General features: G+C 32.8%; 10 protein-coding genes across 18 annotated transcripts in view; 5 read left to right on the top strand and 5 right to left on the bottom strand.

The window, feature by feature from the left end:
- Window positions 1–2,493, bottom strand: part of LOC145604623 (putative lysine-specific demethylase JMJ16) — an 11,487-nt gene extending 8,994 nt beyond the window's left edge. For 2 of the 3 annotated variants that reach the window (XM_081660527.1, XM_081660542.1), the window contains exons 1-2: window positions 2,337–2,493; window positions 125–399 (exon numbers count right to left, since the gene is read on the bottom strand). In XM_081660527.1, the coding sequence (XP_081516653.1) occupies window positions 125–382 (258 nt within the window). In that variant the 5' untranslated portion in view covers window positions 383–399; window positions 2,337–2,493. Of the gene's footprint in view, window positions 1–84; window positions 400–2,336 lie in introns of all 3 variants that reach the window. The other variant, XM_081660535.1, reaches the window with a different exon arrangement.
- A 3,178-nt stretch (window positions 2,494–5,671) lies between these two features.
- Window positions 5,672–12,345, bottom strand: LOC145591521 (NAC domain-containing protein 77-like). Its single transcript, XM_081648002.1, has 3 exons — window positions 12,100–12,345; window positions 8,280–8,545; window positions 5,672–6,563 (listed from the first exon to the last, which is right to left on the bottom strand). Exons 1-3 carry the CDS (start codon window positions 12,266–12,268, stop codon window positions 6,054–6,056), a joined length of 945 nt encoding a protein of 314 aa, XP_081504128.1. The 5' UTR covers window positions 12,269–12,345; the 3' UTR covers window positions 5,672–6,053.
- A 23,499-nt stretch (window positions 12,346–35,844) lies between these two features.
- LOC145591495 (uncharacterized) lies at window positions 35,845–43,750 on the bottom strand. 4 transcript variants are annotated; one of them, XM_081647978.1, is made up of 10 exons: window positions 43,547–43,746; window positions 43,281–43,354; window positions 42,540–42,620; window positions 40,951–41,043; window positions 40,599–40,718; window positions 40,103–40,174; window positions 39,794–39,871; window positions 38,272–38,659; window positions 37,349–37,471; window positions 35,845–36,168 (listed from the first exon to the last, which is right to left on the bottom strand). In XM_081647978.1, the coding sequence occupies exons 1-8, from the start codon at window positions 43,665–43,667 to the stop codon at window positions 38,468–38,470; spliced, it is 831 nt and encodes a 276-aa protein (XP_081504104.1). In that variant the 5' UTR covers window positions 43,668–43,746; the 3' UTR covers window positions 35,845–36,168; window positions 37,349–37,471; window positions 38,272–38,467. The 4 variants fall into 4 exon arrangements, with proteins under 4 accessions (XP_081504104.1, XP_081504117.1, XP_081504096.1 ...); XM_081647991.1 differs by lacking the exon at window positions 35,845–36,168 and adding an exon at window positions 36,459–36,870 and having other exon boundaries at window positions 38,272–38,654; window positions 43,547–43,750; XM_081647970.1 differs by lacking the exon at window positions 35,845–36,168 and adding an exon at window positions 36,459–36,870.
- A 3,075-nt stretch (window positions 43,751–46,825) lies between these two features.
- LOC145604613 (protein CHROMATIN REMODELING 8-like) lies at window positions 46,826–53,578 on the bottom strand. Its single transcript, XM_081660518.1, has 7 exons — window positions 53,279–53,578; window positions 52,176–52,730; window positions 51,599–51,995; window positions 49,775–50,627; window positions 48,858–49,467; window positions 48,082–48,549; window positions 46,826–47,721 (listed from the first exon to the last, which is right to left on the bottom strand). The coding sequence occupies exons 1-7, from the start codon at window positions 53,366–53,368 to the stop codon at window positions 47,038–47,040; spliced, it is 3,657 nt and encodes a 1,218-aa protein (XP_081516644.1). The 5' UTR covers window positions 53,369–53,578; the 3' UTR covers window positions 46,826–47,037.
- Window positions 53,579–55,956: 2,378 nt separating this feature from the next.
- Window positions 55,957–62,439, top strand: LOC145591489 (uncharacterized). Its single transcript, XM_081647956.1, has 11 exons — window positions 55,957–56,627; window positions 56,844–57,074; window positions 57,167–57,250; window positions 57,381–57,514; window positions 57,613–57,707; window positions 58,430–58,518; window positions 58,600–58,696; window positions 60,021–60,166; window positions 60,256–60,326; window positions 61,736–61,850; window positions 61,953–62,439. Exons 1-11 carry the CDS (start codon window positions 56,457–56,459, stop codon window positions 62,118–62,120), a joined length of 1,401 nt encoding a protein of 466 aa, XP_081504082.1. The 5' UTR covers window positions 55,957–56,456; the 3' UTR covers window positions 62,121–62,439.
- A 426-nt stretch (window positions 62,440–62,865) lies between these two features.
- LOC145604603 (uncharacterized protein At1g03900-like) lies at window positions 62,866–68,714 on the bottom strand. Its single transcript, XM_081660507.1, has 3 exons — window positions 68,081–68,714; window positions 64,011–64,295; window positions 62,866–63,157 (listed from the first exon to the last, which is right to left on the bottom strand). The coding sequence occupies exons 1-3, from the start codon at window positions 68,606–68,608 to the stop codon at window positions 63,089–63,091; spliced, it is 882 nt and encodes a 293-aa protein (XP_081516633.1). The 5' UTR covers window positions 68,609–68,714; the 3' UTR covers window positions 62,866–63,088.
- Window positions 68,715–71,195: 2,481 nt separating this feature from the next.
- Window positions 71,196–75,056, top strand: LOC145591480 (biotin carboxyl carrier protein of acetyl-CoA carboxylase 1, chloroplastic-like). Its single transcript, XM_081647945.1, has 7 exons — window positions 71,196–71,561; window positions 72,745–72,789; window positions 72,871–73,037; window positions 73,510–73,810; window positions 73,932–74,003; window positions 74,598–74,663; window positions 74,759–75,056. The coding sequence occupies exons 1-7, from the start codon at window positions 71,415–71,417 to the stop codon at window positions 74,780–74,782; spliced, it is 822 nt and encodes a 273-aa protein (XP_081504071.1). The 5' UTR covers window positions 71,196–71,414; the 3' UTR covers window positions 74,783–75,056.
- Window positions 75,057–76,419: 1,363 nt separating this feature from the next.
- LOC145591469 (auxin-binding protein ABP19b-like) lies at window positions 76,420–77,052 on the top strand. Its single transcript, XM_081647934.1, has one exon. It carries the CDS (start codon window positions 76,420–76,422, stop codon window positions 77,050–77,052), a length of 633 nt encoding a protein of 210 aa, XP_081504060.1.
- A 1,296-nt stretch (window positions 77,053–78,348) lies between these two features.
- Window positions 78,349–83,980, top strand: LOC145591460 (E3 ubiquitin-protein ligase HAKAI homolog). The gene is made up of 4 exons (XM_081647922.1): window positions 78,349–78,548; window positions 78,852–79,128; window positions 79,955–80,013; window positions 82,790–83,980. The coding sequence occupies exons 2-4, from the start codon at window positions 78,874–78,876 to the stop codon at window positions 83,799–83,801; spliced, it is 1,326 nt and encodes a 441-aa protein (XP_081504048.1). The 5' UTR covers window positions 78,349–78,548; window positions 78,852–78,873; the 3' UTR covers window positions 83,802–83,980.
- A 2,760-nt stretch (window positions 83,981–86,740) lies between these two features.
- LOC145604581 (uncharacterized) lies at window positions 86,741–95,364 on the top strand. Of its 4 annotated transcripts, none has more exons than XM_081660487.1 (15): window positions 86,741–87,016; window positions 87,661–87,748; window positions 87,837–88,066; window positions 88,650–88,824; window positions 89,772–89,855; window positions 90,365–90,606; window positions 90,700–90,916; window positions 91,153–91,232; window positions 91,993–92,077; window positions 92,171–92,302; window positions 92,407–92,520; window positions 92,611–92,658; window positions 92,872–92,956; window positions 93,438–93,494; window positions 95,135–95,364. In XM_081660487.1, the coding sequence occupies exons 3-15, from the start codon at window positions 87,840–87,842 to the stop codon at window positions 95,215–95,217; spliced, it is 1,629 nt and encodes a 542-aa protein (XP_081516613.1). In that variant the 5' UTR covers window positions 86,741–87,016; window positions 87,661–87,748; window positions 87,837–87,839; the 3' UTR covers window positions 95,218–95,364. The 4 variants fall into 4 exon arrangements, with proteins under 4 accessions (XP_081516613.1, XP_081516604.1, XP_081516596.1 ...); XM_081660478.1 differs by lacking the exon at window positions 95,135–95,364 and adding an exon at window positions 94,370–94,859 and having other exon boundaries at window positions 86,742–87,016; window positions 87,661–87,739; XM_081660470.1 differs by lacking the exon at window positions 95,135–95,364 and adding an exon at window positions 94,370–94,859 and having other exon boundaries at window positions 86,742–87,016.
- The last annotated feature ends 10,446 nt before the right edge of the window (window positions 95,365–105,810 follow it).

The raw sequence follows: 105,810 nt of genomic DNA, 5'->3' as shown, positions 1-105,810 counted from the left end.
CATCATTTTCAGCTCTAGGGTGATTACTTTTTTAGTATAAACCTTGTATAATTCAATGCAGGCAAACCAGATACAAAATCTTACATTTACAAACACTGAAATATTAAGGAGAAACAAGTATGACCATATCATGTGGTTTCACATCTGGCTCCCTTTCACCTTCGAACTGGTCATAAACAATCCATGGTCTTTGTTGAATCTTCAAACTTCTCTTGATGCTTTCAAGACCATCAATATCAGAAGGGGATATCCCTGAAGATATCTCAAGATCATTTACTTCTGCTCTTTGCAAACTGAATGTGGCGAGTGAAGTCAAATCCGGAGGAATATCTAGTTTTTCTTCTTGATGCTTCTCAATAGGACTCATGTTTTCAGTCACCATCAATTCTACTGAGCCAACTAAGAGCACAAAAAAGTAATATGTTCAACTCGTTTGTCTCATGAATAAATAGGCAAGAACTTTAACAGAGTATAGAATGCCATTAGTGATTTTTCGACAGCCAACTAGCACAACAAAATTGTAACCAGGATCTTCTTGACTATCAGTCAAAAAGCCTCCCTTCCACTACTAACTCTTAGCATTATCTGTCACTAAGAGCGTGTTCAGCAACAAGTTTTTGAGGTAGAGATTAGTGGTTTGACCAAGTCAAAAGATAAAAGATTAAGTGTTTAGCAAGGTAGTGGTTTAGATAGTGGTTTGAGGTAGAAGTAAAGGTTGGGTGGTGTCGCCAATGATCACAAGATTTAACATGTCATACAAAAAAGTAGTAGTAGAGTTCAAGTACTTCTACGTTCCATTTACTGCTTTCTTCCTCCACTTAGTTACTTCTTCCCCAATTTCTTTGGCATTAAACAAAAGGTCTAATTAATATTTATACCATGGGACGTAGCAATATGTGACAAATTTAGCCACAATATATTGTTGCACTCTTCTTTTGTGGTCAAATTTTAATATAATATTACGTAACTTAAGTAATCTGATATGGCGATAACTCTTCTTTTGTGGTCAAATTTTAATATAATATTACGTAAATTAAGTAATCTGATATGGCGATTTGTTGATTTTTGTTGTTCATGCTATCTTCTATGGTGAAATCATGGTTTTATAAGTTATTATTGATAGTTAGCGTAAAAATAGATTCCATGCATAATAATTTTAATGTAAAACACAGAAAATACTCCATACATTGACTATAATCAATTAATACCTTTCTTATGCTTACCTTTTATTATTAAAAAAATAAAATAAAATAGTCATTGTTAAATTAAAATAAGGTAATACTAAATACAACCATAAATTAAAATATCAAAATATAGTTAAATTCCCTAATAGACATATAATCTTTATTGACGCTTACATTTTAAGCCGCTACTTTTGCTAAACACTCATATTACCAACACCTACTTTAAAACCTAACCTACCAACAATTACATTCAACCGTTGGCCTAATAACCAACAATTACATCCAACTTCCAACAGCACTAACTACTCAAAAGCTAAAAGCTAAAAACTACTAGTTGGCCTAATAACCGCATTTGATTTAGAACTTCAGACTTTTCTTTGCTCAATTAGAGTGAAGTAAGTAATTAAGTATAAAGTGAGACGGTGAGTAGTTTTCATCTTCAACATAAGCAAACTAGAGCTCGAGTGCTCAATTAAACCGCCCTCCACTCACTACTCAGTACTACCAGGCAAAGGGGAAATTCTACAAACCAGCATTTCTCTATACTAATAAGGTCAAATGACAATTAACTACGACGGAAATAAAGCATTCAATCAAGCTTTACTTCAGGGTATCCATGTACATACTCATCATCTCATCTCCATGGCAATAAATTGGGTAAAAGCCAATCTCTCTAGAACATAAGCGAACACGAAACATTCAAGAAATTCAAGTACAGTAAACAACGAATTTAAAACCATATAATCAATTTCAAACCCTAACTTCCAATATACTTTTAACTTTTGCAGCATTAACGAAAACTTTTCCCCCATTTTTCAAAAAGATAACCTAAAGCTACAAATAATCAACTAAAAACTCCATTAATACATCACCATTAACTAGCTCTAACAAATACGAAGTAATTTACAAAAAATAAGCTCTAATAAATTGTTTACAATCTGATAATTATACTAGTCTTCCACTACTGTGTAAATTAAATTCCAGTTTTTCCTAATTTTCATTCATAAGTAACAAAATCAAGAAAAAAATTAACATAATCTAGCAAAAACAACATGAATTTCTCAATAACAATGTCAGATTAACTAATTTGAATACTATACAGAGCATCAAAAAAAGCGCCGAAAAAATATTGAAGTGAAATTTCGAGCATACCTTAGTTGAATCTTTAGAAATAATGACGAAAACTTGTGAATTTGAGCGACGAATAAAACTGAAGAAAGAGGTAAATAAACTGAAAAAGAAATCCCTAAAGCTCCATTGATGTAAGAAAATTTTGCAGAGGAGAGAGAAAAATGAGAGTACGAGTGAGTTGAGGAGTACGATTTTCTGTGTTATGAACTTCTGACATACTGAGGTTATAATCGAAATTTTCTTAGGCCAGCCCAATGTTATAAAATAGGCGGCCCAGCCCAATTTTTAGGAAAATCCAAATTAGCCCAAATCTGTAGCCCAGAATTAATTACCCAATACTAATTTTTGAAATTAGCCCAAATCTAGACCCTTATTTTATTTTTTATTATTTTGACTAAACCTATTAAACATAAAGTTACAACTATTAAGCATTTACCCAGTTGGAAGGGATGCTGCCCATCGAGGTACCCATGCAAACTCCCGCGGGAGATTAGTCCACTTGCCAAAGGTGGTGGGAACTCCTCGTCGTAGTACCCAAAAAAAAAAAATTAGTAAGATATATAATGCCAAAATGAAAAAAACTTCATTAAATTATGTGTTTTTTTTTCCCAACATATATATTGGAGATAATTTAAAATTTATTCTTATTGTAAATAGTGGTAGGTTTCTTAATGAGAACATCAACAAGAAAACAACGGAGTAACATTTTCACTTAATGTTTGTCTTACAATATGCTAAATTAGTAAATTGGATTATTGGACAATTATATACGTGTTATCCACCCAGTGCAAAAGAAGCGTAATTACAAAACAAGGTGTGTCACATCTCAAATTGTTGTAATATATCGAGATACTTACTTAGTTCTTTATTACTTGACCCGCTTTGACTTTTACACTATTCACCACTCCTCCTTTGACCGTCTTTTGTGAATAATATATAAGGAAAAATATATTCATGTATGATTTTTTGGATTTGTCTCAATAAGTACTATAATAATATATAACTTTTATAATTTTAACTTATGGAGAATTTAAGTTATTGATCGTTAAAGTTTTGTATTGGCAAACGTGATAAAAGAAACAGGTCAGGTAAAAAAGAACAGAGGAAGTATATACCTTTCTTTACATTCATTCCATTACACGCGTGGTAATAAATTTTCCGCTATCCATCATATGCAATCGAATGTCAAAATCCTTTGTCTTAGAGCCTCCAATAGCCATGTAAAGCAATAAAAGCAATACATCCGAACTTCCTTATAAATGGCGAAACTTGTGAAAGAGTATGATTTTAGAGTTATACTAAATATGATGGTGTGGCTATCTAGCTAGATAGAACAAAAACTATTGCTAAATCACAAGATTATGTGACAGTTTTAGTAATTAGTATAAACATTATTACATTTGTAGGCCATTATTGATGTGATATTAAACTTGGGAATTTACAAGTTATAAACGAATTATATTTTTGTTAATCTGATGGTATTTTTGTAAATATATTGAAAAAGCAGGGTCATTTATTCAGTACTTTTAATTTGGTTGGCTGTCCAGTTACTGTTTGCAACTTGTTTTTACTGTTTGGTAAAGAAATTACACATGTACCCCTAAACTAGTACATGAAAAGACGCATATACCCCTTCACTGGTACTTGAAAAGACAATTATTTTTGTTTATCTGGGGAAAATTTATTTATCTGGGGAATTAACTTAGTATAGCCCATATAATATATGATTACCCCTAGGAATTATTCCTTTACATACTGTTTCTTTTACTTTCTTCAATTATTAATTACCTTGTGAATTTGAATTACTTGAGATGCCGTGGCATGTTGAAGATAACGCTAGAAAACTTTTGTGAGTACCTAGTTTTTGCCCTTGTTATGGCTGTATTTTAGAACCTACAATAATGACAAAATTATAAGAAAATACTTAATATGTACGTAATGATGGAGCCAAAAATGAAATAAATAAAATGGAAGGGATGTTGAAATGTTTGTTTTCTTGTACATTTGAAAAAATATATTTGGTAAAAACATACTTATAAAAACGATTTATCTTAAAAAAGATAAGATAGGATGATTAACATATAAGGCTAGCTGACTAGTAAATTTTTCTACTTATAAATAGAAATTGGTTTTACAATATTGGAATCTGGATCGATGGACCCTATATATGTATGTTTATTAGACTCTACTCCAATGAAAGCTTTAATTTGTTGTGTACGTATACGTAGGTCCATTGAAGAATTATATAACAACATATAGCATGATTAATACTAATAGCGTGATAATTAAATCTAAACAGAGGTGGTATTAAAACAAGAAAGCGATCGACAAAAATCCCGGAGGAGGGAGCCACCAGAGGCAAACATACCACCAATTTTTATCGTTAGAGCATTTATATAAATCATACAAAAGCCGCAGGTTTTTTTTTTTTTTAAAAAAAAAATAAATAAATAAATAAAATAATTAAATTCAACTTGCAAATCATGTAACATCATACTCTTTAATTAAATTTGTCCTCTAATGATCTGCTTTATCTTATCATGCTATAGCAGTTAGAGATAATACAACCTCATTAAGTACGGATAGTTTTATTGCACTAAAATGCAAAGGTAGTAACATTTTAACAGATAATGAATTTTATCAAGTAATTAGCAAAAAACATGTGAATTGAAGTTATTATTTGTAGATTATTGTTGTTTTGATAGTGATTTCATTAATGACTTTGTAAGCTAAGAAGCTCAAATTTTGTAATTTGTCTTGCATGATCGACTTGTAGTGAAAGCAAGCTAATTTCTCTACATTTATTTGATTAATTTAATGTTAAGGGTTTATACAATTATCTATTTTTGTAGGTATAAAACACTACGTATAATTTAATTTGGTATAAAAGACCATGTTTAAGTTATTGATTATTGCATGATTTACTTGGGTTGTTTGACTCGTTCATAGTACTTAGCTCGTGTTTACTAAGCTAAGTGTTGATATTCCTCGTTTAAGTCGATTAATAATATAAGTGATTCACTGATTCATACATCGAGTACATGTTTGCTATAATCAATTGTTGATTCTCAACTCGTCATAAAATGACCATCATTTTTTCTCGTATTTATTAACTAGAAGTTGCCATAATTAAAGGACAAAATTGTGAGAAAAAAAATTGCTTTTGTCAAGATTTTCATTTTGGCTAGAAAGATATTTTCATAAAATCAAAAACTGTTTGTTTTTTGAAGGCAAATACAAAAGTTAGCTAATAGTCATTTATCAAATTAAACAATTTAGAAAAATAACCAATAATGTGCTATATAATAAACGCCAAAAATGTACTAAAAATCTAGAATTGAGCATATATATGAATATAGAGTAAATACCAAGTAAATTTACAAATATATATGTTCAAACAAAGGGAAATTAATGGTAAAAGTACATGCATGCATGTGTTTATACAATGATTCACTACATATATATTTATAACATAGACCACAACCTAAATCCTATACCATATTATGGCATTACAATAAAAATATTATATCCTTTAATGCCTAAGCAAAAATAAAAAGCTATCTATAGCTAGTACACCAAACTTCACACAAATCAACAAAATGGCGGTGTACTTCTTGTCTTTCTAAATATGTCCCTTTTTTAAACCTATTTTTCTTCTTTTTTTTCAATTTTTTTTTTTAAATTGTTAGTTGGAAAATAATAAAATAATAATAATAATTCTTGTAATGATAAAAATCATTAGAAGAAAATGGTGCCACAATCATCTTGATCAAATCTCACATCTCCAAATTCAAGTTGAGGAAGAACTCCATTATTATCACCCAATTTGTTAGTTTGATCTTCCATTTCCAAGTCCCATAATAGCCCATAATCATCATTTTTCACAACCAAATCACTCCAAGAAGGGTAGCTTGGGTTACCCTCTTTCAAGAGGTGCATGAAATTATTGCTAGGGTTTAACGACGATGGGGACGACATATGATGATTATTGGTAACAACATTATTGGTAATGATGTTTGGAATGTTGTTTCTAATGTTGTTGTTTTGGCTAATAATTGGTTCTTGAGAAAGAGTAGTAGTAGGAGTATAATTTGAAGAGAATGAGTTGGTTTGTTGGCATGCATAACAAGTAGGTGGTGAAGAGGTGCTAGCTGTTGTTGTATGTTCATGCATGTGTTGGCATTGGTTATTGTTGTTGTTTTCTTCAGTCTTGCTCTTGTGAAAAACTCTACATAACACCCAGTCTTCCTGCACATCATATCACAATTGAAATTATTTTTACGAAAATTAAGAAGTTACACAGTACATTTATATAGACGCACCAATGAAAATGATACAGGTAAATATATACGTGACATCTGATTTAGCTTAATTGCTTCAATATCAATATATTGTAATGTACATGTATAATAGTGGCATATCATATATCATATCTCTGTGCACTAGCAAAAGGTAGTAGGCAAATACGAATTACTAATATGTACCTTTTCAAAAATCAAATCAAACCAAACTAAAAATGATTGGAAATTGGGGGAAAAAAATATAAGATTTCAATCAATACTTAATCAATCAAAAATCACTAAAATTTCTTAATGCATGGTTTAAAGCCAATGTAGAGTATTAGTGAAGAAGTGACCTGAGTTGGTTATTGAGAATAATAACATAAACTACCAAGAAATTAAACAGGTACTAACTACAAACTAATTGTCTTATTATGGGCTATTTATTAAGTATAATTATAAGATAAATCTATAAAGAATTTATGCTGTAGAATATGTCAAGTCTTTGTCTAAATTTTGGAGCTTGGATAAATTTGAATAGTGTTACTTAGTGATGACTTCATGAAAGGGAACACAACACAAGTAAAATTGACAATGAAAAATGATGAAGTTTCCTTGAATTTTCTATATTCTAAAGAATAGATGCCCTAAGATGCTGGATTTGTCTAGAGAAAGTGACAACATATAAATCCTTGTCTCCAATCATTAAGCATTAGAGGTGATCGTCTTTTGTGAATTATTTGTGTTTGTGATGCATTACAAATATTCCATTCTTTCTAGCCAAGTATTTATGATATTCGTCTTAGCACCTTAGCTTAACGTTAGTAAAACTTCTATTCTGTACTTTGTATGAGTTATAATTAACTTACTTTACAAGTTTATGACTCCACATTTTTCTCACATACACGTAATCACTTTCTATTCCGTTCTATCTCTATTATTTATCCACCCTATTTCATACTGTTCTTATTATTAATATATACGAATATTAAGTGAGTTGGAAAAGACAACGAAATGAGAATTTAAATCACGATGCTTTAGCTTAATCATGATTCATGGGGCCTAGCTTAGGTTATTAAGTAGCTAAGCTAGGGACTAAGGCTACTAAACTACTCATAATAAAAATGTACAACTACCAAATACTTCGGCCTACAACTCATAATGAGCTAGATTAATGCAAGATGTACTATAGAATGGACCAATAACATTCTAATTATTTATAGTACGTTGCTAAATTACTTCACGTGATCTATACATTCAAAAGAAAAAGTACAAAATGCACTAGATTCAATTAATTCGACTATATATACTATGTGTAGTTGTATGCTTTGTCTTATTTAGTTATGTATGTAGGACATTAGGAGGACTATCCTTCTCCTTGGTTAATTATTACTAAAGAGGCATTTATTAAATTATGTCAAATATATATTCTCCTAATTTTAACCTTACAACAATACATAATGCATGAGAGTTTCATGTGCTCATGTACGTATCTTCCATGTGTGAGACTAAGTTGGTACGGGACAAGGCTGACCCAGCCCGTACCCTTATGTATATTGTTCACTCGTTATAAAGCTAGTAAAAAAGATAAAATAAACATATCATACGATGTTTTGATATTTAATGAGGTTAATTTTATTATGTAGTTTAATAAATACGGAGTACTTTTTAATTAATTGCGTACCTTAGGAGGCATATGAGGGCTCTCCAAGCGAAACTCATGCATGATCCAACCCGTTTTGATCCCATTTGGAGCTCGGTTTTTGTAAAAAACCAAAGTCTTCCTCATTCCTACGATCTCTTGGGTCCTCGGGTCAAGTATAACCCGATCCTTACCCGTTGCTTTCCAATAGCCAGATGTCGTTGCCCTATTGGTCCGAAAGCCGGTGGCATACTTGCGGTCACGAAAGCTGAAGAAGTACCACTCTGTGGTGTTGAGCTTCGCCACCTCTACACACAATAATATATAAATAAATAAAAAAATTAAGGAAAAATAAAGTCAAGAAATGATGGTAATTAGATAATTGCATCTATGATTCTATGAAAATAAAATCGAATCATTATTTGCGTGTATACTATTAATTAAGTACAATGATTGTATTCTCCTTATTATTCAAAAGGATAAGAGAAAAAAGGTACTATATATTATGAATTATTAGTATAGTATATAATTGACACTTTATATGTGTATCTGAGTCTTTTCAATGTTGTTTCATTATATCTTTGTTGTTCATCTAAGTGAAAACAACATCTCCTCTACTTACTTGTTGAGGACGTATACATCATGATTGAGTTCTTCGAATAAGATTTTGCTGATTCCCATTAGAGGGAGTCGGTAACATACTTATTTAAGTGATCATAATAAACCTAGATTCATCATATTATAATTTGAATAAGAATTCTACGAAGTGGACCGAGAGAGACTGGTGGTAGCTCTCTCGATCATCTCCTGATGAGGTATGGTAGGGGTTCGATTCTCACCCGTAGTTAAGGTTATAGGGCAAAGTTAATTTTGGTAAATTGATAAAATAGCCAAAATATGCATATAGGTAGAGTATACATCTTATGTGATTAAAAAGAATATTGTACGCTGTATAAAATATATAGAACTTGAAACTGTTAAAGATGTAACACATATGTAAGTTAAAAAATGTTGTTTTACGTTGTAAAATAAGAAATACGACGACTAACCTATGAGGGTTGTTGTCTATCACGACTATTCTACCTATTACTAATTGGTTCGACGGTCTACATACTCCATCTATTATTAGTTGTTACAGAAAAGAATCCTGAAAACCGAGTTTGTTGTGATACGAGTATAAAATAAATTTACTGAGTACTACGATCGAGCAATAAGCACAATCTTGTGTATAGTATAATCCTCATGTCACGTACTACAGTGATGGAATCTTAAGTCATGTACAAATGTTTGATAAGATATACATATAATATAATTACCCCTTTCCCTAAGTGTCACATCATTGTTAATCCTAATTAATTATTGGATTCCTATTCTAATTAATTAGTGGACCTTCTTCCATCTAGCATCATCATTATAAATTTTTACGCGTTAGAAAATTTCAATTTTTTCCAGGTATGTTGTACAACCTAGACATTAAAAAAGTTCCTAACACAGTAAAATTATTTGAAAACGTAATTGACAAGATCTAATTCTTCTGTTAAAAAAAATGTAATTTCTATAACCCTTTCTTATTATCTTTCTTCCACCGCTAATATTTGAATTATTAAAATAAGAAATACGTACTCCATAATTAAAAACATCTACGACTTTAAAAAAAATCACAAAAGACAGTAGTGTAACAAGATTCGATCACATACATCTTGATGACTGAACTTATTGACATCTAAATCTAGCAAGTCAAATTGGAATTTTCAGGTATTTTCATTCTATTGTTGTATTGGTTGTCAATTAGTAACTAAAGCATCATTATTCTTTGCATATTTAGTAAATGAACCGTATAAGAAGAAACAAAGAGAAAACTTGTTGGTCATTACTAGAATTACTTCAAATAATTATGGAAATAAGATAAGAAGGGTTTAGAAGTGTATTTATTTTCCTAATGAAGCACTTAGAGTTTTGTTAGAAATTAAATAACTTTTTATTTTAAGTAAAAGATGAAATTATATAACAACATAGGTGAATGTAGAAAAACTTAAGTGTAACAATAAAATAAGCTGGTTGGCTTGTAATCTTTCTCAATTTGGAAAGGAGTCAACCTTGGTGTTGTCAAGCTGTTATTTGTGATTTTTTTAGCTTTTATGACAAGCCTACTTAATATGCAAGTGAACAAAATATTTTTTTGGTGTTATGTGTAATACCATATCAAAAATCAAAAATGTATTAGGAATATACTATCTTGCATACTTTCAATTAAGGTGAAAATTTTAAACTACTCCCAAATTTAGAAGCAAATACAAAAAGGGATATAATTATTCTGCTAGTGATCAATACACGTTTATAGATAATTACATTACGCCAGCAACATCACTCACAAGAATAATACAAGGTGTGAGTTAGTTCTATTAGTCATTCAATTTTCGAGGTAAAAAAGGCTTTTCAACACATAATACACGGGGCATGCAAAAAAAGGAGGGAACCAAACCGGAAAATTAGCGCACACACAATGACACAAGTCACAACTCACAACCAATAAAACGAAAGAGACAAAACTTATTAGGAGAAAAAGATAGAAGGTAACAACCTCAAAAGAATTATTCTTGTGCAAGTATACAAGTATGATCTAACGTTGTACTCGCTATAATAGATTAGAAAACATGCCATTTTAGAGCCCCTTTAGTCCCAAAATATATAGTGAAAATGAGGTACTTTTAATCAAATAATAGTAATTTAATTAATTTTTTTTTTTTTTTTTGAAGAATATTTTCATTTTGTTTTACTACACAAAATACTTGTATAAATACACCCCGACCCACTTAATCAAATTACAAAGAAATTATATAAAAATAAAAGTTAAAAATTAGCTTAATCAATAGCTTGCATGCAAAAATTTTGATAATCCCGGAGTTTCATGCACTATAATTAAATGCACATTTGAAAAAAAAAAAGTGAAAGGAAATCAAATCAATTGAACAAATAATGAATCTTCATATATACTAGAAAGTTATTTACCACGACACGTCTACTAATTGGGATTAATAGATTTATGCATGATACATGAATCAAATTAGATTGTTTGTTACTAGTAATAAATATGCATGATATGATATATTAAATTTAAATGTGAAAGCTGTAATAAAATTATATACACCATAATGAATAATGCAATGAAGATTTTCACGAGACCATTTCTCATTTAACAAAACTTTTCTTTTCTTTTTTTTTTTTTTTTTTTTTTTGATGGGTAATTTAACAAAACTTAAAGTCAAGCTTACAACTAAATTAGTGGCAAGTGGAGAAAATATAAAAGTACCAAAATTCCTTCTTCCATCCATTTAAAGTACTAAATATTCGTTTAGGCATGATCATATCACCAAATTTCATATACAAATCTTTCATTCCACTAATCATAAGTGATACGATTTTACTTGTGCGATGAGAATACTCTCTAGTTACTCGACCATCCAATTATCATAACAAAAACGCGAAAACCAAAATAAATAAAAATTTAAAAAAAAATAAAAAATTTGTTGTACTCTCCCCTATAAAACTATTTTTTTCTATACCAACCTCTAGGTCAAGCTTCCAGTGATCCAGTCGATAACTCGATATAATCACGTTCCAATTAACTCATGATGCATTAAATCATTGAAAAACAACATAAATAATCTGTAAAAGTTTTTTTGAAAACAAGTTTGATCAACTCAAAAAGGAGGGAATAAATTAAAAGGAAGAGAATGCATGTAAACTTCTCAAAAAGAAAGATTAACAAATTTTAAAAAAAATGAAACATACTAAAAATAGTAATTATATATAATTATTATAGTAATTAATAAAATAAAAAACTTGAAATTTATATACATACCAGGAAGTTGCCAAGGCTCACAAGTATGCAAATCAATTTCAACCAAAGTACCCTTAAGAGCTTCTTCATTAGCAATCTTTTTATAAAGATAATGACAGACTAATTCTTCATCACTTGGATAAAATCTAAATCCAGGAGGAAGTGTTGCTCCAATGTCTCTTAAACCCATGATAATAATTTTAATAAAAATGTAGCAAATTTAAGAAGGCGGTCCAAAAATAAATTAAAGAGAGAAAGTTTGTAATTTTTTTTTTATAAGATGTATAAAAATAATATAGTATATAGTTTTAGAATGGGGATATATATATAAGGGAGAAGAGGGGTGATGACATAAGAAGTAAGGTTTGGCAAAATAATAAAAAATGTGTCATAATCTGGCTTTTAGCAAAGGAAGAGGAGAGAGAAAGCTTGCTAAGTTAGTTAAGGTGGGGAGAAGTTTCAAGAAAAGCCAAAGTTACAAGAAATCTTAATTATGTGAAAAAAGGGGTGAGAAATCCTTAATTCTGTCTATTTCTTATGCTAATTAATGCTACATATGAGTATATGGCCAAAGTTATTAATTAAGCTTAATTTCTCTAATTATCATTACCATTCTTTTTAATTAAAAATTCCAATTTCTTACAGTTGTAATAATCTTGTTTTTGAATAAGTTGCATCACTTAGCAATTAATTGATTTCTATGTATGTATATGCTTATATTTGTTAATTACAATTAGCTTCTATTACAAAATGAGATATTTAATGGGTGTGTTTTCAAAGCTAAGTTTCCAGTGTTGTATTTACTGGCATACACATTATTATTTTGGGGTTGAATAATGTATTAGCTGAATTAGTTTGTGTGTGAGCTCATGACTATATTGTGGAGTGCATTATTATCTTGTGATTTCAATTATTAATAATGTTTATAATTTCATATTTATAAATATAGTTTTTAACATTGTATTTTTGTGAATTGGTGATATGATTTTTATACTTTACTCCGTAATTGAGTATATTTTCTACCAAAAAGGGAATAAAGAACAACGGCAATTCCTTGTGAAACGGAATAAATATATGGTTTTTTGAAATTAATTAGAATATCAAACAAGATTCACCATTACTGTAGCGTACATGTATTGTACATCTCCTTGTTACAACGTATTAATTAGCTAGCAAAGGCGTGTTCAACGCTCCTAGTAACATAAGTTAGGGATTTACGGAGTAACAATAAAAGGCGAGTACAACTCATATACAGATTGTCTTCCGATTGTGTAACGTATAATAATTTGGTAAAGTTGATTATGTTCCTTCATTCATGTTAAATTATCACATTAAAACCATACCCCTTAAACTCATGAATGTGACACAATTTACAAAATTAAAAATATTTGTATCAATCATTTTTGAAGTCACCTTGTCACTCATTTCCGACCTAATTTTTTTTTTAATTATTAAAACGCTAGTACAAAGATATTATTATTTATGAAATTGTGATATTTTCTTCCGGACATTCTAAAATTAATCAGGTGACAATAATATTCCGACAAAGAAATGATTAATTTTAATGTGAACACAACCTAATCAAGTCATTTGATTGTCTATACATTATCATAAAACAGGAGTAACACAAATGTGGATACTACAGAAAGATTATCACATAATTTGCTACAATTACAATATAATATTTCATACGGCATGTTAAGCATTATTCTTTTCAAGGGTATAATAATGAATGTAATAATAAGAGTAGTAACTATCAACTTATAATTAATCAAATAAAGTAGTAAGAGAAGAGATGATATAAAAGTGGAGTAGAAAAAAAAATGCAATTACGCGGAAAAAAAATAAAAATTAAATCAAAAAATTGATTGGCAAGAACATGTGCTTAACACGGCAATTGGATAAAAAGGGGAAACAAAAGATTAAAGGCTGTTTGACTTTATAATGCATATTTTAGGGACCATTTTACATGAACTACGAGTTATCGAGTTTTCATTATTTATTTACATGCATTGGGTCTTTCGGTAGTCTTTCCTGTGTACCTTCGACCGTGTTGTATCCAATTATTCCTAAGACTTATGGTTTGATTGTTTTAATATATTTTTTTTCCAAATTAAACAGAAGGTAGAAGGACAATATAAATTACCAAGTACAAATTATAAGTGTAGGAGGTCGTATGGCCCGTATCTAGAAGACTAGAAGTGTCAATTCAGGTCATTAATTGGAGTTTAGGTTGAATCTAATAATCAATTTCAAACTATACTAAATTATTGTGTTTATACAAATCGACTTTTGAATTAGGTCATTTTTCGGGTTGGTTACATCTCAAGGATAGGTGGTTCTAATAAGTATGTGGCATGTCGTATTATGTTGTAGATATATAAGGCCTTTTTTTTTTTTTTTTTTTTTTTTTTTTTTTTTTTTTTTTGCAACAAATATATAATCCCTTTATAATAGTAAGAAAATATACTACAAAATTCAGCTCTACAAAAAGTTTATACATATATATATGAAAAATGACACTTATAATAAACCAATTAATCTGTGAATTTATCATAAATTATCAAAGATTATAGTATTTTAAAAGTATTTCATAAAAAAGATTATAGTATTTTAGAAGTATTTCATAAATTCATAAGTGAGTTAAATTACTTTTGTTACAACAGAAATTTTGCATGAGAATTAATTTTCAAGTGACAAGATAGTTGGAATGTCGAAAATATATTCAATTACACGTTAATTATGTTCTACTAGTACTTGTATTTAAAATAATTTTTTTTAAAAAAAAAACTTTATCTAGCTCCAATTAATTTAAAAGTGAAGTGAACCATTGTAAAACAAAATGCAAAGTCGTTTAAAATCGCTTAAATCTTGAGTTAATGAGCAAATGTATGTACTTTAAAATGTTTATATAATTTCATAATTTATGTAAACAATCACAACGAATCATTTTCATCGTTTTTTTTATTCAACAACATTCAAACAATTATTTGGAGATAATGCTTTTTATCCAAAAATAAATAAAAAGAAAAAAGCAGTGTAGGGACTTTTTATTGTAGTCTCAAACAAGATTCTTTTTAGCAACATAAAAAAAGAAAACAAATTCAAAAGAGATTCTTCCTAAAAGGTACTTGTTGAATTCTCACCTCTTTGGATCGGATCGTGATATTTCATTCGTCAATTTATAGTCCACATTTTTATGGACTATTATATTACTTTTAAATTAAGTAATTTTGAGAGCTTTTGAGTCGTTTTCTATGAAAGAAAAATTTCCTATCCATCGAACCTTTGTATTTTTATAATTATAATTAGCCAAGTGTTGGAATTATGGGAACAGTTTGTAAGATAAGCCATGCATATCATTTTAAGGACACGGTGTATATATGAGTACTACTAGTAATGGCACTAGGCTAAGGGTCCGTTCTCTTACGTTGAAATTTAGTTCAGTTCAGTTCAGCTCCTAATTTCCTTTTCTTATAAAATGTTCATTTCAATTCAGCTCAGCTCAGTCCAGTTCAGTTCAGTTCAGTAAATGAGAACAGGCCCTAAACCGGGCGCGGGCACAAGCCAAGCACATCACATTATTACAAATTATACGTCTTAGGTTGTGAGACATTTTTGGTTGAAAAAAGTACATACGAGAAAACACAAATGACTAGCTTGGGAGCCTTGGGCGGGCATAATATGACAAATAAGACAAAATCAAGTGAAATTGTGTTAAATTATACTGCGTAATTGTAGGCACAACAAAATAAACTCCCAATTCGTATCTAGACCGTTCTTTTGATATTCAAGGCACATATATGTACAACAAGTAGCTATAAATTAATTGGGTTGTGCCGTGGGCTGAGCAATCGTGTATGAACCTAGCCATGACATGACGTAGAGCTTTTTTTTGAGAGACCTAGAGTCCTTTTTTAAATATGCATAGTATACCTAAAATAACATTTACTAGGAAATAGGAAATATGACCAAATAAACTTCATATTTTATTTTGTAGCTAGCTTAGTCCGTTCCATATAGTATGAATGATGTTGATATGAAGAGAATATTACCCGTTAATTCCTAGATTATTTACTCCGTAATTGCTAAGGATGTTCTTTCGTATATGATTTGGCCTACCAATGATTATATCATTCAATCACATACAAGAAGCTTATACAAGAAGAAGCAGCAAAGGTTATGTGTTAATGCGTTATATGCTGACTGCAACAATTCCAGACATATCACTCATAATTTGATGTGAGTTTTTGTCAAAATTACGACCAACCAATTGAAAGAAATTAAATATATATACAAATTCAATTACGACCAACCAATTTTAGACGACAAACCTTATAAAACATTAGGGTATGAAGAAATTAAACGATAAGTTTCTAATTAATAATGATACTTAATAAAAAGGATCTTGATTCAACTATAATTGAAAATCTAAGGTTATACACGAAGTAAATTATGTTTTTCATGTTTGACTGCGACGCTAATGAATCAATATCCTACAAAACAATCACTCTCCTTAATTATCTCCAACTCTCCTAATATATATATCTCCAACTCTCCTAAGTATAATTTTGCGGCAAATACAAGTTTATGTGCTAGATAAACGATTTTTTGTTAATTTGGTGGCATTTCTGTAAATATATTTAAAAAGCATGGTCATTTAGGACATGTTCACATTTACTGAACTGAGCTGAACTGAATTTATTGGAGCTGAACTGAATGGAACTGATTGAAGCTGAACTGAACTGAGTTGAAATGAATATTTTATGATGAGAGAGGGAAATTATGAACTAAACTAATTAGAGCTGAACTGAACTAAAATTAAGTAAATGTGAACAGGCCCTTATTCAGTACTTTTTGTGAGCTGTCCAATTTCTGTTTGCAACTTGCATTTAATGTTTGGTGAGGAAATTACACATGTACGCCTCAACTAGTACATCAAATTAAAAGACGCATGTGCCCATCCGCTGGTAGTTGAAAAGACGATTATACCCCTAGATAAACAAATTTTGTTTATCTGGGGAATTAACTTGGCACATCTCATTATTTTTTGTGTATTCACATAATGGGGTAGTAATAATGTAAGAATATAGGGGTTCAAGAAAGAAACAAATTATATATATATATATATATATATATATATATATATATATATATATATATATATATATATATATATATATATATATATATATGCGCGTATCATCAATATTATAAATCTATCCATAATTTTAAATAATATTTGTTTCGCTTTCTATATAATTTAGTATAAAGGATTAATTATTTACAATCACAAAGTATTTTCCCGAAGTTCATTTTTTATAATAAGGATGTAGGGTGGCGGAAGCAATTATTGGAAAATAGGACAAAAATATTCTTGTCAATAAAAACATTAATAAAAACTTAGACAAAAATATAAATAAAAATAATTCTCATAATTTTAGCTTGTGTGTTCACTTGCATGAGTTGGCTAGATATATATATATGTAGAATTGTAGATAGTGTGCGAATCTACAATTGCAAGAATATACGTATTATATTATTATAACGTGTACTCATGTATTTTGTACGTAGTGTATATAAAATTATATATTTGCTCTCATGTCTAAAAATAATAATGCTAGTATGTAAGAATTTCATACATTTTTTATCTATCTGTTCCTTTTGTTTTTTTCATTTATTTTACAGCAATGTAGTTCTCATAATATATATGCCGCAACTTCAAGTGGAAATATTTTTAATTATGATTAATAAAAATTTGATAGTTAAAAAATACACACTACACAAATAGAGTAAAGACCAAATACGGTCCCTAAACTTTGGTATAAGTTTGATTTAGATCCCTCAACTTTCAAAAGTTTGATATTGGTCCCTCCACCACCAATGACTCATCAATTGTGGTGGCTATAAGAATGAGTCAGCAAAGTTTAGGGACCTTGCTATTATTTAATTGCTGACTGGACCAAAGTTTAGGGACTTCTAATGCTGACTGTACTAAAGTTTAGGGACTTTGGAATTTTTTAATGATTTTCGTGCTGATTACATATAAGAATTTCCAAATTAGAGGATGGCATTACCTTCAGCAGATGATACTTTCGCAAGCTTGAACTCTTTTTGCTCCCTTGTTTCGCCAAATTCCCAACCCGACATCAGCAACAATGGCGTAATACAATTTTGTGATGAAAATACTCTTGTGGGCTTCTAATTTCTAAAGGAATAAATGGAGCCTTCTGATTATATCACCTAAGTTAATACCCATTTTGGGGAAAAATGGACTGCCAAGGTCCCTAAACTTTCACCAATATTAAGCCACGTCATATGGGCAAGGTCCCTAAACTTTTCCCTTCATTTGACAACCCAGCAATTTTGTCCCTAAACTTTGTCTAGTCATCAATTATTTTGCCGGAATAAGTCTTCAGTGGTGGTGGAGGGACCAAAATCAGACTTTTGAAAGTTGAGGGACCTAAATCAAACTTATACCAAAGTTAGGGGACCGTATTTTTACTTTACTCTTAATAAGATCCTGCATAATAATTTTTTAATTAATTACTATACGTAATTGAGAATTTAGGGTTATATAATAGCAACCAAATCGTTGCCTTTCTAATTGAAGCATTTCAAACAAGACAAGCCAATAAATTAGAAAAACTCATACGAGTAGTAGTAAATTGAGACGAAGGACACATTTAGGTTTAGCCTTTTAGGTGATATGGTGTTAGTAAATTTGTTCTACAAGCTCAGATTTTTCTAGTGGAGACAACACACAATTTTATTTATTTATTTTTTTCATTTTACGTTATAAATGAAATTTTAAGATTTTCACAAGCGAACACGCACTATTATATACATACGGAGTACCAATAAAGTGTTACTTAGCTCAGATCACTTGATAATTAAGTTTCTTACTTCAAATTCTAGAGATTTGGTTCTTGATCTAATGTTATTGAGTGAATATAATTAGGATACTATACTCCCAAGTGCATGATCTATAAATACTATACCAAAAAATCATGAAGGTTGAGCGAAGTTTATTTAGGGTCTTCTTTCTTACCCAAAAAAAAAAAGTATATAGTGATTCAAAAATTAATTAAAGCGAGAGAAATATAGTGTAAAAAGTCAATATATAAACTCCGTAATAGATATACTCCATATTTTGTAAACACACAAGTTTTCTATTTAAAAATATTGATAATGACAAGAGGAGGGGAATGTTAGTGAAATAAATTGAGAACAACTCAATATGTAAGTATGTGTAAAGTCTCATTCGGTTTCGATAGACTTTAGCTTTAAATTTATTTTGGTGGGTGGATCGAATGAAAGTTGGTTAAGGAATACGACTTAATTACGATGACTTTGTTCATTAACTATATTGATGTATGAATATGATGCATCCAATTCATTAGTAGGGTTAAATTGTATGTCATCATCCTATCTTCCTTCATCACAAACATAATTACCATAAAAGACTAGAGTTACGCTGAATAACACGGATATGATTAAGAATTAATTAATTTTGATTCAACTTATTTGTTCTTTAAACCTTTTTTATTTATTGAAATAAGTCAAAATAAATTGAGTAGAACAGGTTAAGGTCTGACTAAAGTTTTTTGTAACAACTTGGATATATGGTCCATAGCGTACAAAAATTACCACGTCTCCAAATTAAGTTCAAGTTTAATTTATTTCCACAATATACAAAATGAATCTTCGAGCATCTTAATTTAGGAGAAATTTAACTATTACGGTGTATGAAGTATTTTTGTAAAAAATTGTTTTCAAGAAAATTAATTAAAGTAAAAAAGTACTACAGTAATACTTAAAGCATCAAATGTAATAAATATTCACCAAAAGATAATTAACTACCACATGTGTAGTAAATATTATTGCCGAACATATAATTTGCTTGGCCAGATAAACTATGTGAAATTCAAAAACACTTGCGTGGACCTGGTCCACAATAATATTATTGTGGACCCGAGGTCTATACACACGCAACTGAATATAGTGACCATTATTTTTAACATAGTAACCTTATTTTTAACATAGTAACCTTTATTAAAACTAATACAACGTTTAATAATATTGTGAACTTGAAATACGACGCTATATACCCTAATTTTAGCATAGTGGCCTTTATTATTCATATTGATCAGTATATAAAATATTTCATTACAAAAATAACCACTTAGGCCTATATATTACCAAAATGATTTTTATTTCAACATAGTGACTTTTTTTAAAATTATAGTGACCCTTTTTTTTGTTAATAAAACAACCATACTTTCTCTAATGTTAGTGGTTCACAATAAATTAGTGTGAACCAGGTCCATTTAAGAATTTGTATGTGAAATTATGCTATTGGTTTATTAATATATATAAGAATAGGAAACTTTTTTTTTTTTTTTTTTTTGTTTAAAAAAAAAAAAAGCATAGTACTCGTATTAATTTGCTATTTTAATTTTGCAAGCATCTTTGATAAAAAATGAACTATGATTCGATCGATTCTGTACATTTGATACGCAATTCTTTGGACCAACCTATTGTTAAGAACTTAGGACTTAGGAATATGATTGCACGAATTATATGTACATCTCTTCGAGTACTTCTAAATATTTAGTGAAACATTCTTGTCTATCTATATGTGGAAATATATGGAATATTATTAAACTCGGAATAGGAAATTGTGTAAAATGAGTGATATTCAAAATTTAATACTCGTACTAGATTTAATATATAAAGAGTATCATTTTTCCTTTAAAACTCTCATAAATAAAAAATCAAGCTTTATCAAATAAAAAAAATTTCTAAAAAAAAACAATTAGTTTGAGAATCATTTTCATACTTAGCTTGAGTGCTTAACTTTTTATTTTAACACTCCCTATATTAACGGGAGAAACTATGTTGCTGTTTTCCTTGTATAAAAACATGCTTTTCTCCTTTATCTTGCTAATTTTTTCCTTATGAACTAATTTAAAAAAAAAAAAAAGCAAATCAAAATTAGGAAATGTGCAGTGTTTAATTTACTTCTAGTAGTAGGTCCATAACTTAAGAACCTAAAATCTCAAACCTAACTAGGAGGTAATAATGCTTTGTACTTAATCTTTAAGGTTGCATATAATATTAATCATCTAAAAGTGAAAATATTAATTACGAAGTATAATTTAAAACTATAACTCTGATCAACTTGCATTGTTACTCCGTATTATGTATAAAAGTACTCCTAATGAGTTGTGATACACTCACTATTAAGTTATGTTACAATGAAGATATTTTTTTTTTGTGAGTATAACTAGTGAAAAAAAAAATAATGAGACTACAAAATAACTTCTCACAAAATTAAGTCGAATAAAACAGACAACTGAGCTATGCCAAAGAAGATCAATTCAAACATTTAATATTGAATCTCTGACCAGTCACGAGACATATTATGTGGCAATGCTATATCACATAATAATCCAAATTTGTAACATCATTACTTGGTAATAATACATTCCATAGATACACTAACAATCTTTTTTAATTTTCAAAAATAATCATAAAATAGATGTTACCAACTAGAAATTGATACGTAGGTGTTTGACGAATGAAATCATGATTATATTTTGTATATTTGTAAGATTAGAGCATTTTCTTGTTTCACCAATATGATGAATGATATAATGATGATGTTATTAGTAGTAATTAGTATGAGTAATAATTAACGAGTGTGTTTTAATGATAATATAAATGCTAATGATAATAATGCTAATATTTGATTAAGTATGGATTATTTGATCTGAATGTGACGCGTATTTATATTATTGATGGTTTACACGAATGAATTTGAATTGGTAGAATACATGCATCTACATATAACTCCATCCATTAATTATTTTATTTTATGATTTTCAAATTTCATAATTACAAATGTTTACCTGAATTTTGATTAGATTATAAATTGTACGGTATGCTTGAAAATTTAGCATAAAGTCTTTGAGTTATTCTTCTATTTATACACAATCTTTTGTGCTCAATATATAACTCTCCATTGACTTGATTAGTCTTTTCAAAGTGCATGTAATTATCTCCTAATGCATGATCAATAGAGCATTAAGAGCAAATGAAATACTTTGTAGCTTAGTTAGTTTAGCCTTTAAAAACTCCTTCAACCTATAAACTTAATTTTAAAAAATTCTGTTATTTGTGCAATTACTTTCAGATATAAAACCCTAGTAATAGCTAGGTAGTTAATATCCTAACTGTTTGTGCAATTATTTGTGATATTGCTAAACAGACAAGGAGAGGAGTGCATTCTTGCAAGGCATACTCTAGCATGCATGAGACTCTCATGATCTAAGATAGACAAGTCATCCCATAATGCCGAGTAATAATTATTAAAACACGGATTATTCGAGGTAGGTATTACATGCCACAACGATGTGTGTCACCCTTGTATCAGTATTACATGGAGCCACATATATAGATGAGGATATTGAATCAATAAGTAAGTTGCGTTACATTTAGAAATAATATTCCAACGTATAAATATCTATAAAATATAGAGTAAAATTTGTTCAACATACTCCTTGAATTTTTCTAATCCCCTTATCTCTAAATAATTCAAAATGTATATGTTCAATAATTTTGTAACATTGATAATTTTATTCTATAGTATATAATTATTATCAAGAACATACTGGCAAATAACTTGTCAATTGATCGAATAAGTTATCCTCGGTTTATCATTTATCATACACTCGTCTCTTATAAGAATTTACATAATCCATAATCTTTAGCATTAATTTTTTATATTTTTTTTTTTAATTTTTTTTTTTTTTTATTTGAACTTCTCAATGTTTCCATTCTACAGAGTAGTTTATACAGTAATTAACAAGATCTACTATTAGAGTTGTTACTTTCCAAATTCAATGTTGTTTTCAACAAACTTATATTCCACGTTGTTTTCAACCAATCACACTCCTTTGAAAATACGTCGACTTCTAATGGGCCCAATCTCGAAAGGTATAGTTAGGCTTAGGGGGTACACATAGATAAATGAGGGCCCAATTTTTGGCTCAATGATTTTCGTAAGGTCATATTAACAGCCAATAATTTTTTATATTAAACAAAAATAAATAAAATTACTCCCTTATTTTTGTTTTGGGTACTTTGACAACATTGCTCAACTACCATCGAAAAAATAATATGGGAGTGCTTCTTAGTCTCCTTTACGTATTTTTCTTCGAACAAAGTTCTCCAATAACATGTACTTTATCCGTTTTTAAATAAGTGTAACATGTTTGACTTACATTGTAGAGTGGAGATAAAAGAAATATAAGAACAAATTAAAAACTGATATGATCGATTTGAACACAAGTTAGAGAGACATGTAGACGATGTAGTTGTGCGATTGGACGGAGTTTAATTAGTTTAGTAATTTGTACGATTATTTTATCTACTATAATACCATTTTGTTGCAAGTAATATGTAACGGAGGGAGTAATTTCTTTCTCATGCATGTGTGATACAAAGGCATGTTACACTTATATACAAATACAGAGGAAGCATATAAGACCAAATAATATCATGTAAAATGTATACAAGTGAAGTGTTGAAGTATATCCTACCAAATAACACATGTAAGTGTCCTACAATAGTTGAAGAAGAGAGAGTTAATCACTTTATAAGGCTTAGGGGCTACTTCTCCTATTGCCATATGGTTTTGGGATGGAACCTCCTTTGATCTTGTGAAGTGGACTCTGTGAATTGACAAATATATAAACATCAATATAAAACAATTAAAAAGATAACAATCAGAATAAAAACCTAGTCATATTAGTTTTTAAAATTATTCTTTTTTTCAAAGTAAAGAGAAAGTGGCCTATTGGATTGGAACCTCTTATCTTTTTATACTTCGTACAATAATACTATATAATACGGAGTAATAAGTATGTATTTAATAAGTATGTATTTAACTACTTGCTAGTAGCCTACTACTAATTATTTGAGGTTTCTTATCTACTATCAACTAAGGGCCTGTTCCGATTGACTGAACTCAGCTGAACTGAACTGAAATGAACTGAACTGAACTGAACTGAACTGAACTGAACTGAACTGAACTGAACTGAACCGAGCTGAACTGAACTGAACTGAACTGAACTGAACTTATTAATTAGTGATTTTTAACTACGGATTAGTGATCTTTGATTATTTATTGATTATTTATTGATATTTATTACTATACATATGTGTATATACAAATGTACATATTAAAATATTTACGAAAAATATACTATATAATTATAATTATAAAATGTATGGAAAATATATTAAAAACTTGAAACCTCTAATTTTCTCAATGAGATTAACATTAGAAATATGTTTCAAAAAAATAGAACCATTTGAACAATGAATTGTATCAATATTATTATTGTTATTATTATTATTATTAATTATTGACAATTATTATTATTATTTATTGATTATTATTATTATTATTATTATTATTATTTATTGATGATTATTATTATTTATTGATTATTATTGTTAGTATTATTATTATTATTTCAATTATTATTGTTATTATTGTTATTATTATTATTATTATTATTATTATTATTATTATTATTATTATTATTATTATTATTATTTTTATATACTATTTATTATTATTATTATTGTTGTTGTTGTCGTTGTAATAAGATCTTAAAAGAATGAAATTTGGCTTTATATCATTAGCAATATCATTAGACATAAATTAAGAGCTGAGATGAACTGAACTGAACTGAACTGAACTGAACTGAACTGAACTGAATTTCAACGGAACAGAACAGGCCCTAACTTGATCGAAACTCCCTATTAAACATGTGCCAGTTATCGTGATCAAGCCACAAAACAATTAATGGTGAGAAATTTAAATTTGCTAAATTGGCCCATCTTTGATAGCCTTGATGTTCAAGTACGTTAGTTGTGGTAGAGGTGACACGTGATGTTAAGCATTCATACAGTGTTCTAAACGAGGGAGGTCCAGTTTATAACTTTAATAAACAAAATTCTTTTATCAAGTAGAACTATCTTAAGTAAATCAACAGATTTGTCTAGTCAACATGGCATAGTGTTCTAAGTGAGGGAGGTCTAGTTTATAACTTTGATAAACAAAATTATTTTATCAACTAAAACTATCATAAGTAAATCAACAAATTAAATTTGTCTAGTCAGCTTAACATTTTCGTAATCATATGAACAATTGAGTGCTCGTATTTAATAAATTAAAAAAAAATTGTCGATTTATTTACTGTTTTGCAATTTGATGATAAAATTGAACTATTTTCTTATTTTAAAGTGATGAATTAATAAAATATTTTCACGAAATTGACTAATGAAATTTTATAGGCAATTTACATTGGATTTTTCTCCTCCCAAACCATTGAAATTGACAATTGAGTCATACATTTTATTTCCTACCGACAAATAAACCAACAAATATTGTTAATTTATTAATTGTACTTCCATAATTGACCCTACGTACTTAAGATTTAGTTTATTAACTAACTAATTGCGACACAAAGAAGTTTGTTAATTACAGTCCAATATCCAATTCAATCATAATGCACACAGTCGATCAAGATATTTTAATCTAAATATTTAATGATACACGTATTTTTTAAACTTGACAAACGAATTAAAAAGACAAATAGAAAATAATAGTTAAAGTCGTTGTACAAGTTTTTGATTTGCTACTTACGTAGAAAAAAACCAGTTGATACCCTATTGTCTTGCCAAAAGAAACCTATAATTTATTATCAAACACCACATTATTAATGATAAATGCTAAATTATATTTTAGATTGCAACTAAATTAGAATATTTTTTTAAAAAAAAAAAAAAACTTAAATTTAAATTTAAATTATGAAGTTGATCTCATCACAATAAGTTATTATAAGTCATCTCTAAAGGATACAATGAAGTCACTCTATTGTAGTGAGACCATATATAGTTATATACTTCTTATATAAGAATTTTCTATTAAGGAATGAGGTCATTTAATTATTGGTTTTGGTGTTTTTTTGGTTTAAATAGAAAGCTAACATTCTTTTTAGCATATTAGGAATAATTATTGTATAGTTGTACATTTGGCTCTCCGATCCAAACTAAAATACAAACATGTTTTTTGTCGATAATGTACACTTGTTGTTTGAGATTAGTCGTCACATTTTCTTAGCCGTATACTCAATATATAAGAGTATGAAATAATTTATAAGAAATCCGTAATATATGTGTAGTTGTTGGACAATTCCTATCCTTTACGTCCATGTAGATTCTAGAATGCATGCGTATAAATCTAATATGAAGTAAAATATACGCACAAGTAGTATAATAATGCGCTTAATTTCAATTCCAAATTACTCTCAATAATAATCAATTTGGATTTTGCATGATTTAAATTTCCTACGTTAGCATGATCTTTTTAATTTTAGTATAATAATCTTAACTAATTAAAGTTTCATAAATCTTCTAATAAATAATTGAAGACAATGATAATACATTAAAGTTGTTATTAGAAATATGGACGAAAGGAGTAGATTATTAATTCCGAATAAAAGATTTATCTTATATATTTTAATCTTCAATAATACTATGTATGTCGTCCTGTTAAGATATGCACAAATATAATGAATCGAAGGTCACTTCTAAGTTCCTTTTAAAGAAAAAAGCAGCCAAAAAATATATTTGTTGAAAGATATGCTCTTTTTCTAAAAGAAGAAAATTGCCTTTGATTGCTTAACAGTAAAGTTCAGAAATTCAGGTTTTAGAATAAAGTGTAAAATGTCGTGACTTCTTTTTTAAATTTTCTTTTATAAAAACCCTTTTATTCAGGCTTTAATTAATTTGATTGTTACATGATTTTATCCAAAAGGACAAATATCATAAAAATGATAATTAGGGGCTGGAAATTGTTTCACAAGCTTAAGGAAAATAAAGTAGGACGTGTAGCTCATAGCTTAATCATAGGATTATTAGGATCAAGTGAAGGCGTCACGTTACCATTATGAAATTTTGTGACCCCTCCTATTTTTCACACTTTAATATAGTTAAGAATAATAGTAATAATGTTAATATATACAGTACTTTATTCCAATTTTTTAATAAAAATTATATAAATGTAACATATATGGAAACTATAAAATTAAAAAAAAAAAATTAAAAAAAATTAAAAAAAAAAAAAATGAAAGAACATAAAAAAATAGTTTTATGGGTTCATGGTACACCTAGGTTTGCCCTTAGTTATTGAATTGCTAAATAATTATCCTATTTTAAAACAACAAATTAGTAAAGTCCAATAATAAACTAAACCATAGGTATCTTATTCATGTAACAAAATTTTCTAAGACATCCTAACATATCTACTCTACTACATGTTTTATTTAAGACACGTGGCTACATAATTAGTTCATTATCTTAATTACTCTTTTTACATATATCATTACACATTTAATTAGGTAGTACAATTATTTGATTTTTTTTTCAAAATTTCACCTTTTTCATTTCTTTCTTTTAATTTTCTGTCATTTTCTTTATTATGTGATTGAAAGTCTTGTTTTATATAAAATAAATTGTAATAAAAAAAATTCAAAAGAGTAATTTTAAACCGAATGTATACATGATTATATCCCATATATCTCTATAAACTCGATAAATTTGTATCATTCATATGTGAATTTCACTATTAATAAATCTCTTTCAGTCAATTAAGGCTTGATGTGAAAAAAAGCTAAGCTTCATGCTCAAGATGCTTTGTATATATATTATTAATGGTTTACTGCTCACAAACATTATAGTAGAAGATTAGTATCGTAAATAGTTACACATAATATACAATAAAAAGGATATCCTAAAAGTTGAATTGATTTGGCAAATAAAGTTCCATTCTTTGAGGATCACAAGATTCCCGCCAAACTTAACTGTATAAATGAAAAAGATTTATGTCATTTTCAATATCAATTTAAATTATTCGACCAATATACTTTTAAAATACAATTAATTGATATCCATAAGCATATTATATAATTTATGTCATAAAAAAGCATATTATATATATTTATGTAGCATATATAGTGTGAAATTTTAATCCAATCATGCATGGTTGCAGTGATATGTATGAGCTGTGACAATCAAGGCAGTTGTACAAAACCAATACTAATTATTAGTGTTATCTTGATAAATTATTAGGGACATATTGATGATCACAATGACATTACTAGCTAACACTTGACAACAAGCTAAGGTTGTGCAAAATTATCATCAAAAATATTTGAAACGTTGATTATTTGATATGATGTTAAATGAGTGTGATTAAGATTGGTATAAATGAGTTATTAGGTAAATTATTTGGTGTGATTTGGAAATTATTTATTTTGAACAAGACACTTGATCAAAAATATGAATATATATGATAAATAATTTAAGCTAATTAGATTACTGGTAAACAATTTTTTTTGGTGTAGTTAAATTAAGTTGGTGTTCAAATTGAGAAACCTAAAAAATTTGTTTGTTCAATCATTATTTATTTCTTATTATAATTTTCAAAGTCATATGCCAACTTTTTATTAGACATAATTAAATGGCTATTGACTATTATTTTTTTTAATTTGAGTTCTATATCAAGCATGAAGTACTTGTATGTGAATCCAGATTTCCTTTAAAAAAACACGGAGTACTTTGTAACAGTTTGTATGTGATTAGGCTTGACACCATTATTATTAGGTTAGGCTCCCGCCACACCGTACCATACCAGGCCAATTCCCTTCTTGGCTAGGCACAACACATGAATGCGTGATTGTATGTTGCTAGCCAATTCTCAAAACCTCGACCATGACCATGTCTCATCCAATTATGTATGCAGTAGATTTGTGAACCATATATTTTTTTCTTTTTTGTCTTTAGTTCTATAGGTCGCCAAATAACAAAACACCCATGCCATACTAGCTATACATACACTCAATTACAGAATTATTGTGTTAAGTCTTGCTTTGGTGGAGGTCATGCCTCCTTGTACTAATAGTGTGACACGTACCCTTCTCATCGTGAATGGTAGCCTTAGCCATTAAACTATGTCTTTATTATCGTACCAGATATCAAACTTTTAATATAACCATGTAATACTAGCTAGCTATATATATAGTTAATTGTAAATATTGATAAACACCTATTTCTTAAATATACCAAAACCGCAAAACCCTAATATACAATTTAAGCACTATACTCACCAATCTTTTTTAACTATACCAAATTTCACTACCCTACTAGTTCAATCATCAATATGCAATTAGTATAAGGAACCCTAATTTCACAAGCTAAGACTAATAATAAGGACTAACTATACGTTAATATCAATTCTCTTGTTGTTTGCATTGTATAATTTGACACATCATACTATGTTGACGAAGCAACATGTGGCACTATTACACAATTGACAGCTGTCCAAATGGGAATGATTTAGGTAGAGAGAGAAAGAGTAAGAAAGAGAAAGTGAAGATTTTAGTGAGTCATTCACCAAATTAAAGTGAAGAAGCAAAAGGCTGCCTTAATACACTTTGGCACGCCAATTGCAAAAATCTCAATAATGTTGATGTTGCGCCGCAAATATACGTGTTTGTGCATGTGTGGACTTGTTCTAAAATTTAGCTATCCACTTAGAAAAGGAGAGTGTGAAATGATAAAGGTATCTCCCATGCATAATTATCACATGATATCAACTTCTTTAATTCTTGAGTAATGATTCGTACAAAAAATTTGTAGTGTCCAAGGCCTCCTTTCTTATTGTTACTTGTCCCAATTAACTTGCCGCGACATAGAGCTTTCTGAGAAACACAACGAGTAAAAACGACGGTTGAATCTATGTTTAGCTAGTACAATAATGAAAATTTTGAAATATAAGCACGTTATTATTAGCTCACTGTATCACATTAATACATTAAAGCTATTTTAGATTAGAGTTCAAGAATCAGAAAGTGAAAGGGTTGCAATTACGAAGAACGTATAATTTAGTAAGATTTCTAATCCTTCAACTACAAGTTTAATGTATTTCTGAAATTTCGAAATTTGCATGACCTGATTTTTTTCTTTTAAAAAAAGTTACAACATGGTGTGTAGATCATTAATTTATAACTCTAATACGTGGAATGCATGCTAATCCATTATAATTAGTTAAAATATGGAATGACCTCGGCCTTATTTTATTTGGAGACTTTGCTTATAATTCTATTTTAAGTATAAATTATCTATGACGTATATGCAATCTACTAATTTGTACTTCTTACAATTAAGGATCAACATTTACATTTTATTAATACTGATAATTATCTTCCATAAACTTTAGCAAATTATTAGTGACATAATGTTAAATTTATAATATAGTAGAGTGATCCATTATATAAATACTAAACCCTTGTCATCAAATGTAAGTTATTAATCATGTAATATATACATTATTGAACCCTAAGTCCTAATCATCATTAAAGCACATCCAACATGCTTTGAATTTTTTAAGCATACGTGATGCCCATGCGTTTGAGTCCCACATTTCCTCTTTTCATTATTTTCCTCTTTTTTTTAAAAAAAAAAAAACATAAATATTATTTTTTTTGATAAAAAAAACATAAATATTATTAAAAGACCCTTAAATTTAAACAAAGGAAAAAAAAATAGGATAAAACAAATTGCGGCAGTCCGTATCGTTATATAAGCCAAGGTTTGGGTAGGGTTTGCTCCTCTTGATTGGGGAGAAAAATCCAATTAGCAGCCAATTATCTTAATACTGCCAGAAGTTAGCTAGAAAATTTTATAATATTTAGCTATATAATTTTAAAAACGAAATAATACCCAAATAAAAAAAATAAAAAAATCATCATAGATATTGGATATCCCATAAGAGCATAAATTTATAAACAAATCATCATCAATTTTTTTTTTTTACTACGTAAATTCCACTAGAAAAAAATAAACAACCCCATTTACACATTTCATTATAATTTCTTTAATTATTTAACATATACGGTTTGATCTTTCTACGAGTATAATTTTTAAATCAACATCGACTTCTTAAAAGATTGAGACTCCTTTACCCGATCCCGAGTTATGCTTTTGATCTCAATCATTTTGGACGGTCTCCATATGGTCTCATGTTGGTATATGGGCATGCAAATAAACAACCATTGCACCAAGCCACCAACTCATAGCTACGTAAGTATAACAATAATGTGGAGCAAACAAGAACAACTAAAAGTAATTATGCTTCTTAAATTGACACAAGAATTAGGCGCTTTCATTTATTGACCACAATCAAGCATCAAATACAAATATATATAGGACTAATATAGCCCCACATTTTTACGAATTCAATAACTATCAAATTCCCATTTATGATAATAGTGATAATTAAACATCAAATCAACTTAGCTATCTACAACCCGTGATCAACAACTTATTAGTGGACCCACCAAACCCTAATCTAAGGTTTGCATTTTTTTGAAAGATAGAAAGCAAAGTATAAGCTACCTGAAATGGGAAATTTTGAGATATTATACCACATTTAACTTCAATTTACTCATAGATAAGAGTAGTAATTTTTTTGTCATATGCATATTATTGATGATTATACTATGTGATATTTTAAACGGTCATCCTCTTGTTTTATCATCCTTCTCATGTTGTTTTACCTGATTTTTTACAATCTGAACTAAATTGAACTTATTATAACTTATTTTAGTTGTAATTTGTATTTGTGTAACCCTTATTAATCCTTACCAAACCTTATTTTTTCTGAATTTACCTTATTTGAACCGAACATACCCAATGAACCAAACCAAGTAATACCCTCTTCATGTTTATTTAACTTATAGTTAAGCTCAAGTTGGCTCAACTCGTTTATTAGGATGTTATAGTGCATGTTTAATTATTTATACTTAGTATTGAACAAGAAGCTACAAACATTATATTGTTTAAACTCGGGTAACTTATTAAACATCATACATGAACACCAACAAGCTGAGTTTTAGCCGGTTTGATCATGGGTTGTTTATTGAAAATTACAAATTAATCCATCTACACTCTAATAATCATGGTAATACATTGATTCTACCTCAAACAAGGGCATTCCTTATTCATGACTAAATTCTATTACCACTTAAATATTTATCATCTATGAAAGTGACAACTTTTCTTTAAAATCTTTACACGAGTTTTTGCAAAGAAGAGGAGTAGATACGCATTTAAATCATTACACTTAAATTCATTACCATTACTACTACTCGTATTAATTATCACCTAACCAACATACTCCATATTATAAAATCTTTTATTATACCTAGTCCAGTGGCAGACAAGATCTATAATGGTATTCATTTGACTATTGAGCGAGGAATAAATTCCATAAATTAAAGGAAATTTTTTAAATTACCATCCAAAAATGTAACCATTTTTGAACTAACCACCCATTGAATTTTTTATTTTAAATTACCACCCCTTAAATTAAATAAATGCTTAGATTCCACTCATTTCCAAAATCCGGTGGATTTTTCGTTTGTGGGCCCCACCTAACACTTATTTGACCCTTTTGACTGATTTTTCCCCGATTTTTCTCTTTAAAAAAGCTCTTCTAACTTCAATTCACATTTTTTCTCTTTGAAATTTGGTTGAATTTGGTGATGGAAATGTGAATTAAAGTATAGAGAGCGTTTTTAAAGAGAAAAATCGGGGAAAAAAATAAGTCAAAAGGGTTTAAATAAGTGTTAGGTGGGGCCTACAGACAAAAAATCTACCGGATTTTTGAAATGGGTGGTAATCTGAGCATTTATTTAATTTAAGGGGTGGTAATTTAAAATAAAAAATTAAACAGGTGGTAAGTTCGAAAATGGTTACATTTTTGGGTGGTAATTTAAAAATTAACCTAAATTAAATGAGCTAGTAGTTAAAGAAGAGACAATATTCTAAAATTCCGCTTTGCTTTAATGACATTCAATTCATGTAACACCATTTTAATGATAACTGGGTCATTAAAACAAATATGCAGATTGGATTGCAACTCATGTGCTTGGAAAATGACATATAAAGCATTTATAAGGGCTACATATAAAAAAATATAATTGAAAATGTTAAATTAAATTAGACATTAATATTAATATTCAAGGACTTTTGGTGTTCTGTTGAGCTCGCTTTGTTGTTTGACAAAGCATATGTGCGTGATCTCTAATCTTCCGTCCATTCTCTAAGTTTAATGGAATATGGGGTGCAAAGCCGACAAAGGTATTGTATCATATCTCATGTAGCATGTTCAAAGGCAAATAGTTAAATTTTCAAATCAGTTGTTTCAAGACGTGAGTTGAGATGACTGAGTCATATAACATCGATATCATTTGCCCTTTATGGCTCTCTCTATATCAAATAATACATATACTAACAGTAAGTCTCTTTTATCACAGGCAATACACTACGAGAGTACGAGCTCATACCATATGTCCATATGCAAACTTTAAAAGTGGGATCTTTGTAAAAGACATTAAGCCCTTTTTCATAAAGTTTATTTTGTTGGTTTGCTTTTGGCTGATCGTGCACAACGTTTTGAAAGATTTACTAATGACTAATTACTAATTAGCTAGTATTTTTTCTGAAGAAATTAAAGTTTCACACATGTTATTTTCATTAAAAAAAAAAAGTCTATGAAGTGTTTGTGAATACCAACTACTTATAATTAGCTTTCAACGAATAATCAAACATCTTAATGAGTGAAATTTAGCTAATTAAGCCATTAAGGTGTGTGTGACAAAGGTTCGTTCAATGAGTATGAAATTATTTATCAAAGTGGACATTCAAATAAACAAAATTCGAATTAAAAAGATTGACAAACACGTACTTTAAGTAAGATAGATTGATGATATTATTGGATTACAGTATTGTAAGTCAACATCACGCTTAAACGTGGGACCTTCAGATACAACACGTCAACTATTAGACCAGTCTAATTCAAGCTCCTTATGAGATGTACTCGTAAGGTATGTATCTTAAATCAATGGAATGACGAAAAAAACTCTGAAAATGTAGACATTTCCTCTGTATAATGTACCTTCAAAGAGTGTAGCCTTGTCCAACCAAAATTGTTACCTCATGCATATGCAATTAAACATCATTCATGCCAATGTCGAAAAAATAAAATCCACATATATAGATGGTCCTCACATTATATGTACTAATGTACTACTAGAATTAGTTAAATTCAGCAAATAATTGCATGAATCAAGCTGGTTACAATTTGGATGAAAATACTGTTATATTGAACATTAGTGAGTTAGTGTAATTCCAGCAAGAAAGAGCTACAGTTGTAAAGCTAAATCTTTTGTGTATGAAATAGTTAAGAACAGCTACATTTGTATGAAGCTTCAAACCTAATCCCATCAATTTTTAAGCCAAACTTAAAAAGAAAAAAAAAATCGATTTCTCTTCGATCTAACAAATACCACACTAAATTACCGATTAAGAGGAAAGATTATTCCTCTCACGTACGTTAAAGACGATTTTGCTAAGATTGGAAAAGAGTTTCCATTTTAAAAGAAGGAATGTCGTTTCTCTTAAGAAGCGTAAATAGACAATTTCTATAACAGACAGGTCATTTCTATTATTTGTAAACTATTTTTATTGTCTTTTTATGGTTGCTTAATAAAAAGAAAATTATCGTAAGGGTAATCCTACTAATTGAAATTAAGTAAAAAAAATTTCTAACTAGACATCTAAAGACAACTTAAACACCAATCAACAACAATTTATGGATGTCAGTTATCTCCCTAACTAACCAGTGACATGAACAACAAAGACAGAACAATCAATGTAGTTAAAAACAGTCTAAATCTTACATGTATATATTTATATTTATATCTTTTTTTTTTATTTAATCTCTTAATTAATATTCTGATTTTCTGAACTTTAGCAATTGACAGGACTACACGCATCAATTGGCTGCTGATAACTTGCAAAGTTATACATCTAATAGTAGTATTTGTGATATTGTTTAATTAAGAGAAACAAAGGATAAACGTGTTTAGCTTTAGGATTATAAAATCAACTTTTAACGGATAGAAAACCAACTTTATTGAAATTGACATCCGTACACTTATATGAGATAATATTATTAACAAAAAGCAATTAATTATCCTCTCAAGTAACTACATCCTACAAGGTTACGAAAAAAAGAAATCGAATAACTTTTATTCTCATTTCTTCATAAAGATTTTCGTGAAACTAAAATCATACTACGTATTTGATTTTACTAACAATTACTATCTAGAACGCGTAATAATGAATGAGCAATGTGATTCAACTAATACTCATTATCCCTCCATTTCTATAAGTAGGGGGTGTGGTACAAGGGAAAGAGGTAATTGCGGGGTTTGGTAAATTTGTTGTTTATATCACTTAACTGTATTTCTTATTCATATCAAAAATGGGATAACAATTATTTGTTCTATCCCATATAGGTTGAGAAAGTTTATATTACCTCCGTTAACTTTTATTTGCAACTTTTTTTGTGAGATATAAAATATTCTAAAGTTGCAAATAAAAGTTAACGGAGGTAGTATATGATTTTGCGAAACACGTTCCAACTTCCATGAGTTATGACAGTGTACTATGGGTTATGCTCCATATGAGTTATGACAGTGTATTAAACACGTTCCATTTTTTATTTTATTTTTTTTGGGTAAAAAGAAGGGGGCTCATTTGAGGAGGGAGATAAAATGAGTCCCATAAGACTTGATCCCTAGTCCTCAGGAATGCGAGATGGGAGCGATGCCACTACTCCATCACCTCAACCTCTTAAACAAGTTCCATATGAGTTATGCTCCAACTCTAAATTTTGGGTTACCACTCAATATAACTCAAAAATGATTTAGAGTTGTATCAAAATGGGCAGTAGTATGCGACTTGCCGACTTCCCTGGCATAATTTGAAATAAGCCTATTGCCCTAAAGAGGCTTACCAGTTACCACCACCAAATACACAATATTCTGATCATCAGTCGGTGTCACAGAAATCTGCTTACAATCCAATAATTGCACATTGCACCTATAGAAAACAACCTATGCTGTTATAGTCTATCGGTTTCCATGTCAATATCTGAGAATTTTCAGAATAAAAACAGTTACATGCACTATCACTTGCAAAGATCCACCACTTCATTTATTTGATGTGAGTGACAATGGTCACCTTCAAACTAATACATTCATGCTAATCATGCATACATTACAAAATATAACTAATCATATGATATAAAAAGCCTTCACCGAGATTCCAATAAGCTTAACATGAAATCCTTTGAACTTATCAGTCTATCACCACTGCAATGCGACATCAAATATAGAAAGCAAGAATCCAAAATTATGATTGTGTCTGACAGACCCCGAGAGGCCCTGACACTTCTGTGGCTGTCATTTATGTTTAATCAGGAATTCAGCACATCCTAATCTATCTATTACAGGCTAATTCTGTACAAAATTGTTATATGACAGTTGACAAACAAGTCTGAAATGACACACCTCCGTGAAAAACAAACGAGAAAAAATCTACCCAAAGATTACAGACAAGATAGAAAAACAGAGTTTTACACGGCATGCTAATTGCTAAATAGCACTCCCCGCCAAAGCTATCATCTACATGACAATCTCCTAAGAGGTAGCAAAAGAGGCTTCCTAAGTACTTGACCAGATGTTCATGAGATGAAAAAAAAAAAGTGTCTTGGATAACTTTAGACAGGAGATAGATTGGTCCCTGTTGCAGAAATCGTGCATAGGCTTAAAACGCAATGTTTATAGAAAAAGAAAACATCTTTGCTAATAAGGACAGCCCAATTAATAAAGTTCACAAGAAGGTAGATCCTCTAAAACCCACAGATTAATCATTCCTGGCGTAATGATAAGAATTCTTATGATCAGCTAATAGAGGTAGGGGAGTTGATTCTAGATAATTTTCCAGCAGGAAATGAGCAAAGTCATAAAATTAATAACATAAAGAAAAATATTCATGTGCATTCCATAAGTCAGATTGTTAAAGTAGTAATAGGAAGAAGGGGAAAAAAATGTCACCATTCATTCTACATGATTAAGATCTTGTGTCTGCCTCAAAAAAAAAAAAAAAAAAAAAAAAAAAAAAAAAAAAAAAAAAATTAAGATCTTGTGTCTGAGACTCTTGAGTAAATTACGAAATAAGCCCAAGACCAAAGAAATAATGGGTAAGCTATAGGAGTCACCTCTATTAATAAATAGTGTTCCAGTATGTTATGAACAAACATACATGCCTAAACCCTGAACTCTGATTCCAAACGGAAGCTCTGTTGTCGGAATTGAGGCATCCCTCAGCAAAACGAGCCCACCTGAAATTGCAAAGCACAGAATGCATTGGTTGCCTAATTCATAAATAATTAAACACAGAGCAAAGACAGTTTAGAAGGAGAGATGAACAAAAAGGTAAAAGAAAATACAGGACGATGACTACAATGCTTGCCTCAATAAATTTCAATGCATAACAGCAACTTTGGTAGGCAACACTGAATGTTGGAAATGGTAATGAAGTTGTTTGTATTTAGGAAAGTCCCATGCCAATGTCCAAGTCAAAGCAACTCTTTCCTAAACATCCTCCAAGCATATTATATCTATAAACTTCTATTTAACACTCTTTACATTCTAGAGGAGGCAGTGTGGTAATGGAAATTAGGAAGAACAGGACATTCAATACCCCTTCAAAAACACCCCATCTAGCAAAATTACATATAAAGTCATTACCATCACCACCAGTCCACCACTCATTAACAACTACCAAATGAGTATAAAAAACTATAAAAGAGTGGAGTTGCTGTGGAACAAGAAGCTGTGACTTAAAGCAGCAAAAATTGCATAAATCTAGATACTTAGCCTCAGTGGCAAGATGGATAAGAAGAATTGTTTTACTCTATAGGTTACCATGGCAAGTTATCATGAAATCGTAAGGTAGTAAAGCACAAAGGCTTACTCATTGGTTTATTATTGGTAAGGATGGTAGAACAATCAACAATGGCATGTGCAAACCACCAGAGTTTACTCAAAATGCAACTCAAATAGTAAATCTGAACTATAATAAACTATCAACAATTTAAAAATTTCCACTAAATGTAAAATGCTTATCAACTAATGCTACCTGTCCCAAAATTGTTCAACCAGCCAACATATTTGAGAAGTCCAAGCGAAATACACAGCAACATTTTGTGATTCATCATTATATCAATGGATTGCCTTAAAACTCGCCTTTGCCATCATTATAACAGCTTAACATTCTGGCCCACCGGATCCAGTGTTCTGATAGGGAACATGTAAAAATGTACTTTGCCTGAAATCTAATCCTTCAAAACTCGAACTACTATGCCAGTTGGAGTCTGACATGTCTGCAGGTGACCTGAGCCAATTAAATCGCGAAGATGAAATCTCATATCAAGTGGAGAAAACCGAAGGCGCCTTTTCTCAAGTAATGCCAGCATCATTTCCTTGTATTTCCTGCGATTCAAGAATGACAGCAATTCCTTTCTGCCCTGGACAAACATCAAGCAAAAAGTCATTGGAGTCTATGTCTCTAATACAAGAAATACATGACCTTGTGAAGAGTGTGGAGTGTGGAAAGTTGAAAATAGATTTAGAAATCACTAAAAGTTCTATAACGTAAGACCTAATATATATAACAATTAAACAATAACATCCAAAGCCTTGTAATCATTTTTTGTAAAAAAAAAAAAAAAAAAAAAGTTAATAACATTTTACAAAGTTAAGGGTTATCTCGTGTATGATATATGATTTCAATGGCATGCTCACTGGATATTTTTCCAAACCATTATAGTTTATAACTTGATTAGGATAAGCAAACGATTGATGATGAAAAGCAGAGACTCAAAATATACAGATGTCATTATACAGAGAAAACTCAATAAGTAATACCAGCTAATAGAACACATTTTATTTTTCACCATTTTGGGAGATGCATTAAAGATATATGCAAGAAACCAGTTAATAACCATATTCAAAATGTATATAGTAAATAATGGTATCATAGCATAGAGTTGAATTAGAATACAAGATTGCAAAGACTAAGGCTCCATTTGTTTTGGTGGAAAACATTTTCCTGGAAAATGATTCTCCTTTATTTCTCCATGTTCATTTGTTTGTTTTGTTAAAGGGTAGAAAACAATTAAACCATAGGTGAAAAGTTACTTTTACAGAAGGAAAACCATGTTCCGTTTGTGAAAAAAGCATGCCACAGTTTCCTTTACTCCTCACTCCTCTATCCTCCTCTCCCATTTACTTCCATTTTCCTTTTTCTCCATAAGTTTCCTATAAACAAACAACAGAAAATGCTTCACACAATCATGTTTTCCATTGCAAATTGTTTCCTTTAGAAAATGGTTTTCCATTGAAAATTGTAACCTTTAGAAAATGATTTTACTTGAAAAATGTTTTCCATCAAAACAAACATAGCCTAAGGGTTTTCTACAATTTCAGCTGTCTTAACTTTAGAAAATACATCTCTTATTTTATAATCAAATGTCCTCTAACCAAGTAGACAACTATTATTAGTTATCCTAGATGGTACAAATGATTATCTAATCATATTGCATACTAGAAGGCTTTATAGCTCTACAATTCTAGGATGCAGGGAAAACATAGTTACATACCTGAGAGATCCCCTTTAGAATCGAGCCAATATTTGGTATAGCAAACCAGTACACGTTTGGATCAATAAGTTGTCGAGTCTACAGATACAACAATAGTGTAAAAATTTATGAAGTTATATGTAAGATTGCATATTGCACCATAAAATATACTTGCTACTTTCTTAGCTAACCCACAGCAGGAGAGTTCATCTGGAATTTTAATATATATATATATATATATATATATATATATATATATATATATATATATATATATATATATACATATATATATTAAAAAATAGGAAAAGAAAGAAAGAATTTACATACAATAATGCCTGCATTAACCAAGAGAGATACATATTCGTCCTTCATTTTTCCTCCTGCTGATAACAGGGAGCACTGCAACAAGCAAAAGGCAGAAAAAGAATGTTTTATGCAAATTCAGAAGTTAAAATAACAGTTTTTAGATTAACATAACCAGGTAATACTTCACTCAGGAGAAAATTATTATCAGAGCAGGAAAATTATAAGTCACTGATAGCTGAACATAGAAAGAAATGATTAAAAAGTCTACACCCACTCACTCGATAAATGAATAATATAAAAAACAAGTAATAAACATCATTTACACTTACACACACACACACACACACACACACACAAAAAAGCACTGTTACAAAACCACAGAGAACATATAGAAGTAAAACTAGATACTCGAGTTGCTGACTTGCTGGCATTCACAATTAGTCAATCACTTAGAGCCACATACACCTTCAACTGAAAACAGCAACAAAGCAAATAATCACCAACAAACAGCACTTACAAGCTCCTGATGTGAAATGCTTGGCTCTAACTTGGATGTGATAACATGAGACTTAAACCAACTGAACACAGCAAAGTCACTTTCCTTCTTAGTTCCTATCTTCTTTGAAATATTATCTATCTACAAACAAGAAATCAATACAGAAAAATTATTAGAATAACACAATTATTCTAAGTTCAATAGTCGCCTAGTCAGTATACCAGATCAAGCCTAGGGGAGGCAAAATTCATTAGTTCACAAGATGTTTTTACAAAATGTTAAGGTTCATTGGTTCAACTCTTGCACTTCATAAGGCAACAGTAGTTACAAATCAAAAAGGAAAAACATTAATATGCAGAAGTAGAAAAATAACCTGCTGTATGTAGTCTTCAAAAAACATTACTGCATGATCATCCTGCCCTGTATTTAGTTTAAAAACACGCAGAACTTTATCCCTCTTCAACAACTGCAAATGAGATTTAAAAGGCTCGTTAATAAAAAATAAATAAATAAATAAATAAATAAATAAAGGAAAAGTTGCTATATCAAAAGCAGCTTAAGTCCTGGAAAAACTTTTATCTCTAAGTTCAGAATTGTTGCAGTGACAACATATGAGACTAAAACACCGAATAATAATCTTCGCCGCGATAGTCATAAAGCTATGCAATGGACGTAATGCTTACATGAATATAAATATAACAAGTAACAAAGTCCAGGTGATTGATAATTGACTTAATGTCTCTAATTTAAGAGGAAGTATGTAAAAAGTGCCAACAACTGCTTACTTGACCAGTAAGAGATAACAGACAATTGACAAAAAACTAGTGGGGCTGGGTGATTTTCTTCCTCTGTTTTGTAAGAAGTAGGACTCCTTAAAAAGTAGATTAGGCAACCAAAAAACTTTCCAGTGCTCTACTTCAGAAAAAACAGGCAAAAATGAGAGTACTTAAATCTGAGACTGCTTTAAAATTGTTGTGAAATTGTAGTCATTCTAATACAAGGAACCAACTCAATCACAGAGAAGCAAGAATATGGACCAATACTAAGCAATACGAGTGTAAACTAATCTACACATATTCCTACCGAGGCAAAAATTTCAAGAAAATGATACTTCTCAAGAACTTGAGAAGATCATATCACCAGGGAGGTCTCTTTAAGTTGTATTCACATGGCACTACAAAAATTCATCTGTCATAGCTAGAAAACCAGTCTACAACAATTAACAAAACTAAGATTAAACAAGGTTGTAACTAGTAGCATTATATCAAATTATTGCATGCCCTACAGACCCTACCAGATATCTTGGCAACCTTGCAACTATGACTACTCTAAAATTAATGTCACAACTAACAACTAATAACTTGTGCTCCCAGAACTATAACCATTCCACAAGGAACCAGAACATAATTGCAATAAAATAACACCCTGTAGAGTTAAATTGTCATCATTGTACTACAATTAGGTGTCCCTACTTTGCTAAAGTTAGTTCTAATATCCCCACCTTCGCACCATAATCACTAGTATAGTACAGAGGCTAGCCACTAATATATTACAGAATAATTGGCATTGAACAGGCATTTTCTAATGTACTCGTCTGCGGCATTTTCATTATTGCAGTAAATAATATGAGTGTATGGCTTTTCTAATCATTGTAAATGAATATTTGAGAAACATCCTCTCTAGTAGTAATTTTCAAATTATTTAGAGTATTTCATCTCAGGCTGCAACTATTTGGACCTCCCCACATCCTATATTCATGCTAATATACTAGAATGATGTTATTGTTGTTGTAGATAACTGAACAGAGACATAGAAAATTAAAATTGATACATCAAGCACATCTTCCGGATTGCAAAAATTAAGACATCTGCTTGGAACCATACAACATCATGTGATCCAGAATACACAGGAGAATTAAAATAAAAACAAGTTAATAAAAATAAGATAATCAAGGAATCAGACCTCCAATTCATGATCAACCTGAGTTCTATCTTTCACGCTACTATACAGTTGCGAACGTAAGATGAAGGGATTGACAGTTACCTGAACATAAGAAAGCATAAAGTCAGTTAGCAAGACCTCCAAATCAAAGTTTGCTTCACCATTACAAGAGAAAGGGAATAACTTCACTTTCAACTTTCCCCTCAAGTACATCAAGAAACTAAAACTTTACAACTCCTATAAAATTTCATTAGAAAGTGTATCCTTCAATAAAACTTTCTACAATTTCGAGCTTTACATTCAACAGGATGCAATGACTTTACAAGCATCATACATGTTTCTGTAAAATAATTCCAAGTTATACATTCAAGAGAGTCCAGACCACTGAAATATTCGCAGCTGCATGCCTACACTGCAGGTTCGATTTCAAATCAAACAATCACAGTCAATTGAACATATCATCAAGATAGAGAAACACACATTTGAAAGCCATATCTTTCAGCACAAAATATAAATTGAACAATGAAACTCAATAACACCGCGAAAAAATCCTAGAATAAACACAGCATATAACATGAATAGTTCTAATTAAGCAACTATCAATCTAACACAGAAAATTACAATCTAAAGCACATAATTTGGATTTGTTGCAATCTAAAGCGCATAATTCGGATTTGATCATCAACGCATACTAATTAAAATGATTAAACAAAAATCAATAAGTAGAACAAAGCTTGAAGTTGAAGAATCATAATACCAAACCTTCTCAAGCTTGGGGAATTGAGCCCGCATCATCCGAAGAGCAACTAAAGTATCGCTAAACGTAAGACTCTTTTCTGTAAAAATCAAAAAAATAAAAAAAAAATCCAGAAATCAAATAGTAGAAAATTAGGGCTAAAATTAGGTCAAAATCTGCGAATTAATCGTAATTCAATTCAACGGAAGATATGAAGATGAAATTGCGATTACAAATAAAAATTTGACAACAAGTGAAGATATTGAAAAGAGGTTGAAAATTGTGAACTTGCCAAGAGAGAGAAGTTCTTCGTCATCGTCCTTGAGTTGCGAGTCGGAATCGGAGTCTGTGACTCGTTTTCGCTTCTTTTCGGCATTGAAGGAGGAAGAAGAAGGTCCAGCTTTATCCTCCATTCTAGTATTTCTGCGAGAAGAACACAAACTAAAAAGGACTATAAACTAAAGGAGATCCTACTATAGTCTTCATTTTAATTGGGTTTTTAGCCTACGCTACTCCGCTAAGGTCCTAATAAAACGGAATGAAAATCCTTTTAACCATTTTGAAGAGTAATTTTTTTATCCGAATTAACCCCATAATTAGCTAAAGGTTCGTTTGGCATCGTTGTGGTTTTCTGTTTTTTGGTTTATTGTTTTCAAAAATCATATGATATATGTAATATAATGAATCAAAAGTTACTCAACTTTATTAAGAACATGATAATTTTGAAAACTGACAACAAAAAAGTGGATAGACTTTTCTCCTGTTTTTGATTTTTTTGTTTTCAAAAAACCTGAAAACTGGAAACAAAAAACGATGCCAAACAAGCCCTAAGTTAGTCAATCTTCCATTGCGAATGGCATCTCTAAAACAATAGCTAATAGCAATAAGCAATCTCACACTCCCTATCATGGATAAGATAATTGCATTGACATATTATGTGAATGTATAAGCTTGATCAAAACCTTTTAATCCACCATAAGATGAACTTGCATATGTCCTACCCATACCAATACGAGACCTCGCAAGGAAGCCATTCGTATTTAATATATTAGTAGTCTTAGTTTTTACTTCATATTAAATACTACGTAGTACATAATTAGGAGGTCTAATTACGTATTATTTTTGTTAGGTGCACAACACTTACCATTCAAAAAACGTGAATGGTATGGACTATAATGTGTTAAAAAGAATTATCACAAAGTACAAGGCTACAAGCTTTATCTCCTAGCTGCAACTCCCAATAGGTTACAACTTGTTTGAATCCAATGTTTGCATTAGTTTAGCCTTCAACAATCAACACTACCTTCTCCACACAACCAAAAAAGCAGAGCAAGGACGAAACTAATATATACTCTAATATGCAATGAAACAAGGAATTAAAATTTGAAATATATCATGGTAAGACTTGTTCTTCGAATTACATCCTTAAAACGTCTACATCTCAATAATCTAGCATTCAAGATCGCAAAACATACTAGAGACAACAGCCATTCCATTACATATTTTACTCAACAAACTAACAATTCCTAATGCTCCTTGGCACTCATAAGCTGATTTGCAAGAGTCAAACACCAAATGCACGGCATGCAATCCGTTATCAGTACTTCTGAGGAGCTTGTTGGGTAGGCAAGAGTCCAAAACGCTTCTTTAACAGAACTCTCTGCCTCGAGAATTTGTCATCAGGGGAAAAGCGAGCTGCATAGTCAATACATAATACAGTCAGAGGATGAATTCATAGACAGTAATGCAAACCAAAATGCCAAAGTAAATAGTCTATTAGCTTCCTACAGCCAACTTCAGGTATACAGGAGGTACTCGAATTTAATTAACTACAGAACATCACAGAACGCCCCATTCAGATGGAAAAATGGTAACGACGACTCAAGTTTCCAAAGACCAATCAGACCATCCAACTACTAAAACCATGGCAGTAATCATCCACGAAAGCATAACATCTCGAAATCAACCTTGAATTTCATTAACAATTAAGAAACCATAACAAATTCAAGCTAATCAAGACTACACATATGCAACAATACAAACTTCATCATCAACAAAATGTCAAAATTCAATTAAATTCCGTTTCGTGTTCTTCGAAAAGGCCTTCTAGGGTTTACTAGCACATAACAACAGCAATTATACAGACGCAATGTGTTTAAGGTGGTAGCAGCAATTTTACCTGGATGAGCAGATTGTGTAGCCTTACCAACAGGCGATTCCTTCTGAAATATCACATGAAATCAAATCAATACTTAGAATTAAGAACCCTAAAATTAAAATTTCATAAATATAATTAACTACCCAACAAGGGTGCTCCAATTACAATGTGATACTATCATATTATATTCAATCCATACTTCATTTTTCATCAAAATTTTCAATATAAGAAGAAACATATCATCAAGGCACCAATATTAATTTACCCATACTAAATATGCAAATTAAACAAACAAAAACAAAATTCAAATTAAAAACGATTTGAGCTAATTACATGAAACAGAAAACAAAGAGGTAAACAAAATACCTTAGTAGTGTAGACTTTGTCGCCATTATCGTTGATGTAGAATTGCAAATACATTTTTGATAATTTCTTTAACCTACTCAATGAAAAAAAAAAAAAAAAAAATCAAACCACACAAACAAAATATCAGGAATTAGATAAATTAAAAAACTAAAATTAATGTTCTTGAAAAAGAAAAAGAAAAAATTGAAGAAGAAGAGAAGAAAATTCACCGACGAAGTGTTAGTTTTGTGTATTTGACGACTGTCCTCTGCAATTCTACACAATAACAAAGAGAAGCCCTAAAATGGTTGATATATTTATATGATTTCAAGTTTTGGGATTTTTCTATTCGCGGGACAATTATGGGCCTTATACCCTTATCTATACTTGGGCCGTCAAAGTATTTGGATGGATGGCTACTGTTCGGTCCGTTTGGAAACGTATAAAGGTAGGCCATGTAGGTCTACGTGTTATGCTAGCGTGTCTCATGTCTAGACGGCTAAGAAATTGTCATACTGGGTCAAACACGTGTCGACGTCCCAACCAACCAACTCCCCTAATCATCTCTCCATTTTAGTTGATTTGGTTAGAATAAACAAACCAACATCGAGACAGCCTATTGTGCTCATGTCCGATTCTCGATAATTTTTGAAATTGATGTCCACACATGGCCCACACCCCATCGGCATGCCTCTATTACCATGTTGGACTAATAATGGTCTTGTGCTTGATCGAGCTATGTAGGAGTAGGACTAGGAGTCTAGGAGGCACCGGTTGTGGCTGCTTAAGTGCTTATGCCTAAGACCTAAGGTGTTGTTTACTAGTTTTGCTTTTATTTATGTCTTTTTACCACCTCTCTTTGTCGCTCAAAATTTTAAAAAATCAACAATAAGCCGACTAACTCAAGCCCTTTTAACCTTAATGGAGTTCTCTTTATCTCCAAGACAATTTTTAAAGCAAGTGAATGCTCTTCTCCTCCAAATTGAGATTATAGTGCCCCTTCTCAATCGATTATTAGTTTATTACCCTAAAACTGAAAAAGGTAAAAGGTAACAAAACAATGCACTTCTTTGAGATATGTAAGGATTTATTCTTGTAAACAATTATTATTTACAGATTACAATGAATACATCCGTCCAATAATTCTATAATTCTATGGCTAAAAGAATGCACTTCACCTAAATATTTCCTACCTATAGCCAAAATTGTGAAATACATCAGAGTAGCTCTCTACTTCACAATCTTCTTGCTCCATTCCAAAGGATATCCATGTATGCAGCTCAAGAACGTGACAACTGATATTCAGGCTTTAGAACCCAAACTGAGCTATTCCGGTTTTTTTCTAGTATAGCAATTTCTTTCAAAAGATTTTTGAACAAGGGCAAATCTTTAGAAGGAATTCTATCTCTAAAATGTTCCACTATTGTGGCAGAACTGGTGCTCCCACCATTATTTTGGATGAATGTGCAGATATTTCGGATTAAAACTTCTGGAGGGACCCCACTGAGATTCTGAGATGCCCGAGAAGGCCTGGTTACACTGGAACCTGCCCTGTTAGAAGAGCTGGAAGCCAAACTAAACTGATGTTCGAGCCCATCACCGACTGCACTAGCCTGATTCCCTCGAATTTTGGCTAGCAACTCAGAGGAAGACAATGCTTTACCAGAAGCAGCTCCTGCAACAAATCCATTTGTACCAGTTTTGGGTGCCTCATCTTCTGATTTGGAGTTTCTTACCAACTGAGAGTTCACTGTTGACCCAAATGTCCGGCGAATAGATGAAGGCGCACCGGCAGCCCCAGATTTTCCTGTCCATGTCGGAACGGCTATGTTCTCCCTGCTTCTAAGCATTCGCGACTGACGAAGTGCTTCTGCTGCTCTCTGTGCAACTTGGGAAGCCTGCTCCTCGAGCCTCATTTTTTCCTCATCATGGGCATCCATGATAGCATCATGATTTATAGCACTCTGAAATAGTAAAAATAGGATGGAAATTACTCAAAACATATGGAAACCACACATCACAATGCAGCAACGCACAGATCCAAATGCAAATTGTTTTATATTTTAATAAAGGTAAGAAAAAAAGAGTGAAAGCATAAATGCAAAAAATTGCATACTCTGTATATCAAAGTTAAAGGTTTAGAATAAGATAATATAGCGTAATACCAGCATGAATCAGATCGGACACATGTAATTTTTTGGACATACATATGTCACAGCCTAAAACTCAAACATGTAATGGCAAAAACATCACAATTCAAAACCAAAAGTATCCACTAAACGATTAGACATACAGAAATAGCCTAACAGGTTTATAAAACTTACATGTATCCCATGTGTGTCAAAAAGATTCTTTAAGAAATTTGTTTCTTCGTCAGCATTTCGACCATTTTCAACACCTTCTTTCTCTTTGTTTCCGCATAAATCCTGCTGCGGGCTATTTTCTCTGTCCAACGCTGTGTCATTGGCACATGCAATTGTTGCTCCAGAGCAATTATCTTTTTGCTGGTCTTCTTTATCAGTGCTAATAACATTCAATTGCTCAGATAATTGACCAAAAATATGTGAAGTCTCAGTTGAGCCAGCATGTTCTTCATCAGTTAAAACAAAAAGATCCTTCAAATCTCTTGCTTTAAAGAATCTTCGCTGCTGCGGGTTTTTCAAGATCTTATTGGTCAGAAAATGTTTGTATATCTGCCTATGATACACTTTCTCTTCTATAGTTCCACGTGTGATTAACCTAAAAATGGTTACATCACGTGTCTGACCAACACGCCAAGCACGCTCCCTGGCCTATTATGAGTAATAATGTAGTCAGACATCATGGTTATCAGCATTGAGAAAAAAGAGTCAGAAACTTTTCTATTTGACATGAAGGGGAAATTTCATTGTAGTAAAGCCATACAGAATGGCATACACAAGCAGCACAACCAATCAGAAAAATAGCATTAGGGACAATGTTTTCAAAAACTTCCCTGAGCAAACATATTTAGAACAAAAACCAATGGCAAGAGCAACAAATAAGTCAGTGTATGAATGAAAAATATCACGAAAGTTCTTAAACGAGCAAGTATACATAACATGAAATAATATACACTGACCTGCATATCTGTTGATGGATTCCAATCTGGATCAAAAATTATCACCCTGTTTGCCCCAGTAAGATTTGTCCCTAAACCACCAACTTTGGTTGTGAGTATGAAAATAAATACATCATTTGAATTATTAAATTCATCAATTAATGCCATCCTCTGTTTTACTGCAGTAAGACCATCCATTCTCCTGTAGCTATACTCATTGGCAATTAGAAAATTTTCAAGGATATCAAGCATCTGCTGAGTTTGTGCGAAAAGAAGAACACGATGACCCTGTTCTTTCCACATATTCAGTACTTGAGCAACAACCTTCATCTTCCCACTGCGTTCAGGATTCCCATAGTCTGGATTATGTGAAGAGTGCTCTCTTTCAAGGAGATCGGGATGGTTACATATCTTACGCATCACATCAATACCATAGAGAGAATTTCTATTTCCATCAAATATTTGCTCCACCTCAGAGCTGGCTAGGAAAGCTTTATAAACAGAGCGCTGCTCGGGAGTCAGACTGCAGAAAAGGACATGTTCAGTCTTCTTCGGAAGATGGGCATTCACATCAGCCTTCATACGACGCAAGAGATAAGGCATGATTAGATCACGCAAGACAACTGCACACCTGGTCAATGAGAAATCAAGGACTTACATTAGTTACATTAAGTCAAGGATAGACTTTTCATTGCTCTGTGGTGACATGTAAATATGGCAACTCTAAACAACTAATTCTTTATATCTTAATTCCATCAATCCATTGTAATTCATAATATAACAGTTCAGGATAATTCATACATCAGCCAACACCAAAATCTACACCCTGCATTATTGGATAAGTAAAAGGTGAAACATCAATAAGTGCTCCATGTAAATTAAGTCAAAAAAGAGACAGATAAGTCATTAGTCTTCAAAATTACAGAGAAAAAACAAACCTGTAAGCTGTGGAGACTTGCAATGGAGATGCATTAGCATAACCCCCAACTTTTATGGGCACAGCGAACTCTGCTTCAAAAACAGGTAAGACTCCTAATTTTCCAGGGAAGACAAAATCAAACAAAGACCACAATTCCGACAGTTTATTCTGAATTGGTGCACCGGTCATTATGATACGATGAACTGTCTGCAGCTGCTTGCACACAATAGTAACTTCTGCATTAGGATTCCTGATACGGTGACCTTCATCAAGTACTGCATAACCCCATTCAACGTCCAGTAGTTTCTCCCCCAGTATACGAAGTTGTTCGTATGTTGTAATAAGCAATCCAGACTCTGATCTCAAAACCCGATTTAACAAGGCATCCCACTTCTTTGCACTTCTTGAGGAGGGAACTTTATCCTGATCACTTTCAAATGACCCTTCACTTTCATAATCACTCTCGTCAGATTCAGATTGCTTTTGTTTTCGACCAACATCAACAGCAGAATCATGAAGTATCTCAACATGAAAGCTACGATACCATTTTCGGGCTTCTCTCTTCCATTGCCTTAACAGTGTGACAGGGCATACTATAATACTTGGTTTGTACATATTACTAAAATGCAATGACCCAAGAAATGCTAACACCTGAATGGTCTTGCCAAGACCCATCTCATCCCCAATAATTCCTCCAGCTCTTTGACAATGCAGCTCCCACAGCCATTGAACCCCAACTTTTTGATAATCAAACAGGTTGTCAAATATTGTTTCAGGGATCTTTAACCCACCTTCAAGTGTCACAGATGGAGTCTCGCCACCATCTCCATTCTCAGCATCCTGGGTTTCTGTGATTAAGTCATCCTGTACATCTGCTTTTCAAGGAAAGAGAATATCAGCGCAAAAAAATGTTAAGAGTTCAAATGCTTCAATATATCCTAGCACCATGTGGTTAAATATAAGAATCGAACAGACCAGGGAATTCACACATCCAATGTTGAGCATAACTCAATTTCAAATCTACTCCCTCCATCCCATAAAAAAGTTTTAACTTCAAATAAGCACAGAGATGAGAAAAAATATTATATGTAAACAAAAACATATAAGTAGTAAATAGAGAGAAAGAAGTATAACAGCATTGAAAGTAGATAGAGTATGGTGTTGGAAAGGCAAGTGAAAAAAATTACATCGAAAGGTCAATTTCCTTTTATCCCAAAATAGTAAGGGGTGAAGTTTATTACGGGACAGGTGGAGTAGCTAAACTGGGGGTATCCAGAATTCCAGATAAGATGTTTGATTGTTTGATAGTCAATAGTTTTAAGCATAAAACAGCAACATGGTTGAGTTTCAGCTCCCAAGCCAATCACACAATAGTATGCATTAGATGTAATTTAATCAACTTTTGCTTGCCCTGCCAAAGGCTTCTTTGTTGGTTGCCAAAAAAGAAACATATAGAGTAGCCACAAGTCCACAACATGACATGATGTCGATTATATTCAAAATCATGCATGTGGCCAAGAGTCCAACAATGTGTAGGCACGATTTTTTAAAAAAATTAATTAATTAAATTAAAAAATATATATATTATGAAAAAACCTTAAAAACACAAATCTTATGGACTCCATTTACTCTATTAAAGAAAATCCAGTAAGATTTCTTCAATTCAATGTTGAATTTCGAGGCTGCAAACAAGCCATTGGGTATAGCAAAATCCAAGATAAAATCCTCAAAATCCAGGATAAAAACCACTAAACACATGGAAATTTTCAGAAGTACAGATTGTTTATATATATAATATCACATAAAAGCACAAAGCAAGGCAACACAGCTTACACTTACATACCAGGTTCTTCTGCCACAAACTCCTCCTTAGCAATGCGTTTCCGCCATCTTTCACCAGGCAAAGGCCTTCTCTTCTTCCTTTTTGCATCATTACTCTTTTCTCCATCACTGTCTAAACTTTTAGGAATTTTAAAAGACTTATTCAATCTATTAAAAGCATGAGGTGGTGTATCAAGTCTTGGCAAATCTTTTGGCTCAAGCAGCTTAGACGTTGGACGAGCTTGCCGAGCATCTGTTAGTGACCTAACTGCTCTGGCAACACTCTCAGAAGCATGGTCAGCTGCGTCATTCCTGTCCTCCGGCAGGCTTGATGTCCCTGGTTGCTGTATTCGGCGTTCGAAGCCCTTAAGCTTATGAAAAGGTGTAAAAAGTCCTTTTCGCACAAGCTCATCCCTTTCCTACGTCATAAGAGTAATTGAAAACCAGTTAAGCATAGCCTTGAATAGTTATGAGGCGAGTCACTGAAAACAAAATAAGGTTAACAAGCACCACTATATAGAATGAAAAGATGACATTTTCAATGACCACACCCCCTCTCCGCAGAGTGAACAAACATTTGTGTATATTTAACAGCTCACCGTTTCAACAAATCCTCCAGATGCAGCATTCAGAACAGCGTCAAATTCATCATCCTCTTGGTATGAGACAACCTTCTTCTTCTTTTTGGACTCTTTGTTAGGGCTCTGTACCTCTTTCAACTTCCGCTTTGACTTAGACTCTTCCCTGACTAAATAATTCAACAACTTTTCCTCAACCCCAACAGCTTTGCCATCTTCACATATATTTGATAACTCATTTCGAAGTTCAGCCCTTGTCTTTTTCAGGCTTTTCAATCGATCAGCAGCCAAAGCATGCTGAAGGGTAGAACCATTAGGCATGGCCTTGTCAAAACCCTCATCATCCTCTTTGTTTCCACCATGACTCTCAGGTTCAATCTCGTCATTCTTTCCCCCACTTTTCGTTTGCTCAACAGAAGAAGCCACAGCATCTATTTCAACCTCTATGGCCCTTAATTTCTTCAAAAGTTCCACTTGGCTGGAAGAAGAAGCTTGAGTTCCCACGGAATCAGTGAAATCTTCTACTTCCGAAGTACCCCTCCCGCCATGAGAACTGTTTTCAGCATTAGTTCTAGCCTGCACATAAACACACAAAATCAATATTTTCCCCAAATTCAGCTTTTGTAAGATATAATACCCTTCTTCACTCCCACTCTCCATCAATCCATAATTTCAACAAAAATCCCTAATTACAGGTACCCAATTGTCCACCCCGACCACCGCCCCCATAAACAATTTTGATCACTAAAACCACCACAGAACTACGATAACACTTCCCTACCTTCAACCCTTGATGTATCACCACCCGATCAATCGAAGGCGACATTGTGAAAAATTATAACCTCAATGAATAATTTAGCAGTGTGTGATCATCAATTGAGGATCACTATACATAAATTTTTAACTCGAATAAAGTTTTCCCATAATTAAGGACAAACTTAGCAAAATAATGTTGGCTTAAAACAATAAATTGTACCTGAAATTGATAGCTAAATGTACAAATTCAATCAAACATTCAGAAAATAGTAAAACCCCACATTGTATAACATCAAAACATAACATAATCAATCCAAATTAAAATTAAATTTGACAAAACTAAGATCGATTCAATAAAGAATTGTTACCTTATGTAAGATATCTCTTTCAATATCCTCGGGATTGACAGAGGTAACCCCTAAACTATTGAGCAAAATCGTGTCTTCTTCTTCCTCCATTGTATGGAATATGATCGATTAAGTTTCAAATTAGGGCCAAAAGATTTTGAAATCAATTTCAATTTGGACAATTTTATCGGCAAAAACCCTAATTTATACTCTCTCTCCGTGCGCGCGAATTCCCTCTGTTCTGTTGAGCGACTTGCTTGAGAAATTGAAGCAAAGAACAGTAAAGGGTGATGCAGCTATGGGTCCCTGTCCATCCTTGTTTTTTTTTTTTTTTTTTTTTTTTTTAGAACATCCTTCTATTTTGCAAATATTCTTATTTTTTGTTTCAGCGACTTTTTTTTTTTTTTTTTTTTTTTTTTTTTTTTGAAAGCATGATTCAGCGATTAAAAATAAATAATTTTTATTTTACTTTTATTTTTAACAAAAAAATAAATATTATATTACAACGAGAAGTTTTCAAAGAAAAATAAAAGTAAGAATTACAACGAGATGATTAAAATATCTTGGAAATTCCAAATTTGTAACTAAAAGAGGGCTCTTATGTTGTTGGACTTGTTGAAAAATACAACCATGAAACCAACCTGGTCCGTAGAAAGCAAATAACTATGAACCAAGAAAAGCAAAGACAAAACTAGATAGATAGAGGTCGGCTTTCATTGTTTATGGCAATGGTGTTTGCCAAAACCTTAGTGTAGGTTGGTGTAAGTGGCGGTGGAGAGTAGAAAGGGAACACTAGATTATCCTCTTGCCTTCTTCTAATCTCAGCTAAACCATGAGCGATCTTGTTTGCACTTCTTTTTCACATGAAGGATAGTGACGATCCATTTCCTTTGAAGTAACTTTGCAACCTCGTTGGCAATTTTAGAAAGATGGTGGTTTATATAGTAGGAGGGTTCTGCAACATGTAAATGAGAGCTTGAGCATCTGTTTCTAGCTCCAAGGCACGAATTCCTCTTTCTCAAGCAGTGTTCAGGCCCTCCCCAATTGCGATCACTTCAAAAGAAGCAGGGCAAAGAGTTTGGATTTTGATTATACACTGATTTTAAAACAAACTAGTGTGTGATTCGGTCACGGTTGTCTATTACGCAATAGGTTCAACAATTTTCATTATACACCGATTGAATTTTTTTTTTTTTTTGAAAGAATTATAACTGATTGCTACTATGAAACATAATACTAATATTAAAAAAAAAAATGCAAAGAAGATTTAAAGAGAATAGTCTCTATTGTCTTGAAATTGTTGAGCCTATCACGCCTACATATTTGTAATTTATTTATTTATTTTGCTTAATGAAAAATATATATGTATAGGTGTATATAGAGGACATAAATTACTATTGACCAAGATGGCAAAGAAACGTGATCTCGTATCCCTGAGGTCAAACTTGTGAGATGTTTTGTCAATTAACTAAGCAAACATACCAGTTATTACAAAAATGCGGTCTCTTTTACAAGCATTACGCCACGGTGTTTCCAATAATCCCGCTATTATTACATTAGAAAAATAGTAATTGGTATCATTATGAAGAAGTTAAAATTATAATCCATACATTTACTTTCATTAATCAACATCTACTTAAAGCATTTTCAATTGAGAATATGTGTCATGTGTTACTCATGAGTCATGACTTTAAACATGTTATAATGGATGCAAGAAAGATAAACAAAATCAACAAAAACACACAAAAATTTACCAACAATGTGCTGGATACGTCCACAAGCAAACAAGGGGAAAGTTTTATTACTCTTGAGAAAATACAGATTATATATTCATACTACCTCCGTTACAGGTTATGTGTAACGATTAGACATTTTCCCTCTCTATTTTATGTCAAATCGTTACACATAACCTGTAACGGAGGTAGTAATAAAGGTAAAAATAATTATATTATGCCAGCCTACTTCGGACGCTTGGTGGAAAAAGTTGTGGGGACTGCCTATACTTCCAAAATTGAAGCTGTTTTGTTGGAAGATTCTCCATAACGCCCTGCCTCTTTTAGATTCCCTGCATTTGAGAGGTGTTCCGGTCAATCCCATTTGTGTTTTCTGTAGGGAAGCTCCTGAATCGACTTCTCATCTTTTTCGGGATTGTTCCTTTGTTCGACACCTTCTTACCTGCAGATTCCCATCGTGGGATGGCTCTTCCTTTTTTGGGCGGCCTTTTGAATTATGGTTCTCGGATTTGATTATAGAGTTCAGACTTCTTAAGCAGTGGAGGGGATTACGCTCTTTTTTATGCCTCTTATGGGCTATTTGGTTGTCGCGAAATCAGTTCATCTTTAGGCATGCGCTTTATTCTCCTACCACCATCTTTGCATTAGCAGATGAGTGGGTTTCTCGTAGCGATCAGGCTGGTCTGTTCTCTATTCAGTTCTTTTCTGATCATCAGAGTCGGGTTAACCCTACTGTGCCTCGTTCTATTACTTGTCTTCGAGGCTTTTCGACTGACCCTGTGCAGGTTTGCTTGATTTTGGATGGAGCGTGGACTGCTCCGGATTGTTCGGCGGGAACGGGTTGGATTTTCCGTAGGTTTGAATCGGATGAGATTTTAGGAGGTGGTTCTAGGGCCCGTCGTGCTGCGTCCGCTTTCCAAGTTTCCAGGCTGAGCTTCAGGCTTGTTTATGGGGTCTCCAGGCGGCTATTCATAGAGGGTTCCATAGTCTTTTTATTTACACGGATAGCGCTACTATGGTTTCACTTCTTCAGCATGATCGGTCAGCTGATGTTTCTTGCTTATGGTTATTGAGTGATGTTCGCCGGCTTCTTGGGGGTCTTTCGGTTTACAGGATATCTAAAGTGCCTCGAGATTGGGTTACACCAGCCCATTGGCTGGCCAGACGAGCTTGTGAGCGTAGGATTCTGTTTTGGTCCTTTTGATTTTTTGTGTGTTTGTTGTTTTTAGTTTGGTAGTTACTATTGTCAAAAAAAAAAAAAAAAAAAAAAAAAAAAAAAATCTAGAAAATAATTATATGGTACATTGGTACTCCCTAAAATAGAATTGAAATCACACAAGCTCACTTATGTCCACACAACATTCGCAAGTCCCTTAATTAAATCACGTCTACAAACCCATATACGGAGTAGCCGATATAGGGCATAGACCAAAGTCTAGACCGTAGCACTATACTTCGTAGTTTTTATGTTTCGTAAAACTGGTACGAGTAAATGCTGCTCATTTGCACAGAAATTTGTAGTTTTTCAAGTGCACCCCTCTACTTCTCTCTCCTCTATTGAACCGTACTTTGAATTCTCCATTGAAGTGCCTTTCCGAGCTTTTTCTCCTCCATTGAAGCAGCTTCGAGGTATTGAGGTAAATTGATTTTCTTCATCAACAAACATCTGTGTTACAGTGTAATCGTTAATTTAATTGTTATTACAGTCAATTTAGGGTTCTTCTAAGGTTAAGTGATTATCGAACTATTGGTTATAATCTGTAATTTTGCTATTCATATTCGTAAGCGAGAGGAATTAAAATTGATAATCGAGTAAAATTGTTTATTTTTGTGTTTTGATTTTTGATTTTTAGGGTAAAATGCGTTTAGAGGAGTTGGAAGTTGATACAGGTGGTGAATCAATGCCAGAGCTGGAAAGCCATGAAATATCGGCTTCCGGCGACCGAGTTTTTGATGATGTTAATGATTATGACGATAATGATGATGTTGAACAAGTCCCTGTATGGCTTGGTTTTGTTGAAAAGCCTAAGAATAGCCGGTTGCTTCTCCGTGAAGCCTTTCCGAGCAAAGCCGGAGGTGTTCCGGTGTGTCTAGCTAGCTCTTTTGAACTCTAATGCTCTTATTTATTGTGTTTTGAGCTATTTTTTGATGCAAGATTATATCCTTACTTGTTTAGGCGTGGTTGGATCCTGTGAATTTACCGACCGGGAAGTCGTGTCTTTGTGATATGTGTGGGGAGCCTTTGCAGTTCTTACTTCAGGTTTGTGTTGTGTTTGTGTTTCGTATTCTAATATGCACACCGGTTTTTGATAGGACATTGATTCGGTTTGCTTAATTGCACAACATTGAGTATGTTTTGTTCAAATGTGTTTATTTTGGTGCAACTACAGGTGTATGCTCCTATCTCAGAAAAGGAATCAGCATTTCATCGAACTTTATATGTGTTCATGTGCCTTTCTATGACGTGCCTTCTTAGAGATCAGCACGAGCAATGGAAGCGTGGACCACAAGTGCCATCTCGAAGGTATCTTCTGTTTTTATGGAAATAATTAGCTGATTCTTTTTAAAGTATTTTAAGTAGTTCTTTCATCACTTAAGTTTGGGCGCAATGTTTATTTCTAGTGTGAAGGTTTTCCGCTGCCAACTCCCGCTTACGAATGCCTTTTACTCAAGTGAGGCGCAGAAGGATGGGAGTGCCAGACCATTAGGATCAGGAGGTATCTTGGTTTATGTTTTTATTTTGAAAATTCTGAACTATCTTGATAATCACCCTTACAATGCTCCAATATTTGATACACTGATTTGGAAATATGTTAATGTTCAATTCGAATGGAACATGTAGATTGTGAACAATTACATGATGTTGATTAATTGTAACATGTGTAGTGATAGGAAATAAAGGGGGCGAAGAAACTATGCCTTTTTAATATATTATTAGGAGGATATTTCATTCTTAAAAAATAGGGGTACAAAAGTATATTTTAATAAATGAAAGGTCACATAATAAAGTAAAATTAGACTTCATGGTTGGGATGAAAAATTAATGGATTGAACCCTATGGTTCAAAGTCTTCAAACAACAATTCAAAACAGAGATGTTTAATCTGAAATGTCCTTATTGAAAATTACTTGAACTTTTCTGATCACCATTTTGCTGTAAACAAACTTGGTAATCCTTATTTGAACTTATGTCAAAGACTACCTTGAGGATAAATTCAAAGAGTTTTGGACTTTTGGTCATGATGAGCCTACAGTATAGTAGCTTACTTCTGCTGCTTGTCACAATAATGCCTGTACATTGTATTGTAACTGACATCTGTTTACCCCCCCCCCCCCACCTCAAAAATAAAAAGTTCTATATTATTCACTCTTTCGATTTGCTCTGTCCCAACCCTCCCAAGTGATTTGAATGTCTTCTGATTGTCACTTATGTTGTTTAGCTCCCCTTTGTGCTTGGTGTGGCACATGGAAAGGAAATAAATTATGTAGCAACTGCAAAACAGCTCGTTACTGCTCTGAGAAACATCAGGTAATTGCAACTTAATCTTTTTTGAATTTGAGTGACTTTGTAAGCTTAACCATTACTAATTTTTTCTCTCACTGCTTGTAGGTATTGCACTGGCGTGCAGATCATAAAGTCAAATGTCAACAACTAAGTATTTCTTCCAAATCATCTGATGATACCTCTTCAAATGAGGCTGTCACAGGTTTGTCAATGATCATATATCTAGTCTTCTTAATATGCAATTTCAAAAAAAATCAAAATGCTTTGTTTAATTTCTTAACTTAATTTGAATGATTTACCTGTAACCCCATGTGGCTATGATATCTTGGATTCTGTGTGGTTGCTGGATTATTTTGTGTTATTTAAGTGCCGGAAAAATGTTGATCCTTGGAATTCTCTTGATTTTGGTGAATTTCTTGTAAATGCATATACCTTGCTGCGTCACTTGCATGGTTTAGAACAAGACTGTCTTGTAGTCTGACACTGCTGCTTGCCTGCACTGCGAGCTCTGTATCTCTGATCATATTTCAGCATCAAAAATGCTAATAGTCAGTTTATGCTCTAATAGCTAGCTAATTTCGTGCCTCAAACTGAAATAATGGTGGGAACCTGGGAGGAGATGAATTGAGTCTTTGTAGTTATCATTGAACTGAAGTGTGCAAATGCTGTTTTACTTGATATCTCTTTGACCATGTTACTGTTTGTATATGTTTTCTCTGTTCCGTTTATTGCTATGCCTCATCTATGAGCCCACTAGCTGCTAATTGTGACCCGTGGGTTAATATGGGAGATTTGTTATACCATCAGATGGACAGATGCTTTAGAGGTGTTCACATTTATATTAAATTGCTTCTGGAATGCAGTGTTTTCACTTTAATGAAAGTCTTTGACTAGTACACTTTGTATTTTCCTGATCAACTTTGAGAAGTTATTTTTGTAGAAAGGGCAGTTTAGAAATAATAGTGAAACTTGTAGTTGAATAAGCGGGGAAAATCAAAACTGATAAAAGCTGCTAAACCAAAAGGAAAATATGTAATATTAGGGCAGTAAAGAAATACGAATGATAAAATTATATAGTCATAGAAGGGGATGGGGAGGTTGCCAGACAGTCAAACAGAAGATGCATGCATGGGCAGGAACTTAACTTGAGAAGCTTATCTCCTTTCCATAATTAATGCCCTTCTGTCTTCACCATGGTGGTGGAGAACTCTATAAAGGAAGGACCGAGTATGGAAGAGAGAGAACAAGGAGAATATAGGGAAAGGGCCTTTGAGAGGAGGGCTATCGGGAAAAGATGGAAGATACAAGACAGCTGCTCATTTTATTTTTATTTTTTTTCGTACAACCAATTTACATGCATCTCACCATGAGGGAAGAAGGGGGGGGGGGGGGGGAGGTGAGTGGGAGGTCTCATAACAAGGTAGTTTTTGGAAGACATTCTTAACATATTTTTATTTGTAAGTTGTGTTGATATAGCATTTGTTGGATAAGGCTGTATATGATAATTTCTTGTTGATTGTGAACAGCTGCAAGCAAAGCTCTTTGGCCTGAGTTTGAGATCATAAACGAACATGAAGATAACTTTTCATTTTCTGATACTGATGAAAATGATTCATTGGTCTCAAGGCAACAAGTGGATGAAGCAGCTGACTCACTCATGGACAGCTTTGAGGTGTGAGCTAATGCTGTGTACGACTTTCTACTTTTAGGTGGTAAATGTTTCCCTGGAGTGGTTATAAATTATTCCTGGTTTCTGAACAGGGTGATGATGATCGACAGAGCTGGGCGACATTTCAACAGCATCTTGCTAAAGCCCCTGAACAAGTATTGAGGTAATCTATATTTATGTAGTACAGTTATTGCTTATGTACATTTTGAGTGTGTTACAATATGTATATTCTTATGGTTTATGCATTATATGTGATACTTAGATTTCTATCTGGAAACTTTGTTATCTTGTGACTACTTGTTTTCAGTAGATTACTAAAAGGATTTGAGTTGGGGTAAATCAGATTAGGTCATGATTAGCTTATGCCGTTTTTGGACCTCTGTTTTGATTCGCTGATTTAGCTTGCCATACGCCCATACCTATACCATACCAGAAACTTATCTGACGCCTAGACTTTGAGTATGATCTTTAAGACATAATAGGAAAAATATCACAATATATGAGGTTTCCTCTAATTTTTTTCGTTTCCTAGGATTTGACTGTTATAGAGGACAGAGGATTTGTACTGCAGTCCAATAACACATGCGTGTAGCCATAATCAGCTGGAAGATTGTTATGAGGAAACCCTCAGAAGGGTAAATATGTACTCCAACCATCTGGAGTATTGTCATTATGATATTCTAACAGTTATAAAAGTGTGCCCTGACAGAAATGATACAAGGGTCAAGGGCTCAAGGCTATAATGAAAATAAAAAATAGTCACATATATATATATATATATATATATATATATATATATATATATATATATATTCCTTTTACTGGAAGATCAGAGTACGCAATTACAATGTTACATACAAGACATCACTTTTACTGCTTTACCTGGCTCTTGGGTTCTCTCTCGTGAGTAGTATATCTCTCATGAGTCTCATCTCCACACAGAAGCAAGTTTACCTTGTGTTGTAGTTGCAGGTGCATTTTAATAACCCATAGAAGCTGCAACTTCATTTATTTTGGAATCTATCTATATTAGAGTCAGTTGCTTTTAATTTTTTTATTTTTTTATTTTTTATTTTTTTTATATTATTATTATTATTCAGGTGTAGTTTGGTTGCTCATGAATAACCAAAATGGGTAAGCTCGAATCTACCTCCCCATTCCTCTTGCAGGAGCCTGTCGGAGTAATGTGTTGTATTGTAAATTACCAAGCAATCACAACTTCACAAGCCTAAGCCTTCCCGTCATGTAACCTCTCCCACACACACATCCCAAAAGGCCCAAACAAACTATGGTCTCCTTTTTTGTCATTTCAACCACCTCTGAATATATATGTAGCTGATCAAACTGTAGACTTGTTTATACATCATGGAGAGATTCATTGCATATCTGATGGTTTAAACTGCTAAAGTGTAATGAAGACCTGACATTCTGGGCTGCATTACATTGCTCTGTGACATGAAGTTTTTGAAATCATATTTTCTAATGGAAATATTGTTTGCATCATTGCATGCCTATTTTGTGGTTCAAATGATTGATGTTACAACATATTTTCTTTTGTTTGCCCAAAAACAGATACTCTAGAGATGAAGGGGCAAAGCCTTTGTGGCCTACATCAAGTGGCCGACCATCTAAAGCTGATATACCAAAGTGCTCTTCCTGTGGCGGCACAATGAAATTTGAGTTACAGGTTTGTTTACATTCACTTAATTAGCCAAGAGATTCTCATGCTTGAGGCAATTTTTCCCAACAATGTATTTAATTGATAATATATCGGATGCTTTGTTTGTAGATCTTGCCTCAATTGCTGTACTACTTTGGTGTGAACAATGATGTCAACTCGCTGGACTGGGCAACAATAGTGGTGTACACCTGTGCTGACTCTTGTGAAGGAAATCCATCTTACAAAGAAGAGTTTGTTTGGGTCCAACTTACCTCGCAATCTTCAACTGATGCTTGATTACCACAATTAGAAGCTTCTTCCCCTCCCCAAACACAGACACACCCTTTTTGTAGTGATATATGTAGGAAACCTATGTGGTCGTGTGATGCTTGTCAAAGCAGTTAAAGTCCCTCAATTTTGTTAATTCCTTGTCTTAGTGATTTTATAGTTGAAAATCAAGAGGCTTATATTTTTGCTGCAAGGTTGCAGGTTGCTATATAGACTAAAACCACAAGATGTATTATTAAATCTATTCCAAACTACTGTAGCTATCAAGATTTGGGCTGTGCAAAATTTGAGTAGATACAAATTGAGTATGAAATTTTATATTGTTCTATTTGTGTATGTATTGATTTTTTTGGAACTTGGCAATCCTATTTAAATCAAATTTATACTCCGTACTGAATAGTACACTACATGCTTTCATTGCCACAATTTGACATTCGCATAATGCAAATCATTGACCCTTAAAAAAATTTCAATTCATAAATTAATTTATTTTAAAAAAAGTCATAACAAAATTGTTTTTTATTTTATATACAATTTATAAGTTACGTAAAAGTGTAAAAGTCAAATTGATGCCATTATTTTGAAACTTAAGACTCGCGGAGTAAATATTTCCTTTTAAAATTACACATACAATAATACAAGTATACAACTCTTGAAAATACAAGGAGCATTCCTACAAACTAGCTATTTTCTCTTATGCCATAGCACATTAGCAGATATACTCATCAAAAGGGTGCATCACAACATTCACAAGTAATCAAGTATTAGTAGCCATATAATAGGGTTCACTGAGGTTTATAAACATATATTTTGATGTATTATTTTGAAGAAATTGGTAAAAATTCAATAACTCAATAAACAACCTCCAGGTTGTAAGTCTCTCCCTCTCTCGCGCGCGCACACGCATAGGCGCACTGTTCTCTCGTTTTGTAAACAACAATCTAATAGTACATATGTGGGAAACCAATGGAGTACATTTAAAACGCAGCCCATCCAGCAGCACTGCCATTTGTTGTCCCAGATCCAGCTTTAGAAGGAAGATTCCTCTGCAGATTGCATCAAGTACATTTAAATAATGCAGAATACGCACAATGAACCAGCCACATGCTCTTTCAAATATGGCAACATACATCAAAAGGAATGTTCAACCATTTAAGATTAAAAAAAGTAAAAGGATACTTCTTGCTCGTATATCATAAGAGAATGAAAAAGTTCAGCTACACCATCAATTCTCACTAGTAAGTTGTAAATATGAAGTGTAATCATGAAATTGAACAAGTAGTCTTGATGCTACCTTAAAACGTCAACACATACACGGTTGCTCTAACACCTAATGTTCTAAATTGACTATGAGATCAAGGTCCTATTAAGTGTCCAAATCCAAAAGAAAAGGTTTGCACTAAAGCCTACAGCAGAAACAGAACTCTTCCAAGAAAATTTTCACTCATATGACACACGACCTATTAATTTGAAAGTATCATGTCCTATCAATAATTCCACATAAGTACCAGGAATTTTGGAATTTAGCTTCACTCAGACATCATCAACATATTACAGATTTATCAACAAAATAGCCTAGAATAACCCAAATGAAACTGATTATAAAGGTCGATGGTAGCTTTAAGTCTAAGGAATTACAAAACCTACAAAGAAAGAATTTATAATTAATAATCAGAGTACCTGAATGAAAATTTTCCCTTCTTTCAACAGTGTCAATGTCATTTATTTTCCCACCAAAAAAAAGTGCGCGTGTGCACGCACACACTATTGCAACATGTACTTTAGACATTTTTGGTAACTTGATCCAAGTGGAATAAGTTAAACGATGAAGTCAACTGTGAAAAATAATTTTGGTAATTTGATCCGGTTAAAGAAGCACATCTATGCTGAGGGACTTACCTCAAGTTGTGAAAAATCAGACAAAGGATCCACAGCATGTCTTGCACTGTCTTTTGAGCCTTTGGGATTAGAAGTAAGCCTAGTGACTGCAGGGTCATTGGGTGGTGGTGGGAGTACAGAACGAATCTTCCCAGACCCACTTGGAGGTGGAGCAAGGCCCAGAGGTTTTGGGTTCCCAGACCCATTTGGAGGTGGAGCAAGCCCCACAGACTTAATCCCAGAAGAAAGCATACCTGATCCACTCGCTAGTTTGTGCTTCACATTTATCCGAATAGTTTCACCTTCCTGCAATCATGTATACACAAAATAAGAAGAATATGGGGTTTTGTCACACAACAAAAATTGCTGTAAGTCACCATTGCATATTGTAAACCCCCACCAATATCAAGGACTGCAAATTTCAAGCTTAAGCATCAAGCATTGTATCAGGTTAGCTAGTTCAGCACAAATTTTACAGATACGTTTGATAAGATTGTAAGCTTGCAAAACTACATGGCCAAAACATAGTTGTGGGAAAAGGTGTTTAAATTTTCACCATATATTGCAACAAAACCTTTGAAGATTAAAAGCTTAATATGCTTACTCTAATAAATGGCACAAAAGACAGGAACAAATTCTTTTTACATTTATTTTAAGAGGGTATGGGAGAGGTTTGAAGTTTAATAACTAAAGAGTTTTAATCTCCATAAAATCTTATAGCACTAAACGCCACTTACCATTATATCATGCAAATTTATTTATTACTGATTTAGTTCATAAGCTACCGAGCACATGCGCCATGAGAGCTGCCTTAAAGTACAATTCCTATCAAGCGGCGGGTTGAATCCTTTGCAAACGACTTAAATACACGACGGGGTATTGTACGTGGCAGAGTGGCCTTGCTGCCACAATCCACTGAAATTCAGCCCTATGTCACTTCAATTCGTCCCTCCCCCCACCCTATTCCCTAAAAACACCTATAATTTGGAAAACTACACTAAAAAATGCTAAGTACAGGTCTAAGACAAGTAACAAAGCCCAAGTGTAGGGATGTTGGATGGTGTAGGGGGGGCGTGTGGCATGTGCACAAGACATGTGCACCCAAGGACAAGGCATACATATAGATGTTTTTGTTATTTAAGGGTATGTCGACTTTGCCTTAAGACATGATGATTAAGAATGAATGAGATGATTCCAGGTACTATTTACGACTCCCAAGGCCCTTTGGGAACCCATGGAAGTACCTAATCTCGCCGGGTGAAAAAATAATATAGTGATATACGGAAGCCAAATATAAAGGCTATAATACACAAAATTTGAGCAATTTAGGAGGTGTCGGACCCGGTGTCGGAAATTCATGAAACACTACGAGATGCATCAAGGGGTCATATAATATTGTTTCGACCCATATACTATGTTACTTGGATTCGGATGAAGTGTCAAATTAGACACGGGTGTCCAAGTATCGGACTCGCCGATTTTTTTGAAAAATGTGTTTTTAGTTAAAAATGAAAAGTCTAAGTGTCGGTGTCAGTGTCCGACACGAACATGTGAGGTAAATGAAAGAGTCCGAGTAACGTAGCCCATATATGACCATTATTTCGGCTACATAAGGCCCCGTGAATAACCCATAAAAGAGGCATGTACGAAAACAAATAAATTGGATGCTTAAAGACAAATCGGATAGTTCCACCCACCCAATTGGACTCCAAGAGGATATTAGAGTCCATGGTAAACATCTCGGCAATTTTTATTTTCGAGCCAAAAATAGTCAAATTTTCCAAAATTAAAGCTATTATCCACGCTTTTTGAGCAATTTTGGAGGTTTCGGGAACTGATGTCGAAAAGTCTTGAGATATTAGGGGGATACATCCAAATGTCATATAATGTCATTTGGAACCATATATAATCATTATATATGGTCATAAATGTCCGTGGTACGCTTGAGTTTATGAAATCGATACAAATTGTGAATGGGTAAATTGGATGCTTAAAGGCAAATTTGATGGTTCCACCCACCCAATTGGACTCCCGGAGGGTATTAGGTTCCATGATAAACATCTCGGCAACTTTTATTTTAGCGCCAAAAAAATTCAAAAATTTCTAAAATTGAAGGCTATTATCCACGCTTTTTGAGCAATTTTGGAGGTTTTGGGACCCGGTGTCGAAAAGTCTTGAGATACCAGGGGATACATCCCGAAGTCATATAATGTCGTCTGGAACCATATATAATCATTATATGTCGTCATAAATGTCCGTGGTTGGCTTGAGTTTATGAAATCGGTACAAACTATGAACGGGTAAATTAGATGCTTAAAGGCAAATTGGATGGTTCCACCCACCCAATTGGACTCCCGGAGGGTATTAGGTTCCATGATAAACATCTCGGCAACTTTTATTTCTGACCAAAAAAAGTCAAAAATTTCCAAAATTGAAGGTTATTATCCACGTTTTTTGAGCAATTTTTGAGGTTTCGGGACCCGGTGTCGAAAACCTTTGAGAAACCAGGGAATACATCACGGGGTCATGTAATGTCGTATGGAACCATATATAATCATTATAAGTTGTCATAAATGCCCGTTGTAGGCTTGAGTTTAATCTCCATAAAATCTAATAGCACTACATGCCGCTTACCATTATGCCATGCAAATTTATTTATTATGGATTTAGTTCTTAAGCTAACACTTGAATCCAACATAATACAATACAACAAGAGTATCAAGTTCTCCGTATTGTTGGTTCCAACATTTCCAAGATCATTTAAAGTCAACCATTAGGATTCACAATTAATAAGGCGACAATGCTTACGTGCATGCATGCATGACCAACAAGAAAGTAGGGAGTAATTCATCCCTCTGAAAAAACACACGCTTGGCCCTAGGGAAAATCACCAGATAAACACTCTTCATATGAATTAGTTCACTGCTATCAGTGACTATCCCTTCACACATAAATAAGACTTGATAGCTTCCTACCTAATTTACTCTGTATAAATTATAAACTACCTAAGGAACATGACATGAGGTCATTAAGTAAGTGAGATATTCAAATCAGCCTATATCTAATGTTTTAGCAAGACTCCTCCTCTACTTTCAAACTGTAAATTTTAAGCCAAAAAATTTCTATCCTGGCAACACAATAGGTTAACTGTAAAACCTAACTCCTAACTAGCAATGGGAACAGAAAACTATCACCTAACATTTATCATTAAACTACTGCTCTACAGCCAAAATAAGAGCTTTCATTTCAAAGTTCCCAATTATAATTTGCATAACACTAACTAAAGCATAATTTAGATTCAAACTAATAACAGAAAAATGTTGCTTGACCTGAATAACATCCTATTCCTTTCACATATCATAAAAGATAAAGTTTTTTGCAGGTTTACGCGTGTTTAAGTAGCAACAAGCTTCAATATTACCTCTGATGTCCATGCCCCTTACCATCGATTTTCAAAAATGCAATTGCAAAGTTTTACTTTATGTTATCCTACCAGGGCTACCACTGGCACTCTAGCAGCATTTCTTCATTTCTATAGGATTTACTAACTGAGCATCAATACACCTCATACTTCCAAATCTGCTATTGCTAACTGAATGCCAAACTTTTAAATCCACCTACCCTCTATTCCCCATTCAAATCAGCCATGATCAGCATCCTCAAGCATCGAGATCGAGAGACCATCACATCTTTGATCTATCTCCATTCACAGATCCTCATAATAACTTATTAACTTACCAATCCCCTCACTTTCTTAATTTCCCTGCACCTATCAATACTAATACATTTTCCATCGCACAACAATCAAAAACATAATTGACCAAAGTAAAATCCAATCTTTGCTTGATCTCTATCATCCGAATTTCTATCATCTCAAGTTTAGACATCAATCGTACTTTGCATTAACTCAAAAATATGAAAATGTGATCACACATAAAGACTCACAGTTGATCAAACACCTTAAATCTATAAAACCTACTCAAATTGCTAACAATAAACCAATGCAATCAAATTAACATCACATTTTGCAATCAATCACAATTAAAACAATATAAGCTCAAAATTCAGCCAAATTAGAAGATAAAAAATACCTTTAATCTATGATTAACAGCAGGATGAATATCAATAGAATTCTCATCACCACCATCAGTAGCAGCAGAAACCTCTTTCTCACTCTCTCTCTTAACATGCTTCTCATGATCAGACAACGCAACATTGAAATCAAAAGCTTCATTTCGCTCAGCAAACCCTAATCCAATGAAAGCATGTTTACCAGTACCATCCTCGATCTTAAGCACAAAGTATCGGCTAGAATCGAGCGCAGGTTCAACCGATTGATCGCGAAGTCCAGGATAAACGAAGCAAGCAGCAAAGAGATCGCCGGAAATCGGATCTTCGAGTCGAATTTCGGCGCGAGACTTGCAGGAAACGACGCGAAGACGACCGGACCAGATCTTATCGGATTGGAGCCATTCGCCGCACTTGTAGCCGCCGGAGGTGGAGCGAGGAGGGATCTTGAAGACGGAGACTTCGCGGACAACGAGGAGAGTGTGTTCGAAGGAATCGTCGTCGAATTCGTCGAAGGAAGAGGAGGTGGAAGAGCAAGGAGAAGACGCCATTGATGAACAGAAATGGAGGTCAGTGAATGAAGGTAATAAAAATGGTGGAGAGAGATAGAGAGAGGAGTAGTGGTCTGAAGTTGGAGGAGAGAGAAAATGGAGGTTGTTGTTATGAAAATGAAATTTGGTCAAATTGATTGGATTTTGCACCTAAGTGGCTCAATTTTTACACTATTTTTTTTTGTTTTGAAGGGTAGATTACATAGCTAGGTTTTACCAATCTAACCTATGGGTAGTAACGTATTATGGAACCGTGTTAATTTTTTTTTTTTTTTTTGAATAGCGTGGAATCGTGTTAATTAGAGAGAAAATAAAGTGTAAATAACGAATTGAAGAATCTTATAGAGGCCATATTTTTTTTTTTTTTTTGAATAGCAAAAATATTTCATTAATTAAAAGTCATACGACATCTACAATAGAGATTCAACGTTAACAAATACATAAGATATTGAATCAAATAGAATTTTTCTTCATAAAAACTACGATCGTCGAGTAGATCTTGCACTGCGGAGCATCTCCCGCTTATATCGCTGAAAATTACAGTCTTATTGGAGAGACAATCTAACGATCCTTTGTAGCCGTGAGGATGTTTTCCTTCTGATTCATCTGTTCGTATTCGAAAATTTGATAACTTTTTCACCAATGAAATAATTTCACGACAATCCATTAGATCTGCTATGGATTCAAAACTAAGAAATTTCTCCCTCGAACAGAGGAGATAAACCTTGTCTTTCGAAGGAGGTCAAAAAACCCTTGTCTTTCGAAGGAGATCAGAAACCCTTTCTTTCGAGGGAGAAAAGTTCCTCCCAAAAGGAGGAAGCATTATTATAAACCTAAAAAACAATAAAGAAACAAGGATTGGGGCTTTCCACCGATTAAAATCGATGGAAGCCCCTTCAAAAATCAACAATGGAGGCTAGGGTTTTGGAGAGAGAAAAGAGGAAAAAAGAGGAGAGGCACCGGGAGCGAGAGGCCATATTTGAAATAATTGAAAATAACAATTCCATAATTGAAGTATGTGTTTTATTTGAAAAATAAGGAGTAGATTTAATTTTCTGGAAACTGCTTGAGTTTTAGCAAAAGTGGCCAACCTATTTGCCGCAAAACCTTTTGAATGGCACAATTTGCAAATTAAAAGTTTAAAATAGTACAAAGCATATATATTTCATATATATTGTAATCTCCTAAATGTTTTAAATAAGGCATCAATAAGGAAAAAAAGGGACTATTTTTTTTGTTGTATGCTACCGAGTACATAGATAGGAAACTATTAAGTGCATTATGAGATACAATTCAATCATTTGGCTACTTCTTCTAGGCAAACTACACTACTTTTTTTTTCCTTCTTTATATGTGTAGAGTTGGGCATCAGTCAGTCAAAAACCAATTGGCATAGTGTGAATGACTTGAACCAGCACGGGCGATGTACAACGATGGAACATGTACATAATTTTCAAAATTTGGAACCAACACAACACGTCGATTTGCTTATCTTTGACCAATTACTTTTTATTTCATGGTTTCCAATTCCTAACTTTTATGCATCATAATAATTTACTCGTATGTACTCCATATTTTATTTATGTTAATACTTTCGGAGTATTATTATTACTAATTGTTCAAGCGCCCGGGAAGTATAAATGCGCTTTTTTTTTTATCAATATCATTATTACGCATTTCTATATTTTCTATATAGCCTAGGCGCCTACCTCTCATTCTCTCTTAGATTCGACACAGTTGCTATATTGTCTGGTTAGCTTGGTTAACAATGGTCAATTGTAGGAAGTATCAACTATCTCAATATGATAAAATGACTAAAATACCCACGTTTCTTTTATGGGGAATGACAAATATAAGGGCCTAGATAAACAAACTAAATTTATCATGAGTATAAACTTGATTTCTCTCCACAAAATTGGTCGACAAGTTGGGTTTGACTTGCAAATTTACGGGTTTAATGCGTTTGGATTAAATTTATGGCACACTAAATGTCACCCTCAAATCTCTAAGTAATGCCCGCATTTATAACCTAAAAATACGTTTCAATCATTGTTATAAGGAACAAAGGGACTACTTTTTTGTACTCTATGCTACAGAGTACATAGATAGGAAGCTAATAAGTGCGTTAATGAGATAAAATTTAATCCTTTAGCTAACTCTTCTAGGCAAACTACACCACCTTTTCTTTTTCTTCTTCATAGGTGTAGAGTTGGGCATAAGTGAAACTCGCATAAGAACCAATTGGCATAGTGCGAATGACTTAACCAGCACGAGCGTTGCACACTGATGGAACATGCACATGATTTTCAAAATTTGACACCAACACAACATGTCGATTTGCTTATCTTTGACCTATTACGAAATATCTGAAGTGTCCACATACATGGGTGTTTTCTTAAGAAAGACCAACACAATCGTTAACAACATAATTCTTTCTTAGCCCTTTCTAGACACGACCCATTAAAGTATCAGGCCCAATAATATTGGGTTTGCCTAACCCGACCCGTACCCAACTCTATTCAAGTTTGTGCACATTCGGGTTAATGCTAGAATGCGACACATAATGGATGATTAAACTTTAAACTCTTACATCGGTATTATCGGAGCTCCCTCACTAGAGGCTCACCCATCTGCTGCTGCTTCTTCTTCGATATCATCGACTCACATAACACAAACACACCAAACAAACAAACTACTACAAACTTCAACCATTTTATTAAATTTATCACCAACTTTTAATCAAATTCAACCACTACCCTTTTCTTCATCCATTAATTTTTGCTAGAATTTCAGAAGAATCTCAACAATGGCGATCTCAATGTCAGCTTCTTCTTCTTCTCTGAATTCAGCTATTTCTGAAACACCCACCTCTAATTTTCATAATTATCATCATTCTACTTCCAAAGTATCATTCTCTTTCACTCCTAAGCCCAAGCTTGGCCTCATTTCCAAGGTTAATTCTTTTCTTTCTCTTCTTTTAATTGGTTGATGCAATGAATTTTTCTTAGCAACAATTCATTTTTTATACAAAATTATTGTATTTGTTAATTAAGTTCAACTTGATTTGGGGTAGCAATATTGCTGTTGATTTTTGAGCTTGAATTTTTGTGGGTTTTGTTTGGGTTTTATGATTTAATTTGATTTGCTGAAATTTATGAATTGTTGAAAAATAAGAATAATATTAACATAGAATGTTGTGGTTGATGAATAACCCAGGTTTTGTTATTTTAATCGGTAGTATATTATAAAATAAATTTTGAATTGTTAGCTCATGATCTTTTGCTGTGTATGTAGTCACACTGACTTTGTTATAGTATTTTTGTTTCTTTAAATAATAATCTGTACTTCTGTACAAACAAGAACACGAACTCAACACGACCCGTTTACTTGAAATGCCAGCATAGTGCAATGCCTATGTAGGCTATACCATATTTAAAGAGCTAATAGTATTGAACTGTATTAAATAATGTTGGTTAGAGTGTGACATTATATTAGCTGATCCTCATCCAAGTAGTGTTTGTCATTCATTGAGAATGAGGTCTGTATATTTTGTTTCAAGAAGTGTGATGTGATGCCCTTTTAGGAATTTTATAGAGTAATTGATTGTGATTTGCGTGTTGAGTGAATGAGTGGCCTTATAGAGGTGTAAAGTTTTATTACATGGTCATGTTTACTGGTATCTTTTGCTTTATCCTAACTTCTAGAAAACAAAGTGAGAATTGGAGATGAAAGGGTACATTGCATATACTTGTACATTATGTAAATGACCTTTTGTCGGGAAGGGAAAGAGCTCTAGCACGAGAAGTTCAAAGCATATTTACATGTTTAGTTGTATCATTGTAAAATCAAATGATTTTTCCAAAAGTAGAGGAAAGCTTTTAATGTCATTAAAATATACTGTATGTAACTATGCTAAGGTGTCCTGTTCTTGATAGTCGAGAAATCCGTGCCTAGAAACGAGTAAATTATAGGAGAAAAAGGTGAAATAACTAAGAGAAACAATTTGAACAATTAGATTTGGTTAAGGACTGTTGGTATATTGTTTTTACAAGTTTATTGTTGCTGGTTTCGGCTGATCCAAATCATTTTTAATATGAGACTTATTATTGCAATAAATTTTTGTTGTCACCGTGTAGACTCTTTCAAACCGCGTTGTTGCCGTTAAAGCCCAATTGAATGAGGTGAGTCTCCTTATGTCATATTGATTTAATGATCTCTTAAGCAAGTGTGAAGATCATTTTTTGACTAATTTGTCTTTTAAGGTTACCTTGGGTGGCTCTAACCATGCTCCACCTACACCACAAGCAAAATCTGGACCAGCAGCCCAAGAAACGAAGAATGATGAGCCGCCTAGGGAAACTTCCCCGACTGTCTCAGCTTCAGAAGAAACAGTTTCTGATTTTTTAAGCCAAGTTGCCAGTCTTGTCAAGTATGTAACTTTTTTCTTTCTCACTGACACTACTGACACAGTCATAGAGGATATGAGATGGCTTTAGAGAGGTTAGGGAAACCAGGGATAAATGAAGAAATAGTCAGGAAATAATCTGAAATATGGATGTGATAGAAGAAAAATTCAGCATTAAGGAGAAACATAGTGATAATGAACTACACAAAGAATAACCATTATAAAAATTCCATAACAATGTGGAAAGAATTGAATTGAAATACAAAAATAATCAATACTAAGTAGTAAGTACTATATTTGTGTACAATTTTTTTGTTATAATATTATTGTCAAATTGAAAGGAAAGAAGGGAATTAAATAAAATGATAAAGAATAATAACATAGAATGGTTACAGAGATTTTTCTTTCCTTTTTTTTTTCTTTTTCTTTTTGTTATTTTCATTTTCAACAACTAGGTTTCTGAAATTAATTTCACCTTCTATATTTTGTGCTCTAGGCTTGTGGATTCTAGAGACATTGCAGAGTTGCAATTGAAACAGCTTGACTGTGAGATATTGATCCGTAAAAAGGAGGCTATTCCACAATCACAGAGTCCTAACCCTACACATATGGTTACAGCACAACCGCCTCCTCCAGTAGCACCTTCCCCAGCTCCTGTCTCCTCGACACCTACTCCTGCTCTACCAGCCCCGGTTCCTGCTGCCAAATCAGCTAAACCATCACTTCCACCTCTTAAGAGCCCTATGTCAGGCACATTCTATCGTAGTCCAGCTCCTGGTGAGCCGCCATTTGTGAAGGTGGGTGTATACCTCTTTTGTGCATGTGCATCAGTGCATGCACACGCAGCGTATTACTGTATTCCTATACCCTTTTATACTTTTATTAAGTAAGGTGAACAATTTTTTAATGTTGCCTTAGGTTGGAGATAAAGTTCAGAAAGGACAAATCATATGCATTATTGAGGCCATGAAGTTGATGAATGAAATTGAGGTATGTCATGGAACAGTACAAGTTGTGTTTATGTGAAGGTATTATAGTTTTTTTTATTGATGCAATGCAACGAGATGAATTGGCTCTGGTTTTTGTATTTGGCATACTTATTGATCATGATATATTGAAAACAATTTGGTATCGGATTTGGTATCTGACATATTTATTACTCAATCAAATAACGCCAATTAGGAATTGGAGCTCTAAAGTGATATACTTGTACAAGTTGTTCCATAATTTTCACTTTTAAAATATTAATTTTAAAATATCACGTATGATGTATCGTATTTAGATTGGAAGAAAATTGGTTCTTTTTTTCTTCTTTGTAAACATAATGCATGGGTGATGGACTACATACACCATGCCTTTTATTTACTAGTATTTATTTGAGTTTATCAATATTGGTACTGACCATCACTGAACCTGGCACGCCGACGTGTGATTATGCTGCCTTCTTGAGCCCTGCGGTCTGTGAGGACTCCTAAATTTGTGGAAACGTTCATCATTTACCCTGTGTGTCCTAATGTTATTCTTGAAAATCTTCGAAGATTTCAGCTGTAATTTGTTGCACTTCTTTCTGTCTGTTCTGTACAGGCTGATCAATCTGGAACTGTGGTTGAAATACTTGCTGAAGATGCTAAACCCGTCAGCCTTGATACGGTAAGCTCACTAGTCACTAGTACCAAGTTATGTAGATTGCTGTCTTTTGTTGTTCACTTAAACTTATTTTGACCTCATTGATACATGCTTTGCAGCCCCTACTTGTAATTCAGCCTTAAAGGGTCACCGGTTGCTCGAGCTCCACTGTTTGCATTACTATGATATTCTGTCAGATATCGACCTCGTTTATATGTACTACTATTAGTTTGTGCTGCTGCTGGTTTATTTCACTTTAAATGGTTAATAGGTGGATAGAAAGAATAATATTTTTTTAGATTTAGTCTCTCCATTTCTCCGTTTGGTTAGAAAATTGGGGGTGGGGGTATTTGGGAAGCCTTGTAATTCTATGTATGTGAATGATGTTATCCATTATGAAATAAACTTTGATTTCTATTTTAGCAAGTAAGCAAGGTACGGAATGTATCGTCGACAACTCCATACCCATCTACCGGTGTGTGATAATGACATGAGTACTTCGACTCCTCTCCCTCGTGGCCTTGCCTTTGCTACAAATCAAAATCGAACCTGGATCTTTTCCTTGAAAGTGAGAGTGACGATAAGGCTCGTCGCCTCGTCCCACGTATTAGCTTACCAATAAAATGCTCGATATTTGTCACTTGCAGTTTTAACAGCAAAGAACTAGTTAAGTGAATGAGGTAGGCAGAATATTAATGATCATACAACCATCAATATTTACGGTAGAATTATGAGTGTTGTTTACAAACCAAAGGATCTAGATAAATAAGCAAAGCAAAGTGTAATAGACCACGAATCACAAGTAATTTAAGGGAAATAATGAGAACATACAAACAACTTCATCCCTCAACTAATACAATGTATCTTCATTAGGATCGTGATACATATTGGTACTAGACCACGAATCACAAGTATATGCATGAAGCGAACAAGCCATTTGTCATTATTGGTACTCCAATGAGTCCAATCCATCCATTACATTTACTTCCTCCGTTTCATAATGTTAGCCCTATATACTATTTTGGGCATTTTAAAAAAATCTACCCATATTGAATATATTTAATTTATAACTTGATTTGTTTGGAATTAATTGGTTGTGGATTGATGATATGACTTCAAATAAGGAAATCTTTACCTTAAATTATGCAATTATTAATTGTTCTTTCCTAATAAAAAATCAAAAAAGTTAAATAAGGTACATTAATTATAAATTACGTTGTACTTTAATGTTTGATTCCAAATATATTTCTTTTCTTATTTTATGTGAATGATTACATATGAAACTAACATTATGAAACGGAAATAGTACAATGTATCTTCATTAGGAATTTAGGATCATGATACATATGATATGGACTGGAATATAAAAAAAATATGGTCAATAATTCCTACTTCGTATATGGTATAAATTAAACAAATTGATATGAAAATCTTTTTGGTAAGGGAAGAAATTAATGTTTCTTTTCATCATTAAAAAATTTCACTAATTTTGGATGCATTGTTTATTATAATGGAAGTAATTTGTATAATATGATTTATGATTTGCAATTCGAAAATCAAGAAAGATCATCACATGCATGAATTAGCTAGTATACTGTATAAGATATTTTTCAAAAAAGAAAAAAAACTGTATAAGATATTATCACTCCTTAATTACAGCTCCTAATTAGGAGATACGTTTTTTTTTTTTTTAACCACTATATAAAGGAAAATAACTACAAGAGAGCAAATAAACCAACAATACATAATTTTCCGAAAAAAAAAAATCATACAAATCATCATGGAACTACAAAAAATTTTCTTCTTCGTTTTTCTCTTTATTTCTCTAACATATGCAACAAGTGTTGTTGATTTTTGTGTGGCGGATTTAAAGCTTCCAGGTGGACCGGCAGGATACCCTTGTAGAAATCCTGCTGACCTTACAGTTGATGATTTTACTTTTTCAGGTCTAGCCACTCCAGGTAACGGGTCAAATATTTTCAAACTTGGGATAAGTGAAGCATTTGATGTCACATTCCCTGCTGTGAATGGTCTAGGTATTTCCGTCCTTAGAGCAGACCTCGGTGTGGGTGGAGTCGTACCACTCCACTCACACCGAGTGACAGAACTTATTTATATGGTCGAGGGTAGTATGATTACCGGTTTTATAAATACGGATAACAAGCCGTATTTTAAAACATTGAACAAGGGTGATATTATGATCATACCACAAGGGTCTTACCATTTTTCGGTTAACAACGGCACGACTCCGGCCGTCGCTACTGCTACGTTTAATAGTGCAAATCCTGGCATACACATTGCTACATTATCTATTGCAGCAAACAACTTACCCACTGATCTTATTCAGAAGATTACTTTGTTGGATACTAATCAAATTCATGAGTTGAAGAAGATATTTGGGGGTACTAATTAATTAATTAGAGCATAATTATGCTTTTTTTTTAATAGTATTATTAAAGTTTTGAGATACACAAGTTGTATTTCATGTATTCTGGTCTCAGCTAGCTAAATCATAAATAAAATTATAATAAAAGGGCATTTTCATGTTTTGAATTTTGATTATTAACATTCTTCCATTTTGTTCAATGTGGGTTATAAATTTTTTTGCATTGCAAAGTAACAAAAGTCAAAGTATTACAGAAGGAAATATGAGTCAAAGTATAACAATAGAGGTCAAAGTAACATATATATACTTAAAAAATTAGTCAAAGTATAACAATCAGGTATTAAAGTATGGAGCAATGATAATATATACGGAGTAATTGGAGAAATAAATATCATGTTTGACTGTTTGACCACTTTCCTACAGTATTCAAAATTAATCAAAGATACTCCGTAATAAAGTAATGATAATAATATATACTATGTATTGATCATAATTTGGAGAATGTCCTTTCAAAATGTCATCATAATATTCTTCAAGAAAAAACTCATCATAATAGAAGAAATATGTAATATCTTCCTAAAATTGTTATTGGTATTTTATTTTAGAATAATCGCTCATGTCCGGCCTTTCCCCAAATTGAGCCACTATAACCAATGAATCAACAACAATTCCTTTTTTCGCCTAAATGACCATCAAAGTAAGGGACAATTCAACTTATCAACCTTTAAGCATCTCCATTACAGCATTACTAGATTGATAACAATGGACTGACATCGTTTTCTCCATAATTAGTATGATATTATTTGATTTGGACCATTATTTGAAATATGGTAAGGATGTAGGTTTTTGACCGAGTTTGGATTTATTCATATCCTGATCTAAAAATGATATTGACCTAATTTCAATTTTACATCTTTCCAACAATATATTATTTGTCTTAATCCGAGTTTAAGATCAAAAGCTGTGATAAAAAATAAAAAATAAAAAATAAAAAAAACGCAAAAAAAGGAAAAATCTTAGAAATTTTGAATCTCCTATGAAATTTCGAAATTCTATGCATTTTTCCCTTAAAATTTTGAAAAAAAAAATAAGGCATTTGGTCTCTAAAAAAAATCACAACATTAACTCCGGCGATGAGTCCGATAACCTTACCCTCGGTTTAAGAGAAAAAAATGTCAGATTAAGTTAAAGGGAAGGAAAACATGAGACACACACGAGGATATTTTTGTCCATTCATGTTCAAAAATGGACGTTATCAGTTAAGGGCAACATTTAGCATGTCAAAAAATATACTTGTACTACGTATTTTTATAAGGTAAAAAAAAATAAACAAGTGATACTCAATACGAGTACTTCATAACATTACAGAAGGCGCGATTTTTCCTCAGAAAAGTAGCAAAAGGAAAATCGTTGACGCCTCCACCACTCCAAACACTCATCCTCCGTCGCTACCGGCTGTCGGTGTCGGTGACGTCGGCGTCACTACTCTCTCTCCTGTCGGAAACCCCTTCGCTACTTTCTAGGTCAGTTAATTTCTTCTTCTCTTCCTCATTTGATTGAATTCAGGTTAAAAGATTTTCAATACAGTTTGTTAATCATCTACTTCAATTTTCATGTTAATTTAATCCTTTTGTTAATTGATTACGTGAATTTTGTGTTGATTTGGAAGAATTTAGGGTTGATTTTTGAGAAATAGGGGCTAATTTTACTAAAATCAAATGAAATTTTGTCGATTAGGGTTTTGAATTTCTCTAGGTTTCATTGTTTGATGTAATTGCATTGTTGGAAGAATTTGAATGTAAGTGTGTAATATTTGTTTGATATAGGTGTGAATTTGTTGGTGTGAAGATGCTTCAAATTCGGCTTAATAAAGGTTCATCACTAGAAGGTAGCACTGGAACAAAGTTGTTGCCTGGGGAATCTGTGAATGTCGCATGCCCTGATCACCTTGTTCTTGCTGACCTTCCTGTTGCCAAGGGTCTTGGTTCAGCTACATCTGCTTCGTTTGTGAAGATTGTGGGCCGTCGTTCTCGACGACAGCTTGCTGAGCGAGTCCACTTTTGTGTTCGTTGTGATTTCCCGATTGCAATTTATGGCCGCTTGGTACGTTCTTTGTTTATCAACTTGTTATGAGTTTATCGAAAATATTCTGAAATGTCTTATGGTTTTATGTTTACTCTGTTCAATAATGGTGATTAATGAATTCTTAAATGAGATTTTGGTTAAAGAATTGGATTATAAAAGAACTTGTTTTATCTTTATGTCTATTATTAAGAGTTTTCAACTTCGGATGCTTTATTGTTTCACTGTGTGTGCTGAGGGATTGATTTCTCAACCTTGTGTAGTCTGATACCCATGTAAAGGCTGTACTTTTAAGTTTAAACCCTTCTTTATTTGCCTTATTACTCAGTTAACAAATGTTCGCATCATTTCTCTTGGTTCAGGGATGGGTGGGTTGTTGGTGGTTTACGATGTCTCCTTTAGCTGTCAGAGCTCAAAAGTAACCAATTACCTATTAAATTTTACTAGATTCTTTTGGGTGGGGAGATAGTTTGTTCTGTAACCAACAATTATTTTTTGTGTGCAGCATAACTTTTAACTACATATTAGGGAGTCGATACTTCTGGTGTGTGTTAAAGGTCCTGTGGTGAGTGATGATTGATAAGGCATAGAAAGGTTATGAGGAGGTTTTCTCTTAAATCATGTTTTGCAATCATTTCTTAGAACTATTTAATTTATAATTTACACTGTGGTTGAAGGACTAAAATGTAAGTAGACTTGGGTAAACTGCAATGTGAAAGTGTGTTTGACTTAAAAGCTGTTTTGGGTGATTATTGTTCAAACTGCACCATGCTATTTTCTGCTTACTATCCTGTTCTGTGTTTTTTTGGGATTCATAATTGTTATGATACTTTTGTGGTTTTTGCAGAGTCCGTGCGAGCATGCCTTCTGTCTTGATTGTGCTAGGAGTGACTCAATTTGCTATCTGTAAGTGCTTATAGCTTTCCTCGAATTACTGGTTGGCTTTTATGACGGATCCTGTAAATGTCTTTTTTTGTGCTGAATGATATGATCACTCCATGCACTTCATAATCATGAATTGTAGTTCAATTATTACAGATGGCTTGTGGTTTTCATAATACTTTAGTTGATGCTGAGGAAATGTCCTTGTCTTTTATTGTGAGAATGTAGTGATTACTCTGATTAGTGAAGCTAGTTGCATAAAGTGTAGACAACATTAGCCTATATGTAACTTAATCTCTAACACTTAATCCCTGATGCCGCTCAATTGTAGTATTCTTTTAGCTAATGATTTGTTTTGTATGTTAAAATTTAGTACATTCTTCTATTCTGTAAGTGCTTGTTTGGTAGGTGATAATAATGGCAGTTGTGGTAGTTAAGTTATGTGTGGCCTCCCCGAAATTCATTTTCAATTAAAATGTGGAGAATTCTAACATTTCTAGACTTTTTGCCAAGAGCATAAACATACTTAAAAGATATATATTGCACCTTTGAGTTGTCTAAGGTGGGTTACTTGTGTGGAACTTTGGACTATTTGCACTTTCAGGAAATTTATCTTTATCCCTGGGAGAAATCTTGACCCCTGTGAAACATTGCTGAGAAGGAGGCGGGGGGGGGGGGGGGGGGGGGGGGGGTTGCAACTCAGTCTCAGAGTAGTAAGTAAAATCTCAAAGTAGTAGATTTTTGACCTGACAGGTCCATGCACATGCCAGGATTTGAATCATTCTAAAAATATTATGAGTATTACATGGCTATGTGAAATTTTCTAGAAATATTGTGAGTATTACTCGGTCTCAGAGTAGTCATAGCACTCATAGCTGTCTTTTGAAATCTTTTATTTCACCTCAGGTGCCTGTGTTGGATACTTGGTTAATATGTTTATCTAATGTTTCCTAAAATGGGTATGGACATCTGACAATTTTTTGGGACCAAAAAACATGCAATGTATTCATACAAAAGACCGAGTCAAGACCTATAGTTCTAGAAATGTTTCCGTATATTGCAGTCATTTGAGTCTCTGAGAGTAGTAGTTTAGAGGTAAGAATATTAATGAGTAAACGAGGATGATGAATAGTGTGTAAAAGTGAAGAATTGTAAAGAGTGGCTCCTTGGAGTGTTGTTGAGCTTTAATCTCCCCATGTTTTATAAAGGCTTCATGTCCTATCTGCTGGATATTCGGTCATTTTATGCTCATGACATGGGTATGAACATCTGGCCCTTTTTATGGACCAAAAATCATGCAACATTCTCAGATAATTAACCGAGTCCAACTCCTTGAATCTTAGAAATTTTTCTGTATACAGCATTCATTCAAGTCACAGAGTAGTTTAGAAAATAAGAATACCTACTGAGGTAATGAGTAATTGAGGACGATGAATAGTGTATGAGAGTGAAGGATTGTAAAGAGTGGCTCCTTGAGTTTTTTTGAGCATTAATTTTTCGTATTAAAGGCTTCATATCTCATGCAATCAATAATCATCCTCAGGCATGTAAGGAGTATAGACAAATTCAATGTATGCGTAATCATACATGTGCATGCAATATTGCATGATTAAATAGATTTAGTTTGTTGGTTAGAATTGGTAGCACGAAGAGTAAAAAATACCTATTTCAGTACAGATCTAATTTAGAATTTGAGAAAAATGGTCAAAGCCTTGCTATTTGTTAATAATTTTATTTTCTTAAAATTAGTCTATTTGTTTAGTATGAAATTATTACTGAGTAATACCGTAATAGAAGTTGTTCTAGGAATACAAAATTTCCATTTAAACTCATATATTCTTCTTATTAATTTTTATGCAATTTATAAGAATGACATTGCTGGTAAATCAACCTTCTCTTTTCTTTATAATTTTTGGGATCTTTAATTTCTAACCACTTTACCTATTTCATTGCTTTCAACTTTTAGTTTTGTGATGGTTGAAGCAATTTGGTCCCTGCAATCCTGCATTATATAATAATATCAATTGTCCAGACTTTTGAGTCCATGTCATTGTGAATATGAAGATTAAGGCTCTATTGTCTACACCTTATGTTCACTTATTTTATGTTCGTATAATATAATTAGGGCTATTAAGTACAGATAAGATAAAGTTCTAGCCTTCTAGGTATAATAAATTCAGTTAATAATGAGTTTTAAGCTCAGGGCTTTATACTCCCTGCCTTATTATCACTTATTTACGGTCTAACAAGCTCATATAAGGTTAGTTCACGAGTCACGGCTAATAGGATCAGACAAGATCACTAGATCAGGTTCAAGGTTTATAGTTTTTGACAAGATAAGGCTAATCGGTTTGGTCAAGATAAGTTCAGGTTTAATAAGTTCATATAAGATAAGTTTAGTTATGAATATAATTTCAGGGCTAATTAGTGAATTAGTTCCGATAAGAATAGTGAAATTCAGTTGAAAAATTGCTACTTAAACGGTTAGTTGGGTCTATATATCATACATTCAAAATATTTAGCAGTTGTATATTGACTGTCCTCTTTATTTCAGTAAATAATGTATATATAGTCTTGATGGATTTTTCTAGGAAGTTCTGTTTGCTCCTATGAGGTCATAGAAAGCATTACAGGACAAACATGATAGACGAGTAGAATTTCTTATGTACTCTTGGAGTATAGTCTTCTGGTAGTGCCAATTTGTGCTCATTTTGAAACATTCGGGATAAGTGAGGGGGGAATAAATGGGCTCTGAGACGGGGACAGAGGCAGTATATACTGAACAATTTGTTTGTGACAGATGTGATGAACGAATCCAGAAGATCCAAACGATCAAAATGATGGAGGGAATCTTCATCTGTGCTGCTCCTCACTGCCTCAAGTCATTTCTGAAGAAGTCTGATTTTGAGTCTCACATACATGAAAACCATGCCGACTTGCTTCAGCCTAATATGAAAAGAGAAGAGATGAGTGAACCAGAGGGATCAAACTCTAAGCCCTCTTCAACGTTAGATACAACACTTCGAGGTCCATCAAGGCCCGGTTTTCCTCCTAGTGCAAATCATCAGGTGAATGATCGTGAGGATAAAGCCCGCCGCCAGCAACCTAGAGACCAGCCTCCTCTTAGACCACTTATGCAGCCAAAGCCACCACCGTTCTATGGACAAGCCCATCCTTCTGACCCTCAATCCGACAACCGCCCCATGGGCTTTGATGGTTCGGGCCAACCTCTGATGCAACAGCAGAATGGTGATACACAGGGTGGAACACAGGATTTTGGCCAGTTTTCAGACAAGCAGCAACAAGGAATTCTGCCTGATCCTCATCGTGAGTACTCGATGATGTACCCCCAACAGCCTCCTAATTTCGCAATGCCTGTTAATGCAAACCCAATGATGATGGGCCCACCTCCATTTGGCTTTCCTCCTTTCCCATCTGATGCAGCACCACCCTTTTATAACACTCCAGGTTCCTATGAGGTAGCACGATCCGATTCCACTGGGGAAGGTGGATCTGAGCAAGGGTCGGTATTGGGATTTACTCCAGGACCTGGGCCTGTTAATTTCCAAGAAAATTATCCCCGTCCTTGGAATGGGGGCCCTGCTAATGTTCCTTTTGAAAATGTCCAAGGTGGACAAGGTTTGTTGTCAGCACCGCAAGGCATGCCACCACCTCCACCTCCACCAGGGCCACCACCTCCTCACTTGGTGCAACATAAACACGGGTACTTTTCAGGTGAGATGAGTAATGATGGAAAGAACTACGGATGGCAATCAGAGAGACGTGACGGTTTTGGAGGTAGCCAGGACTAGTGCAAGTTTCCTGATTATGCTGTATTATGCCCTTTTCACATTTTTTTGGATAATGCTGCTTTTGTAGACTTGTAGTATTAGTGTTTTCTGTTCGTTGTTGGCATTTGTTTTTTTGCTGCTTTGATATATATATTGGCAATGCTTGCTAGGTATGCGGCATATGCCATGGTTCAGCCTGATGCTAGTTTTGGACAAGAAATTATTAGGCTAGAAGATGTTTACAGTTCATTATAAACAGGGAGAAAATGACCCCAATTGACGAACAATTTGCCAATAACAATAGTTTTTTTGGAATTTTTTCAACACAACCGTGATAGTTTCGTGTTATTTAATTTTGAAAAGTTTATTCTAATACTTATTCCGTGTCTAATTGATATCATCTACGGAGTAGTTTAGCTACGACCAGTTAACAATGAAAGTGTTTCTTACTTCATCTTCTAATATGAGATGCATAATACTCGCATACTCGCACTTAACAATAACAAAGGGGAGCAGACAATAGAAGACTTGTGTAATGTGTATGCCCTACTAATGTCAACTCATCTTCATCTGATTAATTTTACTATCATATTATAGAATAATATGATAAATTAGCTGGATTATATAATATTTGGATTTGATTTAGATAGGCATATTATTTTGTGGGGTTTCCAATAAAAACGGACATATTAAGAGAAATGGGTCACATGGGCTAATGTTTGAGAAAACATGTATCTGACTGACCAATTGTAGCCAAAAATGAGTCAACCCACATGTATAATATGAGTGATGTTAAGAAGAATAAGCAATGTGGTCTGCCAACTGTTTCTAATATAAGGAACATTTTCCCATTCATTACAACTCCAACCACATGAATCATATCATATTCTAATTCAATTACATAGAACAAAATGAAAAATAACAACATTGTCTGTGAAAAAATGAATCATTTTTACTTCAGTTTTGGTGTCTTGAATTGGTACCAACATGGTGGGGAATATTACAACGTTTGTAGTTTGTTCGGATTGGTCGTTCACGAAGTCAAATGATATAAAATAGGTTTATCGTAAATGAATGGAGTACCTTACTACGCTATGGAGCAACATGTGTTATACTCGGTAGCTAGTAGTCAACAATCAACTTTATCAGATTGTTTATGTATTACAAAGTACTTCGTACTTAATACTAGCAGAATAGTCAAAAAACAAATATCAACCCTCTTTATTTAATCAATTGGCCAAGACAAAGGTAAATTAATTATTAAAATAAAAACAATAACTTGTATTGAGCGTAATTAAAGACATACGAAGTGTTACAATTACAAATGACGGGGAGGACTTGTGCTTAGACAAAACTCTTATCTTTGCTACATACTAGGCTAAGGCCTAATTGATTAGGGAGTAGTTTTTTTGGTGCAAATTCTTCATTTGATATTTATAGTACTATTTGTAATAAACATGAAATTCGGTGATTTTAAATTTTAATACCTCAAATTTAGCCAAAAGCCTAATATACAGGAGTATTATTAGCCACCTTTTTTTTTTACTTTCTTTGGGTAAAGAAATATTATTAATTCATAAAAAGGTGAAAACTAATTATATAACCTTATAATCTTAATGAAAATTGTTCATTAAGTGCAAATCAAGCAAAGCCTTAAAGTTTTTTTTTTTTTTTTGAATAAGCCTTAAAGTAACTGAGATAGATAATTAAATATAAAAAGATTAAACATAGAATAATAATAACAATAATAATAAAAAGAAATACTATGAATAAAATAGGGGAAAATATAAAAGATCCTTAGCATTTGGATGGATGCTTTCACCAAGTTGGCAGTATGTGCTAGTATTAAGGCCAGCCAAACAGGCCCATCTCTCACTTCCTCAGAAGTTTCCTTTAAATCATTTTTCTAAGGAAATCCCACATCGAATCACCTTGTAAATAGTGTTTTGTCCTAATAAATAGTCGACCAAATCTATAAATCAATACTTTTTAAAATTATTTCTCTCAATCATAGAGTAAAGCATGTTCATATTTATATGGTACGCTATTATTTTATGGATTATTGCATTTTAAATTAAGAATGAAGATTTTGATTTACCATGTTCAAGGTACTTGATGTTAAAAGTGGATATTGTTGTTTTTTTTTTTTTTTTTTTTTTTATCCTAGATTAACATTAGTGCGATGGACGAAATAATGTTAAGAGTAGTTACTTTGTATAACCATTATCCATTGAGAAAAAATTAAAAGTTCGGGCTTGAAGGAATATATAAGTAGAAAACACCATATAATATTAGAATTTTGAAATCAATATTTAATATACGAGGCTAAAACAATTACAGATATATACTCCGTACCAAATAACTTAGGTGCTTCTGTTAGATGTAAAAACTACTCCGTAAAACTGTAATACTAACATGTTTTTAAATCTAACTATTAGATTAATCATGTTTCATTCACTAAACATGAGTTGAAAACTAGTTAACTCAAAAGCTCAATCTTATGGCGAGTATGAATATGCAATATGTTTATTGTACACCTAAATAAACGAACAACACATAATACATAAAACTAATATACATGCTCGTGATGCATATATCTAAATCTCATAAAATGCGCATTACTCACTAAAAAAATCCTTGTTATATGCATCACAGTATATCATTCACTAGCAAGTAGCCACCATTGGCCCATCGATCATATTTTTTCATACAAATTATATTTCACTCATTCATTATATTTCTCGAGTGTAATTTTACTTACGAACATATAAAGTCAACATAAGCTACTCCCCTCTCTAATCAATTAATCATACTAAAACAATTTTTTTTTTTTTTTAATAAAAGATAAAGAGACAATAATCACTTTTATAGTTTTATAAGGTGATCATTTCCAACTTTATACATTTGTCATATAAATATATATAGATATACACATACAATCATAATCTATAAATTTCCCCCCAAAAATACCAAAATAAATATAAAGTTGAAAGTAAGAAGAAGAGAGGAGAAGAGAAGAGGAGAGAGAAAGAAAGATCATGCGGGCAACGAGGACTCTCTAGCTATCGTGGTCATCCCTTCCGAATTCTTCGCTCTTCTGAAAACATCCTTTTTCACATTTTCATCCTTTTTTTTTCAATTTATTTTCAATTTTTATTTTCTGCAATTCAATTTTCTGAGATTTTCGCGGGCCGACGATCACCGCTACTTCTCTTCGGTCTGCGGAATTCTTCACGGTAATCTTCCACATTCTTTGTTTTTGATCTTTTGTCTGATTTTTTAATTGTAATTTTGCAATTTCAATCAATCTAGGGTTTTTATTTATTGATATGATGATCAATTTGATGTTGCTGGATTGTTTGTCGTGTTTAATTTATTCAATTGAAATTTTCCCGGGTTGAGGCAATTTTTAATTTTTTTTTTTAAAATCATGATTATGATTATTAATTAATGTTCGTGTTATTGAGATTTTGATCTTGTATTGTGGTTGTTGAATGAAATGTATGGAGTTATTATTTCGATTAATTGGATTTTATTGATTACAGAAAATTAGATCAAATTGATTGAGGTTTCCTCAATTTACCCCCTTTTCGATTTAATGCTATAATGCAAACAGTTTATTTACAATTGGCAGAGTTTGTTATAAATAGGTATTGCATTTTTTATTTACACATTAATGATTTTGTGAATTTTTTGTTTCATTCTTTCCTCTTATGAAGTTTTTTTAGAGGAAACTGGTTAAATATAATTGCAATTGGGAAATGTTACAATGAGATAGTGAAAAGGTGTGATTTTTTGTGGATGTTTTGTGTTAAAGTATGTTTGAATCCTGTTTAATGTTTAATTCTTTATATAAATGATTTCTGTGTTCATGTTGCAGAGTTATAGAAATTTGAATCTGAGATAGCATGCTTTGCAAAATGAGGTTGGATTGATGTTCTTCAATAGTTGCAGATGAGGTGATATTGGTGGGTATTTTAAAGTATATTGAATCATTGATTATGCAATTTGAAAAACTCAGGAGATCACTGAATAATTTCTTTTTCCCAAATGAAGGGTATGGATTCGGCCAAGAGTTGGTTTCATAAGTTGCAGCCACGTGATAAGTTGAGATCTGCATCAAAAAAGAAGGATTCCGGGATGTTGGGAGGTAAGGAAGTGTCTGCCCCGACATCAGATGATGAAACACCGTCAAATGTTACACAACAGAGGGTTGCAGCAGCAAAGCAATATATTGAGAAACACTACAAGGAGCAAATGAAGAATTTGCAAGAAAGGAAGGAGCGGTATGCTTTGAGAACTTTGATAATAATTGATCATTTTTTTTTTGAACAAAATAATTGATCGTTTTGCTGATTTAGAACTTGGGAATTGGAATATTTGAAATTTTGAATTTAAGTGAAGATTGACTTTTAATGATTGATCAAAATCTTGATTATCTCAGTGCAACTTAGTAAGCAAAATGGCATCTATTGCATAAATTGCTATAAACGTCACGGAGACATTTATTAGAGAACTAATTAATTTTCGGAAATTCTATGTGACGTGAGTTGATGCATGATCACCGCGCTTTGATTTTCTGTCAGCTATATTTATCATATACTCCATTCACATATTTCATGTTTACTTGTTGTAGTTTTACTCTTCCATTTTTGATGAGGAGCATGAAGTTAGTAATCAAATTTTATGTTATTCTTTACTCGTCTGCTTATATAGGTAACTAATGTCATATATTGCCTCAGTGCATGTGATTGCATCATTGTGAGGGATGTGGTCCATGTGTGCAAAGTTGATTATGGATTCATATAAAGTTTAATATAATTCCTTTCAAGCTTAACTTGATTTATACCACTTGCTATTTGTGACCAGCCGGAGTGTACTAGAAAGGAAGTTGGCTGATGCTGATGTGTCTGAGGAAGATCAGAACAACTTATTAAAGTTTTTGGAGAAGAAAGAGACTGAGTACATGCGCCTCCAAAGGCATAAAATGGGTGCTGATGATTTTGAGCTGTTGACAATGATTGGAAAGGGTGCATTTGGTGAGGTATGTAATTTTCGATTTTTTTAATTTTCACAAAAATAGTTTCTTTATCCGTTAGTATTTGATGGCATTCAGTCCCTTTTGTCATGGACCCTCATTTTATATCTGCAGACCACGGTAAGGAACATGTCAGTGCATTATAACAGTAGTGTTTTTTTTTTTTTTTTTTTTTTTTTTTTTGGCAACTCAATATGTACTTATGTAAACAATAAGTGTTCTTATTTTTCTACCAAATCGGAGCATCCTCTGCAGTCTGCAACATTACTATTATAATAGCTTACTGTGTAAATATTGCCTCTTCCCTTGTGCTCCTTTTCCAAATGGAGATTGTACCACTACCTAGCTGACAAAGGCCTATAATTATGATCAATGAAGGATTGAAGGGTGATGTAGTTAAGTTTTATTGGGTAGGCCCAGGTTAGAGTTATCTAAAGCTGGTCACATCACTATAGAATAGAATAGTGTTGGTTTCCTTATGGTAGGTATAAATGGGGAAATATGGAGGATAAGGGTCTGTTAGAATGGCCTTTGAAGGTGTTACTGACATTACACCTTATCTTTGATTATGAAAGAAGAGGTTTGTGGTTACTTCTTTTTTTGGCGGAGGAAACTTTGTACATGAAAGAGTCTTTTTAATCTCAACCTTTGCCAATGTGCTAATTACTCATTTTCTTGAATTCGTTGACAACTAGCAAATCATTAAATTTTCCAGGAGTGTCTTATTTTAGAGAGGTGCTTTGTCTAGAAATTGTAGGTTTTTAATTACTTTTGGTGTCACAAACTAGTTTTTCTTTGGGATTGTTGGTCTAGGATTTTAGGTCCTTATGTATGATAATTTGAAGAAATATCTTTTGTGATTGTACCCCCTTTTATTGGTTGCATTTCTGCTGTTCTTGGATTAATTGCGTGCTGTCAGTGCTTAGTTAATTGGTCAAAATTATGTGGGGCAGGTCAGGATATGTAGGGAAAAGACAACAGATCATGTATATGCTATGAAAAAGCTCAAAAAGTCAGAGATGCTTCGACGAGGGCAGGTACGACTATCTCTATTGTTTCTGTCAACTGTTATTTCTAGTTGTGCTTTTATGTTTATTTTTTGCAACTTCATGGGAAAAGGGTTTTGGTCGGAGGAAATGTTGGTCTGTCCCTGGGTTGACACTTGGTTTCTTGTTTGCATGTCAAGCATCCTTTTCGAGTAAAGTACATGAATTATGATTGTTTGTTTATGTTGTTTTAGATATCTAATATTGTATGGGTGCTTAGTTATGGAAATTACGGCACATATGATATTACTCAAACCCTTCCTTATCCTATAAAACAAAATGAACTGACATTCATTCATGCGGCACAAATCAGAACATTATATTCTTTGTTAACATACTAGAGGAAAGACTATTAGTTTTATTTTTTTAATATAATAACTTATAATTAAATATTTTGTGTATGGCACTACATTAGTTGATTAGCTGATCTGAAAAATCCTATACTTAGTATATGCCATTTTTATTTACCGACTTCATTGCCAATTACCGTGTAATTGTAGGTTGAACATGTAAAAGCTGAAAGGAATCTTCTTGCAGAAGTTGACAGCAATTGCATCGTTAAGCTTTATTGTTCTTTTCAAGATGAGGAATACTTGTATCTCATTATGGAGTATCTTCCTGGTGGTGATATGATGACTTTACTCATGAGGAAGGATACATTGACAGAGGATGAGGCACGATTTTATGTTGCGGAGACTGTTTTGGCCATTGAATCTATCCACAAACATCATTACATTCATAGGTTTGTGATTGACATTTTTATATGGATATATTGACTGCTGTGATGATATTGCATGGCGCACATCTGATTAACCTGTAAGTACAATTTTGGCAGAGACATTAAACCTGATAACTTGCTGCTTGATAAATTTGGGCACTTGAGACTGTCAGACTTTGGACTTTGTAAACCATTAGACTGCAGTACCCTTGAAGAAAAGGATTTTGAAGTCCAGAGTGGGAATGGGAATTCGTCAACTGATGATGGCTCTACAAAGCCCAGACGTACACAGCAGGAGCAACTTCAACACTGGCAGAAGAATCGGCGGATGCTTGTATGTTCACATTTTTTTAGCTGGAAGATATTGTATTACCTTTGTTTGAAGCATTATCTCCTTGGAGTGTGCAGCTTGAAATAACTTAGTTAGCATTTCATATTATTCCTTTCATGGGTACAAATATTATGTATGAACTCTTTGTTAGCTGTATTGTTATGTAATATGTGAAATGCTACTGGGCTTTTTATGTTTTGTTCTCTATCTTATGATGCTGATGTATTGATGATGTGCAGGCTTATTCTACAGTTGGCACACCAGATTATATAGCTCCAGAAGTTCTATTGAAGAAGGGTTATGGAATGGAATGTGATTGGTGAGTAATATAAGTATTTCTTCAGTCTAAATCTGGATTATTCTTCGTGTCAATAGGATAAAAACATTCCATTTTGGTGATGCTAAATACTATACTGCCTAAATCTGGATTATTCTCCATGTCCATAGGATAAAAACATTCCATTTTTAAGTTTTGGCTGTTTGTCATTACTATCTCCATGATCTGATAAAAAAAAAAAAAAATAAAATAAAAAAAAGCACTGCATCCTTCAGAGGGGAAAACTTGCTAATTCCAAATAGGATACTTGAAAATGTCTAAAATTAAGAAAAATATTTTTAATAAGTACCTACATTACGTGCTATATATGCTGAAGAATTAAGATTTTTGAAATTCTGTCGTACTTGAAAAAGTGGGAGCTCACTAAGTGAAGTCAGTCAAGCCACAATTTAGAGGTTACAAATTATGAGCTTAGTAAGGTGGTAAGTTACAAACTGTGGAGATTAAGATCTATTTGAAATTTTTCTGATGGTAGACCTGGACATTTCTTTTCCATTCCAATATTTTTTAGTTAATTTATGCATTTGAATCACATCAATTTGAATTATATGGCTCAGTGCAATACATGTAATGTGTTTGGCTGCGTTTTAGTTTTTTTTTTTTTTTTTTTTTTTTTTAATTTTTTTTTTTACATATTTATGATCTCATGCCTTTTTTTTTTTTTTTGTAACTTGTAGTAAAGGTCAGTGTTATTCACAGTTGATTGTGTGCCTTCTAAAAATGTATATTTATTGTTCTACAGGTGGTCACTTGGGGCAATAATGTTTGAAATGCTTGTTGGATATCCACCATTTTACTCAGATGATCCCATGACAACATGTAGGAAGGTAATTGTTTTTCCTTTTCTGTTACTTGTAAACTGATGGAGTAATAGATTGGTTATACGAGAGCTGGTTTATAGTTCTTTCCACGTTTTGCAGATAGTAAACTGGAGAACTCATTTAAAGTTCCCTGAGGAAGCAAAAATATCTCCAGAAGCTAAAGATCTCATTGGTAAACTGTTGTGTAATGTTAATCAGAGACTTGGGTCAAATGGTGCTAATGAAATAAAGGTGTTGTATGGTCTGTCCTATTCTTAGTTCTTTAGGAGATCTAAATAGGTTTTTTAAATAAGAAGCTAATCCGTTTCTTCTATATCTCTATAAATTTATATTAGGTTCATCCATGGTTTGATGGTATTGATTGGGAAAGAATATACCAAATGGAAGCTGCTTTCCTCCCTGAAGTCAATGATGAGTTAGACACACAGAATTTTGAGAAGTTTGATGAGGTGCTCTCACCTCTTTGTAGTGATACTGAAATTCTACAACTATTTTGCATCTATAGATGGATATACTTACACTTTTTGTGATATATGCAGGCTGACTTTTCATCCCAATCAACATCAAAGCAAGGTCCATGGAGAAAGGTAATTTTCTGTACTTTTAGTATTGTTATTTATTTTGGTGTTGTTGATGTCATAATAATACTTAATGCAGTAAAATGATTATGTTCTTGTTCTATATCTCTGGTTATAAATATATTAGCTAGACTACTATGGATTAGCTTACTTTTCTTTCTTTGTCCTGGTATTTCTGTTTCTTATCTAAAATTTTCTCTCGTTATTATGGCCTTTCTACAGATGCTTTCATCCAAGGACCTAAACTTTGTGGGCTACACTTACAAGAACTTCGAAATTGTGAATGATTATCAAGTTCCAGGCATTGGTATTCTTGCTCTTGCTCTTGCTCTTCTCCTACACTGTGTTTTTAACAGTTGTGTCAATGTCTGAAATCATGTTTTGTATTAGCAAAATGACTGGCTGAGAACGCATAAATCTGATTATACTTTTGTAAAAGGGATCTATTGAGTTTTAAGTTCCTTCAACACTTATTAGCATAAAGTGTTCTACCTCGTCACTGTCCCAGAGTAAAAAAATCCTGTTTCACTGTGACTCTCCTAGTGGCTTTTCATGCATAGCAGGATATTTAAATTTGAGTAACAGTATAATAGAACAATATTAATCGTGTAAAAAAATGTTGTTGAAGTTGTAGGTTAGTGGGTTAGTTTTCATCTGATTCTTGTATCGTTATTTGTCAACATGTGTATCATTGTCACCTTCATTGGGTCTTTTTCTGAGGCCTCAATACAATATTTTACTGCATTGTCTAATACTCTTGACCTTGGTAATCTGGTGGCTACTTGCAGCTGAATTGAAGAAGAAAGACAACAAGCCTAAGAGGCCGTCAATCAAGTCTCTCTTTGGTAAGTTTGTACCTCTGGGGTTCTTGTCTTGAGTTTGTGTTTCATTTATTCCTATCTGCATTTTGCGTTATCTAGCTCCCTGCGATCTTGGCCGAGAAGCCTAGATATTGTGAAGCCTCCTTTGAAGTTTTGTAAAAACGTTGCTTTGCTCCTGCAACTGCTAAACCAATATCCTTGGAAGAGCTTGTAGACTTGGTTTCTCTTCATGGGTGTTGTTTCAGCAGATTCCTTCACATAGTATTCCTTGCTCAAACCTCACATTTTTTTTTCCTTTTTTTCTCCTCCCATTTTAATATCACTTTTATGTGACATATTAAGCTTTAGTTGCAAATGCATATCACCATGATTGGTTGCATATGAAAGTTTAGCAAGATTGTTTTGTTTCTTTCAACTGCTCACGTCTGTGTTCTCCCACCATTATGATTTCAGCCCTTAGGAGAAAATATATACTACTACTATTATACCATCTTTTTCATTTTGATAGCCCTCCCATAAATATTCCCATTCCTTTGGTTACTTGGATGCCTGTACTTTTTGAATATATCGATCTTAAAGAGTTGAAGTTGATGAATAGCATATTCTTGGATAAGCCTTCCACTTTGCTTCTTTTCTATTAGTTGATGATTGAAGTGAGACAATTAAAGCAAAAGGAATTGTTTAATCCGATGGTAGAAGGGATGAAATTGATTTGGTCATTTTCTGGATTCTTTTTTTCTTTTCCCGTTTGAGATGGCTATATAGAGGTTCATGTGTATAAAATCTTTTTGGCTGGAGTTATTTAATCATTCACCAATAGGTTTGGTTGGAGTTATTTAATCATTCACCAATAGGTGACTAGTCCGGGTTTTTTTTCACATGTTGCTTCTTTGTGCCAGAGGACGAGTCATCAGATTCATCAGAAGCAGCAACCAGTGGTGATCAATCTGCTAATGGGAGTTTTTTGAATCTCTTGCCTCCTCAATTAGAAGTGTCCCCAGTTCAAACCGATACTCCCCCATCAAAGTTTTCCTAAATACTTCAGCATTAGGTAACCAAGGAATGTCTGACCTATGATAGATCTGGTCAGTCTATACTCTATAATTATCCTTGTTTCATTAAGTACATTTGAAAGCATAGGAGAATCTTATCACTAGCTAATTTTCGATCTCGCTCCTGATTCCATTTTCATTACTGTAAAATTTCCCCCCAAAGTAACCCAACTAAACTGTAAAGTGAATACTATTTGTTGTTTACTGATGCCCCATTCTTTTTGTTCCAACCTTTGTACTGTATAACCTGTATCTTGTACAAATGTATTGCTTGTGCTAAGCATTTGGGTTTCCCTTGGTTAATGAGAGATAAAAATTTCTGTAGTTTTCCGATTCATTTCTCCAATGTTCAGCTCAGACGTGTGACCTATACGATTGCAACAAGGTTCATGTTTCTTGTTACTACGTAAGGAATTGTTCTTCACTAAACATTCAACTAGTTTCTTAATTAGAAGTCTTGAATAGGATTTAACCATAAAGGCCTAGGAATGTGACATATTATATACAGTTCGGGAACTTAGGATTTTCGGGAACTTAGGATTGCACAGTTATTCCGATCATATTAAGTGGGGTGCTTTAGGAATATAACCACAATCTACTTGTTGTTTGTAGAAAATATGACGAGTTTTCGATCTCAAAATAGTACGTGTATATATGATCTTGAGACGGATGGAGGATCGGGACATTCACGGTGAAATTTTTGCATAAAGATCAACATATGTGCAAGCTTTAAAACTTTAAGCTCTTGTACACATAATTTTAACACAAAATCATTGATTATGAATATTTTTAAGTATTGCTTATTTACTTGTATTAGTAAATTGTAACCCCCCTGTTTTCAATCACAAAAATCATCCCCTTTAGATTAATTTGACTGGATAATCAATTATTAAAATCGTGTTGCACAATAATTTTCACACCGAAATAATAATTTTGTAATGAGCTGGAATACAATTATGGACGCAAATGTGAACGTGATCATGAAATTTTCTTTGGATTGCTTTTAAAATTCATGTAATTGAACCATAGTACAAGGAGATTATCATTTAAACAATGATACTCTAGTTGTAAAAGTTTTAAGGAATTGGCGCACGGCACGCTTTACTACCGCGTAATGCACCACCGTTGCGTAATTAGACTTTGTCTCCCTTGGTTGGCAACTAGTTATAAGCACGTGCGATGCACGGTTCTAGTAAATCATTTTAATTAATTTAAGATTTTTTTTATATGAAGATCATTCATCGGATATTTGAATAAAATTCCTAATATCATAAGATAATTTTTTTAAAAAAATTTAACACTAAATTTATCTTTCGTAAGTTAATTTATTTTACGTGGCGCTTGAATTTAAAATTCCAAACCTTATTCTTTAATTTTGCTTAATAAAAAATAAACGACAAATCATTTTATTTATTGATTAAAATAAGTCCTTTGCAAATGCGTTTGTTTAATACTCGTTCTGTTTCAAAATGTTAGTCTCATCTAAAATCTTTTAACTATTAAAAAATTAGGGGAAATCTTCTAAATTTCTCTTTGTATATAAGGAAAAACATAGTGATATGAGATTTTGTTTTATTCGTTTCGATGAATACATTTTTAATACGTAGTATCTAATTTTTATAATATTTGCTAGGGAGAGATATTTACGATCAAAGATTTACATCCATATATGTAAAAAAGATAATTATTAGTTTTTTAAATAATTTAAATTTTAATTGTTCACTATTCGTTATTTTTACCTAGGTGACAAAATTCTTAAATCTTATCCGTCACTTTTTCTTAGGTGGTGAGTGAATTTTTTAATTCTAAAATAAATTATTAATCTAAAATTTCATTGGTCAAAATAATACCTTTTCTTATGTGACGCGTCAAATGCTTCCGACAAATGCCTACTTTATTTATATATATATATATTAGATTTGGCATATTATGGAGTAACACATTATAATTACATAGTCGGGTTTTTTTATTCTCACAACAATTTGATTTTAGCACTATTTATGCATCAATTTTGACAATTTATTTTATTAATGTATGCAAGTCAAATGTCATTGTCTAAAGTTGTACTCCCTCTGTCTCCAATTGTTTGCCCCAAACCATAAATCCACTTTAGCACTATTCATGAACATTCTCAAATATTTATTTATTTTTTCTTGTCTTATGTATATACTCCCAATTCAACTCAGATAACAGTATACAATTATAGTCAAACTTATGCATTAACACTACTATACTAGTTAAATTGTAACAATATTCAAAACAAAGAGAATACGTACCACCATAACAAGAAAATTACTTATCTATTATAGCCTAAAAACCAACATTCATAGGATATACAAGACTTAGAATCAAGACCCTCTGTCGTGTATACCATTACTGAGGCATCTTTAATCTATTTTAAACATTTAGTATTTAGTAAACCTTGTTAAAACTAAGGTTGATTGTTACTTTTATTTATGAAATTATCTCCCTCATAACCTTTCTTTCAATTACTATAAGACTACAAGTCGGCAAAAAGTTTAAATTAATGGTATTTGATATGCGTATTATTGGAGTCCAAACAAGATAAGTTGGGATATCTCTATGATTTCAATTTTGAATTGAACTTGTTGAATTGTTCTTTATAGAAGACTTCAAAGATTGTTGGGATAGTGAGATCAAACCTATAGTTGCCTCCTCGAAAAAATTAATAATATAAATTAAAAAAATAAGGAAATTTTGACTTTTGCTAACTATCAAACACATCAATTTTATATTTGCTACCTATGAAAACTTTTATTTTACTACCTCCGCTTCACATTACTTGCAACAAAGGGGTATTATTTGTGAGATATAAAATATTCGTTTGTTGCGAGTAATGCGAAGCAGAGGTAGTATTTTACTACCTAACGTATGCTCTTTTTTTTTTTTAACTTTTTCTACCAGTTAACAGAATCCGTTAGGGTTCCGTTAAGTATATTTTAAAAATAAATAAATAATAATAAAATTAAAATTAAAAAAGTAAAAAAAAAAAAAACCAAATGCCCAGCCCAGCCCCCGTTAGCCACTCAGCCACCCTCCCCCCTGCCGGCGACCAGCACCCAAAGCTGCGGCCGGCGCCGGCGACCCTCTTCCACACCGTTTCCCCACCAACGCAACCCAGCCCCCTCCCTTTTCCCCTTCTTGTTACCCCGACCCCAACCACCACACCGAAACCACAATCGCCACACACCAATCTCTCTCCTCTGTCCTCTCAGCATTTCTCCGGCGAACCCACAATCGCCACTCCGGTTTCGAGCTCGGTTCTTCTTCAACCTCAAAAACAATTGTCCCCTACCCCCTCTCCCCCACCTACCCCCTTTCCACCACACGCACCACCAGCACCACTACCCCCCTACACACACAGCCACATGCACCACCTTTAGAACCACGCGCACCACCACCAGCATTATCACACACGCACAGCCACACCCACCACCAGACCACCACTACCCAAATTTTTTTAAAAAAAATTATAATAAATTGATGGAAAAGGGTAAACATACCTTATGATCTTCAACTTTTGGTTTATATGGTTAAATTCGACCATGATCTGGAGTTTTCATGGTCGAATTCGACCTAAAAAACCATTAATTAGTCGAATCCAATCTAAAACCGTGGGGGTGGGTGGCGCCGGACGTCGAAAACCGAGGAGAGAGAATGAGAAGGAAGGACCGGAGGAGGGAGGCGGAGATGAGAGAGAAAGAGAAGGGAAGAGGGAGGAGGAGGTGGTTATGAAAGAGAATGAGGAAGGAGGAGATGAGAGTGAAAGAGAAGGCTGGTTTTTTTTTTAATTTTTTTTTTTGGTGGCTGACGGGGAGTCATTTAGGGTGGCTAAGGAGGGAGTGGTGGCCGAAAGGTGGTTATGAGGGTGGCAAGATCTTAATAACGGAATTATTATCGGATTCTGTTATCTGGTATTAAAATTTAAAAAACGGGATTTGATAGGTAGTAAAATAAAATAAAACTTTTCCCATGTAGCAAAAGTGAATTTCATGTGTTTCAGAGGTAGCAAAAGTTAACATTTCCAAAAAATAATTATATACTCTTTTATAGTATCCTAAAACACAAGTTGTGCAAAAGCAAACGATTTATTCAACCGCCATATAAATAAAAGAGCTTTTATGCTCTGCAAGTTTGTGATGTTAATATATTTTTTATCAATTGTGCACACCCGTGCTCATTAATCAACAATACCTCTTATTTTATTACACTAATTGTATAAAATACTTTGACCACATTTAAAATTTTTATCATAAGAAAAATATAATTGGAATCAAAGCAATGTGAGTCTGATTAACAGACACGATTTCATATCATTGTTTAGGATATTTAAGTCTCTTTTAATATAATCAAGGCCAATGACGCTCCAAAACTTCTGATAAAAAATAGCAAACATACCGTCCGGGGCCAAGTGCCTTTGTCGGGTGCATTTTGGAGATGACCTTAATAACCTCTACTTCAGCAAAGGGAGCTGAGAGCAAAGTGAACATTGTGTTAGAAATTTTTGCTTGCACTTTTATCAATCACCGGTTCTACATCCACGTCATTCGAGAACCCAAAGAAATTCTTATTGCTCTTTAGTAAAACTATTGAAAGTTTCTCTCACCAAGAGCTAAGTGTGCTGGTTGTTCTACTAATGTTTATTGCCACACTCCTCTTTTCCCCCAAGCGTTATTTATAATGTTCCTACACGAATCTTCTCTCAAGCCCTTCTTTTCCCACACGCGTCTTTTTTTTTCTTTTTTACGGAGGGACTTCCCTATCTTTGAAGAGAATTGGTAAATGATCAGATTTTCTCTTCTTTAAATGTATTAAAAAAAAATAATAAAAATAAAAAAAAAAACTTGAAAAATGTCTATCCAAGCTTGATTCGCAAAAAAAAAAAAAAAAAAAAAAAAAAAAAAAAAAAAAAAAAATTAAAAATTGAGTCTCCCTTGGATGACGTTGTCTCCCCCTGTTGTTAGTTCAGGTGTACTAATGCCCACTATGGCACTATACCCTAAGTCCTCCAACTGTCAACCTATCGAAGAATGACAGGTTTAATTAAAATTTATCATCTTTCATCTTCTCATGGGACCAAAGCATTAAGTTAAATTCTCCCCCACACAATCACAAAATACTAGTGTCAATAGCATGAAGGGACTCCATGAGAGCACCAGTCTTATGTTTTTTTATCATCTTCTGGGATTCCAGTAAAACGACAATCCTCATACTCCGGGCTACTAATTGTTGCATCGATGTGATTAATTGAGTATGAATTGATGCGCACATCTTGACCTCTCTTCCATAGCAGTGCTAATTCCATATTTCTCTCTTTCTTCTTCCCCTCTTACATCAACAATCAGCATGTTTTCACATTACATTTTGATCTTGATAATTGTCACCAGGCTGCGAGACAACAACACTTGACATTTTAAATTTTAGCTAAGTGTCATGCAATGACGTTAAATAGGTATTATTGTGACACATCAATAACATAATACTAAAACAGATATCAAGATTGACATTGTCACTTCCTGGTGATGTTCTTTACCCTCCAATTTTTTTTTTTCTTTTTTTATTCACTTCCTTAAAAAAATATTTATTTCTTTACATAATTGTGATTCACTTTTTAAAAAATAAAAAAAATTATTCACCAACAAATATAATTGTGATTCACTTTCCTTACAAACAATTTCACCAACTCATATAATTGTGATTCACCTTCTAAAAAATATTCAAATATTTTTCATATCTGTTATTGTGTAAAATATTATTCTATTATCTTTTTTTTTTTTTTTTTTTTTTTGTGTTCCACTTGGTTCATCCTTTGGGATAATTCGGATTCGGAGCTCAATTCTAAGTATAAATTAAGATTCAAACTTTTTTAATTTCGTTTAAAAATATATGGACTTTTTTTATTGATATTGAATCAACATTATAATTCATTATAAAATTTAGTAAAAATCGTGCGCGACACGTAAGGGACTTAATCTAGTATGATGCTAAGTAAGATAAATTTGGATACAATTTCTAAGATAAAAATGTTGTATAGAGTTTATTATCACTATACTTATATTTTAAATAAACAAAATTATTCATAACTTTTAATAAATATTCTATAACTCGGTTAAATTTCAATCATTAAATTTGTTTCAAAAAATTAAAATAAGATCCATTTATAACACATATAATTTATTTTGAAAATAATAGATTATCAATAAAAAAAAAATAATAAGTTTTAATCCGTAAAATCAATTAAGTTTGGTAAAAAATAATCTAAGTTCAATAAAAAAAATATCAAGGTAATAATAACATAGATATTTATTTACAATCAAAACTATAAAACTACATTATTCTATAAATAAACGATATGATATCGTATATCTAAATATTTAGCATTATTCAAAGAGATTTAATATTCAAGCCAAAAAGTTTATCTTAAAATTTATCTACAATCCGAGTATCACTCAAGCACAAAACTAGTATATATATACTACCTCCGCTTCGAATTACTCACAACAATTTCCTAAAATGGCTGCTTCACATTACTCGCAACAACTTATTTTCTTTCCTTTTTAGTAAGATTTTTTGTATAATTTTACAAAATTACCCTTACTTTTGTTTTAAACACCCTAATTAAAAAAAAAAGCTGATTTTATCTTATTAACTTAAAATCTAACATTAATTTTTTTTTTGACGGGAAAATCTAACATTAATTAACTTAACTATTTCCACTAAAATTAATCCTCTTCCATCTAAATTCATCTATCATCCTAATTCCCAATCACTTTCTTCCTTCAACCACCTTCATCATCCTTCATCTTCTTCCTTATCCCCATTATTTTTCACTCTCTTCCTTCATCTTCTTCCTCATTCCCATTATTTTTCTCTCTCCTCCTCCAACTCAATTTTCAAGTTTTTCAAGAGGGTTTCGTGGGTTCATTGGGTTAGTGCATGGGTGCGATGGCTTGGTGGTTTCGCGAGATCGATGGTTTCGTTGGCTGCTTGTGGTGGTCGTGAGTGGTTTCAATGGGTTCAAGGGTTCGTGGTTTTGTGGGTTCAAGGGTTCATGGTTTTGTGGGTTGGTGGTGGTCGTGAGTGGTTTCTCTGGGTTGGTGTTGGTGGTGGTGGTGGGTTAAAGGGTTTTCGTGGTTTTGTGGGTTTTAATTTCCAAATTTGTGGGTTTTTGTGGGATTGGTGGTGATGTTGGTGGTCATGGTTTTCGTGGTAGGTGGTGGTGGTCGTGGTTGTGGTTTTCGTGGGTTCGCTGGGTTGGTGGTGGCTGGTGTTAGTGGTTTCGGTGGTAGTGGTCGTGGTTTTCGTGGGTTTGTTGGGTTGATGGTGGTGGTGTTAGTGGTGTCGGTGGTGGTGGTGGTCGTGAGTGGTTTCGGTGCTGTTTGTGACTTGGTGGTGGTGGGGGGTGGTGGCAGTGTTGTTGGTGGTGGTGGGTTAATTATTTTAATTATTGTTAAATTTGTTTTTTCTTTTTTTGGGGGTTGGATTAATAGTTAAGTAAATGACCTTATTTTTCAATACCTACACTTAAGATCTTTTGCCTAGGTTTCCGCAAACTTGTACTTTGTTGCGACTAATCTTTAGCGGAGGGAGTATATAAAGAGGATCCATTTATTCTCAAGATTTTAGAGAGCCACGTACGATTATAATTTCCTATTGTGTCATGTGATATTATTAATTTTACTTATAGATTTATAGCTCATTGAATAAGAGTTTTGTAATTTCTTTTACAGCTTGTTTGGATAGCTTTTTAGGAAGGAAAGGGAGGGAAGGGATGGAGAGGGGAGGGAAAAGAAGGGGAGGGGAGGGAGGAAGAATTTTTATTTCCCTTGTTTGGATAGAAGAGAAAGGGAAGGGAAGGGAAGGGAGGGAAGAATACCTGGTAACAGCTGCAGGAAGAAGATGACATAGCTTCTTTTTTTTTTTTTTCATTTCCTTTTTTAATTATCTAGGAGTATTATTCATATTTTTCATTTTGGAGTACACTTCATTTTTTTAGAGTAATTTTTTGGAGTATTGTATATAAAAAAATTTATTTATTTATTATTTATTTTTATTTTTTTCATCCTTTTTAACATTATGCTTGAGTAGTTGAGTTTATATATTATTTTTTTGGAATGCTTTTAAATAATCAATTAAATTTAATAAAATTTGCAATCAAAAGCATGAAATTTATAGTGAAAAAACTAACAATAATCTTGAAAATTATAGACATTATTACAATTTATATCACCTAAAATATTCTCATTGATTGGCTATTTCAAAAAAAAAAAAAATTCTCATTGGAAAATTCTTTGTTATGATCAAGGACTCAAAAGCACACTTCTAATTTTCTTCATCGAGCATCATCTCTATCAAATAGTCCTTTCTTTTCTCCGGTGGACAACCAAAAAGCTCTCGTATCCTTGACTGTTTTGCATTTAAGAACCTATAAGCTTTGCGACGAGTTAACGAGTCAATCTCCATCTTTGACAACTCTTCAAAAACCTCTTGTGGTGAATACACTTGAGCACGACCTCTCTCAACAATAACATTTCCCTCTCGAAGAGCTTGAGCCACATTGTCCAACCCTTCTTTTATGAATAGGAGCTCATTTTGAAACACTTCCTCTGATTTTCTTTTCTTCCCTTTTTGGTTGGACGAATCGGCAGAATCACTTGGTTGGGCTTCTCCAAGGCTTTCATCCTTCTTCTCAAAGCTTGATTCATCCATAGCCTTCATTTTCTTCTCCTTTGCAGTTCCAGAAATTTCACCATTTGCCCTATCCTTGGAAAAAATCTTCAAAAGTACATCATAATGACGAAATGGAGTTGTTTTCCACTTAGCAGCTTCTGGTTTTCGCTACAAAAAAAATTACAACAACATTACAACCATAATTAGCATTACAGCAACATTACAGCAGTAATTGCAGCATTACAGCAACATTATGACAGCAATATTTATACACAACAGCAGCATTATGACAACATACTCACATATACTCTACTATGAAGCCATCAGCTCATCAGACACCAAGTTAAGCTAAACCAAACATACCCAATGATCTGGTTGCACCAAGTTAAGACACTAAGAAATTCTTGTGTGTGGAACGGAGACATGGGTGTAATACAGTAAGCAAAAACTAAGGTACAAAATTGTCTGTTGGCCATCAAATAATAATTAGAATTGCAATAGACAGTGGTAACAGAACTCAAAAATTAACACCAACTTCAAAGTCTATCAGAGAGAACAGAGGGCAGTAAAACGTAATAATTCAGGGAAAGCAGCTTGAAGAATAGAATGAACATAAAGACGGAGAGGAAAATATAGAAAGAAAAAAAGAAGACGAATTTACTTTTACCAATCAGCAATATGTCTGACCAATTTGAAAATGAGACAACTGAGATCAATGCCACCTGAGATCACCACAAGCAACTAATTTCCACAGCATAAGTATCACCACAAACAGCAACATTACAGAAGCAATTACAACAATAATTACAGCAAAGCATGGACAGAAAAAGGAAATTGTATCCCTCCCTTTCCCTTCTCTTCCTTTCCCCCCAAATCCTCCTATCCAAACACACCCTAAAGGTATTTTTTATCTTCTAATTTGGCTGAATTTTGAGCTTATATTGTTTTAATTGTGATTGATTGCAAAATGTGATGTTAATTTGATTGCATTGGTTTATTGTTAGCAATTTGAGTAGGTTTTATAGATTTATGCTATGTTTGGATAACAAAAAATGGAAGGAACGGAAGGGAAGGGAAAGGGAGGGAGACAAACTTCCTTGTTTGGATAATAGGTTGGGGGAGGGAAGGGGAGGGGGGTGAAGAGATTCATTTTCCCTCCTCCTTTAATAAAGACCATCCCTTCAAAATTGGAGAGATTTGGAGGGAAAATGGAGCTCATCATTTCCTCCACTTTCCCTTCCTTCCCCTTCCTCCTATTTCCCTCCCTTCCATTTCCCTTCTAATTTCTTATCCAAACATAGCATTAAGGTGTTTGATCAACTGTGAGTCTTTATGTGTGATCACATTTTCATATTTTTGAGTGAATGCAAAGTACGATTGAAGTCTAAACTTGAGATGATAGAAATTCGGATGATAGAGATCAAGCAAAGATTGGATTTTACTTTGGTCAATTATGTTTTTGATTGTTGTGCGATGGAAAATGTATTAGTATTGATAGGTGCAGGGAAATTAAGAAAGTGAGGGGATTGGTAAGTTAATAAGTTATTATGAGGATCTGTGAATGGAGATAGATCAAAGATGTGATGGTCTCTCGATCTCGATGCTTGATGAGGATGCTGATCATGGCTGATTTGAATGGGGAATAGAGGGGAGGTGGAATTTTATTTAAACTTAGTTATAGTAAGGATAGTTGTCTTTTGTACAGATTATCTTAATCCGCAAACTAGACATTTTGAGAGTTACAAAACAGTTAAAGTATCCTCACTCTTAAGTGAAGAGTTAATATCATAATCACAATGTAAGAAGGTGTGATACTAACATCTTTACCACTAAGGCAAACTTAGCTTGATGTATGAATTTTTTGATAACGAATTAGATTTAGACAATATAATAATCAAATGAAATAATTTGTATTCATGGTCTAGGACTTCACTAATTTAAGAAATGAAAATAAACCAAATTTGAATTGACAATTGAAATGTATTTCACTTTAACATAAGATTATTAAACTAACAATCTAAATTAGTTACTTCGTATGTATGAGTATGAGTGAATGACCGACCTCATATAATTCATCATAGTTATAGATCTATAAACTTCGCAAGCACAAAAAAAAAAAAAAAAGAAGACATACGTCTTTTGACAGAGAGGATGGCCTTTCATATAAATTAAAGTTGGTAAACTATTTGGGATATATTTTTATAACTAGTTTAAGTCCCGTGCCATGCACGGTCATAATTAAATTTTAGAACAAATAAATAATAAATAATGGTGTTAATTCAACAATAATTTATCCAAAAAAATTATGTGTAATAAAATAACTTGAATTTTAGTTTAAACCAATTAGGGGTGGCAATTCGGGTCAGCAGGTCGAGTTCGAGTCAGATTTCGGTTTGATTTTTGGTTATGCTTAGAAACTATCAAAAATAGTGTAAAACTTAATATAATTATGAAATATGAAATTTAGGTCAAATTATCCTTGATTTGTTTCAAAAAAATAAAAGGTCAAATTATCCTTAGAAACCATCAAAATATGTTTTATACTCTATCAAATAATTAGATTTAATTTTCCAATATATGTTATGTACGTTTGTACG

The sequence above is a fragment of the Chenopodium album genome, chromosome 2, assembly GCF_948465745.1.
Source record: "Chenopodium album chromosome 2, dcCheAlbu1.1, whole genome shotgun sequence".
NCBI classification, from domain to species: Eukaryota; Viridiplantae; Streptophyta; class Magnoliopsida; order Caryophyllales; family Amaranthaceae; genus Chenopodium; species Chenopodium album.
This window is presented reverse-complemented; position numbering and strand designations above follow the sequence as displayed.

Coding starts and splice junctions, on each gene's coding strand:
- LOC145591521 (XM_081648002.1), bottom strand. CDS start 12,268: ATGGGTTTAAGAGACATTGGAGCAACACTTCCTCCTGGATTTAGATTT. Junction 8,546..12,099: donor TGAGCCTTGGCAACTTCCTG/GTATGTATATAA, acceptor TATTGTGTGTAG/AGGTGGCGAAGCTCAACACC. Junction 6,564..8,279: donor GCCCTCATATGCCTCCTAAG/GTACGCAATTAA, acceptor TATGATGTGCAG/GAAGACTGGGTGTTATGTAG.
- LOC145591495 (XM_081647978.1), bottom strand. CDS start 43,667: ATGGAGGATAAAGCTGGACCTTCTTCTTCCTCCTTCAATGCCGAAAAG. Junction 43,355..43,546: donor CGAAGAACTTCTCTCTCTTG/GCAAGTTCACAA, acceptor TGATTTTTACAG/AAAAGAGTCTTACGTTTAGC. Junction 42,621..43,280: donor AATTCCCCAAGCTTGAGAAG/GTTTGGTATTAT, acceptor TCTTATGTTCAG/GTAACTGTCAATCCCTTCAT.
- LOC145604613 (XM_081660518.1), bottom strand. CDS start 53,368: ATGGAGGAAGAAGAAGACACGATTTTGCTCAATAGTTTAGGGGTTACC. Junction 49,468..49,774: donor CAAGTCTCCACAGCTTACAG/GTTTGTTTTTTC, acceptor CTCATTGACCAG/GTGTGCAGTTGTCTTGCGTG. Junction 47,722..48,081: donor TTGACACACATGGGATACAT/GTAAGTTTTATA, acceptor TTACTATTTCAG/AGTGCTATAAATCATGATGC.
- LOC145591489 (XM_081647956.1), top strand. CDS start 56,457: ATGTTTCGTAAAACTGGTACGAGTAAATGCTGCTCATTTGCACAGAAA. Junction 57,515..57,612: donor CCACAAGTGCCATCTCGAAG/GTATCTTCTGTT, acceptor GTTTATTTCTAG/TGTGAAGGTTTTCCGCTGCC. Junction 58,519..58,599: donor ACTGCTCTGAGAAACATCAG/GTAATTGCAACT, acceptor CACTGCTTGTAG/GTATTGCACTGGCGTGCAGA.
- LOC145604603 (XM_081660507.1), bottom strand. CDS start 68,608: ATGGCGTCTTCTCCTTGCTCTTCCACCTCCTCTTCCTTCGACGAATTC. Junction 64,296..68,080: donor CTGTTAATCATAGATTAAAG/GTATTTTTTATC, acceptor ACATGATTGCAG/GAAGGTGAAACTATTCGGAT. Junction 63,158..64,010: donor CTGATTTTTCACAACTTGAG/GTAAGTCCCTCA, acceptor TGCAATCTGCAG/AGGAATCTTCCTTCTAAAGC.
- LOC145591480 (XM_081647945.1), top strand. CDS start 71,415: ATGGCGATCTCAATGTCAGCTTCTTCTTCTTCTCTGAATTCAGCTATT. Junction 71,562..72,744: donor AGCTTGGCCTCATTTCCAAG/GTTAATTCTTTT, acceptor GTCACCGTGTAG/ACTCTTTCAAACCGCGTTGT. Junction 72,790..72,870: donor TTAAAGCCCAATTGAATGAG/GTGAGTCTCCTT, acceptor TTGTCTTTTAAG/GTTACCTTGGGTGGCTCTAA.
- LOC145591469 (XM_081647934.1), top strand. CDS start 76,420: ATGGAACTACAAAAAATTTTCTTCTTCGTTTTTCTCTTTATTTCTCTA.
- LOC145591460 (XM_081647922.1), top strand. CDS start 78,874: ATGCTTCAAATTCGGCTTAATAAAGGTTCATCACTAGAAGGTAGCACT. Junction 79,129..79,954: donor TTGCAATTTATGGCCGCTTG/GTACGTTCTTTG, acceptor TGGTTTTTGCAG/AGTCCGTGCGAGCATGCCTT. Junction 80,014..82,789: donor AGTGACTCAATTTGCTATCT/GTAAGTGCTTAT, acceptor TGTTTGTGACAG/ATGTGATGAACGAATCCAGA.
- LOC145604581 (XM_081660478.1), top strand. CDS start 87,840: ATGGATTCGGCCAAGAGTTGGTTTCATAAGTTGCAGCCACGTGATAAG. Junction 89,856..90,364: donor AGATGCTTCGACGAGGGCAG/GTACGACTATCT, acceptor GTGTAATTGTAG/GTTGAACATGTAAAAGCTGA. Junction 92,078..92,170: donor CCATGACAACATGTAGGAAG/GTAATTGTTTTT, acceptor CACGTTTTGCAG/ATAGTAAACTGGAGAACTCA.